This window comes from Telmatherina bonti (genome assembly GCF_933228915.1).
Source record: "Telmatherina bonti genome assembly, chromosome: 4".
Lineage (NCBI taxonomy): Eukaryota > Metazoa > Chordata > Actinopteri > Atheriniformes > Telmatherinidae > Telmatherina > Telmatherina bonti.
In genome coordinates, this window is record NC_136622.1 from 314,023 (window position 1) to 458,201 (window position 144,179).

Sequence of the window (144,179 nt, forward strand, 5' to 3'; positions counted from 1 at the left end):
AAGTGACTGGACTCTCATATTTGTGTTCCTTTTATACCCCTCCTTTAGGTTTCATCATTGAGTTTCTTTCTGTATTTAGTTTCTCTTGTCCTTAATTTAGGTTTTTGATTTCGGGAGACTATTAGGGTTAGGGTTATGTCCCCTAGGGTTAGGGTTAGGGTTTTTTCCTGGTTGGGGCTTAAGTGGTCTCAAGATGGACTCAGCAGCCACCTCCCGGACTGGAGCCGGTCCCTGGCACGGGCGAGTTAGGTTCAGGTAAGTAACCCAGGGACCAGCCCAGGTAAGTAACCCAGGTAAGTATCCCAGGTGAATGCACTGTCCTAGGGACCAACTCCTGGTCCAGGAGTGGCCAGAAAAAATTGGGCTCTCACATCCCTCCCCGATGTTGTCCCCTTCCTTTAATGAGGGTCGATGCCGGCCGAATTGGCGTCGGTGCTTTGCCTCTGTAGCTACGTTTCTGAGACTATTTGTCCTTCCTCAGGCTATTTGCAAAGTGACTGGACTCTCATATTTGTGTTCCTTTTATACCCCTCCTTTAGGTTTCATCATTGAGTTTCTTTCTGTATTTAGTTTCTCTTGTCCTTAATTTAGGTTTTTGATTTCGGGAGACTATTAGGGTTAGGGTTATGTCCCCTAGGGTTAGGGTTAGGGTTTTTTCCTGGTTGGGGCTTAAGTGGTCTCAAGATGGACTCAGCAGCCACCTCCCGGACTGGAGCCGGTCCCTGGCACGGGCGAGTTAGGTTCAGGTAAGTAACCCAGGGACCAACCCAGGTAAGTAACCCAGGTAAGTATCCCAGGTGAATGCACTGTCCTAGGGACCAACTCCTGGTCCAGGAGTGGCCAGAAAAAATTGGGCTCGATGCCGGCCGAATTGGCGTCGGTGCTTTGCCTCTGTAGCTACGTTTCGGAGACTATTTGTCCTTCCTCAGGCTATGGCAAAGTGACTGGACTCTCATATTTGTGTTCCTTTTATACTCCTCTATTAGGTTTCATCATTGAGTTTCTTTCTGTATTTAGTTTCTCTTGTCCTTAATTTAGGATTTTGATTTCGGGAGACTATTAGGGTTAGGGTTATGTCCCCTAGGGTTAGGGTTAGGGTTTTTTCCTGGTTGGGGCTTAAGTGGTCTCAAGATGGACTCAGCAGCCACCTCCCGGACTGGAGCCGGTCCCTGGCACGGGCGAGTTAGGTTCAGGTAAGTAACCCAGGGACCAACCCAGGTAAGTAACCCAGGTAAGTATCCCAGGTGAATGCACTGTCCTAGGGACCAACTCCTGGTCCAGGAGTGGCCAGAAAAAATTGGGCTCTCAAGTCCCTCCCCGATGTTGTCCCCTTCCTCTAATGAGGCTCGATGCCGGCCGAATTGGCGTCGGTGCTTTGCCTCTGTAGCTACGTTTCGGAGACTATTTGTCCTTCCTCAGGCTATGGCAAAGTGAGTGGACTCTCATATTTGTGTTCCTTTTATACCCCTCCTTTAGGTTTCATCATTGAGTTTCTTTCTGTATTTAGTTTCTCTTGTCCTTAATTTAGGTTTTTGATTTCGGGAGACTATTAGGGTTAGGGTTATGTCCCCTAGGGTTAGGGTTAGGGTTTTTTCCTGGTTGGGGCTTAAGTGGTCTCAAGATGGACTCAGCAGCCACCTCCCGGACTGGAGCCGGTCCCTGGCATGAGCGAGTTAGGTTCAGGTAAGTAACCCAGGGACCAGCCCAGGTAAGTAACCCAGGTAAGTATCCCAGGTGAATGCACTGTCCTAGGGACCAACTCCTGGTCCAGGAGTGGCCAGAAAAAATTGGGCTCTCACGTCCCTCCCCGATGTTGTCCCCTTCCTTTAATGAGGCTCGATGCCGGCCGAATTGGCGTCGGTGCTTTGCCTCTGTAGCTACGTTTCGGAGACTATTTGTCCTTCCTCAGGCTATTTGCAAAGTGACTGGACTCTCATATTTGTGTTCCTTTTATACCCCTCCTTTAGGTTTCATCATTGAGTTTCTTTCTGTGTTTAGTTTCTCTATTCCTTAATTTAGGTTTTTGATTTCGGGAGACTATTAGGGTTAGGGTTATGTCCCCTAGGGTTAGGGTTAGGGTTTTTTCCTGGTTGGGGCTTAAGTGGTCTCAAGATGGACTCAGCAGCCACCTCCCGGACTGGAGCCGGTCCCTGGCACGGGCGAGTTAGGTTCAGGTAAGTAACCCAGGGACCAACCCAGGTAAGTAACCCAGGTAAGTATCCCAGGTGAATGCACTGTCCTAGGGACCAACTCGTGGTCCAGGAGTGGCCAGAAATAATTGGGCTCGATGCCGGCCGAATTGGCGTCGGTGCTTTGCCTCTGTAGCTACGTTTCGGAGACTATTTGTCCTTCCTCAGGCTATGGCAAAGTGACTGGACTCTCATATTTGTGTTCCTTTTATACCCCTCCTTTAGGTTTCATCATTGAGTTTCTTTCTGTATTTAGTTTCTCTTGTCCTTAATTTAGGTTTTTGATTTCGGGAGACTATTAGGGTTAGGGTTATGTCCCCTAGGGTTAGGGTTAGGGTTTTTTCCTGGTTGGGGCTTAAGTGGTCTCAAGATGGACTCAGCAGCCACCTCCCGGACTGGAGCCGGTCCCTGGCACGGGCGAGTTAGGTTCAGGTAAGTAACCCAGGGACCAACCCAGGTAAGTATCCCAGGTGAATGCACTGTCCTAGGGACCAACTCCTGGTCCAGGAGTGGCCAGAAAAGATTGGGCTCTCACGTCCCTCCCCGATGTTGTCCCCTTCCTCTAATGAGGCTCGGTGCCGGCCGAATTGGCGTCGGTGCTTTGCCTCTGTACCTACGTTTCGGAGACTATTTGTCCTTCCTCAGGCTATGGCAAAGTGACTGGACTCTCATATTTGTGTTCCTTTTATACCCCTCCTTTAGGTTTCATCATTGAGTTTCTTTCTGTATTTAGTTTCTCTTGTCCTTAATTTAGGTTTTTGATTTCGGGAGACTATTAGGGTTAGGGTTATGTCCCCTAGGGTTAGGGTTAGGGTTTTTTCCTGGTTGGGGCTTAAGTGGTCTCAAGATGGACTCAGCAGCCACCTCCCGGACTGGAGCCGGTCCCTGGCACGGGCGAGTTAGGTTCAGGTAAGTAACCCAGGGACCAACCCAGGTAAGTAACCCAGGTAAGTATCCCAGGTGAATGCACTGTCCTAGGGACCAACTCCTGGTCCAGGAGTGGCCAGAAAAGATTGGGCTCTCACGTCCCTCCCCGATGTTGTCCCCTTCCTCTAATGAGGCTCGATGCCGGCCGAATTGGCGTCGGTGCTTTGCCTCTGTGGCTACGTTTCGGAGACTATTTGTCCTTCCTCAGGCTATGGCAAAGTGACTGGACTCTCATATTTGTGTTCCTTTTATACCCCTCCTTTAGGTTTCATCATTGAGTTTCTTTCTGTATTTAGTTTCTCTTGTCCTTAATTTAGGTTTTTGATTTCGGGAGACTATTAGGGTTAGGGTTATGTCCCCTAGGGTTAGGGTTAGGGTTTTTTCCTCGTTGGGGCTTAAGTGGTCTCAAGATGGACTCAGCAGCCACCTCCCGGACTGGAGCCGGTCCCTGGCATGGGCGAGTTAGGTTCAGGTAAGTAACCCAGGGACCAGCCCAGGTAAGTAACCCAGGTAAGTATCCCAGGTGAATGCACTGTCCTAGGGACCAACTCCTGGTCCAGGAGTGGCCAGAAAAAATTGGGCTCTCACGTCCCTCCCCGATGTTGTCCCCTTCCTTTAATGAGGCTCGATGCCGGCCGAATTGGCGTCGGTGCTTTGCCTCTGTAGCTACGTTTCGGAGACTATTTGTCCTTCCTCAGGCTATGGCAAAGTGACTGGACTCTCATATTTGTGTTCCTTTTATACCCCTCCTTTAGGTTTCAACATTGAGTTTCGTTCTGTATTTAGTTTCTCTTGTCCTTAATTTAGGTTTTTGATTTCGGGAGACTATTAGGGTTAGGGTTATGTCCCCTAGGGTTAGGGTTAGGGTTTTTTCCTGGTTGGGGCTTAAGTGGTCTCAAGATGGACTCAGCAGCCACCTCCCGGACTGGAGCCGGTCCCTGGCACGGGCGAGTTAGGTTCAGGTAAGTAACCCAGGGACCAACCCAGGTAAGTAACCCAGGTAAGTATCCCAGGTGAATGCATTGTCCTAGGGACCAACTCCTGGTCCAGGAGTGGCCAGAAAAAATTGGGCTCGATGCCGGCCGAATTGGCGTCGGTGCTTTGCCTCTGTAGCTACGTTTCAGAGACTATTTGTCCTTCCTCAGGCTATGGCAAAGTGACTGGACTCTCATATTTGTGTTCCTTCTATACCCCTCCTTTAGGTTTCATCATTGAGTTTCTTTCTGTATTTAGTTTCTCTTGTCCTTAATTTAGGTTTTTGATTTCGGGAGACTATTAGGGTTAGGGGTATGTCCCCTAGGGTTAGGGTTAGGGTTTTTTCCTGGTTGGGGCTTAAGTGGTCTCAAGATGGACTCAGCAGCCACCTCCCGGACTGGAGCCGGTCCCTGGCATGGGCGAGTTAGGTTCAGGTAAGTAACCCAGGGACCAACCCAGGTAAGTATCCCAGGTGAATGCACTGTCCTAGGGACCAACTCCTGGTCCAGGAGTGGCCAGAAAAAATTGGGCTCTCATGTCCCTCCCCGATGTTGTGCCCTTCCTCTAATGAGGCTCGATGCCGGCCGAATTGGCGTCGGTGCTTTGCCTCTGTGGCTACGTTTCGGAGACTATTTGTCCTTCCTCAGGCTATGGCAAAGTGACTGGACTCTCATATTTGTGTTCCTTTTATATCCCTCCTTTAGGTTTCATCATCGAGTTTCTTTCTGTATTTAGTTTCTCTTGTCCTTAATTTAGGTTTTTGATTTCGGGAGACTATTAGGGTTAGGGTTATGTCCCCTAGGGTTAGGGTTTTTTCCTGGTTGGGGCTTAAGTGGTCTCAAGATGGACTCAGCAGCCACCTCCCTGACTGGAACCGGTCCCTGGCACGGGCACGTTAGGTTCAGGTAAGTAACCCAGGGACCAACCCAGGTAAGTAACCCAGGTAAGTATCCCAGGTGAATGCACTGTCCTAGGGACCAACTCCTGGTCCAGGAGTGGCCAGAAAAAATTGGGCTCTCACGTCCTTCCCCGATGTTGTCCCCTTCCTCTAATGAGGCTCGATGCCGGCCGAATTGGCGTCGGTGCTTTGCCTCTGTAGCTACGTTTCGGAGACTATTTGTCCTTCCTCAGGCTATGGCAAAGTGACTGGACTCTCATATTTGTGTTCCTTTTATATCCCTCCTTTAGGTTTCATCATCGAGTTTCTTTCTGTATTTAGTTTCTCTTGTCCTTAATTTAGGTTTTTAATTTCGGGAGACTATTAGGGTTAGGGTTATGTCCCCTAGGGTTAGGGTTAGGGTTTTTTCCTGGTTAGGGTTAGGGTTAGGGTTGTAGACCTTTCATGGACCTGGGCTGCAACCGTCCGGGCCCTAGTTGGCTCTGTGATAAAGGAATGGTTGGAGTCTGGTTGTGGTTCCTGGTTATTGGGCTGTGGAACAGAAGATGGTGGAAAAGAGCAGTTTACAGATGAAGAAGGTGTAAGCACTGTGATGTGATTAGTTGCGGGGGAGACGGGAGAAAGTTCTGGATCCAAATAGGTAGGCTCAGATGGTTTCTGTGTGTGTAAAGAGAATGTGAGGCGCCTGGGTCTCTGGGGTAGGGGTGTAGAAGCCTGTGGCATGGAAAAAGCTGGGGGAGGTATTGCTGTAATTCTGGGTCTGATAGGGTTGATGGTCTGGTGAGGGAGGCTTTGAGAGGTCTCCCTATATATGGGTAATTGATGTGATGGGGTCTGCCGTGGGGCCTTAACTGTATCACTATGGTCCTGAGGTGGCTTTAACTTTGCTATGGGTGAGAGGTGATGGGAGGAGCATCTGGGGAGATCTGACAGAGCTGTGGGTCGAGATGATTGGTTCTGATCCAGTTCTGGTTGTCTAAAATGGCGGGTGAAATCCTCCGTGAGGGTTGGTTTGGGACCAAGGTATAGGGACAATTTATGGGGAGTTTTTGGTCGTGGGAGTGCCGGGAATTCCTCCTCCTCTTCTAAAATGGGGGTGAGGGGCCTATCTGAGCGGGTGCCTGTGAGGGGTAGAGGTGGCGGGTTGGATCCAATCTTAGAAGCTGCTGAATTATGAGGTGGGTCTGGTGGCGTCTGTGTAGTGTTAACTAAAGGTTGTGTGTCTGCAGGGTGAATGTTGAGAATGTCTTCTATTGTTCTTATGGTTCCTGAAGTGAGGCAAGTGTGGTATCGTTTCCTAGCCCAGCTGATGGCTATCTGGAGGGCTAGTGGGTTTCGAGGTGTGTCTTCCAGGGATGAGATGACTGATGTGTAATGTTCATGTAGTATAGTCATATTGTTACGCATCCATACTGTTGTGTTTTGTTTGACCTTAGCTTGAGTGGCTTCACAGGGTGTAGATGGTTTAATGAAATGCGTGAGTTTGTGGACCTGACGCATCATTCCTACAGGGAATGTTTGGGATGTTATGGAAGTGTCTATGATTTCTTTGTGGTGAACTGCCTGGATGAGTTTGAAGTATTGTTTGGTGATGTTTCGTGTGGCTGGGTCAAGTGTTTGATAGGGTGTGTGTGTGGTTTGTCTAAGATGGTGTGATGAAAAATGTTGGTGATGAGAAGTATTTTTCTGATGGTACCTGTTCACCGTACTAGGATGTGAATGGGGGTTTGGGTGTAGTGACATGAGCGGTGGTGGTGGTAACAGCGGTTCGCGTCGTGTTGGTAGTGAGTGTATCTGAGGCCGAGCATTGGTCCCCCCACTGCTCACCTGGCCTGCCCTGGTCCTGGAAAGAAACATATTAATTGCTAGAGGGTGGCCTACCTTAGCACGGAGTTGGTGCGTTGTCCTCTTTTGGTCGGGTCAACATTCCAGGTTGTAGATGGAGTTTATGGCTGATGGTTGTAGGCTATTGCAGTAGACTGATACTCAAAAGAGGATTAGTGAGGCAGATGTAGATCCCACAGGGAGGAGCCCGGGGGCCCGAGGAGGCCGAAACCCCCACTAGCAATTAAAAACTATCTTTATTGATTAAAAAAAGGTAAAAGACTGGTAAAAACAACAAAAATATTAAAACAATTTAAAATAGTGTGTGGTGAAACACACTAAAAGGCTATAAAAGACCAAGGGTGAGGGTCAGTTGAGCAGTGTGAAACCTGACGTTTCGCAGAGGTGCTGCTTCATCAGACGTATTAAAGGGAATGCTGGCCTCAGTAACTGATATATATAGCGCAGGGATGGGAAATTGAGTTGATGCCCATCCCCAAGCCATGATCATTGGAGGAGGAAGAGTTCCCGGGTGGAGCCGTGTTTCAACTGAGAAGGCTATAGGGTAATTGGACCGGTTTGAATTTTGGAGGGAAAATGGTGGGGAGGGATTGGTTTGGAGGAAAAAAAAAAAAAAAAAAAATCCCACGAAGAAAAGGGGGGGGGGAATTTGAGAAGTCCAGGGTGCTAGAGGTTGTGTGAGAAGGGAAAAAGAGAAAAAAAGAAAAAAGGGGGAGGGGGGAAGGGTAGGAAGCTGGTGGCTCAGTGGGAAAAACATTCATCAATGGTCCGAATTCTCCCAAGTCAAAGTTGCTAAACCGGGGGGCATGGATCCAGAACTTTCAGGTCAAGAAAACGGGAGTAGGAGACTTTTTTTTATGGAAAAGATGATAAACAATGATATGAACCAGGTCCAAGTCAGTGGCACGGGTTAGGTTAGGGTTGGGGTTGGGGTTCAGGGTTACCATGTTTATGGTTTATGGCACTGGCCTACTGACTTGGAAATTATTGCAAGGGTTGTAGTAGTTGTGTAGTGGTTGATATTCAATAGGTGAAGTTGTTGACCATGTTGGTGGCAGAATGGGGCGGGCGCCCGCCAAGTGGGCCAGAGGGACCTGGCTCGATCCCCCGGCACAGCGGCGGACGCCCGCCCCAGAGAGCCGCACTGAAAGAAAAGGGGGGGGGGGGCACTGTATTGAAAGAAATAAATGTTTTATCTGCAAAGAAGGGGGGAGGAATTATAATGTGGGTGATTGTGGTAAATGAGCAATGTTGTTGGCAAAATGGGGCGGACATCCGCCAAGTGAGCCAGAGGGACCGGTTCAATCCCCCAGCCAAGTGGCAGATGCCCGCCCCAGAGAACTGTGATTGAAGGAGAGTGCTGTCATTTGACGGAAGAACCATTTTATTTGAGAACATAAGGTGAGAGTAAAGTATTGCTGAAAATACTAACGCAAGTAATATTGCTGGCGGAATGGGGCGGACATCTGCCAGGTGAGCCTGAGGGACTGGTTCAATCCCCCGGTCCAGTGGAAGATGCCCGCCCCAGAAGAGTTGTGATGAGGAGGGGAATGCTGTTAGTTGGAGAAAGTAGCATTTTATTGAAAAGCCTGAGGGGGAGAAGTAGGGTATAACTAAATATGCTAAGGGAGTAATGCTGTTGGCGTAATGGGGCAGACATCTGTCTAGTGAGCTGGAAGGACCTGGTTTGATCCCCCAGCACAGCAGGAGATGTCCGCCCCAGAAGGAATGGGCAAAGTGCGAGAGAGAAATATTTTAAGGAGGAAGAGAGAAGAAAAAAAAAAAAAAAAAGGGGGGGGGTTGCTGAAATGGAGTTAACAGAAATATTATGATGCTGAGTTTAGTCCTTGTGGAGTGAGAGTTGCCAGTGTGCGGATCCAGTGTTTTTCTGCTCTTTTCCGTTGGTATGTAGACCATCTGTCATTAGATTCCAAGCTGGAGATTGTGAGATTATGAACGGGGTGTAGTTGGAAATGATTGACTAAAGGGGTGGATAGTCTACCTTCCCCAATGTTGTACAGGTGCTGTTTAAGACGGGTGAGAATGGAATGTCGGGTTTCCCCTATGTAAAGCATATTGCAGGCTGTGCAGGTGATGGCATAGATGGTATTTCTTGTTTGCAATGAATGAGTGAGAGATACAGGAAGACTTTTGCCACTATGAGGGTTTGAAATGAATTTGCGGGAAATATATAAGTGCTCATATTGTGTGGGGGAAAATTTTCTATTTTCAGTGAAGGCTGAGTGGACCAGGATGTTTTTGAGGTTTGAAGGGAAGGAGGGAAGGGATGGGGAATGGTTAGGGTTAGAAAACGGGGATGGGAGGTCAGGGAAGTGTTGGGAAATGGAAGAGAAGGGGAAGGAAGGGGGGGGGTTAGGGTTAGGGATGGAAGGAAGGGGTGGGGAATGGTTAGGGTTAGAGGAGAGGGACGGTGGGTCAGGGGAGCGTGTGGGGGTGGAAAAGGGGAGGCAAGGAAGGCAGGGGGTTAGGGTTAGGAGTGGAAAGAGGGGATGGGGAATGGTTAGGGTTAGAGGATAAGGACGGGGGGTTAGGGAAAGGGCCTACTTTTGGACAATTTTTGAATGGGCATGTCCTGCCATTGTACAAAAACTCATGACGCTGTCAATGTCACGAAGGTTTTCGTCCGTTGGCAATCCCTTTGCGCGTCCACGAAGTAGCCCCGTGGACGGGGCCGTGCCGGCGCTACTGCGCCTACGGATGGCGCTCTCGCTACACCTCGTCCACGGGGAGGCCTTTCCGTCCACTTCAGGTCCCTCCAATGGTGGCGGGGCCCCGTTTTCCTTACCCCGTCCACTCGGAGGCCTTTTCGTCCATTTGGAGGCCCGACCCCGGAAACGCCCCAAACGGCGCCCGGAGCCCCGCGGGGGCCCGCGGGGGCCCCCGAAGGGCCGGGGGGGGCCCGGGCGCCTCGGAAACCGCTTTTTGGTCCGCGTGCCCGAAAAGGCCCCCCGACGCGACCGGCGGACCCCCGGCCCGGGGGACGCCGCCGACGGCGCCCGCGGACCCGTTGGAAGAACTTTTGCCAAAACGTGCCCCGGGGGCCCCGGGGACCCCGCAGGCGCGCAGAGGGGGCCGGAGAGGGGCGCCCGTTTGCTCGGGGACCCTCCGGTGCCCCCGGGGGCCCCGCGGGAGACGGGTAAGGGAAATCCCATTCGGGGGATTGCCGGTGGACGAAACGTCCACCGTCAGACCCTCCCCATTCTGAGGCGCACGTACGCCTGTCCGTTTGCAATCCCTTTGCATGGGCGACGTCGCTTCCCTTCCGCGGGTCCCGCGGGGTCCCCTCGCCGGCGGCGCGAGAGACGCCGCGCGGGGCCCGTAGCTCGCCGTGGGGGCCTCGCGGGGGCCCCCGAGGGCCGGGGCGCGGGGGCCTCGAAAACGACTTTTTTTCCCCGCGTGCTCGAAAAGGCGCCCCCGACGCCTCCCGCGCACCTCCCGCCCCGGACGCACCCGCCACGGCGACGCCGGACCCGTTGGAAGAACTTTTGCCAAAAGGCGGTCCTGGGGCCCCGGGGACCCCGCAGGCGCGCAGAGGGGGCCGGAGAGGCGCGCCCTTTCGCTCGCCGGCCCTCAGGCCGTGGCGGGGCCCCCGCGGGAGACCGGTAAGGGAAGCACCATTCAAAGGGATTGCAAGCGGACGGTCGTCCACCGTCAGGGCCTTCCCATTGGGAGCCCAAACGGACGAGTGTCCGTTTGCAATCCCTTTGCATGGGAACCCTTACCTCCCTCCCGCGGGGTCCCGAGGGGTCCCCGAGCGCCCACGTCCGGAGGAGGGCGCCCGAGCGGCCCGCGGAACGGTCCCCTCCGACGCCGGGCCGTTTCGACAAACTTTAACTTTCGGCCCGTGGGGCAAAAAGGCCGTTTCAGGCCTTAGGGTTGGCAGGGCGCCAAAAATTCGACTTTGTCCGATCCGGGCCAAACTCGGCACGGCGGCGGAGGGCGCCCGGGCGAGGCGGGGGTTCGATCCCGGGCCCTCCTCGGCCACGGGGGACCGATCCGCGGCCCGTCCAAACCGCCGCCCCGGGCCCATGTAAAGGGATTGCCAACGGACGCTCGGTCCCACTTCCAATCCCTTTTAACTAGGGTTGACCCCTTTGACCCCGACAGCCAATTAAGCCCCGCCAGGCCCGCGTCCTTTGCCCGAACGGGCCCGAAATCGCACGGGGCGCTCGGGGGCACCCGGGGAACGACCTCCCGTGGCCCGATGTCGGCCGCGAGGCCCCCGGAAGGAAGCGGCTCCCCCGGGGCTCCCGCGCGCCCAGCTTTCGGGAGGCGGGCCCCGGGGCGCGGCGACGGCGGGAACCGGGCTTTTGCCCGGGATTCGGGCGTTTTTGGGGAAACCGCGGGCGTGTCCACTTCCAATCCCTTAACATGGGATTTTGCCTTACCCGAACGCCCCATGTATTGGGCATGGCAAGTGGACGGCTTCCCGCGGGGCCCCCGTCGGAGCTGCTGGTCCCAGCTTCCGGCAGCGGTCGCCGGGCGGCCCCCGGGGCGACATATCGCCCCGGCGGCGCGCGGTTCCGCTCAGAAAAAAATTCCTCTGAAAATGCCCAACTTTTGCACGAGGCTCTTTCGCGAGTACCTCCGAACCCCCTCCCGATCGCTAGATTAGGGTTTGAGGACAAAAATTTTCCGGGGCCCTCCGGGCCCCAGGGTGCCCGCAGGGGGGCTCTGTGGTCCAAAAGGCGCGCGCGCAAAAAGCCTGCCCCCTCAGCGACGCTTCCGGGGCCCGCGGGAGCCCGGTTAGCGTACGGAGCCCTATAATGGAAAAGGATTGGAAGTGGACATTCGTCCCGCTTCCCATTCACTTCCATTCGTCCGGTCTTGTTCCTCCCGCGGGGTCCCGAGACGCGCCAGAAGAGCCACGATCGGCCTCGTGGACGTCCCGGCGGGGCCCTGCGGGCCGGTCTTTGCGCCGCGCGCTTACGCCGTTTTTGGGCCGATCCGCAGCCAAAAAGACACTCCTCCAATGCAAAGGGATTGCCAGTGGACACAGTCCCGTTTTTGCTGTGTCTTTCTGGACACTGGGGGACAGGGGAAGGTCCCAGAGGGCCCGAAACGCTTCCGCCCGGTGCCGAAAAGGCGCCCTACGAGGCCGAGGCGAAGCCGCCTTTCTGGGGGCTTTTTTGGGCCAAATGCCAGCCAAAAAGACACTCCACCAGTGCAAAGGGATTGCCAGTGGACACAGTCCCGTTTTTGCTGTGTCTTTTTGGACACTGGGGGACAGAGGAAGGTCCCAGAGGGCCCAAAATGCTTCCGCATCATGCCCAAAAGGCGCCCTACGAGGCCGAGGCGGAGCTGCGACCGTGACGCGTTCCGGGCGGATGCCAGAGGGAAAAACACACTCCACCAGTGCAAAGGGATTGGGAATGTCCAAAGTGTCCACTTCCAATCCCTTTCACCGGGAACGGGCCCCCGGCCTCCAGGGGCTCACCTTCGGGCCTGGGATGCTGAAATTTGGACACGGGGGTCCTGGTAGCGTGCCCTGTCGGCCTGCAAAGTCTCGTCCCAATCGAAAAAGTTGACCATTTCGGACCGTCTCGGGGCAACGGTCAGGGGCCCTGGAAAGGGTCAAAATTTCGACGTTGTCCAAACTGGACCAAAGTCGGGCAGGAGGAAGAGGGCCTGTTGGAAGGCAGGAATGCCAGTTTGGAGGCAGGTCGGACCACCGGGGGCCCGATGGGAGCGTGGTAAGGGAAAACGTTCGATTCCCGTCCACTTCCAATCCCTTATCATTGGGGGCCAGGGTGGCCATGTGGACAGCGGCTGTTTCTAAGTCACACATGGTGCTAGGAGGCTGGGACTCACAGGACAAGCTCCTTTAAGGCGTCTGAGCCTGTCCTGAAAGTCCCAGCTTCCTAGGACACACTGTGACTGAGAAATGACCTCTGTCCACATGGCACCCCTGGGTTCCAATACTAAGGGATTGGAAGTGGACGGATTTGGACAGTTACCCTTACCAAAGTCCCATTCTGTCCCTCTTTGTCCAAGGAGGCTGAAAATTGGACAAGACACTCAAAATAGGGTGCAGATATTGTGGTTAAAGTTACAGGGAAATCTGAAAACCTTTAAAAATTAGTAAAAATTTTACTAAGTGCTCAGGTCATCCGAAGGGTCAAATTTTCAGTGTTGCCCAGACTCCATGAAAGTCATACAGGAGGACACTGGCCCATAGCAGAGTCCCAGTGTCAATTTTGGGCCCTCTAGGACAACCAGGGACCAGATGGGAGCAAGGTAAGAGAAGTGGTCCGTTTCTGTCCACTTCCAATCCCTTATCATTGGGGGCCAGGGTGGCCATGTGGACAGCGGCTGTTTCTAAGTCATACATGGTGCTAGGAGGCTGGGACTCACAGGACAAGCTCCTTTAAGGCGTCTGAGCTTGTCCTAAAAGTCCCAGCTTCCTAGGACACACTGTGACTGAGAAATGACCTCTGTCCACATGGCCACCCTGGGTTCCAATACTAAGGGATTGGAAGTGGACGGATTTGGACAGTTCCCCTTACCAAAGTCCCATTCTGTCCCTCTTTGTCCAAGGAGGCTGAAAATTGGACAAGACACTCAAAATAGGGTGCAGATATTGTGGTTAAAGTTACAAGGAAATCTGAAAACCTTTAAAAATTAGTAAAAATTTCACTAAGTGCTCAGGTCATCAGAAGGGTCAAATTTTCAGTGTTGCCCAAACTCCATGAAAGTTATACCAGGAGGACACTGGCCCATAGCAGAGTCCCAGTGTCAATTTTGGGCCCTCCAGGACAACCAGGGACCAAATGGGAGCAAGGTAAGAGAAGTGGTCCGTTTCTGTCCACTTCCAATCCCTTAGTATTGGGGGCCAGGGTGGCCATTTGGACAGCGGCTATATCTTGGGTATGTGATGTTGTAGGAAGCTGGAACTCACAGGATAGACTCCTTTAAGGCGTCTGAGCTTGTCCTGAAAGTCCCAGCTTCCTAGGACACTGTGTGGCTGAGAAATGACCTCTGTCCATTTGGCAACCCTGGGTTCCAATACTAAGGGATTGGAAGTGGACAGATTACACATTTGCCTTACCACTTTTTCCTAAAGTATGTACATAGAATAATCATACAATGACAATCCATTCCTCATTTAACATTTATTCACACAACTAAATATAACTATACTATTTAACAACAAACTATTATTTAAACACTCGCTATATCCACTATTTAAAACACTATCCACTATTTAAAACACTCTATATACACTATTTAAACACTCGCTATATAATAATAACAACAACTAACTATATACACTATTTAACACTCTATATACACTATTTAAACACTCTATATAATAATAACTATAACTATATACACACTATTTACGGTATCGCAACCGTCTTTTTGCCATATTGGCCTTTTTCTTTGCAGCCTGCTGGCCCTCCTCGCCGGGCTGCTGCGGACCCTCCTCCTCGCTGGGCTGCTGCGGACCCTCCTCCTCGCCGCTGCTGCTGCTGCTGCTGCTGCTGCTGCTGCTGTCACTGCTGTCACTGCTGTCGCCGGTGGTGGTGCTGTCGCTGCTGTCACTGCTGCCGCCGGTGGTGGTGCTGCCGCCGGTGGTGGTGCTGCCGCCGGTGGTGGTGCTGCCGCCTGACTTTTTAGCAGGGACCTCCGCCTCCTCGCCGTCGTCGTCGTCACTGACCCTCTGACGCTTCATGGATTTGCTGCCAGACGGACCGGCCTGCTGCTCCTCATCCAGGTCGAGGGTGCACGTCACCGACGGGGTGGGGTTGCTGGCCCTCAGGGCTGCCAGCTGCCGGACACCTTGGGAGTAGCGGGCCTTGTTCAGCATTTCTGCCCGCTTGGAGATGTCAAGCTCCGGGTGATTTGCAGACAGGTGCCGGCCCAGGCGAGCCTGCTTGTAGCCGCACCCAGGAATAGGGCATCCTGATGTGCGGATATTTATTCGCCCTGTTGCCAGGCTGCACAGGATCTTCCGTTCGTTGACGTTTGTCACACAATGGGCTTCTTTGAGGTGCTTCGGCATATTGCTGTACGCCTGGTGGCACAACGGACACGTGCTCGACTGAAAGGGGAGAGGAAAAAAAAAAGAAAAAGAAAAAACAAAAAAAAACACACATTAAGCAACCTTTACATTCGCCATTTTGTTGGAAAACGTAATCCTTGCTCTTTCAGAAACTGCTGGAATTATTCTTTCAGGCCGAGGAATCGCGGAGCTGCGCGCCAGGAGCTGTCCGGTGCTGAGCGCCTCGTGCGCTCGAGCGGCGGGAAAAAAAACGCAGCCCAATTTCCTGAATTTCCACGGTCTGTCCTGGTCAAGCCTCAACGCTCCCTATTCTTTTGGAAAAAGAGAAGCCTTGCACTTTCAAAAACTGCTGGAATTATTCTTTCAGGCCGAGGAATCGCGGAGCTGCGCGCCAGGAGCTGTCCGGTGCTGAGCGCCTCGTGCGCTCGAGCGGCGGGAAAAAAAAACCAGCCCAATTGACTGAATATCGACGGTCTGTCCTGGTCAAACCTTAACTTTTCCACATTCTGTTGGAAAAAAGAAGCCTTGCACTTTCAGAAACTGTTGGAATTATTCTTTTAGGCCAAGGAATCGCGGAGTTAAGGTGAAATGAAGTTGCGTGTACAAAGCGCATTTAGAGACATTTAATCTTTAAAGCCCCTGTGCGTTCTCTCCCATTACAAAGGAAAAAGAAAAAAAAAACTTTTAAAAGTACACATGATAAACTTTTAAGAAAGGTCTGAAAATCAAAGAGACAACACTTACCATGACTGCTCGCTCCGACGTCTCCTGCAGAATGCTCGTCTCCTTTTCGCGCGCTTCCAGAGTCTGCCCCTCCCTTAATTGATACAGCAACAGATAAGACAGTCAGCCAATCATATTCGAGGGGGTTCGTGTGAACACCGCATGAGCACAACATGAACACAGCAGAAATATGACATCATTTCAGCATGTCATCTGGAAGCAGTTAAAGTTCTGGAAGGGAAAACACTGACCAGTGGCGTCCGTCATTTCTATAGATCCTCCTCCACTTTCTCCTCTTAACCCAGCCATGACGCTGGAAAGTGGTCTCAGTACACCATCCAAACATGAGGTACCAGGACTCCTGTTGTTTCTATTGTTAAATTGTATTTAGCTATTTACTCACTTGTTCATTTTATTTATTTATATGCTTATTTTTCTTTTAGTATAAGCCCAAGACGGCTCCTGCACAAGACCATGAAGAGGTAATGCTGAATTAAAAGTGAGGAGTATAAATACACAGCATCCAACGACACACAGGTGACACAGATTGACTCAATGAACCCAGCTGAAGTAATCAGCACAGGTCAAAGAGTGAAGGAAATTGCCAATGGACACTCTGTACGATGGCAATCCCTCTCCATTAAGTTGAAGCATGATTTCCACTATCAGAAGGGATTACAGGTGGACAAAGTGTCCATATCCAATCCCTCATTATTACAAAGAAAAGGGATTGGAAGTGGACACTCTGTACAATGCCAATCCCTCTCCATTAAGTTTACATATGATTTCCACTCTCAGAAGGGATTACAGGTGGACAGAGTGTCCATATCCAATCCCTTTCCATTACAATGAAAAGGGATTGGAAGTGGACACTCTGTACAATGCCAATCCCTCTCCATTAAGTTTGAGCTTATTTCACACACAGAAGGGATTGGAGGTGGACAAAGTGTCCACCTTCAATCCCTTATCATGGTGGGAAGCCGTCCGACTATGAAAAGAGAGGGATTGGAAGTGGACAAAGTGTCCACTTCCAATCCCTTTCTATGACCATTAAAAGGGATTGCCATTGGACACTTTGTACAATGGCAATCCTTCTCCATTCATAGTCGGATGGATTTCTACCATTGAAAGGGATTGCAAGTGGACATTCTGTCCACTTCCAATCCCTTTCTATTAAGTTTGAGGTTATGTCCACCATTGAAAGGGATTACAAGTGGACACTCTGTCCACTTTCAATCCCTTTCTAATATGTTTGAAGTTATTTCCATACACAGAAGGGATTGGAAGTGGACACTTTGTCCAATTTCAATCCCTTTCTATTATGTTTGAAGTTATTTCCATACACAGAAGGGATTGGAAGTGGACAAAGTGTCCACTTTCAATCCCTTATCATGGTGGAAAGCCGTCCGTCTATGAATAGAGAGGGATTGGAAGTGGACAAAGTGTCCACTTCCAATCCCTTTCTATTGCCATTATAAGGGATTGCCATTGGACACTCTGTACAATGGCAATCCCTCTCCATTCATAGTCGGATGGATTTCCACCATTGAAAGGGATTGGAAGTGGACACTCTGTCCACTTCCAATCCCTTTCTATTATGTTTGAAGTTATTTCCATACACAGAAGGGATTGGAAGTGGACAAAGTGTCCACTTTCAATCCCTTTCTATTAAGTTTGAGGTTATGTCCACCAACAGAAGGGATTGGAAGTGGACACGTTGTCCAATTTCAATCCCTTTCTATTATGTTTGAAGTTATTTCCATACACAGAAGGGATTGGAAGTGGACAAAGTGTCCACTTCCAATCCCTTATCATGGTGGAAAGCCGTCCGTCTATGAATAGAGAGGGATTGCCATTGGACAATCTGTACAATGGCAATCCCTTTCTATTGCCATTATAAGGGATTGCCATTGGACAATCTGTACAATGGCAATCCCTCTCCATTCATAGTCGGAGGGATTTCCACCATTGAAAGGGATTGGAAGTGGACACTCTGTCCACTTCCAATCCCTTTCTATTATGTTTGAAGTTATTTCCATACACAGAAGGGATTGGAAGTGGACAAAGTGTCCATTTTCAATCCCTTATCATGGTGGAAAGCCGTCCGTCTATGAATAGAGAGGGATTGCCATTGGACAATCTGTACAATGGCAATCCCTTTCTATTGCCATTATAAGGGATTGCCATTGGACAATCTGTACAATGGCAATCCCTCTCCATTCATAGTCGGAGGGATTTCCACCATTGAAAGGGATTGGAAGTGGACACTCTGTCCACTTCCAATCCCTTTCTATTAAGTTTGAGGTTATGTCCACCAACAGAAGGGATTGGAAGTGGACACGTTGTCCAATTTCAATCCCTTTCTATTATGTTTGAAGTTATTTCCATACACAGAAGGGATTGGAAGTGGACAAAGTGTCCACTTTCAATCCCTTATCATGGTTGAAAGCCGTCCGTCTATGAATAGAGAGGGATTGGAAGTGGACAAAGTGTCCACTTCCAATCCCTTTCTATGGCCATTAAAAGGGATTGCCATTGGACACTCTGTACAATGGCAATCCCTTTCTATTGCCATTATAAGGGATTGCCATTGGACAATCTGTACAATGGCAATCCCTCTCCATTCATAGTCGGAGGGATTTCCACCATTGAAAGGGATTGGAAGTGGACACTCTGTCCACCTTCAATCCCTTTCTATTAAGTTTGAGGTTATGTCCACCAACAGAAAGGATTGGAAGTGGACACGTTGTCCAATTTCGATCCCTTTCTATTATGTTTGAAGTTATTTCCATACACAGAAGGGATTGGAAGTGGACAAAGTGTCCACTTTCAATCCCTTATCATGGTGGAAAGCCGTCCGTCTATGAATAGAGAGGGATTGGAAGTGGACAAAGTGTCCACTTCCAATCCCTTTCTATGGCCATTAAAAGGGATTGCCATTGGACACTCTGTACAATGGCAATCCCTTTCTATTGCCATTATAAGGGATTGCCATTGGACAATCTGTACAATGGCAATCCCTCTCCATTCATAGTCGGAGGGATTTCCACCATTGAAAGGGATTGGAAGTGGACACTCTGTCCACTTCCAATCCCTTTCTATTAAGTTTGAGGTTATGTCCACCAACAGAAGGGATTGGAAGTGGACACGTTGTCCAATTTCAATCCTTTTCTATTATGTTTGAAGTTATTTCCATACACAGAAGGGATTGGAAGTGGACAAAGTGTCCACTTTCAATCCCTTATCATGGTGGAAAGCCGTCCGTCTATGAATAGAGAGGGATTGGAAGTGGACAAAGTGTCCACTTCCAATCCCTTTCTATTGTCATTATAAGGGATTGCCATTGGACACTCTGTACAATGGCAATCCCTTTCTATTGCCATTATAAGGGATTGCCATTGGACAATCTGTACAATGGCAATCCCTCTCCATTCATAGTCGGAGGGATTTCCACCATTGAAAGGGATTGGAAGTGGACACTCTGTCCACTTCCAATCCCTTTCTATTATGTTTGAAGTTATTTCCATACACAGAAGGGATTGGAAGTGGACAAAGTGTCCACTTTCAATCCCTTATCATGGTGGAAAGCCGTCCGTCTATGAATAGAGAGGGATTGCCATTGGACAATCTGTACAATGGCAATCCTTCTCTATTCATACTCGGAGGGATTTCCACCATTAAAAGGGATTAGAAGTGGACACTCTGTCCACTTCCAATCCCTTTCTATTAAGTTTGAGGTTATTTCACACACAGAAGGGATTGGAAGTGGACAAAGTGTCCACTTTCAATCCCTTATCATGGTGGAAAGCCGTCCGTCTATGAATAGAGAGGGATTGCCATTGGACAATCTGTACAATGGCAATCCCTTTCTATTGCCATTATAAGGGATTGCCATTGGACAATCTGTACAATGGCAATCCCTCTCCATTCATAGTCGGATGGATTTCCACCATTGAAAGGGATTGGAAGTGGACACTCTGTCCACTTTCAATCCCTTTCTATTAAGTTTGAGCTTATTTCACACACAGAAGGGATTGGAAGTGGACAAAGTGTCCACCTTCAATCCCTTTCTATTAAGTTTGAGGTTATTTCCACTAACAGAAGGGATTGGAAGTGGACAAAGTGTCCACTTCCAATCCCTTTCTATGACCATTAAAAGGGATTGCCATTGGACAATCTGTACAATGGCAATCCCTTTCTATTGCCATTATAAGGGATTGCCATTGGACAATCTGTACAATGGCAATCCCTCTCCATTCATAGTCGGAGGGATTTCCACCATTGAAAGGGATTGGAAGTGGACACTCTGTCCACTTCCAATCCCTTTCTATTAAGTTTGAGCTTATTTCACACAAAGAAGGGATTGGAAGTGGACACGTTGTCCAATTTCAATCCCTTTCTATTATGATTGAAGTTATTTCCATACACAGAAGGGATTGGAAGTGGACAAAGTGTCCACTTTCAATCCCTTATCATGGTGGAAAGCCGTCCGTCTATGAATAGAGAGGGATTGGAAGTGGACAAAGGGTCCACTTCCAATCCCTTTCTATGGCCATTAAACGGGATTGCCATTGGACACTCTGTACAATGGCAATCCCTTTCTATTGACATTATAAGGGATTGCCATTGGACAATCTGTACAATGGCAATCCCTCTCCATTCATAGTCGGATGGATTTCCACCATTGAAAGGGATTGGAAGTGGACACTGTCCACTTCCAATCCCTTTCTATTATGTTTGAAGTTATTTCCATACACAGAAGGGATTGGAAGTGGACAAAGTGTCCACTTTCAATCCCTTATCATGGTGGAAAGCCGTCCGTCTATGAATAGAGAGGGATTGGAAGTGGACAAAGTGTCCACTTCCAATCCCTTTCCATTGCCATTATAAGGGATTGCCATTGGACAATCTGTACAATGGCAATCCCTCTCCATTCATAGTCGGAGGGATTTCCACCATTGAAAGGGATTGGAAGTGGACACTCTGTCCACTTCCAATCCCTTTCTATTAAGTTTGAGCTTATTTCACACAACTTAAGGGATTGGAGGTGGACAAAGTGTCCACCTTCAATCCCTTTCTATTAAGTTTGAGGTTATTTCCACCAACAGAAGGGATTGGAAGTGGACAAAGTGTCCACTTCCAATCCCTTTCTATGACCATTAAAAGGGATTGCCATTGGACAATCTGTACAATGGCAATCCCTTTCTATTGCCATTATAAGGGATTGCCATTGGACAATCTGTACAATGGCAATCCCTCTCCATTCATAGTCGGAGGGATTTCCACCATGGAAAGGGATTGGAAGTGGACACTCTGTCCACTTTCAATCCCTATCCATTATAAGGGATTGCCAATGGACACTTTGTACAATGGCAATCCTTCTCTATTCATACTCGGAGGGATTTCCACCATTAAAAGGGATTAGAAGTGGACACTCTGTCCACTTCCAATCCCTTTCTATTAAGTTTGAGGTTATTTCCATACACAGAAGGGATTGGAAGTGGACAAAGTGTCCACTTTCAATCCCTTATCATGGTGGAAAGCCGTCCGTCTATGAATAGAGAGGGATTGGAAGTGGACAAAGTGTCCAATGGCAATCCCTTTCTATTGCCATTATAAGGGATTGCCATTGGACAATCTGTACAATGGCAATCCCTCTCCATTCATAGTCGGAGGGATTTCCACCATTGAAAGGGATTGGAAGTGGACACTCTGTCCACTTCCAATCTCTTTCTATTAAGTTTGAGGTTATGTCCACCAACAGAAGGGATTGGAAGTGGACACGTTGTCCAATTTCAATCCCTTTCTATTATGTTTGAAGTTATTTCCATACACAGAAGGGATTGGAAGTGGACAAAGTGTCCACTTTCAATCCCTTATCATGGTTGAAAGCCGTCCGTCTATGAATAGAGAGGGATTGGAAGTGGACAAAGTGTCCACTTCCAATCCCTTTCTATGGCCATTAAAAGGGATTGCCATTGGACACTCTGTACAATGGCAATCCCTTTCTATTGCCATTATAAGGGATTGCCATTGGACAATCTGTACAATGGCAATCCCTCTCCATTCATAGTCGGAGGGATTTCCACCATTGAAAGGGATTGGAAGTGGACACTCTGTCCACCTTCAATCCCTTTCTATTAAGTTTGAGGTTATGTCCACCAACAGAAGGGATTGGAAGTGGACACGTTGTCCAATTTCGATCCCTTTCTATTATGTTTGAAGTTATTTCCATACACAGAAGGGATTGGAAGTGGACAAAGTGTCCACTTTCAATCCCTTATCATGGTGGAAAGCCGTCCGTCTATGAATAGAGAGGGATTGGAAGTGGACAAAGTGTCCACTTCCAATCCCTTTCTATTGCCATTATAAGGGATTGCCATTGGACACTCTGTACAATGGCAATCCCTTTCTATTGCCATTATAAGGGATTGCCATTGGACAATCTGTACAATGGCAATCCCTCTCCATTCATAGTCGGAGGGATTTCCACCATTGAAAGGGATTGGAAGTGGACACTCTGTCCACTTCCAATCCCTTTCTATTATGTTTGAAGTTATTTCCATACACAGAAGGGATTGGAAGTGGACAAAGTGTCCACTTTCAATCCCTTATCATGGTGGAAAGCCGTCCGTCTATGAATAGAGAGGGATTGCCATTGGACAATCTGTACAATGGCAATCCTTCTCTATTCATACTCGGAGGGATTTCCACCATTAAAAGGGATTAGAAGTGGACACTCTGTCCACTTCCAATCCCTTTCTATTAAGTTTGAGGTTATTTCACACACAGAAGGGATTGGAAGTGGACAAAGTGTCCACTTTCAATCCCTTATCATGGTGGAAAGCCGTCCGTCTATGAATAGAGAGGGATTGCCATTGGACAATCTGTACAATGGCAATCCCTTTCTATTGCCATTATAAGGGATTGCCATTGGACAATCTGTACAATGGCAATCCCTCTCCATTCATAGTCGGATGGATTTCCACCATTGAAAGGGATTGGAAGTGGACACTCTGTCCACTTTCAATCCCTTTCTATTAAGTTTGAGCTTATTTCACACACAGAAGGGATTGGAGGTGGACAAAGTGTCCACCTTCAATCCCTTTCTATTAAGTTTGAGGTTATTTCCACTAACAGAAGGGATTGGAAGTGGACAAAGTGTCCACTTCCAATCCCTTTCTATGACCATTAAAAGGGATTGCCATTGGACAATCTGTACAATGGCAATCCCTTTCTATTGCCATTATAAGGGATTGCCATTGGACAATCTGTACAATGGCAATCCCTCTCCATTCATAGTCGGAGGGATTTCCACCATTGAAAGGGATTGGAAGTGGACACTCTGTCCACTTCCAATCCCTTTCTATTAAGTTTGAGCTTATTTCACACAAAGAAGGGATTGGAAGTGGACACGTTGTCCAATTTCAATCCCTTTCTATTATGTTTGAAGTTATTTCCATACACAGAAGGGATTGGAAGTGGACAAAGTGTCCACTTTCAATCCCTTATCATGGTTGAAAGCCGTCCGTCTATGAATAGAGAGGGATTGGAAGTGGACAAAGTGTCCACTTCCAATCCCTTTCTATGGCCATTAAAAGGGATTGCCATTGGACACTCTGTACAATGGCAATCCCTTTCTATTGCCATTATAAGGGATTGCCATTGGACAATCTGTACAATGGCAATCCCTCTCCATTCATAGTCGGAGGGATTTCCACCATTGAAAGGGATTGGAAGTGGACACTCTGTCCACTTTCAATCCCTTTCTATTAAGTTTGAGGTTATGTCCACCAACAGAAGGGATTGGAAGTGGACACGTTGTCCAATTTCAATCCCTTTCTATTATGTTTGAAGTTATTTCCATACACAGAAGGGATTGGAAGTGGACAAAGTGTCCACTTTCAATCCCTTATCATGGTGGAAAGCCGTCCGTCTATGAATAGAGAGGGATTGGAAGTGGACAAAGTGTCCACTTCCAATCCCTTTCTATGGCCATTAAAAGGGATTGCCATTGGACACTCTGTACAATGGCAATCCCTTTCTATTGCCATTATAAGGGATTGCCATTGGACAATCTGTACAATGGCAATCCCTCTCCATTCATAGTCGGAGGGATTTCCACCATTGAAAAGGATTGGAAGTGGACACTCTGTCCACTTCCAATCCCTTTCTATTAAGTTTGAGGTTATGTCCACCAACAGAAGGGATTGGAAGTGGACACGTTGTCCAATTTCAATCCTTTTCTATTATGTTTGAAGTTATTTCCATACACAGAAGGGATTGGAAGTGGACAAAGTGTCCACTTTCAATCCCTTATCATGGTGGAAAGCCGTCCGTCTATGAATAGAGAGGGATTGGAAGTGGACAAAGTGTCCACTTCCAATCCCTTTCTATTGCCATTATAAGGGATTGCCATTGGACACTCTGTACAATGGCAATCCCTTTCTATTGCCATTATAAGGGATTGCCATTGGACAATCTGTACAATGGCAATCCCTCTCCATTCATAGTCGGAGGGATTTCCACCATTGAAAGGGATTGGAAGTGGACACTCTGTCCACTTCCGATCCCTTTCTATTATGTTTGAAGTTATTTCCATACACAGAAGGGATTGGAAGTGGACAAAGTGTCCACTTTCAATCCCTTATCATGGTGGAAAGCCGTCCGTCTATGAATAGAGAGGGATTGCCATTGGACAATCTGTACAATGGCAATCCCTTTCTATTGCCATTATAAGGGATTGCAATTGGACAATCTGTACAATGGCAATCCCTCTCCATTCATAGTCGGATGGATTTCCACCATTGAAAGGGATTGGAAGTGGACACTCTGTCCACTTCCAATCCCTTTCTATTAAGTTTGAGGTTATGTCCACCAAAAGAAGGAATTGGTAGTGGACACGTTGTCCAATTTCAATCCCTTTCTATTATGTTTGAAGTTATTTCCATACACAGAAGGGATTGGAAGTGGACAAAGTGTCCACTTCCAATCCCTTTCTATTGCCATTATAAGGGATTGCCATTGGACACTCTGTACAATGGCAATCCCTTTCTATTGCCATTATAAGGGATTGCCATTGGACAATCTGTACAATGGCAATCCCTCTCCATTCATAGTTGGAGGGATTTCCACCATTGAAAGGGATTGGAAGTGGACACTCTGTCCACTTCCAATCCCTTTCTATTAAGTTTGAGCTTATTTCACACACAGAAGGGATTGGAGGTGGACAAAGTGTCCACTTTAAATCCCTTTCTATTATGTTTGAGGTTATTTCCACCAACAGAGGGGATTGGAAGTGGACAAAGTGTCCACTTTCAATCCCTTATCATGATGGAAAGCCGTCCGTCTATGAATAGAGAGGGATTGCCAGTGGACAATCTGTACAATGGCAATCCCTTTCTATTGCCATTATAAGGGATTGCCATTGGACAATCTGTACAATGGCAATCCCTCTCCATTCATAGTCGGAGGGATTTCCACCATTGAAAGGGATTGGAAGTGGACAAAGTGTCCACTTCCAATCCCTTTCTATTGCCATTATAAGGGATTGCCATTGGACAATCTGTACAATGGCAATCCCTCTCCATTCATAGTCGGAGGGATTTCCACCATTGAAAGGGATTGGAAGTGGACACTCTGTCCACTTCCAATCCCTTTCTCTTATGTTTGAAGTTATTTCCATACACAGAAGGGATTTGAAGTGGACAAAGTGTCCACTTTCAATCCCTTATCATGGTGGAAAGCCGTCCGTCTATGAATAGAGAGGGATTGGAAGTGGACAAAGTGTCCACTTCCAATCCCTTTCTATGGCCATTAAAAGGGATTGCCATTGGACACTCTGTACAATGGCAATCCCTTTCTATTGACATTATAAGGGATTGCCATTGGACAATCTGTACAATGGCAATCCCTCTCCATTCATAGTCGGAGGGATTTCCACCATTGAAAGGGATTGGAAGTGGACACTCTGTCCACTTCCAATCCCTTTCTCTTATGTTTGAAGTTATTTCCATACACAGAAGGGATTTGAAGTGGACAAAGTGTCCACTTTCAATCCCTTATCATGGTGGAAAGCCGTCCGTCTATGAATAGAGAGGGATTGCCATTGGACAATCTGTACAATGGCAATCCCTTTCTATTGCCATTATAAGGGATTGCCATTGGACAATCTGTACAATGGCAATCCCTCTCCATTCATAGTCGGATGGATTTCCACCATTGAAAGGGATTGGAAGTGGACACTCTGTCCACTTCCAATCCCTTTCTATTAAGTTTGAGGTTATGTCCACCAACAGAAGGAATTGGAAGTGGACACTCTGTCCACTTCCAATCCCTTTCTATTAAGTTTGAGCTTATTTCACACACAGAAGGGATTGGAGGTGGACAAAGTGTCCACTTTAAATCCCTTTCTATTATGTTTGAGGTTATTTCCACCAACAGAGGGGATTGGAAGTGGACAAAGTGTCCACTTTCAATCCCTTATCATGATGGAAAGCCGTCCGTCTATGAATAGAGCGGGATTGCCAGTGGACAATCTGTACAATGGCAATCCCTTTCTATTGCCATTATAAGGGATTGCCATTGGACAATCTGTACAATGGCAATCCCTCTCCATTCATAGTCGGAGGGATTTCCACCATTGAAAGGGATTGGAAGTGGACAAAGTGTCCACTTCCAATCCCTTTCTATTGCCATTATAAGGGATTGCCATTGGACAATCTGTACAATGGCAATCCCTCTCCATTCATAGTCGGAGGGATTTCCACCATTGAAAGGGATTGGAAGTGGACACTCTGTCCACTTCCAATCCCTTTCTCTTATGTTTGAAGTTATTTCCATACACAGAAGGGATTTGAAGTGGACAAAGTGTCCACTTTCAATCCCTTATCATGGTGGAAAGCCGTCCGTCTATGAATAGAGAGGGATTGCCATTGGACAATCTGTACAATGGCAATCCCTTTCTATTGCCATTATAAGGGATTGCCATTGGACAATCTGTACAATGGCAATCCCTCTCCATTCATAGTCGGATGGATTTCCACCATTGAAAGGGATTGGAAGTGGACACTCTGTCCACTTCCAATCCCTTTCTATTAAGTTTGAGGTTATGTCCACCAACAGAAGGAATTGGAAGTGGACACTCTGTCCTCTTCCAATCCCTTTCTATTAAGTTTGAGGTTATGTCCACCAACAGAAGGGATTGGAAGTGGACACGTTGTCCAATTTCAATCCCTTTCTATTATGTTTGAAGTTATTTCCATACACAGAAGGGATTGGAAGTGGACAAAGTGTCCACTTTCAATCCCTTATCATGGTGGAAAGCCGTCCGTCTATGAATAGAGAGGGATTGCCATTGGACAATCTGTACAATGGCAATCCCTTTCTATTGCCATTATAAGGGATTGCCATTGGACAATCTGTACAATGGCAATCCCTCTCCATTCATAGTCGGAGGGATTTCCACCATTGAAAGGGATTGGAAGTGGACACTCTGTCCACTTCCAATCCCTTTCTATTAAGTTTGAGGTTATGTCCACCAACAGAAGGGATTGGAAGTGGACACGTTGTCCAGTTTCAAATCCCTTTCTATTATGTTTGAAGTTATTTCCATACACAGAAGGGATTGGAAGTGGACAAAGTGTCCACTTTCAATCCCTTATCATGGTGGAAAGCCGTCCGTCTATGAATAGAGAGGGATTGGAAGTGGACAAAGTGTCCACCTCCAATCCCTTTCTATGGCCATTAAAAGGGATTGCCATTGGACACTCTGTACAATGGCAATCCCTTTCTATTGACATTATAAGGGATTGCCATTGGACAATCTGTACAATGGCAATCCCTCTCCATTCATAGTCGGATGGATTTCCACCATTGAAAGGGATTGGAAGTGGACACTCTGTCCACTCCCAATCCCTTTCTATTAAGTTTGAGCTTATTTCACACACAGAAGGGATTGGAAGTGGACAAAGTGTCCACTTTCAATCCCTTATCATGGTGGAAAGCCGTCCGTCTATGAATAGAGAGGGATTGCCATTGGACAATCTGTACAATGGCAATCCCTTTCTATTGCCATTATAAGGGATTGCCATTGGACAATCTGTACAATGGCAATCCCTCTCCATTCATAGTCGGAGGGATTTCCACCATTGAAAGGGATTGGAAGTGGACACTCTGTCCACTTTCAATCCCTATCCATTATAAGGGATTGCCAATGGACACTTTGTACAATGGCAATCCCTCTCCATTCATAGTCGGAGGGATTTCCGCCATTGAAAGGGATTGGAAGTGGACACTCTGTCCACTTCCAATCCCTTTCTATTAAGTTTGCGGTTATTTCACACACAGAAGGGATTGGAAGTGGACAAAGTGTCCACTTTCAATCCCTTATCGTGGCGGAAAGCCGTCCGACTATGAATAGAGAGGGATTGGAAGTGGACAAAGTGTCCACTTTCAATCCCTTTCCATGATATGGGGTTGCCAATGGCCACTTTGTACAATGGCAATCCCTCTCTATTCATAGTCGGATGGATTTCCACCATTAAAAGGGATTGCAAGTGGACACTTTGTACAATGGCAATCCCTCTGCATTCATAGTCGGACTGGTTTCCACCATTAAAAAAGGATTGCAGGTGGACACACTGTACACCAGGGGCCCCGTTCTCTTGATTTGAGGTAGATTTCCACCATTAAAAGGGATTGCCGGTGTACGAAATGTCCACCGGCAATCCCTTTGTAATGCCCTTAAAAGGGATTGCCAGTGTACGAAATGTCCACCGGCAATCCCTTTGTATTGCCCTTAAAAGGGATTGCCAGTGTACGAAATGTCCACCGGCAATCCCTTTGTAATGCCCTTAAAAGGGATTGCCAGTGTACGAAATGTCCACCGGCAATCCCTTTGTATTGCCCTTAAAAGGGATTGCCAGTGTACGAAATGTCCACCGGCAATCCCTTTGTATTGCCATTAAAAGGGATTGGAAGTGGACAAACTGTCCACTTCCAATCCCTTTGACCTGGCAATACTGGGGGATTGCAAGTGGGCTCCGGCGTCCACCCCGAAAATTGAATGGGAAGTAATGGGGGGTGTCAAAGCGTCCACCTCTGAGCCCTTTGGAAGTATGCCCCCTGGGGTATTTCGCGTGCTACTGGAGACGGTCGGTGATCAGTTTTTTATTTTTAACTCCCTGACCGTTCGACCCTCGGGCGAGGTCGAGTGACCAACGCGTGCGCGGGAGCGAGACGCACGCGTAGACCCCCTCGTTCGATTTTTAGGACCTACGGGGGCCGCTGCAAGCAAAGTTTTGTGGTGTCCAAAAACCCTCCCTTTTCCCCATTCAAAGGGATTGCATTTGTACGGCCGACCGTGCGCAAGTGCTAAGGGGGGTCAGGGAAATGTGTGGGGGTGGAAAAGTAAGGCAAGGAAGGCAAGGGAATTGTCCATGTGGAGGGGTCTTTATGAATTTTTGGTAAAAGGTAAAATTGTCGGGGGCGTGGTTGATCTGGTCCAAATAGATAGTCTCTTTGTTTAGCTGTGATGAGTTTGCAATGATAGAGGGATTGAATGATTCTTCTGATTTGTGACTGGGTCTGTAATTGCAAGGTTTCTGTTATGGGTTTGTAGTATTTTAAATCTGTGAGTGTTCTATTGGCTTCTAGGAGATATTGTTGTCTGTCTAAAATAACCATTTTGGAGCCTTTGTCTGCCGGTTTTATGATTATATTGGGGTTATGAGAAAGTTCTTTCAGGGCTCTGCGCTCCTGAGGTGTCAAATTGTCCGGGATGTCTCTTTGGGGACGGTATGAATGAAGTGATTGCCTGTCGGATAGAATTAGAGTTTGGATGGCTTTATTGGCCTGAGATAAAGCTGGTTCCCAGGTGGATGGGGATGTGAAAAGAGTTTTATTTTTATTAGTTGATTTATGGAAGTGATCGATGATTTTCAAGCGCCTGTGATATTTGTGGAGGTCCCTCTGAAGTTCCTCCCAGTCTGAGTGCTTGGGATTGGGGATAAAAGAAAGTCCCCTTTCCAGGACGGAGACCTGAGTGGATGAAGGGATGAATAATTTTGACAAATTTAAGACTGTTGAAGTGGAATCCCATCCTAGATTGGGGTGTGCAAGGGGTGGGGTCCTGTTTGAGACTGTGTTGGTTGGGGCTAAAAGTGTTGGACGGGGAGTAATGACAGCGCCTTGGTGGGTAGGTTTTTGAGGTGGGAAGAAATGCCGGATATCAGACTGCAATGTATGAGCATGGATAGTGACCGGATTGGTTTGAGGAGTATCTATAAATTTAGCTGTTTGCACCAGTGTTGGAAAATAGCTTGGGCTGTTGCGGTGGTCCAGTGGATGTTGTCGTCAGCAGTCTGGAATGTATCGTGGGGAATTTCAGTCAGGAATGGGAAGTGGGTTGCAATGGTGTTGTTGATTAACTTGAGGTTTTCCTGTTGTCTGTCTGTAAGGTGAGGTGAGAAGTTAAGTATTGGGAAGTAGATGTCTGCATTGGGAAAGGTAGACTGTGCCTGTTTGTAAAGAGCTTTTAGCTGTTTTATCGATGTTTGTTTACTGACTTTTCGCATATCTTTAGGAAATGATAGAGGTTTGCTCCGGGATAACTGTCCAGTTGAATGTTGGGATTGGTGTAGGGTGGGAACCGTTTGATATTGGAGTCCCCCAGGAAGACTACAGGCCTCCTCACCCTGAAGGACCAGTCCTGTAGCTTCCTGTGGGGTCTAGCCAAGTGGGTTATTGCTTTGGATTTGGGAGGGGAGGAAAGTAGAGTGGATTGTAAAATGGGGGGGCCCGGGCGGTTGCCGGCCAGGTGTGGTGTGTGAGAGGGGACAGAGGAGGCAGGGGCGGTCAGGGTTAGGGTTAGGGTTAGGGGGTTAGGGTTAGGGGGTTAGGGTTAGGGTTTAGGGTTAGGGTTAGGGTTTAGGGTTAGGGTCAGGGGTTAGGGTTAGGGCGAAAGGTTAGGGGCCCCCCTCTCTCTCTGTAGAGGTTGGGCGGAGCACGGTCCATCCCCCGGCGGAAAGCACCATCCCAACCCCAGTTCCGGTGTGAGGCTTCCCGACGCCTCCTACCATAGTGGACAGTTTGCCACTGGTCCCCCATATTGGGTGGTTTTAACGTTTTGCTCAAGTTGCCTTTGATATCTCTAGTTTAATATTTATGTATAGTGTGAATGTATTTATTGTGAGAATGTATTTATTGTATGAATGTAAATTAAAAGAAAATATTTTTTTTTTTTTTTTTTAAAAATTAAATATAATTTTTTATTTTTTATTTGTATAAAGATTTTCAAAATTTAGAATATTTTAAATAAAAGAAAAAAATAGAAAAAAAATCAAAAATCAAAAATCAAAAACCGTGCCTCTGGCAACGTTTCGACCTTAATAGGTCTTCTTCAGGCCTATGAGGCACACCAAAAGAAAAAAAACTGGCTGGCTGGCTGCTGATGCTAATGGAAAGCTGTTGCTTCTCCAAGGGCTCGAGCTGAAATGAGCTCTCTCTCTTTTTTCCTTCTTATATAGAGCCAACCCCTCCCCTACTTGTGCTCCCTGCAAACCTTCGCGGATTCTTTATTGCACGTGCTCAGAGTTTAAAAGAAATGTCCGCGTAGGGTTGAACCGAATAAAAAAATATTGAAAATGTCCAAATTAGGGTTGAATAAAATTTATTTAAAAATGGATTAGGGTTAGATAAAATGTCCAGGTTGGGATTAAATAAAATAGTATTGGTTAGGGTTAGGTAAAGTCATCCAAAACGGCTTAGGGTTAGGGAAAGTGTCCAGGTTGGGATTAAATTAAAGGGTTAGGGTTAGGGAAGACTCTCCCAATTGGGTTAGGGTTAGGGAAAATGTCCGGGTCGGGATTAAATAAAAGGGTTAGGGTTAGGTAAGAGTCTCCAAATTGGGTTAGGGTTAGGGAATTGTCCAGGTTGGTATTAAACAAAAGGGTTAGGGTTAGGCAATAGTCTCCAAAATGGGTTAGGGTTAGGGAAAATGTCCGGGTTGGTATTAAATAAAAGGGTTAGGGTTAGGTAAGAGTCTCCAAATTGGGTTAGGGTTAGGGAAAATGTCAAGGTTAAGGTTAGAAAAAGTGTCCAGAATTAGGGCTAAAAAAATCAGGTTTTGATAAAGGAAAGAAATTACCAAAATTTAAGATTTCAAATTTAATCCGAATGGCTCCCTAGTACCCAACAAATATATCCATTGTCTTTCTCGCTTCTTCCTTTCACAATCTGACCAAGATGAGTTGCTCTGTATGCCTGAAACTCTGAGACTATGCCAGCCATGTGCCAAAAAATGTTTAACTAAAGGAAGATGAATTTCTTTTCTGTTTTTAATATTATATTTGTGCTGAATCAATCTGGTAGAAATTGAATTCTTTGTTTCTCCTATGTATTGTGCATCACATCTATTGCAAATTATCAGGTAAATACAATTTGATGTTTGTAAATCAAAAACTTGTGGAATTTTGAAAATCCCTCTGTAAATACATTTTGGATGGAAACTGGTTTTAAACAACAATGCATGGGTGTCTGTACTTTTGAAATGAACTTTGAAGTCCAATTTTTGGTTTTGCTGAAATGTCCTGCCTTTGTAAACAGTTGTATCCAAAAAATCCACAGTGTGGTCATGAAATGTATATTTTATCCTAATGGAAGGATCATGTGTATCCAAAATCTGTATAAACTGCATAAATTCCTCCTTTGAATAAGTCCATACTCCAAATATATCATCTAAAAACCTCAAATACTGTGCTGGTTTTTTTGGGCACTTGCTCAGAGCCTTTTCCTCCCAATCGGCCATGAAGATATTTGCGTAGGCCGGCGCAAATCTTTTTCCCATTGCTGTTCCCTTTGTTTGTAAAAAATACTCCCCGTCAAATTCGAAATCATTCCTGGTTAAATTAATCGTTAACAGTTCTAATATGTCATCATCTGGCCTCTTTTTATCTGGATATTTTAGTAATATGTTTTTAACTGCCATCAATCCTGCTTCGGAGTCAATATTAGTATAAAGGCTATCAATGTCAATAGTAAAGAGATATGAATTTTGGGGAAGACGCTGTTCTTTTACTATCTGGATGAAATGATAAGTATCCCTTATATATGCAGGATGTTTGACCGACAGGGGATTAAGAAAATAATCAATATATTCTGCTGTTTGATAAGTTTCACTTCCACAGTCTGCCACAATGGGCCTTCCTGGAGGCACCTTGAATGGAACGGGCCACTTGTCCGGATCCTTGTGGATCTTTGGTAAAATATAGAATCTCCTTAAGCTAGGCTCTATATCACCCTTTAAATATGACAGTTGTTTTTTATTGATAAATTTCTTCCTGCACATTCTGTCCAGGAATCGATGAACTGAAGATACCGTTTCCAAATAGATTGGTTTATCCAATTTTTTGTAATAGTTTTTATCCGTCAGTTGTCTTCGGGCCTCTGTGACATATTGCTGCCTGCTTAGGATGACCACAGCAGAGCCTTTATCAGCTGGTTTGATTACAATATGTTTATTCTGCATTAATTCCTTTAATGCAGTCCACTCTCCCAAAGATAAATTTCGCTTTTCTTTGCATGGTCTAAAATGTCTATGAAAGTCACCTTGGTCTTTCTTAATCAAATAATTCATTTCTGGGGGCAACTGGTGTTGTGGGGGTGTCCAAATTGAAGTAGGCATAAATTTTGGGGCTCTTTTTTGTTTGTTTTTGTTGTTTTTTTCAAAATATAATGCTAATTTTAACCTCCTATGATAATTTTGAATATCCAATTTAAGTTGCATTGTCTGATGCCTTGTGATATCTATTGTTGGAACAAACGTCAGCCCTCGATTCAACAGATCCCACTGTGTAGCTGAAAGATGGAAGCTTTCATTCAAAACAATAACGTTCTGGGACAATAGAGGCCTAGAACCCTTGTTCCCCTCCCCGGCAAGGCTCAAGGGGCAATCAAGTTTAATTGAGCTGCCCAATGTTTGAGCATTGCCCGACCTGTTTGTCTGGTCCAATGCACATTATCCCTTTCCGTCTGGAACTCTGCATGTGCCAGGGGAGGAATGTATGGCAGATTCTTCTTGATGTGTGCATTCAAGAGCTGCAATGTTGTTTGTTCTGCCAAGGGTTAGGGTTAGGGTTATATATATATATATATATATATATATATATATATATATATGTGTGTGTGTGTGTATGGATATATATATGTGTATGTACACACATATATATATATATATATATATATATATATATATATATATATATATATATATATATAGATAGATAGATAGATAGATAGATAGATGATAGATAGATAGATATAAAATCCATTGTTTTTACTCCAGTTGGGTGTTTTTTGTTCCCCCCAGTCAGACTTCTGCACTTGTTGACAGGTATTTTGTCCCACTGTTCATCAGAAGAATTTGTCCAGGACCGATTTTTTTTTTTTTTTTTTTTTTTATTGAACTCAATTAAATGACAAAACAGTGTCTTATATGACTGGATTATCATTTTGCACAGTTTTAATTCTTGTTATTTCTTTCAGTCTCCAGTTATCTGAATGACTGTAATAAATTCTGCATTTCCTTGGAATGAAAGCTGACGAAGACATCTGAGCATGACTGGAATGAAATTCATTTGTGGTTTGTTGGTCACAAATATGTATGTGTTTATACATACAAATAAAGTCATAAACGGTGTTGCTGGTGCGGTACCTACACCAGCGCTCTGCGGCTCATTCTTTTCTATCAGGAGTGCAAAGGATTCTGGGATAGCATAGAGTGCAATGGGTACAAATATGTACATCGAACCGGCTCGGCCTCCTGGGTACAACGCTGTGTCTCTTTTTGCTCCACGACCTTCCGTTCTTCAGTTATTCCCATTTTTACTGTTATTTTTTCAGTGATTTTGCCATATCTTGGAAACTGTAAGAGTTATTTACCCCATTCCACTTCCAGCTTGTCGGGCACCCTCCAACCCCCCCCGCTCTGTTGGACCAGTGATTCTTGATTCGCATTTTCACTCATCCAAAAACTGGCAATTACCCCCTTACCTAACCCTAACCCTCCAGCCACCACCTCAGACGCGACCATGACTGAACAGAGAGGAGGGGACTGGTCCCCCTTTCCATCGGATGATAAAGATGACTTGTAGCTGGATGAGGCTGACCCCCACCCCAGACACCTTCCTGTCACCCGTTCCTCCTTGCCTGCACGGATCCAGGGGACAATACCAGCCCCCCTGCCCCAGCGACAGACCAGGGACAGCACCGCAACGGGACGGAATGCAGAAAAGACCGCTCCACAGCCACCTGCCACACCCCCATAGGGCCCACCTACCTCTCCGGTCTTCGCTCTCCCTCCTCCACCTATCAGCCACTCGCCTCCTAAATTGGGTCCCTGCGTCTCCCACGAGGACCTCATCATTCTGGATCTGCCTTCGGATGATGTGACACCGTTCCCATCCAGCAGCTCCAAGGGGAGAATCCCTCGACAGGACCTCCTCTCGGTGAGGATGACACCCAGAAGGTGCGAGGAACCGACAGAGGCCACGTCGCCCCACTCCCACCGACCGCTGCAGCAGGAGGAGGCCAGCTCTTCTGCCTCCAACTCTCGAGGGATGTCCACCGCTACCGTCCCCCCTCCGCCTGCAGCGGCAACTCAACCTCTGCGACCAACAACTCGGAGCCAGACGACCCTGCACCAACACCTTCCTGACCCTGCATCATCACCACACCCACCCACACGCAGACCCACCAGACATGTGAACACCAACAGAAAAATGAAGGACTGGAGTCTCTGTGTGAGAAAGAACAATCTCATCCTAGGAGATTACAACGTGGCCCGGTTTCCACCTTTTCAGACCCAGGACCTGCAGATTGACAGCTATCCTGGCGCCACCTTCCGGCATGCAGAAGCCATCATCAGGAAAGCTGTCTGCACCACCGCAGTGGAGATGGTGGTTCTCTCTTTTGGTATTAACAGCAAGAGCCAAAACACCCGCAGCACCACCATAAAGCAGCTGCAGGGTGCCTGCAGAGCAGCCACAAACAGGTTCCCGGACGCCACCAACCTCCCCCAGAAGGAGCAACTTAATCTACAGGTCCTAAACAACTACATCACACACAACCAGGACTACATCCCTTGTCTACCTGCCAAGGACTTTGCCACCGAGGCCGAGCTGATCCACTGGACTCATAGGACAGCCTCACGCATTTTCACCCACTGGACCAACCAGGTAAACGAGACATTCCTGAGAACCTGCTAGTTCAGGAGGGGTTTAAAAATGTGCTGGTTCTAGCTAAAAACACCAAACTAACAGACACGCAACTGTCTCTGCTTAACAGAGGCCTGGATTTCATTCCAACTAAGGGCAGCCAAAAAAAATCTAAAAACACAAGCTAGATTCGATTTGCAAAATGATCACAGGAGACTTAAATTAATTCATTATTACGCAGACGATGACAACTCTACAGAACTACCCTTTACCCAGGCATCCAATTGGACCCCCCTGGATGCTAATTTGCCCCCACATGTTCTGAAATTAATCAAATTGGATCAGGATTATTTTGAAAATCATTTCCAAATCCCCAGAATTAGGCCTAATCTAAGTCCAGATGAAAACACTGCCCTGAAGGAACTACTGAAAAGTAAAAACATCATCATCAAACCTGCTGACAAGGGCAGCGTTGTGGTGGTGATGGACACGGAGCAGTATCTGTGGGAAGGATACAGACAATTAAGAAACACTGAGTACTATACCAAATTAAAGGAACCAATAAAAACATTCTTAGAAATTATCCCAATATTCCAAAAATTCTATGAAAAGAAATTCATTAATGCTAAACAAAGATATTATCTAATTGGAGACACGGAGCCCAGACCTTGATGTTTTTATCTGCTCCCCAAAATTCATAAGAACCCATCTGACTGGAGCAAACCCTTCCAGATTCCCCCTGGGCGTCCAATAGTGTCTGACTGCAGCAGTGAGACCTACAGATAAACTGAATTAATTGATTATTATCTAAACCCATTGGCTACAAAACACCAAAGTTACATTAAGGACACATATGATTTCATAGACAAAGTTCAAAAACTAAATATCCCCCCCAATTCGATCCTATTTACAATTGATGTGGACAGCTTATACACTAATATTGTTATGCTGACGTAAGTGCGTGGCATTCACATGCGGACTCGGCTCGGAGTTCCAAACAATGCTTTATTTGTTCCTTTCAGACTTCGGGTTCTTTCCAAGGTGGATGCGGGAAACAGGTTAGCCAGCAGGCAGACAAGCGGGGAGCGGAGAGGCGAGCAGGCGGGCGGGCGGGCGGGCAGGCAGGCAGGCAAGCGGTAGGGCAGCAATCGGGCATGCAGACAGGATCTCTGACGGGGGAAAAAAACACACAGGTTATCGATCTATGATTCACACTGGGAAGAATCTTTGAGGCCGAGAATTGTACCGCAGGGCATTCAACAATCTGGCGATGAACAGCAGGCTAGGCAGGTCTTAAATAGTGCAGTTGCTGATTGCCAGACGAAGCTCAGGTGCTGATCCAGGTGCCAGGATACCAGACACGCCCACCAGGGAACAAGATCACAACAAATATTGACAGAAAAGGGGGAATACAAGCAATCAGGAATATATTTCACAAATTTCACGATTAAAAAAAGACCAGATAAAGAATTATTACAATTATTAGAGATTCATTTAACTAAAAATGATTTTGAATTCAATGGAGAATCCTTCCTTCAAATAAAAAGCACAGCCATGGGCAAGAAATTTGCCCCTGCTTATGCAGACATTTTTATGGCTCAATGGGAAACTGCTGCCCTGGAGAAATGCCTGAAGAAACCCCTACACTACTATCGGTACCTGGACGACATCTGGGGGGTCTGGACCCACTCGGAGGAGGACTTCAACACATTCATCCAGACACTAAACAGCCACAATCCCTCCATCAGACTTAAATCCAAAACAGACCACAACTCCATAAACTTTCTGGACACCACCACATTTAAGGGACCAAACTTCACACAACAAAACAGATTAGACGTTAAAGTCTATTTTAAGGACACAGACACACACGCATTATTACATAAAACAAGTTTTCATCCCAGGCACACCTTTGCAGGGTTAATTAAATCTCAGTTACTGCGCTTTCACCTGATCTGTACACAGCCTGCTGATTTTACAGATGCCACCAAGACGCTGTTTTCCGCTTTGTCCAGCAAGGAGTACTCCAGGACCTTCCTTAGGTCCTGCTTCAAAACAATTTTCCAGGTTAATCCCATCCAGGTCTCCACTGCTCTTCCCTTCGTCACCACCTACTTGCCAGCCACAGTGAGGCTGACCGGGAAAATAAAGCACAATTTTAAGGTCATCTCAGAGGAGAATGGCTCTCAAAAGGACATTAGAATAATTAGAGCTTTCACAAAAAACAAAAATTTGAGAGATTACCTGGTCAGGTCAAAGGTCAAACCTCGGGAGGAACCCGTGCTGGAGCCCAGGAAACAGTTCTTCAAACAGAGGAGCTGGATCCACAACTCTCAGACAAAAAGAGTCTTCAGGACCCCCCTCTGGGCCAGCATTCACTCCAGAAAGTGTGTCTATTTCATAATCTGCAAACAGTGTGGAATGAAATATGTGGGTGAAACAGGGAGGACCATTTACCTCCGCTTCCAGGGTCACAGACAGAACATCCAGGAAAGGCTGAACACTCACCGTGTTGAATTGGCCATAATGAAGGCCAATTCATAACAGCCTATATAAGGAAACCAACAGATTGAGTTGAGTCCAACTCAATCTCCTATCCTGAGCAAGCACACTGGCAACAGTGGGAAGGAAAAAACTCCCTTTTAACAGGAAGGAAACCTCCGGCAGAACCCAGCTCAGGACAGGCAGCCATCTGCCTCTGCTGTGTGGGGGGAAGAGGACAGAAAGACAACAGACAACAGGAACTGCTACTCCCGGCCAGGGAGACCTGCTGAGACAGGAGACATACATGTTAATGATGCAACACTGTTATGGGGGGGGGGGTAAAAGAAAGAGATAAAGAGAAAAAGAAAGAAGCTCAGTGTATCAGGAAATGTCCCTCAGCAGTCTAAACCTATAGAAGCATAACTAAGGGATGCTAACCATCCCTAGCTATAGGAACCCAAACAACAATTAACCCATAACAATTACACCCACAATTCATCTTAAAACCACAGCCCAGCTGGATTTTATGTCTGTACACCCTGTCCTCTTGACAACCTCATCCTGATGGTATTCCCAAAGCATAATCTGTTTACTTTTTGTCTGTATTACCTTGTTTCCATGACAACCCCACCCTGGTTTTATTTCCTAACCCTAACCTCTGTGATTTTATTTATTCCCATTCCCATGACAACCCCACCCTGGTCTTATTTCCTAACCCTAACCTCTGTGATTTTATTTTATTTATTCCCACTGTCTGGTCCCCATGACAACCCCACCCTGGTGTCATCCCCTAATCCTAATCCCTTTAATTTTCTGTCTGGGGGAGGGGCCCCCACCTGGATTGGGGATGCTGGAAGGAGTGTGCAGCTGATGCCGCCTCCTAACGGATGGCGGCATCCAATGTTTTAGGATCATCTAACCCTAACCCTAACCCCCTAACCCTAACCCCCTAACCCTAACCCTAACCCACTGGTTTCAACATTCTCTCATTCCATAACAAACTTCCACAGCACCATTAAACTTAACTTTAACAAAATCCAGACTCTCCACCCATCATTACAGAATCACAATCACATCTGCTTACCGTAAACATAAGAACCTTCATTCCATGCTTGTTAGATCCAAATTTTCAGACAATAGATCGCATCAGGATTTAACACATGTCCATGTCCATTACAAAGCCAGAAAGATTATCCAGAATTCACACACAAGAAAGAGTTACCCCATTCTTGGTACTTTATCCATTTCCACCACCAATGTTGTTTATGTAATAACATGCACTCTCTGCAATAAACTATACATAGGAGAAACTCAACATTCCATTCACACACGCCTATCACAACACCTGTACAATATTGGGAAAGGTCGACTCACTACCCATCTAGTTCAACATTTTCAATCTCAGCTCTCAATTTCAGGTCTGGATCACAATGATCAATGGACCATGGGGCAGAGGAGGAGGGCGGAGAGAATTTGGATCCATAGATTGGGGACCACTGTGCCGGGCGGCCTCAACAACCCTTAAAAACTTATGGACACTGCATATTGCTGCCGTCCCTCTGTGGACCCCCTGTGGATCCTGCGTTTTCTCCTTGCCCCCCCCCCCCCCCCATTTTTTTTTCCTCAAAAATGGGGGCCCCACATGGAGACTGTCTTGTCCTCTGCCTTCCAGCAGGGTGCCTGTCCCTTCAGGTTCTGGAGCATTGTTGGGGATCGGCTGGGAGTCAAACCCACTTCTCCTGGCCAATTGGTCTGTGCACTGCCACTGGACTACGTGTCTTGCCTCTGGCAGGTTCTAACCAGCAGCGCTCCACCCCTACTCCTTCCTCCCCTACCAAAATATTTATGTATTTTTTTTACTCAAGGGTACTATACTCATGGTTCATTGCGTGTTTTATTCTGTTTGTCTTAATCTATTTCTTACAGCACTTATGGCTTGATTTTTATATTAATGCATGTTCTTATTTCGCATCTATCAGGTGCCCTTTACTATTGATTTTAGCACTTCAATTTGCAAAATAACACTTATTTTTGCCGTTTTAATATTTTTATTACTAATCTTTATTTGTTTCATGAGTTTTCCCTCCCTCCTCCCCTTTTGAAGTGTATATACTCAAAATTTTTTCTTTTCTTTTTTCTCCCCCAGACCCTAAATAGGGAAAACTCTATGCAGGATCCCCACTCTACCAGTTTGTGGGGCAGCAGGCTCAGTCTGGGATTCAAACCAACTCTTCCAAGCCCGAGTACCTGCATAGTTGCCACTGGACTATAGTCCTGTTGGTGTATGTCTCTGGTTCAGGCTCATATCAACTCCTTTATGAATACTTTTTTTTTTTTTGAAAAACATCTCTCATCCTCCGGCTGCTCCTCCTCTGCCTTAATGCTGCTCTGCTTGAGAGTTGAACCCTGGTCTCCCGTTTAACAGGTTTCCACCCATCCATTATACCAACCCACAGATCAGTAGGCCTGTGCGAATAAGTTTTAATTGAATAACCCAACCCTCACCCTAACCCTATCAACTCGCAATCCCACCCCCGACATGCTGGAATAGTTTACCAACTCAAGCGAAATTCACCCAGACTTAGACCATTTTCACAAAATTTTTGTGAAAATGGTCTATTCCCATTTTCACTGATCTTTTTTCACTGTTTTGGTCATATCTCAGGAACCGTAAGAGCTATCGACCCCATTTCACTTCCAGCTTGTCCGACAACCCCCCCTAGGACCAGGTTTGAAGTCTCTATGTCCTTTAGTTTTTGAGTTATTTCCATTTTTACTGATCCAAAAACTGGTAATTACCCCCTTACCCTAACCTAACCCTAACCCTAACGCTTTCCAGGTCACAAAGAATGGAAGAACTTAGCCTCACACACAGAGAAAAGACTAGTACTGATCCAAGAGGCTCAGCCTCCCATGCAGCTCCAACACACACTGCTGAAACCCCCCCCACCCCCCCACCTACACACACACACACACACACACACACACACACACACACAGAGAGAAAAGAGTAGAACAGAACTGATCCAAGAGACCCAGCCTCCCATGCACCGCTCACTCACACACCTCTGAACCATCCCAACACCCCACCCCCGCCCCCCCCAACCCCATTTGAACATATAAACCCAGAGACATAACACCCGGACTGCACCTCCGGATACGTTCAACACCCTACCAACACAAGGGTACTATACTCATGGCTCATTGCGTGTTTTATGGTTCATAATCTTTGATTAGTAGGTTTGTGCAAATTTGTTTTAACTAACAACTCTAACCCCAACCCTTACCCCTAACCCCAGTTCCCACACCAAACATATTCATGACAAATGATGCTCCAATGCAATGAAACAGGACGTACCTGTAACTAACTCATTAAACCTTTAATTTCCACCAAAACTGGCAAAGGTGATGACAGTCACACTTGTAAGTTAATCATGTCAAAATAGTCCCAATATGAATGGATGGCCCAAATAAGCCCACATACTGGCATCAGGAAGCGAGTCATTTTAAGTCATTTAAGGCCTAAATGACCTGATGTGGAGTTTGGCTGCAGGTGAGGGTGATAAGCATGGAAAGAGGTTGCCAGGGAAGGCAGTACCAAAAGGCTGAACTGCGCCGCAGTGTCCCTGGAGTGCGAGGTCCTTCTCAACTGCTTGCAGATTTCTAGTTTATAATGCAAATCCCTCTCTTCCTGGTGCATCCCATCCGGGGAACTTACCTTCAAGTGGTGTGGGGTCTTCAGAAACAGGAGTGTGATGGCCAGTGCACACACACTCTGCTGCCTCAGAGCTTTGGTCTTCGGCTGTGGACTTCCTCATTTCCTACCCTTTGAAAGTAATGACTAACCGGTTAATCAGTAAGGTTTGGTCCAGATTATTCTGATTGGTTTTCAAGTCAAGGAAGAAGCATAGGTGCTTTTAGCTTTAATCATCTTCATTCAGCTTTTAGTTTCTATAAACATTTTCTGGACAAACACTCAAAAGATTTACATTAGTTTCTTAAACTCTTACTGTAAGATAAGTGGACCTGTCACCATGGAAACACCATTTCTGGTAACCCGTAAAGTCAACTAATTTCTTTATGTTATTCTGTTCACTTTTTGTTTCACACCAGTAGTTTTCCTACCCAAGTAAATGCACACCAACACAAGATTATATGAAGTCCAGAAGGAGATTTTATTGATCATTACATGTCAGGAGCACATATATAAATACATTTATGTTCTTTCACTCAAATGAAAAAAAAGCAATTAACAAGGAAATTATTCTGCATATGAAGAGTTCAACCACAGCTGTTCACAGCTTTACTGTTGTTAAGATTTACATAATTACTTACCATCCTCCTGTTCAGATAAAGGTAATGACAGAAAAACCCACTGAGGTGCCTGTGCTGATCCATCAAAACTTTTATGTCCCGTAAATGAAGTTTAATTTTCAAATTTGAAAGCCGTTTTCATTTGAATTAGCACAAGTGTTTCCATCATCTTCATCCCTCAACACTTGTTTTCAGATGTTCGGAGTGATCAATGCACAGCTACAGCTGGTTGAAGGGGACCAAATCCATTGAAGAGTTGATTTGGTTCCATTTTACCAGCTTTAGCAAAGCATTCTTGAGATTAATCAAAGGAAAGGGAAGCAAAGGTAGAAATCTGGATGGGAACCTGAAACACACAAAGCAAGAGGGAGGGACTCGTGAGACGAAAGCTTTTCTTTCAAGCAGCATTACAGAAATCCTCATATGCAGCCTGTACATGCACACACAACTCTCTGTATGTATTGCCATGCTCACATTGACTAGTGGAAGAAAGTTGTTAATGAAAGAATTAATTTTGAATAGAGAAAAATATATTTAAAAAAAAAAGTTCAGCTTTTAAAAGAAGATGAAGATAAAAGGAGAGTCTTGAAGGAGTGGTGGGGTTGAGAAAGAAGAATGACAAGAAATGTAACTGATGGAAAAGAGATTAAAAAAAATTGGGAACAAGGTCTAAAGAGTGCATATAAATGATGATTGCAGATAAACCTGAGAAAACAAATAATTCATAACCTAATTGCAAATACTGCTAACGAAAGCAGAGGGCAGCAAGAAAAGTAACTCCCTCTGACCTACTGCTGTACATAGAATGCTCCCATGCAAATGTTCAGCCCATCCTAATTTTTACTGTCTGCATATTTTCACTGCTGATGTTTCCTAACCAGCAGATAAGAGGCCTCTCAACTCCAACTGCATCGCTGACCTCCACCTTTGTCGCTGAGCTTCACCTGCAACACAGCATCACTGAGCATGGAACCACAGATTTGATGCACTCTGCAGTCTCTCTGCTGGCTGTAAGGACTTGGAGAATTCCATTCATTTCCTGGTTCAATTAGCTCAGCTAATCCTCTAATCATTAATAAATAAACTGTTTATAAACTGCTATGAATATTTTCCATCTAGATTTGTTCCATTATGTGTTGTTATCTCTTATGTGTGATTTTGCATATACAGCCAAATGGATGCTTGACTAACAAACTACCAAAGCTACTATACTAGATTCTTTAATATTGATGATGGATTAATTATTTGGATAAAATAAAAGTCATTTGTGTAGATAAAGTCAGGAAATGGTTTTGCATCATGGTGGGTTTTTTTCATTTTCCGTGTGCAGGAACACAGTCCCCTGAATTAAAGCATTATTGTAGATTACTGCATGCAGGGATGGAACTAAAGTCAGCATTTCTGGTGGAGGCATCTGTTCGGTGATGAAAATCAATTTAAATCTAGTTTCAAATTTGGTATAAAACCAGTTTAAACTGTATAATCCAGTATAAATCAGTGTAAACCAGTATAATCTAATATAAAACCCATGTAAAACCAGTAAAAAAAAACATTGTCAACAGGTATAAACCAGTGGAAACAGTAAAACCAGAGTAAGCCCGTATAAATCAATGTAAAAACAGTATAAAATTTGTATAAACTAGTGTAAACCACTATAAATGCCATAAGTGGTGGTGGAGGCGTAGAGAAGGGAGCCAGAGATCAAATCAAAGATACTTTATTCATCCCCGAGGGGAAATTCAAGGTTCAAGCTGGCTCATCCAAGGTTTGACACACGGACATGTAACATTAAAGAAAAAAGAATTACAGAACCAAACTGAAGCTTAGGCCCCACAACCAGTTTCACCAGCGCCGCCTTATACCAGATAAGAACAGCGACACATTAGGATTATAGAGGGGGGAGTCATGTAACTCTGGACTGCGTCATCTAGTGGCACGGTCCAGAGAGACAGGGACCAAAGCCTCATACACTTAAGCACAAACTCAAGCGACACATACAGTCCAGGGATGCGGTGAGTCATGTGGGAGGGGACTGGGGGTGGAGGGGGACAGAGCGTCTATGAACATCTCTTCTTCCGTTCTCAGGGGAGGTTGCACCGGCCCAAGGCTGTTGGGAGGCCAAATACAGATATGATTGTTAATAATGATAATACATTTTATTTGTTTGGAGCCTTTCTAGACACTCAAGGTCGCCCCTTACATTATACATGATAAAAAAATGCATTAAAACAAATTAAAACAACAGACATTTAAACAGACATTAAAAGACAGTGCAATTATGGGTAAAGTGAATAGGCTTGTCTAAACAGATACGTTTTGAGTCTTGATTTGAAGTCTGTTAGTGAGTCAGTGTTGTGGAGGTCAGGGGGAAGAGAGTTCCCGAGCTGGGGAGCAGAGCAGCTGAATGCCCTGCTCCCCATAGTGATGAGTCAGGCAGGAGTGATAGAGAACTGGAGAGAGGAGGAAGAGCAGAGGGAGTGGACAGGTGAGCTGATTTGAATAAGTTCAGTCAAGTATGGAGGGGCGAGGTTGTGAATGGCTTTAAATGTGAGGAACAGGATTTTGTAGAGGATGCGGTGTGAGATGGGGAGCCAGTGGAGCTGTTGAAAGACCGCTGTGATATGGTTTATGGAGGGTGTGTGTGTGATGATGCAGGCGACAGAGTTTTGGACCAGTTTCAGTTTATGGAGCTTTTTGTGAGGGAGACCAAACGGGAGGGAGTTGCAGTAGTCAAGACGTGAGGTGACGAGGCTGTGGACAAGAACAGAGGTGGAGTGAGGAGTGAGAGAGGGACGGAGGCGGTGGATGTTGCGGAGATGAAAACAGGCGAAGTGGGTGATATTGTTAATGTGTGAGGTGAAGGAGAGAGAACTGTTAATGACACCCAGACTCTTTGCCTGAGGGGAGATGGTGGCACTGTTGATGGAAATGGAAAATGGTATGATTTTGTTGAGGGTGGATTTGGTGCCAATGAGTAAAAGTTCAGTTTTATTCCTGTTTAATTTTAGGAAGTTTGAGGTAAACCAGGTTTTTATTTTAAGGGAAGATGGTGGAAGTGTAGAGTTAGGTTTACTAGAAATGTAGAGCTGGGTGTCATCCGGATAGCAGTGGAAGTGGAAATGATGTTTTCTGAGAATGTGACCGAGAGGGAGTAGGTAGATAATGAACAAAAGGGGGCCAAGAACAGAACCTTGGGGAATACCAGAGGTGAGGTGAAAGGTGTGTGAGGTGAAGGATTGAGCTGGATAAACTGAGTACAGTCTGAGAGATACGATTGGAACCAGGTCAGGTGTACGCCAGTGATACCAATTGAAGCAAGGCGGTCAAGGAGGATGGAGTGTGAGATGGTGTCGAAGGCTGAGCTCAGATCAAGCAGAAGGAGGATGGATAATGAACCGGAGTCAGCAGAAAGAAGGAGGTCATTGGTGATTTTGGGAAGGGCAGTTTCTGTACTATGGACAGAGCGGAAGCCAGATTAAAATTTGTCGTATAGGTTGTTGGAAGAAAGGTGAGTATGGAGTTGAATAGCAACGGATTTTTCAAGAAGTTTTGAAATAAAAGTAAGATTAAAGATAGGTCGGAAATTATTGAGGTCAGCAGGATCAGAACCAGGTTTTTTCAGAAGAGGTGGTACAGTTCCAGATGTGAGGGATGCATGGATTATGGTTGTGATGACAATACAGGAAAAGAAGCTTTAACCAGGACACTGGGGAGAGGATCAAGTTGGAATGTAGAAGATTTGGAATTTCGAAACTGTGGAGACTTGGTTGACAGAAGGGAGGGTAAATGCAGAGAATAGATGGGTTGGGGCTGAGGGGGATGGAAGAAGTGGGTTTAGAGCAGAAAGGGGATTGAGTTGCTGGTGGACATGCTGTATTTTCGTGGTGAAAAATGAAGCCAGTGTATTGCAGAAGTCAATACAATACAGATGGGGTGGAAGAAAGTCCGGAGGTTTTGCAATGCGTGAGAAAAGTGCCCTGGAGTTTCCTTCATTGGTGCTGATTATACTGGAGTAATATGTGGATTTGGCGATTGATATGGAGTCCTTGTCGTGGAGAATATGGTTTGTATACATGTCCTTGTGAATGGTGAGTCCTGTTTTATGATAGTCTTTCAAGTTGGCGGCCTTTTGCTTTTAACTGTCTGAGAGTGGGAGTAAACCAAGGTGCAGTGTGTGCGAAAGAGACAGAATGGGTTTTGAGTGGTGCCAGGGTGTTGAGAATGTTATTGAGATGGGTGTTGTAGTGAGTAAGAAACTCATCTGATGTGGAAAGATTTTCAGCACTGGGAAGGTTATTGATGTGAGATGTTAAGTTATCCAGGTCAATGTTCTTTATGTTACGGAAATGAATAGTACGTGGAGGGTAGGATTTTGTTAAAGACAGTTTGACATTAAATGACAGGAGCAGATGGTGAGGAAAGGGAGGTAGGTAGCTTTACAGTCCTTAGGTGCAAGTCCAGAGCAGCAGATTAAATCCATAATGTGTAGTGTATTATGAGTGGGAAAGTTGACAATCTGTTGAAGCCCAAAGCTATCCAAGCAGGATGTAAAATATTTTGTGAGAGGGTTATTGGCAATGTCCATATGAATATTGAAATCTCCCAGCAGTATAACGCTGGGTGAAAGTTTGGACAGGTGACAGCCGCGTCAGCACCACTGGATTCACGCGGCGACCGATGTTCCTTAGTGGGCGTCAAGCAGCAGACCAAAAAGACTTTATGGAGCTGGAATTGTCATATTGGAAGTTTCAACGTGAGCCCCGGTGAGTGGTTCTCCACCAGTGTACGTGCAGGATGTCTGGATGTTGGAGTAGAGCAGGTGCTGGTGGATCATGTGGATTAAAATGGAGTCTAAACTCGGTGGTTGCATACCGGAAAAGTGCTGTTGATGACAGCTGGACAACTGACAGGATGAACCAGTAGAGCACAAGCCACACACAGCTGATCCACATGACTGGGTTGCTGTAGGCAGCTTCAGATCACTCAGTTGAACGTCTATATTGAACATGTATATTTCACAGTGATAGCTTTGATGAGTTGACAGTCGACGCACAGACCACAAATTGTAATGTACACAACAAAATAAGAGATTTACATTTACATAAACTCACAGAGCAGGAGCAGCCAAGACGCGCCAGCATGACCGGAACCCCATGTTGTTTGGGTTTCAGGCGAGGAAAACAATTTGCCCTCGGCTTTGAGTCCAAATCAGGTCTCAGGCTGGCAGCTCCAAAGAGCCGAATGAGGGGGTCAGTTTCCACGGATCCTAGCAGACATCTTCTCCATGTTATTATCGATTATGCATAACAGCTCTGTGACCAATCAGCAGAATCCCGATCACCAATAATCCAAAGATGTAAACATCCTCCACATCCTCAAAGGACAGTACCACCAGACACATCAGTCTCCACCTGGCCCATGAGTCCTGAACGTATCCAGTCAGAAGCGTCCACTCAGGACATGTGGGCTCCCCTCTGCCAGATCTCTGGGTTGAGAAAATTTGATTGAGTGCATTGAGACACCAGCCAATCAGATCCATGATGCAAAAAATTTAAGGAAAAGAGATGTAAAAAGAGGCTCCGAGTCAGATAGAACATAGTAGAGACCAAAGATGCTGAACTTTTTTTTTGTCAGAATTAGCCCTGCTTCTTCCCACTTTTCTGCTGAACCACACCCCTCATCAGTTAACTGTCCTCACCTGCCACTGCCACTTGTTCAGCCGCTATATAAGCAGCCTCCACCACTCACTCTTTGCCAGATTGTCATCATCTTCTTCTACAACACTCTGTCTGGAACTGCCTGCCTGCTGCTGACCTGATCTGCCCCTGACTACTGCCTTCTGCTTTGCCCTTGAATACTGCAACTCTCGGCCTTCTGAATACCTGTCCTGGAGGACCAACACTTGTGAGTCTGTGGGTTGGTTTTCTTACTCCTGTTTGGATTCCTGTATGCTCAGTTGGCCTGGAGGATAACGCTGGAGACCTGAGTTCAACCCTAACAGGAGATGTGCCATTGAGAGCAACTCAAAGTCTGTAAAACTGTCTGGATATCTTGTGCTGTTTTCAGGACTTCTGTACACAACATAGTCTCGGGTGCTGCTTTTGGGTCCATTCCCTGCCCTTACAGGTTTTAATCACAGAATTAACTGAAGGCAGAACTCTCCAGGGAAACATGGTCTAAAACACACAATGATCCAACAACTAAAAACAGGAACCATGCCGTGAAAACACAAACAGAACAAGACACGGGTGGAATGACTTAACTAATGATTCCGGGTGAGCTAATAAGCAGGAAAACAAAACAGGAAACTAGACATCAGGGAACTAAACCAGGAAAACTACAAACAAACAGGAAACCAGGAACTAAAGATATCATGAAACATCACATCCTGACAATAAACCCATGTAAAAACCAATATTCATGCTTGAGTTTGGGCTCTAAAACATCATTCTGAGATCCATCTTCTGCCATTTATCCAGGGTCAGGTTGCAGGGGCTACAGCCTAAGCAATAAATCTGACTTACTGCCGGCAATGCGGACCAAACTTTGACACCTGTCATAAAGGGACCAGACAGCTCGTACAGGGGGTCCGGTATCCCATACTCCTGAAGTACCCCCCCCACAGGAGTCCCTGGGGGACACGGTCGAATGCCTTCTCCAGCTCTACAAAGAACATGTAGACTGCCTGGGCAAACTCCCATGGCCCCTCCAGCACCCCTCCAGCATGGCCCCAAAAGAGGGTCCCTACCTCTTTCTGCCGCCTAGCTCAAATTGCACCCGACCCTGACGGCTCCTTCCATAGATGGTGGGGCCCAGGTAACCCTTTTGAGGTGATCCCAACCAGGCCCTACGGGGGGAAGGTCCGGCCAACAAATACTCCTCCTTGAGCCCGACCCCCATGCCTGGCTCCAGAGGGGGGCCCCAGTGACCCGCGCCCGAGCAAGGGAATATTTATGCCCATGGTTGTAGTCATCATAGTGGTCTTTGAGCTGCACTTAGTCTGGTCCCCCACCAGACACCTGTTGGTGACCCAACCAGGGGCATAAAGCCCCCGACAACATAGTTGCTAGGATCTTCAGGACTCACAAACCCCTCCACCACCATAAGGTGGTGGCTCAAGAGAATGAAGTCTAGTTTGATATCAATAAATAATTAATTATCCTAACCGCTTATGCCGATGAAGGGTTCCAGGGAAACTGGTGCCTATCCCAGCAGTCTTTAGGATGAAAGACAGGATATACCCTGGACAGCTTGCCAGTACATCACAGAGCCTCAATGAATATCAATAAGATTATATCAATAAAACGTCTGCATAGGCATCCTTTGTCCTTCCAAGTTTATCTTAAAATATTCTTATTTGTATTTAAAGGTTTTTCTCTTAAAGGTCCCAGCCAAAAGTATTCATCAGACTTGTGAAAACTTATGAACCTCAAAGGGCTCTCAGGTTGTTGGGGGCCGGTCTCTTGTTTACCCCTGAAGCAAGGACCGGTACATATGGAGAAGCATCTTGTAGTGTCTGTGGTCCTCGCCAGTGTAAGCTGCAGCTGGGAGTGTTCATATCTTTAAGAGGCAGTTTAAAATGTAGCTTTTTATGAAAATATTTTGATTAATCATTTTAGAAGGATTAATGTTTGACCATTTTTTAAAGTTTTATTTATCATTTTATTATATGTTAATTTTTAGATGACGTTTTTATTTTCTTAAATTTTGTAGTCTCATTTTAACGTTTTATTAGTCTTTTGTTGCTTCTCACTACATTCTTTCTTTTTATGTTTTACACTTTTTATTCTCTTAAATTTTTATTTAGTCTTAGAATATTTTTTATTTTCAAGTGTTTTAGCTTCTAGGGAAAGTTAATGGGATTAACACATTGCCTCTTGATACATAATTTAATGTGTTTGCTATGCTGTGCATCTGATAGTTTCACAGACACTTAATTTAAGGGGATGTGATAAGTAGCTTTGTTTTTTGACTTTAAAGAACATTGCACTACTTTTTTGCTGTAAGAAAAGTGCTTTATAAAGATTGATTGAGACTAGATGAACTTCCTTCACCACTTTCTTCATAGCAACCTCTTTAAATGTTTTCTTTTCCCTTTACTTAAGAAGTATATTAGGAAAATAGTAAGAGTTATCAACATCCTGTTTTTTTCCTGTGGTGCAGCAGATAGCAATGTAAATACCCATGATGAAACTAACAAGCAGTGTGCAGGCAGAATCGGACACAAGATGAAGGAAAAACAACACATCAAGACCAAGGCCAGATTAAACGTGCACAGGCCCCTGGGCCCCAGGGGCCCCCTTCCCCATCGCAAAATTGTAAAAATTGTGAATTATACGCTGTGAAACGACATTTCTAACATCTCTCAGCCAGTGGTACCAATAGCAATACACTAGATACTGTTGTATAACTATGTGGCTTTTATTTACATTTTGTTTCATGTCCTGCTAGTGTATACCCTACGTGGGCCCCACATGAGCTCTACATAGGCTCCAGGTGGGTGTGGGCCCCTGGGCCCCTGCCTATAATACCCATTGAATAATCTGGCCTTGATCAAGACCAGGGGTCACCAACTCCAGTCCTCGAGGGCTACCATCCTGCAGGTTTCAGGTACAACACACCTGACCCAAATCAATGGCTCATTAACAGGCAGGTGCAGAAGAAGGTTCTTGGAGAACCTTTTCACTTGGATCAAATGTGTTGTACCAGGGAAACACAAAAACCTGCAGGATGGTAGCCCTCGAGGACTGGAGTTGGTGACCCCTGATCAAGACCATTGTCCTGCCAGTGTGGTCCATGAAAGAATCAAGACCAACATCTTACTATCAGGCCCATGAACGTATCAGTACCAACATCCTGCAATATGGTCCATGAACGTATCAGTACCAACATCCTGCAGTGTGGTCCATGAACGCATCAGTACCAACATCCTGCAGTGTGGTCCATGAACGCATCAGTACCAACATCCTGCAGTGTGGTCCATGAACGCATCAGTACCAACATCCTGCAGTGTGGTCCATGAACGCATCAGTACCAACATCCTGCAATGTGGTCCATGAACGCATCAGTACCAACATCCTGCAATGTGGACCAACATCCTACACCCTGTTTTAGTGTCATCACGACACCAAATTTCTGTTTTGATACTTCAATACAATTTTTAGTGAAATGGTAAAATACTTTAACCTCAATATTCCTTTATTTCACAGTAGACTTTGAGATACAAATAATCACAATAAATAATTAGCATGACAAACATGATCACCTATCAGTAGTTACTCAAGTCATGGAACAAGTATATGTTCGTAAAATGTTTGGATGAATTTGAAATGTTTGAGTTAAAAGCTTCCTTTTAAAAAGCACACTTTGTAAAATCACTTGCACTGTGGTTCCTCATGGTTCAGCAGCTCATCTTTATTGTTCAGTTTGAACCTGACATATTTCCAAACCCTACTTGGATGCATATTTTATCAGCATGAACAGGCTTTTCACTCACTCATCATGGCGACTGCTGCTGTTTGGGTGGCACGGGGTCTAGCACTGCAGCTTCACGGCTGCGGGGTGGCCCCTTTGCTGCCTGGGAGTTGTGCGGTTGCTGTAGCAGCGGCCCCTATGAGCATGCGGGGGACTTGTTCCTGGTGTGGATGGATCCCTAGGTATCGTTTCCTCACATCAGCACCAAGTCAGAATTTTTATCACTTAATTAATGTTTTTAGTTGTTTTATTAACCTGCATTTGGTTAAAGATACATTATTCAGGGAATTATGTTTTTCGGGGAATGTGTGTGTGTGTGTGTGGGTGTGTGTGTGTGTGGGGGGGGGGGTTGTTTGGTCTATGTCCTTGTGTGTGTGTGTGTGTGTGTGGAAAGAGCTTGTCTTTTATTATTTTAAAATGCCTTGTTTTTATCCTTATGACTTGTTTTTATAATATAAAGCACTTTGTGTAACCCATGGCATGAAAAGTGCTCAAGAAATAAAGTATGATTTGATTTAACTGCCATCTCTGTCTTCCATAATTTATGGACTATTCATGAGCTGCAACAGCTCTATTTCCTTCCTCAACACCCACACCGATGGCCCTTAACTTGAAGGCTGCATCCAGTTGTGGATTAAAGAAATTTGATGCCCAAGGCAAAAGCAGGCTTGGGATCCTCTGAAAAGTACTGCAATTTTTACTCCACTACTCCACTACTGTTCCTTACATTTACATTGCTGGTCACATATTTCAAACCCTTCCTGGAAACTAAGTGTCCCTAAAATCATGATTTAATGGCAATAGTTGTAATAAACTAGAACTCTCTTCCTTCGTGGGGTAACTTCTTAAAGCAAAACTCTAAGTATCATCTTGGCCCTGCTGGAAAAGTCACCATAAGAAGGCTGAAAACAGGAAAGACTTGTGATGTGAATATATTAAAATGTTTAAACTTCCTAAAAGTAAATTAATTAATTTCTAATTAACTCAACATTAAACATCTACAACAGTAAACGATAATAAACGTTCAAGCAATAATAATACAAAATTATAAGACTGATAGGAATCACTTTTATATAGAATGAGGTGCTGCTAACAATAAGGCCCAACCAATATGGATTTATTTAGGCTGATGCAAATATTTGGCAGAAAAAATCTGAACTTATTTAATTGGACAATTAATTTTAAAAATAATTATTGAATAAATGGCCCTATGATGGACTGGCAACCTGTCCATGGTGTACACTGCCTCTGTCCCAATGATTGCTGATAATGATGAGATCGGCTCCAGCTTTCTGCTGGTCTAAGCAGATAAGAAAATGGATGGATAACTAATAAATCACTTCATTTTGGGGTCTCTTGACACAAGAAATATCAATTAGAGCCTGAACATTTTACAGCAGAGAGAAATTTTTAAGTACATAACATGCAACAAAGTATTAACCTCTGGCTAGTAGCTGTACTGATGGATTTATCTTTACATTCAGACAAGAGATATGTGCTTTGTTTAAGCAACATTAAAATAAGTTAACCCTTTCATACATTAATTAAGAAAAACCCATGTTGTTTTTTTTGTTTTTTTTTAAATACAGTATTTTACCCCTACAGACATATGCAATGATACTTTCTTGTTTATTTGTGATATTTAGAATTTATTGTGATTTATGATTTATTTTAATATATTCTATCAAATGTGTATAAAGTAATATATATTCATAATTTATAATATGTACATCTATAAAGTATAGCTGTATCATTTTCTTTTCCTATTTATCACAAAGGCAAACTTGTGTAATTACAGTATGTTCAATCATATCGTATTTGTTTATTCTCCAGTGAGTGGAAACATATTAAATGACTCACTAACATCCACTAAGGGTATTTTTTTCCCAAAAAAATACTATCCTCATTCATAAATATGTAAGAAAAAAGTTTGTAAATGGGTGTCCACTGTATGGGCACTATACATGAAAGGGTTAATGGAAAAACATTTTTTATGCAGCCCTACAATGCCCTTTAACGTTTCAAATGACTTTTTCTTTACTCCATAAATTTTCTTTCCCATAAAGTGATGACTTGTATGAACCAAATTCAAATTCAGATGCTTTTAACAGATGTCACAACAGATCTATCTTTAATAGATTTGCATTTTAGATATAAAATGGTTACAAGTAGTCCGTCAGTAACATTACTAAACCCCCCCTTCTGGATGTGTTCACATCTCAACACGCTTCTGATGAAGTAATGAACAGTTGTGTACTCTCAAATATTTGGAGTTACTTCTGCAGTTACTCACTGGCTTTTAAGCTGTCAGCTAATGCCATGCTAGGTTGGCATAGGTGAAGCTGCCAGCTAACGCTATGCTAGGTTAGCATACCTATGGCAATGTTATCGATAACAGTCTAAAAGTCTCCGTTAATTGAGAGGACCATATATAATGACAGGGAAGGTTTGCTCTGCTCAATGGGATGAACTGATAATTTATTGTGACAAGTCATTTAAGTTACTAATCAACTGATCTGTAACACATACAGATCTCATTAGGTATCATCCCAATATACTACAGACAGGGAGTAACTTAAGCTAAGTGAGCAATGCAGTGTAAATGAAGAGCACTCACTTGTCATTCAACAGCAAAGAAAGTTTGTAATATGTAATATATAGCTCCACTCAGCCATGTCATGTTGCCTCATTGTAGCTCCTGTACGTAACTGAGAAGACATCAGTGAGCACTGAGGATTGAATGGAGACAGAGCTCCATCTACTGGACAAAAGCTGCAAGGAATTCATCCTGCACAACCCGACACTGAACAGCATTTACTGTGTAATGAGAAGTTCCAGGTGAAGGTCCACACCTCCACATGAACGGACCCTCACCAACAGATGTCAATGTCCTTGGTGCACTTGCAGAAAAGAAGGTAACACTTCATGTAACTTTGAGGGCAGCTTTCTGCTTTTCTCGTTCTTGTCCTCTTTTCAACATTGCTGTGGTATGGCTTATTTTCATATTCATTTCTTTTCTAGCTTCTTTGCACTATTTGTTTTCGGATGTTTCCTGGATCCTTTTCGTGCATGTGCAGTATGATAGACTAATTCAATATAGTGGAGACTGAGGGGAGGATCTAAGACATAATACAATGTGCATTCTGCTGGAATTTAGTAACAGCATTTTATCAAAAACATAATTTTTGTGCATAATAAGCAACTAAGTAATAAATACCCATAAGTGTATGACCAGTTTTATGGGGCCCCAGGGAACCACCTAGTTTAGTGTTATGATAAGTCCACCCCTGGCTTCATTATATCCAGTTGTTGTGCTTACCATAATGAGGGCATGAAGTGCAAAATGATGTGTTAGCCAGTAAAAACCCATAAACTGGCTGTTTATGTTTTTTTTTTTTGTTTGTTTTTTTTTCTGTCTTGTCCAGCATTTAGGCAAGCAGAATGATGGTCTGGATGTTCTGCTGAGCAAATTTTCTCTGCCAAGGGAAGCTTTATAGAGATATAATGATCCCCTTGACTTTCTGAATTTTTATTTTATTTCTATATTTATTTTGTATTGTTGTTTGAATTGTAGAGTTTGTACTGCTGGACCAGAGAGGACAGACGAAAGACAGAAAGAGAAAGGAGAAAAAACACCTCATAAGAAAAGTGAAAGAGATAAAGGGAGAGAAAAGGGTGAGAAAAAAAAACTAAAAAATAACCCAAAACAAAAAGAAAGAAAACAACCTACAGATGTATACATACACACACATACAGGCACACACATACATATACACACACGTATACACACATTTATATATATACACATATATATATATATACATCTGTACACATATACATACATACATATGCACACACACCTCTATGCACACACATACACACACATACATACGTACAAACATATACGCACTCGCCAGTATTAACACATATACATACACATACAAGCCAACTTTAGATCATAGTAACTTAACTATGAATCTAAAAAGTTAAATATAAATGAGAAACAAACAGAAATGAGAAAACTAGCTGCTGTTAGTGAATAAACCTGCAGACGACTCGGTGACTGTGTCACATGCAGAACATGCAGAGTGGAACGTGTTCCGGAAAAGGTGATCATGCCAGTGTGACCCTTCCCACACAAAGGCAAGAGGCACGCCAGGAGGACCCCCGAGACCCGGGCCATCGGCAGCCACCCCCAGGCGCAGACCCCAACCGCCCCCCGCCCCCGGAGCCAGCCATGCACCGACCCAGGAGGCGGCAGAGGGGGGTCCCAGCCAGAGTCCCCTGCAGTCAGGGGGAACAGGCCCCAGCAGGCCCGGACCAGCGAGGACCGGCCCCGCCGGGCACCGGCCCCCCAGGGCAAACAGAGCGCGGGCCCCACGGCCCCAAGAGCCCGGAAGAAACCCCCCACCCCCGCAGGCAGAGGGCCCAGCCCACACCGACGGAGGGCCGGGATCCCCAGACCGCCACCGAGCGGCAGCCAGGCCGCACCCCAGTGCACCAGCAGCGCTCCCCGAGCACTAAGACCCTCCACGCACCCACGCACGCACGCACACACACACACACACACACACACACACACACACACACACACACACACACATGCACCCACCCACCCACCCCCACGCATCCACACTTCCTCCTTAAACACACCCTATCCACCCATTCTCTTACACACGCTCAAACTCACACTCTCTTACCCCCGTTCTTTATACTCACACCCCCTCACACACACATCCCTGCTCCCTCTATAATCACCCATTCTTCCATACACGCATACCCCACTCTACACACACACATACCTCCCTACACCCCTCTATCCACATTCACAGTCCTCATTGTACACCCACCCCATCACTTCCCTGTACCACCAACATAACCCCACATACGCACCCCCACCCATCTGCATACACCCCCCCTTCCTCCTATCCCAGCGGCCATCCACTTTCCTAAATTCTTTCACCCTGATCCCCCCCCCCCTTCCCTAACATTCATTCACCACTTCATCCATTGGCTCATGCACCTTTCTTTCCCAACGTGTCCCCTGTGAGATACCCCCGGGGGAGCAGGGGATAGGAGGGCCCCGATCAGGGCCCCACAACTACCCCCCACCCCTGTCAACGCCCCCCCCCCCCCCCACCACTTCACACATGCAGCCGATCCAGCACCACCCAGGGCCAGTAGCAGTCCCACCCCTGCCAGGCCAGCCCAGACCCAGGCCCCCTGAACAGCACCACTCCCCCGCCCAAACCCCCCCGGCACAGCCCCAGAAATAGGGGCGTGGCAGGACCCCATTGTCACCCCCTCCCTCCCAGCTTATGAATGATTGTGAAGTGTGTGTTGTTTGCAATTAAAATTGGGAAGAAGTAACCACATCATGTTGGGAGCGGGACCACCAAAGCAGCCCCGCCCACTGCACACTGCATGCCCCCCCCCCCAAAATATGTCCATGTGTTGTCAGTGTGTGTTTTTTGTGTTATGTTGACTAAGTGCAATTAAAACTGGGAGGTGAACCGATGCTGGGTGCAGCGATGGAGACCACCTTGATGGCCTCTCTCACCATCCAGATCAACGTGTCCACCTCCCAACGCCCTGCCTGTGTGTGCTGGAAGAAGGGAAGGAGGGGGGTCCGGGGATTTAGGTCCCGAGGGAAGCGCCCCTCCCTCAAGAAGATGAGCCACCTGCGGCACGAGGCACGTCCCCCATTCCCGGGGCCCCCGAAGGCCAGGACAGGCCAAGGGCAGCTGCCCCAACAACCAGGGCCCTCAGCAACACCAACAAAGGAGCCGCCACCGGCCCCAGAAGGCACCAACGAACCACATGCAAAAGTGTGGGGGGGGGCAAGGAAGAGGAGGGCGGGAGAAGGAGAGACAGACCAAGGGCCCACCGCCCCCACACCCCTAGGAGATGCCCCCACCCAGAGACACGTTGCATTCCCTCCTCCTTTAAAAACCAATACATTCACACCCTCTCACCATCAGCCTGGTATACACACACATCTACACACACACACACACCTACAGACCCACACATCTACACACACACACACACCTACAGACCCACACACACATCTATACACATACACACCCATTCTAACAGATACACGGCCAAAAGTTTAGTCCACCTCCAAAACCCTACATCCCACTCACCCCCCTGCCCACCACAAAACACCCCTTCCCATTCTACCTACCCTAGAACAAACCACCACAACTCCCTAATGGGAAGGAGTTGTGGAGCTGTGTCATTGTTTAAGCCGCCTAAAAAGTTCATCTGCAGTCTTATTAGCCAGGTCAGTGGTCTTCTACTTGAATTCTTGTTATTATCAACAAGGGCAGTGGACTGAATAACCTGGTCAGTGGTCTTAATAACCCGATCAGTGGTGTTAGTAATCAGGTTGGGGCACAAACTAATCAGTTAAACAAATAGAATAATAATTACTAAAAAAAAAAAAAAAAAAAAAAAAAAAAAGGTTCAGCAGGGAGATATTTACGCAGTAACATTTGGAGCAGTGAAGGTAACAGATCTGATGACTGTGCTTGTATATTGTATGTGCATGTACAATATCTGTATGTATGTTCAGTTTATTCCTTCAGAGATGTTTGAAAGACCAGAAAACTAAACTGCTAAACTGATGAACGGATGGATAGATGGATGGAAAGATAAATGGACAGATAGATGGGTAGATGGATGGAAAGATAGATGGACAGATGGATGGATAGATGGATAAACAGATAAATGGACAGAATGATGGATAAATGGATGGGAAGATAGATTGATGGATGATGGATAGATGAATGGCTGAATAGATGGAAAGAAAGATAGATAAATGGATAGATGGAGGGATAGGTGGATGGAAATATAGATGGACAGATGGATGGATAGATGGATGGAAATATAGATTGATCGATGGATAGATGGATCGCTGAAAAAATGGAAAGATGGATAAATGAATGGAAAGATGAATGAAAGATAGATTACAGATGGATGGATAGATGGATGGAAAGATACATAGATAGATGGATGAGTAGATGGATATATGGATGGGTAGATGGATGGATAGATGAATGGATAGAAGGATGGAAAGATAGATGGACAGATTGATGGATAGATAGATGGAAAGATGGATGGACAGATAGTTGGATAGATGGATAGATTGATGGATGGAAAGAAAAATGGACAGATGGATGGAAAGATAGATGGATGAATGTATGGGTAGATAGATGATAGATGGATGGCTGAATAGATGGAAAGATAGATAAATGGATAAATGGATGGAAAGATAGATGGACAGATGGATGGATAGATCAGAGAATAAATGTTATTCCTTTACTTAAGTCATACCGTTTGTCTGTCATTTTGTGAACTGAAATGACTGAAATGCAGTGGACTTAGCTACCAAGTTGTTGGTCCTTTCACATCGTGTGCTGTGCTCTGAAGTCTTACTGACAAAGTTACTGAGTCTGGAAAAATGGCCAATGCTCTGCCTTGCCTAGTAAGAAAAGCATTGTAAGGACCTTTTTTAGGGGGAGAAACTAAATCCAGTTAGGCGTCTGGTTGTTCTACAGGATTTTTGCATCACAATAGTGACCGTTAACAAGGTGAGAGTGAATACACAAACTTGTAGAGGGGAGGGGGACTTGCAGGAAAACCTGAAATTCTTGGGCCTTGCAGTGCTAAAGCTTGTTCCATCCTCCACGAGAAGCGAGAACTTTTTTCTCGAGGCTCCGAGAAGAAAATGACGTCATTTAGTTGTCCCAGACGCATTTGAAGACGGTTCTTGACATATTGGGCTGGCAGAACTTTTTTCTTGTGGGGCTCCGAGAAGTATTGTGTAATTGGTCGGACATTTCAGGTGGGCGTGGTTAACACGGCGAAAGCATGAAGCGTAGTTACTGCTTCCGCGTTGTTGCTGTTGCAGTAAAACGGATTGTTTTAATAAAACAGCTGATTGAGGTGGTGAGAAAGTATGAACATTTTTACATGTGGCATTAAAACACTCAGACCCTGCCGCGTGCACGACCCGCCCTGCCACGGACAAAGTTGCTTGTTAAATATGAAACTAGAAAAGCCTCCGCCAAGCACAATGTTAAAAAAATCCTTTTAAAACATTTCTAGATCCAAACGATTTTCCAGATCACCACCAAAATTTAACCAGTTCTTCATTTTTACATTTCCAACAACTCTTGAAATTTTTAGAAAAATCCCTCCGTAAATTTTAAGTTATGTTGAGCAAAAGGATGCCGAGAAAACATACCCTCCTTGGTGGAGGTAATAACCGGATTCATTGCACATAAAGCAGACATTGCCCCCCCGGCAGTGATCCCTCCCCGCTGCAGACATGATTCTCGTGGAGTATGTATGGACCTGACGAAAAATAAGTTTTTTCTTGTTCTTGCAGACTTGAGACCAAGATCTCGCTTCTCATGGAGTACATAAGATTAAATGATTGAAATGATATTAAATGAAAAATACTTTATTAATCCCCAAAGGGAAATCAGATATTGTAGTATATAATAATTAATTTGAGGAGGTCTTTTGAGGTAATTTGAGGACCTGAAGAAGCCTCTCACTGAACACACTTTGTTGTTTCATCACTGTGTTGTGGAGAGGGTGTGAAGAATCCTCCATCATCTTCATCAGCTTGTGCAGCATTCTTCTTTGGACAATCAGCTCCAGCGGCTCCAGAGTTACTCCAAGCACAGAAGCAGCTTTCTTGATCAGTTTGTTGATTCTATTCAAGTCTCTGGTTCTGATGCTACTACCCCAGCAGATGCTGCAAAGCTGACTGCACTCTCCACAACAGACTTATAGAAGATATGCAACATCTTGGTGCAGACGTTAAACCATCTCAGCTTCCTTAAGAAGTACAGTCTGCTCTGACCTTTCTTGTAGATGTAGTCAGTGTTGCATTTCCAGTCCAGTTTGTTGTCCAGCTGAACTCCAAGATACTTGTATTCCTCCACCACCTCCACCTCCTCTCCCAGGATGGAAACAGTGCTTTGTTTATTCTTCTTCCTCCTGAAGTCAACAATCATCTCTTTTGTTTTGCTGCTATTTAATATGAGATGATTGTCACCGCACCATTTAACAAACTGACTGACCAGTTCTCTGTACTCTGCTTCTTGTCCATCCCTGATACACCCCACAACTGCAGAGTCATCAGAGTATTTCTGCAGATGACAGGACTCAGAGTTGTACTGGAAGTCTGAGGTGTACAGAGTGAAGAGGAATGGCCAGAGTACAGTTCCTTGTGGTGCACCAGTGCTGCTGACCTCCATCTCAGACACACAACCTTTCAGTCTCACAAACTGGGGTCTGTTTGTGAGGTAGTCATAGATCCAGGTGGTTGTGGAGGTATCCACCTGGAATTTATGGAGCTTCTCACATAACAAAGCAGGCTGAATGGTATTAAAAGCACTGAGAAATGAAAGAACATGACCCTCAGAGTGCTGCCTGAATGGTCCAGATGAGAGTGTGCTCTCTGGAGCAGGTATATGATGGCATCTTCAACCCCAAGTCCATTACGATATGCAAACTGGAATGGGTCCTGAAAGGTGTTTACTTGCTTGTTGAGGTGAGCCAGTAAGAGTCTCTCCAGGACTTTCATGATGTGAGATGTCAGGGCAACTGGTCTGTAGTCACTTGGTTCAGCTGGTTGTGTTTTATTAGGCACTGGAACAAGGCAGGAGGTTTTCCACAGCACCGGGACTCTATTTTGTCTCAGACTGGTGTTGAAAAGGTGCTGGAGAATCAGACATAGTTGTTCTGAGCAGGTCTTGAGAACTCTGGGACTGACACCATCTGGACCTGCAGCCTTGTTCTGGTTCAGTTTCTCAAGTTGATTCATAACCCGATTGCAGGAGACAAACAAGGTGGAGGTCTCAGGATGTCCTGATGTGGAGGGAGATGAAGCTGTGTTCTGGTACATGACTGAGCTGCAGGGTGACAGATTGGAGGCGTGACAGGAAAGCAGTGGGCTTATGGAGGGTGTGTGGTCTGTTGGGCTGGAGGTAGGGGGTGAACTGAACCTGGTGAAGAATATGTTCAGCTCATTAGCTCTGTCCAGACCTCCATCAGGCTGGTCCCCATTTAACTTGAAGCCGGTGATCTTCTTCATTCCAGACCACACATCCCTCAGGTTATTCTGCTGGAGCTGACTTTCTAACTTCTTCCTGTAGTCCTCCTTGCACTTCTTAGTTTGTGTTTTAAGTTGTTTTTGTGTTGCCCTCAATAACTCCCTGTCTCCATCCCTGAAGGCTTTCTTTTTGATGTTCAGCAGCTTTTTCAGGTCACTGGTGATCCAGGGTTTGTTATTGGGGAAGCACCTCACTGTTCTTGTTGGGACGATGCTGTCCACACAGAAGTTTATGTAATCTGACACACACTCAGTCATGGCGTTGATGTCGTCTCCATGAGGTTCACAGAGGACGTTCCAGTCTGTAGCCTCAAAGCCTCCTCTAAGAGCATCTTCAGCTTCAGCAGACCAGATTTTGATAGTCTTTGTGATGACTGGTTGCTGCTGAACGATGGGCTTGTAGGTGGAGGTGAGGAGAACCAGATTATGATCAGATCTTCCTAAAGGTGGCAGGGCAGAACAACTGTATCCATTATTCATATTTGTATAAAATAAGTCCAACATCTTATTTTTTCTGGTGGAGCAGCTGACAAACTGTTGGAATGTTGGTAGAGTTGCAGAGAGAGAGATATTGTTGAAGTCTCCGGAGATCGCCATGATTGAGTTTGGATGCTGTGTTTGTAGCCGAGCAACGACGGAGCTGATGACGTCACTGTTATGCTGACGTCACGTACATAGAATTCACATGCGGACTCTGCTCAGAGTTCAAAACAAGATTTTATTTTCCCTCTCTGGGTCCAGATGATTTCCTAAATAAATGTGGAAGACCGCTTAGCAGGCAGGCGGGCAGACAAGCGAGGAGGCGAACCAACAGGCTGGGAAGCGAGCAGGGAACGGGATCACAACAGTCACAGGCTGTTTCTGGTGCAGTTCCAGGTATTATATAAACCGCTACCAGAATAACACAGGTAAACTCTCTGGGTAAATAATATGGACGGAAGCTCACAGCTAACAGTTCCATGTCCCTTGTGCATATCTTCTCCTTGACAGTAACATGTCCAGGATGACACCAACACTGGTTAACCAGCACTGCCATTCCACCACCCTTTAGCTTTCCGCTGTGTTGTCTACTGCGGTCTGCACGGACTGTTTTAAAGCCTGGTACAGACACATTACAGTCAGGGATGTGTTCATGCAGCCATGTCTCGGTGAAGCACATAATACTGTACTCTCCATATTCTTTTTGAGATCTTGTTAGCGTCTCAAGCTCGTCCGTTTTGTTTGTTAGCGATCTCACATTACCCAATAGGATGGTTGGTAGATATGGTTTAAATCTCCATCGCTTTCTCCTCTGTCTCACTCCCGCTCTGCATCCTCTTCTCTTTCTTTAAAACCCCATCGGGATTTTATGTGTTGTTTTGCTGATAATCCTGATTTGGGAGAGGTTAATTAGTTCATCCTGATTGTAAACAAGTCTTTCATTGCCATGAAGACTCATCATAAGTCTTGAGAGAGCCAAAAATGTGCAGAAAATCTTCCTTGCAACACACCCTCTGAACCGGCATGAAATCCTCAGAAAAAAAAGACCTAATTTGAGCTAACATCTATGTGAGAAGTTTGTACTTTAAAGATATCAAGAAAGCAAGTCAGAACTACTACAATTTGCTGCCATCAGACGGCGCAATATAGAATGGAAAGGAATGAAGAAATCAATTAGAATTAGATGAATTTAAATGTGCAAAGACACTGCTTTGATGGTTTAAAATGGATTATTAGGCTTTTGTGAAAATGTTTAAATACAAAGTTAGCTGACTAAAAGAACACCCAAACAATGATTTGTAGGAAAATAAAGATGGAAAATTTGCAGTTTTCTTCTGCTGTACACTACATATAGTTTTTACAAATCAGTTAATTACATTCTACATGTTTCAAACTATAAGGAGGAAGGTGTTTAATGTTCATGTTAAACCTGCTGGATGATAGTGCTTCATTTCCCTGAACATCAGTCACAGACCATTCTACTGTCTAAAACATTCCCTGTTCTAAAAAAAAAAAGAAGAGATTAATCTGTTGCTCTTCCAAAACATGCAGTATTCAATCAAGCTTTAGCAAAATTAGTTCACAATCAGTGTCCAGCAGTAATAGAATGGTGGAACCGTAACTTCCAAATGCATGTTTGAGAGAATATTTACAGTCCTGCATCAAAGCTGACCATTCTTAACACACTCATAATTTCTTTCTCCATCAATCTCTGCTGTGTTTAATACATTTGTCACACTAGAGACCAGGAAACATTTGGAGAGATTGCATCGTTGACTCAGATAATAAAAAAAAAAAAAAAAAAAGAAAAATCGGAAGGAAAGAGATATGGGGTGAACAAGAAGAGGAAGAAGTAGCACACAGAGGAGGGGGCAAGCTTACTTGGCCTAAATTCTCTTTCTGTCCCAGAGCTACATGCAACATGCTACATGCAATCATTTCCGTGTGCATGTGAGCTTATAATCATATAACCTATGTGGATTGTCTATTTTTGATCTCCAAGGCCCCAGTTTGAACCATACCTATGTGCCACTTTTGCAGATAGTAAGCTATGAAAGTCTATTTTACACAAACCATAACCTAATACTGCATTGCAACCTTCTGTGTGTTTATAATCGTCTTATTCACAACAGGATTTTCAGTAGATTAGGGAAACTAAGTATAGCTTAGTATACTGGCACTATCAACCATCGCTGGCCCACACACTCATCATGTGCCACGCCCCTTCACCCTGTGCACATTCACTGTCCAGCATCAAACGGAATCGTTACACCCATCACGTTCTATCTTTCACCTTGCTCAGATGCCTCCTGAAAGGCTTCACCACTTAACACTCTTTCAATATTAAATTGCAAGGTAGCCGTGCCAAGATCAAACTGGCAATAACTAAAGGTCTTGCACATTCATAGGTTTAGCAGCTGAAGAGCTCAAGCATGTGGACTCAATATGGGTCAGGTGTTTTGTGTGTTTGCATCTGACTGTGACTGAATGTGCCCTCTTTCAAGCTGGTAGCATGGCTGGAGATAGGACAGCTATTTGTCTATTCTGGGACTATGCTGTCCACTGCATTCCTGGCCTTATATTGGAGACAGTGGGGAGGAGGAATTGAGGGTCAGAGATAGCTGGACACCAGCTAAGAGGGAGAGAGGGATGTAGTCCTAATGGGAAGGTCAGGGGTGTGCAGTGTCCCTGGAGAGGCTTAAACCATGCAGGTGGTGTCACAGGGCTTCTGCCAGGTTATGACCATGTCCAGTCCATGCAAATGCAAGCGAGAGTGGACTGTGATATTTTGGGATGTATGACTGACAGCAGGGGTGTCAGTCACACATAATGTACCTACTCCCATCAGCCACTCAGTCTTTCTTTGTCTTTTGCTGCCCCCCCCTTTTATCAGGACAAGTGGGTTCTCAGTGATAGAGTGACTGTCAGGAAGCTGCTCTCCACCATGGGAGGCCTGGGAATCTCTCAGACCCATTGCTTCCTGTCACATCAATTGACTGTGACTGAAACCTGTGACAGTCTTGAGAGCTGCTACTGATAAAACAGCCATTTCAGCCCCCCATAACACTGCAATAATCTTTTACAATCCATCAGGAGTGAAACAACCATCCCCATGAAGACCCATTTGCACATGTGATGAAGATGTTTTTTTTGTTGGTAATTGGCTTGATGCAAAGCAGACTACAGTTATGTAACAAGTTAACCTGTGAGGCTGTAAACTTTATCTCCTGTGGCTGACTGTATTTATTCCCACTAATTACCAAGCGAGTGGATGCAGAGGAAAAGTGGGGTGTATATTATTCAGCAAGTCCAGGCATTTAAGGTCTTTTGTGTCACTGTTAAAAGTCTGTAGTGAGCAGAGGAAATTGTGTAAGATGGAAGTCTGTAAGGAGAGACCGGTTGATAGAAATGACCAGCTGATAGTGGTCATTTCTATCAGCTGAGTGGACTTGAAGCTACTGCAATCCTGCTGCAGACCTGCTGGCTCTTCTACCACCAAGCCCTCCTCCCCCAGCTGCATTCGGACATGAGCAGCACACAGCGGCTGACTCAGCATTATTCCCGCACCTGATTGGTTGATCAGGGAAGTAGACAGAAGCGTAACAGGACCTTTAATCCTGTGCTCAGCCACTTTCTCAGTCTCTTACTCTCCCTGAAGATAAAATGTCTGTGGGATAAAAACGCTTCCTGACCTTCTGCTAGTGCCCAGCTCAGGTGCAGAACAGTGAAGCCTTCGGTTATCAAATCTTTGGGTTGGTGTGGCCTGTAGTGACTGCACCTCTACAGCTTCAGCTGCACCAGAGTTCATAATGTGGAGCATTTCTGAGCAGATAGAAACACCTGCTTGACCTCCTTTCTGCCTCTTTTCATGCTGAATAAAACATTATGGTTGTGATTGTCACTGGATCTAAATGTCTCTGTGGCACATTATTTAGCCTCATGGTTACTACAGTGTTTAACTGTCTCCGTTTTCAAATTTTTCCTCAGGATGATCTAATCCTTAAAGCAGCTTTATAATTTAACCTTTCAATGTAAGTACAACACTCTAAAGACAGTCTACCTATTTTAACCCTAACCTTAACTAAATGTGGTTAAATAAAAGTAGAAAACAGCATCAACTTGGGATTACAATATCAAAAGCTCCATTTTCCGAGCAGATAAGGGTTAGGAACATGTAAATAAACCTTATATGCAGGCTGGATTTCAGTTAAAGGAAGAAACTTCCTAAACCACATTAAGAAGACATCTCGTTTGTGGTGGGGGTGTAGGGTAGGGGTATGCAGAGTACTCAATATAGTGCTTCCTGTTTCTAATTTCAGTTGCATTATCTAAATTATTAACCCCCCCACCCCTCTCTTTTTTTTTGTATTGATATAGCCACAGCACAACCATTTGGTGAAACCTCAATCTTCTTGGCCTTCTTTTTGGTTTTTCTTTACTTTTATAATAAAACAATTGTTGATAAAACTCATCCCTGGTGTGGTGTCAATTCTTAAGTTTGTTGCTTGAGCCAGTCATAACAAGAGGCTGTCAAACCGCAGCAGGACTGCCTTCTGTCTTCACCTTTCACTACCTACACAGACTGATTTTCACTCAGAGCACAATCCAGCTGACCCCCGTATCTCCCTCCTCTTAACAAACCACTTGTGTATTTTAGCAATGCAATCATTATGAGCTGCAGCAGAGCCACACAAGTGATATGTAGTCTGTCTGAAACAAAAAAAAATCCAATATAGTTTAAGTCAGATAGGGTGCTTGTGCATTAAGATATCCCTGCCTCATGTTTGTCTTACGTCAAAGTGTGGGACACTGCGTCTTTTGTACTGTGGCTTCCATACATCTCTGTTCCAGCTTGGGACAATAGGGACTGAGAGAAGGCTGAGCCAGGTGAGTTAGGAAAATAAGAATTTGTCCCAGATCAGCATCTTGGCTGCTTCTGTAAGGATGTATATGGTAGGATGGCTTTATCTGATTAAAGTGAGTCAGCAAAGCTTTAGGGAAACTTCTATTTACAATAAATAAGATCTGGACATTCATTCATATTATGGTTACACTGTAAAAAATGCTTATAGTTCCTTCAAATCAGCTTTCTTTTGCTAAAAAGTAGGGACAACTACTAGATTTATATCCATACAACTGAATTCATTCATTCATTTTCTAAACCGCTTAATCCATTCAGGGTTGCGGGGAAGCTGGAGCCTACCCCAACCGTCTATGGGCGAAGGCAGTGTACACCCTGGACAGCTCACCAGTCCATCGCAGGACGAACAAGACAAACAACCACTCACTCCTACGGGTAGTTTAGAGTAACCAGTTAGCCTAACATGCATGTCTTTGGACAGTAGGAGGAAGCTGGAGTACCTGGAGAGAACCCACGCATACATGGGGAGAACATGCAAACTCCACACAGAAAGGCCATTGACCAAACTTTTCCTCAGCCAAGGATTGAACCAGCGACCTTCTTGCTGTCACAGTGCCACAGTGCGAACCACTGTACCACCGTGCAGCCCTGAATTAAAGTGGAACTGTGCATTTCAGGCTAATTTATTTTTATTTCTGAGCCCGGAAGGGCTGGGATTGATGGAGTTATCATCACAAATCTCTTTATTTACTTCAGACCGACCCTCTCCGTAGGCTGTCAGATCAGCCTGCGGGCAAAACGAGTGGATTGAGACTCTTCCGCATTAAGCCCCGCCTCCCGCCACTGCACTACATCGGGAGCGCGCACCGCAACTGCTTTCACCGTCATTGTAACATCTCATAAACAGAAGGATTAGGCTAATATGAACTCAATAAAAAAAACAAAATACAATGTCAACACATAGCATCCAGCCCTACATGTTGGAACCTGAATCAGAGCCTGAAAACGAAGTGGAAAACAGCAACCCACAGCAACGAATGCAGCAGGATGTCTCTCTTTGGTAAACTCATCAGCCATCGTTGGAAATAACTTTATCCCACGTTTTCCACCCGCCTGATGTATTTGTACATGCCCAAATGTCTTCAACAATGTTAGTGATATGTTTTTATAAACTTGGCTATTTATAGTAGCCAATATATACTGTTTTATTGCTTTAATTTACTGCATTTTTGACCAACGTTAAATGATATGATTTAGCATAGAATTGTAACAGGTAACATCCAAACAAGGCACTGGCCTTCCCCTTTTCCCTTTGTAGGATTTTATACATTTTTTCAATTAAAAAAATAATCTGTTATTGTTATTGGAGGTCTCTTTAATAGCTTTAAAACACTAGATAATTAAAACTAAACTGAACCCAAAACAATCTAAAATTACTGACCACATACATTAGCTGGTGATGCTAAATTCATTTTCAGAAGCATGGTATGGAGTTAATTAGTCCACATACGCCATGGTTGCCACATCTTTTGTAAAGATGCTGTTTATAATGTGTTCTCTTAAATATAAGCACCTATGGAATTTCTCTTTTCCAATCAATTCTAGTGTTTGTAAAATCAGTTTTCTTATTTATTTGGTTTTCACATCTCTTTTTTTCCATCTTTATAGAAGTCGACATGTTGCTCCATGTAATCCTTGCAGATAACATTCAGTGAGTTCAAATTGAAAGACTTTCAGAGAAAGTTGATGATCTAAAGAGGATGCTGAAGATATGCCACAACGTAAAGAATGACATTATCCATCCATCCATTTTCTGCCACTTCTCTGGGGTCAGGTCACGGGGGCAGCAGCCTAAGCAGGGAAGCCCAGACTTCCCTCTCCCCAGTCATATTTGCCAACTCTGCGGGGGGATCCCAAGGCGTTCCAAGGCCAGCCAAGAGATATAATCCCTGGAGTGTGTCCTGGGTCTCCCCCAGTATCTCCCCTCCTGAAAGGACGTACCAGAACACCTCACCAGGGAGGCGTCAAGGAGGCATCCTGACCAGATGCCCGAGCCACCTCAACTGGTTCCTCTCGATGCGGAGGAGCAGTGGCTCTACTCTGATCTCCTCTCGGATGACCGAGCTCCTCACCCTATCTCTAAGGGAGAGCCGGGCCACCCTGTGGAAGAAACTCATTTCAGCCGCCTGTATACAAGATCTCATTCTTTGGGTCACAACCCACAGCTCATGACCATAGGTGAGGGTGGGAACATAGGTTGACTGGTAAATTGAGAGCTTCGCCTTCTGGCTCAGCTCCTTCTTCACCACGACAGACCGGCGCAGAGTCCGCATTACTGTAGACGCCGCACCGATCTGCCTGTCCATCTCACGTTCCATCCTTCCCTCACTTGTGAACAAGACCCCGAGATATTTAAAATCCACCACTTGGGGCAGGAAATGAATTCCGACCCGGAGAAGACAATCCACCCTATTCCGGCTGAGGATATGGTCTCAGATTTGGAGGTGCTGATTCCCTTCCCAGCCGCTTCACAGCGGCTGGGAAGGGACCAGACAGCTCACAGACCAGACAGCTCGTACAAGGTGGTCCAGTACCCCATACTCCCGGAGTACCCCCCAAAAGTAGTCCCCAGGGACACGGTCAAAGTTCTTCTCCAAGTCCACAAAGCGCATGTAGACTGGTTGGGCAAACTCCCATGCCCCCTCCAGGACCCCAAAGATGGTATAGGGCTGTCACTCTTCCACGACCAGGACGAAAACCACACTGCTCCTCCTCAATTCGAGATTCGATTGTCCGATGGACCCTCCTCTCCAGGACCCCTGAATAGACCTTACCTGGGAGGCTTAGGATTGTGATTCCCCTGTAATTTTAGCACACTCTCTGCTTCTCCTTCTTAAAAAGGGGGAACACAACCCCAATCTGATAGATCTCATCCACCCCTGGGGCCTTGCCACCAAGGAGCTTTTTAACTTACTCAATTAGCCCCAGAGATAGGAATCCTCCCATGAGCCCCCCAGCTCTGCTTCCTCATTAAGTGTGTTGGTAGAATTGAGGAGGTCTTCAAAGTTTTCCTTTCACCGACCCACAACGTCCTGAGTTGAGGTCAGCAGCTCCCCATCTCCACTGTACACAGTATTGACAGAGCACTACTTCCCCCTCCTGATACCCAAATGGTATTTTGTTGTTGGACATCTGTGCTTACTATGGATCGTCCATAATGAACACCCTGTTTGGACTTAAGAGCTTTGATATGTTAGAGAATGGCATGGTTATTCAATTCCAGGATAAATAATGTAATAGTCAGTTTTGTAATCTGAGCAACATGGAGCATTTACTTGCTGAAAGGATTAAACTAAAGTTCATCACTAAGGCATCACTCAGCAGTCCAGTCAGACTATACACTGGACACAAACAGCTTGGACATATCAAGCACATTCTCAGGTAAGATGTCCGGACATTCAAAACCCTGACCAAATTTGTTCATTATACACACATTCTCTTATGACATTGACTTGCAGCTCAAGGAAAGGAAATTATGCTTATCAAAAGGACCGTTCACTTTTTCAACTCACAAGAGACATACAGACAGACATTCTTGACAAGGTGGGGCGAGCCATGTATTTTGACTTGAATGCATATCCTACTCAAAAACAGATGTTGCCAAAGCCGTGGTTGAAAAGCATCCATGCTTGAAGGAGCCAAGTGAAAAGGAGGAATTTTATTGGAAATCTAGTTTAGGCTTTAAGATGGGAAACCTCTGTCAAAAACACTGCATTGCTGGATGTCCTGAGTTATCACTGAACCATAAGAGGTCAGAAGGCCAAGAAGAAGGAACAATGAAGAAATCAATGTGGGCAAACATCAACTTCATTCTAGACTTCCCCCAAAGGAGAAGCCTGAATAACCTTGACACAGAAAAATGCTGCTAGATAAAGTAAAACCACAGAAGACAGACTGCAGCCTGAATGATACACTGATTAGCTGAACATTTGCGCTGAATAGGGAGGAATGTCATGAGGATTGCGTCATCATACCATAGTTGGTGTAGGCCTTTTTTAAAATGCTTTATAAAAAGGCTTTAAAATAAACATTAAACTGGGCACTAAAGGTACACTAGCAGGTACAGTTTGACTGTGCCTCACGTGCTGCTATTTTAGGGAAGCAAAAAGTGATGTCACTTGTGGGTCACATCAGAAATGCACCACAGGGCACCTGGTACAACCAGTCATGTTAACTAATTCATATATTTTCTCCCAAAAAAAACACAAGCTCCCTTTTGGACCAATTTATTATATATCTTGATAATTTACCAAATAAATTCACACATTTTACAGGGTGTACGTATTCCTGTTTCTGGATCAGTGATTGTGAGAATCATGTCATCTGCATAAAGTAAAATAAGACTTTCAAATGGCCTAACTGAAAGCGATATTGGGATGCATCCTGAACACAATAGCAAGAGGTTCTAAAGCTATATTGAAGAGTAAAAGGAGAAAGACAATCACCTTGTCTCACTCTACAGTGCAATTCAAAATTGCTTGATATCAGGTTGTAGGTTATAACGTATGATTTTGGTGTTCAATAGATCATTTTTATCCATTTTATAAAGTTTACCCCCAAACCAAATAACTTACGAACATAAAACAGGTAAGGCAATTTTATTGAATCAAAAGTTTTATGAGCATCTAATGTCACTAAAGTTGTTACACATTGTACATTGGATGACTCACTGTAGAAAATGCACTCAGTGCATTTGAACTGTGGTTTGGTTATCATCTTTTTAAAAGCAGAAATGGGTTATTGTGTGATACGTCAATCAATCGATCAATCAGTCAATTTTTATTTATAAAGCACTTTTCATATAATAAAAACATAGTACAAAGGGCTTTACATATTTAAAAACACCCCACACCCCCTCCCCCCACTATACATAATCATACATACAATTATGCATACACATACAAGTACACACATACATGTATGCATATAAGTATAGACCCCAAGTCAGTAAACACCATCTCAAGAGGTCACCTGCACCAGGCCCCACCAACAGGTCAAGGCCAGAGCACCTCCACCCATGCGACCACCTCATGACAAGTCAGCAAGGGCCCACAGCAATGATAAACTGCCTTGGATCCCCCAGATCAAGCAGATGCCCCGCATAAGACAGAAATAATTTCGACATAGGTCAATAACAGCACCCAGTGCAGGCAGCTCCCACTGAGCAACAATGGAGATCTACTATGGAAAAGAAACAAATTACATAAGCTAAGAACCTTTTTAACAAAAGATTAGATAGGCAAATAAATTATGAACAAAATGAAATAATTATTTAAAAAAAAACAAAAAAACAAAAAGTTAAAAGCCAATTTTAAATAGGTAGGTCTTGAGCCCGACTTTAAAAATATGAATGTTCTCTGTCCCTCAGGTCCTCTGCCAGGGTATTCCACAAATAGGGGCCAAAATATTGGAATACTTCCTCGTAGGTCTGAGTTCTAATTCTGGGAATTATCAAAAGGCCGGTGCCAGACGATCTCAGAGTCCAGGAGGTCCTAGATGGTATTAGGTCCAAGACCCCAAAGACATTTAAAAACTATTAAAAGAAAAAGCCAGTACAGTGAAAATGTGTAAAATGTGTAATCTGGTCTCCATTAGCACATGTGCCACTGAGTTCTGTAGAAGTTGTAAACCTGACTTTTTCCTGGGAGACCAGAAAGCAGGGCGTTACAGTACTCAATATGATTGGTGATAAAAGCATGTATTAGAGTGTCTTTGTTGTCTAGGAGAGAACGGGGTGGACTATTGACTTTGTTAGACAATAAAATCCTGGTTTGGTTTTGTGTTTTACATGTGGAACAAAGCTGAGCTCAGAGTCAAAGATAACAACAGATTTTTTTATCTGATGTGATGGATTAAAGGCAAGTCTTTGCACTTTTAAAAGGAGTGTCTCTCTCTGAGCCTGATGATTAATTATTAAAACATCTGTCTTGTCATGGTTGAGCTATAGGAAATTTTGTGCTATCCAGGATTTAATATAAAAAAAATACATTTGATTAGTTTTTCAGCTGGTTTTGGTCATCAGGAGACATGGATATGTAAAGCTGTGTGTCATCTGCATAACTGTGGAAACCATGCCTCCTGATTATGTTTCCCAGTGGTAGCATGTATAGAACGAAAGTATGGGACCCAAAACTGAGTCATGAGGAACACAACATTTAATGTCATGGATCCATAAGGAGCAAGGTGTCCAAACTTGCATGAAATTGTCCCTCTGTAAGAGAAGACCTAAACCAGTAAAGGGCAGTACCAGGCTGACAAGGCGTTGTACTCTATTTAAAAGAATCAGGTGATTCACCATCTCAAAGGCAGCACTCAAATGTCATAGCACAAGGACTGTGAGTTTGCGTAAGTCCAAGTTGCACCTGCTATCATTCAACTGTTCAGTAGCGCAGTCTGAACTGTGGTTCATCCTAAATCCAGAATTTGTTTCTTAAAGGTGGAAAAGTTATTTTGTAAAATCCTTCTTTCCAAGATTTCTCTTAAAGATGTTAAGTTTGACCCTGGTCTGTATTTGCTAAGAACATTAGAATCCAGATTGTTCTTCAGGTGGGGTTTCACTAATGCAGGGTAAATTCCTGTCTGAAGGCAACAATTGACTATATCCAGTAGCTCACTTTCAAAAGATCAAAAAAACATTGTAAAAAGTGATATGGGAAATGGATCTAAAAGACAGGTTGTTGGTTTTACTTGAGAGCAAACTCTACCATCCGCATCTCAACATCAACCAGGGCAAAACTCTCTAGCATTTCCTAACTTTAAACAGGCTTCCTAATAGGTTGAAAACAAAATCTTCCGAAAGGGAATCTGAAGAAGTGATTTGACATTTCTTTGAAAAGGGGTTAATTATAACGTCTAAAAGATAGCCTGAAAAAGGATTTTTGGGTAATTTCTATTGTGTGTAAAGTAACTTTGCCTGAGAGCATCATCAGAATTCAGGCAGAGTAGCAGGAGGACGTTCAGCCCAGATTTCAATAAAATCTGCAGTCACTTCGGGAAAAGATAGAACTTTGTGACAGCTCATACTGATGTTTTCCACTGAATAAAACTGGTGATGTTAAAAAACAAACAGTAGCGGTCCAACACAGCCAAGGCAACAACAGAGGTCACACTAGCTGAAAAGCGTGTCCTCCATTTTGAGTCAGCTGTGTAACATGTTAAATTAAAGCAGCTAAGTGGATTCAGGAACTCTGCTGCCATGAAATTAGATGCACTGTCTATGAGTATGTTAAAACACCAGATACAATAATAAAACCGTAAGTGACATGGATTATTGAAAAAAAATCAGATAATTCACTGCTCAAAGCAAAATCATTTTTGGTGGTATGTGGACAGTGATGCAAAGAACTGAAGGATTGTCAAAAACAAATGCATGATGTTCAAAGATTGTTTACTGATGAAATAGTATTTGTCTAATCTTTAGTGAATTATTAGCAATTGATGCAGTACCACCACCTGTCCTGCCCCTTCCCAGAGAGATTGTAAAATTAAAATTTACCAGCAAGGCATTAGCAAGAATTAGAGCGTCTGTATCCACGTTTCATTTCAAAATAAACTGTTTTCTAAAATTAAGTCATTGATAGTAAGAGATTTTCTTTAACAGGGAACTAACATAAAAAAGTACCATATTGATGATGACAGGCGACTTGCAGGCTTTAACAGTTGACTGTTGATGTTTGGGAATAGGTCTGAGATTACAAAAGTGGGAGGGGGAAGAGGATCACACCAACTTCCAAAAACTCCAAAACACTTTATTATCCACTCATCAATGAGACCTCTAATGAAAAGTGGTATATCCATATTTACTTTCAGCCATATTAAAATTTACCAGGTGATGTATAAACACACTAAAAAGCTTATTTTTCTATTGTGCATTATGATAAAAGAGTCAGAATAAGTTCCATGAATATCATTTTTATGTTTGTAAACAATATAATGCCATGTTTTGTAAAGTAACAAAATGGAATAATAAAAAAACTATGAACACAAAACAATTTACAAATGTGCAACTTTACAGTAGTGGGTCTTTGTGTTTTGTGGTATTAAGTACAAAATAGTGTTTTTCACTTTTTTTTTTTTTTTTTACAAAGCTGGAGAGCAGGATATGTAGCTGTTCAGTTTAGCTGAGGTCCTGGTATTGAAAATGGCAGGAATGTAGGCTGAGGTGGTGTTATATCTGTCTCATCAACACCATGGCAGCTTTCCAAACCTGGAGTTGAGGACTCCTCCCTGCCACTGCTGCTTCTTCCCCTCACTGTTGTCCCTCCAGCTCTTCCTCTTCCTCTGGAAGGAGTTGGTCCTTCATCTGAAGAATTGATGACATCAGCTCTGCTTGCTCCCCTGGTGGCTTCCCATCAGAATCACATGACAGACTAATAAAGACAAACAAAAAGAAGTTTGGTTTTTAGGGTTAGGGTTAGGTGATGATACATGTGATACATGTGATTGCAATAAGAGTATGAAAGCGGCCCACACCCATACAGATAAATCAGCAGCAGCTTCTGTTCGTTCTTTCAATTGGCCCTTTCCATTGGTATCACAACTTAACTCGCCTCGGCTTGGTTTGTAGGGTTTTCCACTAGGCTTTTGTACCTGTTTACTGGTACTTTTTTTTGTAACTCCTCAGCCCATGTTCTAAGCGAGCTGAGTTGGGTTGTGTGTGATGTCGCCAGACTGCATGCCTCTATTGCTCAGGGGCGTGGCCAATCAGAGGTCATGGAGTGATATCACTGGAAGAGCGACTCCAACTCGCAAGTCCTTTACATCACATGACAAGTAAAGGTGCAACAAAAGTCTGTTCCGTGGTCCAACACCGAGGTGGAGACATTTCTTTGCTTGGTTGCTGAGGAAAGGATACAGAGGGAACTAGATGGATCGACACAAAATTTTAAAAATCTATCAAGAGCTTTCCCACTCAATGGCTACAGCTAGCAACGGAGTTTTCAGCAGTGTCGAAAAAATCTGAAAAAGCTCAAAAGTGACTACCGGCAGGTCAAGGACTACAATGGTCAGAGTGAATCAGACAGACGAGACTAGAAGTGGTTCCAACAAATGGATAAAATTTATGGTCAGCGACCAGCGAGCCACAGACCAAGTAGCAGATTGCCTCTAGGTCCTGTGTTGTTATAGAGCTTGTCGTGCACAACACTGACATCACAGAGATTTTACACAAACCCCGCCCATTTAAACCTGGTACTATATTGTAATGGAAAAGAAACAGGACCAAGCTGAGATGAGTTGAGGTGAGTTAAGTTAAGACAAGCTGATATTAATTGAAAAGAGGCATATCATTTTTTATTTATGTACAAATGTTTACAACTGCAGGGAAATTATAGGTAGTGAACCACTGTGTCTCTTTGATCACTAGTCTTTTTCCTTTCATGTACACTTGGTGAAAGAAACCACATGAACCATGAGTCTTTTGTTTTAGAACCAAGACCCTAAATTTTCAAACAAACCAGGTCCTGCTTTTTAGCACACCAAACAAAGTAAAGTGTGGTCTTATTTGAGGTGTAGGACACATATTGATTTCCATAGCCCTAATGGCCAGACGTTTCAAGTGTTTGTTTTGATGGTGTTGCAGAACTCCAACCAAAGCAAAAGAGCCACAGCACTTCTAGGACTTCCATTCTTCATAAAAGAGGATCACTCAAACTTTATTGAGTTCTTCAATGTATGTTAAACAAACCTAGTATTAATTTAATGTTTGATATACTAGCTCGTAGAATTTATGGAACTTATTTTAGAAATATTCCTTTGATTTATTTTTCTTTTACATAAATAATTACCTTCAGTGCCTTCTTATATCAGTTTTTACAGTGTTGTTGGTCATTTTTGCCATTGATACAATGATGCTCAAGGATCTTTGTTCATCACTGACACGCCCCATCACCAAAATCCTCAACCTGTCCTTCTCACAGAACATTTTCCCAATCATGTGGAAATCAGCAGTTGTTGCTCCTAATTTCAAGAGTAGAGATCCTCATTCCATATCCATCTACAGACCCATCAGTGTTCTTCCCACAGACTGCAGAAAAACTGGTGTCAAAACAAATTATAAACCATCTCAATACAATACCCTATACTCTCCACCTTATGCAGTTTAACTTTAGAGCCAATTACTCCACTGAGACCGTTACCTGTTTCTTTTCTGAAAATATATGGGCCTTCTTGGAATGGGGGTGGGGGGGGGGGCTGAGGGGGGCTGTTTACAAAATCTTACTGTCAAAATGACAAAACTTCAATTTTTCCTCAGATGCTCTTCAATGGATTGATTCTTATCTTACTGATAAGAATGTCAGACATTTCAGAGTCTAGTCATTTATATCTGCAGCCCTCAGTCTGTCTACTGGTCTTTCATCAGGATCAATTTTGGGACCCTTGTTATTTTCACTGTACATTAATGTGCTCCTGTCCATTTATCCTGATGTCTCTGTGCAGATGTATGCTGATGACACTGTAGTCTGTGTTCATGGCAGCAATGTCTCTCAAGTGGCAGAGAAGCTCACCAATGCCATGGTCAAAATCACAGCTTGGTTGAGTACTCCTGCTTACAGCTAAACATATCTAAAACAGTTGCAATATTCTTCACCAAGTTATATAATAACTTATAAAGACAGTCTTATAAAGACTGTCTTTCAATATTATATTTCAGCCTCAAACTGGGTAACTTCATCAGTAATCCTTACCCTTGTGAACTGATATTGTTCATAATGTGGATTTTAGGACATAATGAAACTTTCTGTGCAAAAGAGACCAGAAAAAACATTTCCTATAAGGACAGTGCAGTGTTTAGTGAAAGCATCTGTATGTTTTAATATGTTGTGGCTGAAGTGTCTGAAAAGTAATGTTGATAAGTTGTTTCAGTATAGAAAGCTTCACAGGGTTGTTTGATCTGTTGCTGCTGTTATTCATTCATTCATTACTGTATTCAGTATTGTTAATTACGGTTTATTAGTATTTTAATAAAACTAAAGAAAAAACCTCAGTGTAAACCTGGATATTGTTTTCTGTAATGAGACTTGGTATATTTGGAGAGTGGGATAGGGCCTACAGAACTTCTCAGCTCAGGGACCCAACAGTAGGTAAAGGCAGCTGTGGATGAGATGTCCTCGGCTTGATTGTTTTTAGATTACAGTCATTTTTATTTGTCCTAATGTATGTTATTTATTCTGTATTTTTTTTAACCCCCCACAATGTGGCACTTTGGTCAACATTGTTTTTAAAGTGCGTTATAAATTAAGTTGTATTGTATTGTAATAATTACAGACCAGTATTGCTGCTTAAAGTTTTCTAAAGTCCTTGAGGAATGGTTCACTGTAAAGTAAATATCTTTTTAGAGAAGTATAAATCACTTATACAGTATGGATTTAGATCACAAAGGTCCAAGAGTTTAGCACTTATTCAACTGGTAGAAAATATTGTAGCTGCAACTGAAAGGTAAGAATTTAGAGTACCATGTTGATTGATATACACAAAGCATTTGACACCGTTAACCATGAATTGTTGTATTCAACATAATACAAATATGGCATCAGTGGCACAGCACACCGGTGGCTTCAAAGTTACATTACAAAGTTATGTCAACAGTATGTACATTTTAACAGGCTAAATTCATATATAAGAAAAATCTCGTGGAGTTCCTCAAGGGTTAGTTTTAAGGCCTTCACTCTTTATTTTTGTTCAATAAGACATGTGAGTTATCTAAAGTGGTCATTTTTTTGCTGTTTGCCGATGACACCAGTATATTTCATTCTGGAAGTGATCTGTATGCAATAATAGAGAGAAAAGGAGAATAATTGATAAATGTGCAAAGTTGGTTTAATGAAAACAAACTATTGTTAAATTCGGACAAGACAAATTATACAGTGTTTGGCAATAGAGAAAGAATGCTAATGTGAAAGTGACAATTGACGGAGTTTGTATGGAAAGAGTTAATGTTTGGTGTTGTTTTGGATGAAAATGAAATCAAAGTTCATACAGAGTAGGTTAAACAGAAAGTTAGTAAAGGTACTGGTATTTTATTTAAAGTAAAAAATCTGTTTGATCGCAAATTGTTGCGTGTGTTGTACTGTTCTATGATTCCCCCATCCTTCATTTATTGTGCAAAGGTGTGGGGCAACACATTGTGCACGACCACTAGACCCTTGGTTTTATTGCAAAAAAAGAGCCATGAGGGTTATTAAAAAGGGGTCCAAAGAGTACACAAATTATTTGTTTTTGACAACCAGAAAACTTAAATTTAAGGATATGGTTGATTTAAAGTGTGTAAATGTTATGTGGAAAGCTAAACAGAGAAATCTGCCTGGTGCTGTTCAAAATCTTTTCAGTTTCATTTCACAGGACTTTTTTTCACAGAATAAAATATAATTTTCAGACTTTATTTGATCGAATGACACAGAAACAGAAACAGAAAAGTGTGTACTTATAGAGTTAAATTATGGAACTCTTTAAACGTAAAGCTACAATGTTGTACAAGTGTTTTCATATTCAAAATAATGCATGAGGATAAGATTATAAGAAAGTATACACAATTGCGAGATAATTGAATCTATCTACAGATATACAAAACAGATGTTTTTATATAATTGAAGTACTGGGTGCTGATCTGGTTAGGATGGGGTTAATATATAGAAGTATATAAATGTGCTTTAAGGGGGAGATTACACAAGACTACTATCTGTGCCTTTTTGTTCATGTAAAACAATGTAAAGTCGAACTGAACATGAAATGAAAGGAACAAATCTGCTAAAATGGGGGAAAAAAGCTAATTGCTCATTTTGACACAGAACCTTCATATATTGGCACAACCTGAGCAGCTGTGCATTCAGACAGGGAATGTCACACATACAAAAAACACACACACAGAAGTTACTGTTTACACAATTCAAATTATATACACACACAAATATGCACAGTCACACAACACACTTAAAAAAAAACAGTATTCCTTCCTCAACACCCTGACACACTTGTAGAAACAAGCATCTGTTATTGTTCTTGTTTTAACATGATGTTGGTCTTTTAAAATGCCTCTTAGTGTTAAAATTAATGTTTTTAAAAACTAACTATTTTGAAAATAGATCTAAAGCTGTATTTGGTGGCCTTTTATTTTCATCCAAAAATTTAATTTTCACAGCATTTTCAACACAGAATTTGTCTAATTGGATTCCTCAACCACAGCAGTTTGTCTTTTTGATGAATATCATTAAAATTGTAAGTTGACACAACATAAAATAATCTGTAAGCTTGCTGCCTTAATATTTTTAATTAAGGCCATAAAAACATAATAGGTAATGTCAACTGGCTTATAAATTAGGAAAACAAATTATTTTAAGTAATTTCAATTTAGTTGTGTGGAAGTAAATTTAAAAATTTGTCAGCCTGAATCAAAGATAGGAGAGATTACTGAAGTTCTGTTGTGTCAAGGGGGTGGTGGGGATGTGGACTCAAATGCAGGGGTCGGAAGCCAAGATGCAGGAATCATACGAGAGTTTATTCCAGTAACATAAGTGAGGGCAAACATGCAAAAATGAGCCAGCAAAGAAAACCAACAAGTGAGTACTATAAATACACTGAACCAAATGAGACGCAGGTGAAACAAATCTACTAAACTAAACTAAAGGTGAACTACATCAATAGGAAATCAATAAAGGTAAACAAGAACCAAGAGAATTAAAAAGGAAAAACTACAAAATAAAACAGGAAACAAGAACTAAGGAGAAACACGAAATACCACATCATGACATGTTGTTAATAGAACAAAAATACTAGAAAGGATCAAGAAATTTCATCACAGCAAGTTTGACATAATTTGTTGTTGCTGCGCAATTTTGGCATGAAATGTTAACTTGGTGTGTTTTACCAAGGTTGTCACATTTAAGTGACTGTGATGGTCACCAGACATGATTGTTTGAAGCAAAGTACAAAACGATTTGTCACACAATAGTAAAGGCAACGTAAAAACCAAAAATAGTGGTTAATTCAGAGCATTGGTGATTCAAACAATGTCAGAATCAACTGAAAATGCATCTGACACTTCAGTGCCTGCAGTGCAGTGGGAACATTCCTGTGGAATGCATGGCTTGCCATTCTTCTAGTAAAGCTGGATGCAAGCTCAGATGCACACCGAGTTGATTCTGCAATTCAGCCTAAACATGCTGAAACATGCTGGTTGAGGTCAGGGAACTGCACTGGCCACTCCATTCTTGCAATGCCTTCTTCTTCAAAGAAATTTCTCAACAACCTTGCCCGATGGGGCATTGTGATCCAGCAGCAGGAAATCTGGCCACATTGCTCCTGCACAAGGTTGAACAACATGCAGTAAGATTTCATCCCCGTACCTCTGTGGAGCAAGGCTATGTTTTCAAGGACCACAAGATCTGTCCTGCCTTTCATGGAGATTCTCTGTCCACACCATGACTGAAGCTCCCCCAAAGCTGTGATACTGCACAATGTTCTGTTGTAAATTTCGCTCTCCAGGGCATCACAGACTCTCCTGCACCTGTCCAAAAAGTCTACAGAAAAAAACGAGAGTCATCAGTGAAGAGCACATCGTCCCAGTCATGCAAGGTCCACCTGCGGTGCTCTGTGGCAAACTGCAGCCATGTTTGCATGTGTGCTCTAGTCAGAGGTACCCTCACTGCTGGTCATCGAGCCCTCATTCAGCTTCATGCACTTGTCTTCATACTGGTAAGTGCAAACATGCACTCGTGTTCCAGTCTGCTGTTGTTCTGTAGGCTGACTGCAGGCAAGAACTGCTTCCTTTGGGCTTGCAAGGTAAGGAATCTGTCTTGAGCAAGTGTTGTAGCCCTCTGTTGTCCACCACCATGACTTCATGACTTCTGCTGACACTACCAGACCTCCCGTGTCAAACCCATGCCCTGGAAATGGCATTTTGTGATGTCTCAATGGCAGCTGAAACTTTCCCTCTATGTCTTTCCTCGTTGCAGCATCACCATAGCCTTATTCAGGTAAGCATCACTTATTCATCCTCGATTACTGCACGTGGCATTGTTGATGCTTTTCAACTCAAAATAAGCTGTTGAAGTCTCAAATGATCAACCATGCTCAATTAAGGTCACCAGTGCTTGATCGTGTTACAGACCACGCTGCACTTTGTGTCAGACAATAATTTTTGGAGGTGACACAAAGTTTTGTTAGCCAAAACTTTGCCAATACATAACACCAACAAGCTGCACTCAGATAATGTACCAATGATTTCTGGTGTTCATTTACTTTCAACATACAATCTTGATCCACTTCAAAAGTTGACTACTGTAGTTTATTTGACTAAAAAAGAAGATTCCCAGAACAAAACAATAGACTTGAAGAACTTGATCTTATAAGATGAAGGACCTCAGTAATTGGTGACAACAGCTAAAATTATTTGCTGGCCTTAATCAAAATTTTAAGGTTATAAATTATTTTAAGTTCACTTAATGTAGGATTTTTACAGTGTAGTAAAACATTAAGTTGTTGATCATTCAAGTAAAATTTTACAAGCAATTAAACACAAGTTGGATGTGAAAACTAATTTTGTATATTTAGTCCAGTTGTCAAAATTCCAAAAGAACACAGATCTAAGATGGGACAGCTAGCAGTAATTACCTTAAAAACGACCATTATGCACCTTTTCACCACTTCGTGGCTGTAAAGAGCTGAGGAGTATTTTATTTACTGCTATTTACTATTTATTTACTTTTCCAGGTCACATCCTGACAGCAACTCTCACCTGCTTCACCCACTAAATTTCCAGCCAGTTTAGTCTCTAAAACCAAACTGATCCCACATCACGCTGCAGCTGGACCATTAAATGGAGAGACAGACAATTAGCCATTAGCTTGTAAGCATTTATCAGCAAAAGGAAGGTACACTTTGGACTGTTGGATATTCATCATGTGGAGGGAAACAGTGCTCTAAAGAAATGCTAATGTTGTTCTGAGCCAGGTGGATTTATGATTACAGAAATGCTTGCTAACACATTCACTTAATCACTTAATACTTCCAAGCAAATAATGATTGTGTACTTGTTACTACAAAAGTTGTTTCAGAGCAATTTGACACAATGTAAGTACAAGATAAATGCACTGGCTACAAAAATAACATGCTAACTTTCACTTTCAGTGGAGCAGTTGTACATTTTGCTGCTTTCTCGCCAAGCATATATATATATATATATATATATATATATATATATATATATATATATATATATATATATATATACTGAATATCAGATCCCTCTCAAATAAGTCTTTATTAGTCAATGACTTGATAGGTGATGACCACATTGATTTATTCTGTCTTACGGAAACCTGGTTACAGCAAGAGGATTATGTTAGTATTAATGAAGCTACGCCAGCTAACTATTTAAACTTTCACATTCCTAGAACTACAGGCAGAGGAGGAGGTGTTGCAGCTATTTTTTTCAGTCAGAATTATTAATTAGTCCTAAGATCAAAACTAACTATAAATCCTTTAAATTCCTGACATTAAATTTATCTCATCCAAAATGAAATTCAGAGAAACCGCTCCTTTTAGCATTAGTGTATCGCCCACCTGGACCTTACTCCGAGTTTCTGACCGAATTCTCTGATCTCTTGTCTGAGTTAGTGCTGACTACTGATATATATAGCTGCACCTCCAGGAGGAAGGATAGGCTGTACGTACTGCTGTTTGACTGACAGTCTCTGACTGACATGCTGACTTTACCAGTTGACAAGCTGTCACTGACTGGCTGCCTTGCAGGCTGCTGCACTCATATTACTCCTCAATCATCATGTATCTTTTGCTGAATGACCAGCTTTAATAGACAAACTATAGAAGGCTGGTTTTGCGACGACGACACTTTGCATGCTGCTACTAATTACACTCCTCTGTTGACATGCGTAAGATAAATAGATCAATGAGGGAGGCACATTATATCATCAATGAAGTTGCTGAGGTGCATGCATGTGCATACAAATTAAGGACCATGGGATCAAGTGTATTCTTTAACTAAAACTGAATGTTTATTCTTTAAGCTGAGAAACTAGAGTTATGAAGGAAAAATGAGAAGGTTTCACTATCCATCATAAGAGATATCAAACTACAAGTACAGCAATGGAAAGGGTTGTTCAGACGGTCAGTTTAAAAGATTTGTATTTTGATCGGAAATGTTAGGCTATATGACCGTAACAGTCATTCATCTGTCCATGAGAAGGTCTTTGCCCTCACTGAGAATGAAAAAAGTTGTTTTTAAAAGCACTTTTTCCTTAGAGAAAAAAGCTCAGTTATTATGAACCTGCAACAATCAAATAGTTACTGCATGAAGATTTGTTCCCAGATGTCTATACAATTACATACATACAAGTGCCAAGATGATTCAGTCAGGTGAGGTCTGGTTAGCGACCAAATGGATGTAGATCTAAAAGCAGGAATTCATTCATGAGAATATGAAAAGTTCATTATGATTCGCACAGAACACATAATGATAAACTATTACTTTTTGTCGACTTTGCAACAGTTGTGGAAATCTTTCACTTTTGTTCTTTTCCAGCTTCTGTTCAAACAGAATGCAAGAATCTTCAGGTACACTACAGTCAGTCTGCAACAAGGCAGGACCTTTACAGTCACACTCGGGTTGAAGGGTCAGCTTCATTCTAACAGACGCAGAGAAGGAAAGGCGCGGTACCAATGGGGATGGACTTCCAGTTTATCAAAGAGTGAAATTAAAACAACAAGAAACATATTTTATCTTAATGAACCACAAACAAAACAAGCTGCAGGTAAATAAGTAGAAATGTTCTGACTGACCATGATCTTGTCCCTGTTGCACTTCATTTATATTCCTGTACATGACATGTTTGCAAATAGAACTGTGGTATTTGTGCTGAGCTCAGCTGGTTTTAACTTTCTGCTCTGTGATAAAAGATGTTTAAACCTCCTGAGTTGTTATTTCCTGCCTAAATAAAGTTCTTCAGAGTATTAGATTTTCTTGTGGAACTGTCCAAAGTCATTTGAAAGACTTGAATCCCAAATCCTGGCAGCATCTCCCCTCTTCTCTCCCTGACAGCTAACCTCCAACTCCTCAGCTTTTCTCCCAAGAAGAAAGACTTCTCATGTTTTTCTGTCTTTAATGTCATAAGGCCTGGACGTCATTATTACATTTTTGTGTGGAAAAAACTCGCAAAATAACTTGATAATGACTAAAACTGTGTTTATTTCTGCAACATCCAGAAATCTGCAGCATGATTTTTTTTTCTTTCTAAAGACAATTTGAATATCTGGATTTTGCAGAATTCTCTTTTTATTTAGCTTTTCCCAGGTTAGAAAAGCACCAGGCTGTTGTTGGGGAAACAAAGGCATCCCACATCTCTGTGTACCAAATGGTTTTCACCTGCTGACGGCTTCTATTATGTCATCCAAACCTGCCAAACACACAGAAGCTGAACTTGTCGGCTTTCATCTGAATTATGACTTGATAAGTCACAAGCTTTAGGATGATGAATGATTTTACATGCTTCTCATGTATCTTCACTCCAGAGCAGAATCACAAAATCATCAGAGCAGAAGTCATAAGCAGAAATGCATTATATTCCAGGATATACCTTATGAGAAAGTAAAACTCTGTTTTATATTTCCCGGAGAAAATTCCACAGGCAGCACATTTGTGAGACACTGAAGGAAATAGATGCATGACCTCTGAGGTGTGGTTGGGGTGCATTATGAGTGACACTGGGACAGTCGGTGTATATTCCACACAACAGATTTCTTTCCAAAGTTAAACATCTTGGGCAAGATCTCACAAGAATCGAAAGTGTGAGCAGTAATCTGCAAACATGGTTTATAGGTGATATACCAGAGTGATACGTAAATGGGCGACAGTGCAAACGCGTTGCAGACTATTTAAATGCATGATGTGGGTTGCAGCGGGGGGGGGGGGGGGGGGGGGGTTGGATAGAAAACCGATCGAAAAGAAATCTGACTGATACACAAATTAACACTGTGTGGGAGCAAATTTATGAAAAAGTTACTGCTGGCAGTAAAATGATGCAAACAGGCCATGAAGTAGAAAGACAGTAAAGACATTAGAAGGTGAAGAAAACAAATATCAGCATGTAAAAAACCAGGGGAAGTAGGGTGGACGTACTGTCACCTTACAGACAGAAAACACAATGAATATGACAGTCTCTTGTTTCTAATAAAGGCCTCATTTATTTTTTACAGAGGATTTCATAAAGTGACCACCTACAACTCAGCCACATGAAAACTCACTTGAAAAGAAGACCGTTTTTCAAAATAAAAGCATCTGCAGACAAGATGGAGCCACGGTGTTTTATTAAGACAGCACTGTAAACGGCACAAAATCTGTGTGTCCTGAACGTCCCGATTGGCCGCTCAATATGCCTCCATCCCACATCCCAGCGAGTCCTGTGTAGTCGCATTGCTTTGATTGTGTGAGTGAGCATCCGAGCTTACAGCTGATGAGAAAAAATCTGAGCTGAGCGACTGGAGGTGCAGGTGTCAGTTTAGTTTTAAGAGCATCTGTGTACAGTGACTTACACTGTTTTTGGCTAGACTCAAATCAGCCAGGGCAGACAAAACTGCTAGCGTTGCTATTGCGCATGACTCATCTCCACATCCATCCTGAGTTCTTCCAACAGCTCCAACATCCTGCCTCAGGCAGATGTTGTGATAATTGTTTCCTCCAACATCCCAGAAATATTCCCATCACGATGACAAGGGCGTTCTCTGCGTCTCCTCGCTTTGTTTCCACGTCTCCTTCTGGAGATAATATCTGCAGCCATATGCACAATTACACAGACTGTCTGTATGTCTTTTAAAATGTGTTGAATATAGACACAGTTTCTACCAGCAACATTGATCCCAAGTTTAATAGATCACATTGTGGGTGATAAATTAATACGTTTACATACATATACATTTTCTCCTCCCAACACATGCAGAATAGCATGTGAACTCCATATATTGAACATTCATTTATGTAGAAGTACTGAATGCTGTATGCTGTTACTAAACCAGGTTTTATTTTTTTGTTTGCAGTGAGTTATCACACATATTGGTACATACAAAAACTTTAGGGTGGCTGTAGCTCAGGTGGAAGAGCAGTTGGCTTGTAGCTCGGAAGGTGGGAGTTCAATTCCACCCTTCCCCTGACTATGTGCCAAAGTGTCCTTGGGCAAGACACTAAACCCTAAGTTGCCCCCTGATGTGCCTATTGTGGTTTTAGCGTATGTGTAAGTCGCTTTGGATAAAAACATCTGCTAAATGACTGTTGAGTAGATATGGTCTGTTTTGTCATTGCAGGGTGGGAAAATATCTAATGCGTGTTGTTGGAGGGAAAAATTACATTGATCAACTGATAATCTCTGCCAGGTAGAGTAGCTGTGACCTTATGAAGACAAATGACTGTAATTAGATTATTAGTTTAACTGTACATGTATAAACTAATGATTCCAGGGCTGTCAGTGTGTGTGTGAGGGGGAAGCACATGGAAATAAGAATTTGTGTAAATGTAATCTCCTGCTTGCAGGGCAAGAAGCAGTAACAGAGTCACTGGCCTGGTCCTCCTGGCCTGCTCCTTGTGCGGGTGGGGTCATATTGTGTGGGCGGGGTCACATTGGCATGATCAGTCTTCTCTGAACACGTTCCACTCTGTATGTTCTGCATGTCACACAGTCACTGAGTCGTTTGCAGGTTTATTTACTAACAGCAGCTGGTTTTCTTTTTCTCTCATTTATATTTAACCTGATAGTTTAGTCTTCCGCAGGGGAAATCGGAATCTAATATTGGCCTGTTTGTGTAGATCTGTGTGAATGTATAGGTACATGCATTTATATAGGTGAATGCGTATGGGTGTATATGTGTATGTTTATACAAATGTCTGTTTTTTTCTTTCTTTCTCTATCTCTCTCTCTTTTCTTCTTCTCTATATGAGATGTTGTCTTTCTCTTTCCATTTATCTGTCTGTCTCTCTCCTATCATCTCCAGTCTGGTTCAGCACTAGAAACTCTGTATTACAATCATACAAAATAAATAAAGAAATAAAATAAAAAATCCAGAAAATCAAGGGGACCATCATACCAGTAATGCTCCTCTTGGCAAAGTAAATTTGCTCAGCAGAACACAGCATCCAGACCATCATTCTGCTGCTTAAATACTGGACAAGACACGAAGAAAAAAGGAAAAAAAAAAATAACAGAGTCTGAGGAGGGGATAAAGCCCAACAACAGCACCACCAGTGTGGCCTTACTGTTGTGATCTCATTCCCTGGTCTGGCATCCTGGCACCTGGATCAGCACCTGATCTTCATTTCAGTGACAGCACTACTTAAGACCAGCTCAGCCTGCTGTTCATTGCCAGATTGTTGAATGCCCTGCGGTACAACTCTTGGCCTTGAGAAATTCTTCTCAGTGTTGCTTACCTGTAGATAACCTGTTTGTTTTTCCCTGTTAGAGATTATGTTTGTTTGCCCAACTGCCTGCCAGCCTGCCTGCCCGCCAGCCAGCCTACTTGCTTCTCAGCCTGTCGGTTTGCCTCCTCACTTGTCTGCCCGCCTGCCTGCCTGCTAACCTGTCTTCCGCATTTGTCTCGGAAATCATCTGGACCCACAGAGGGAGAATAAAATCTTGTTTCAAACTCTGAGCAGAGTCCGCATATGAATTCTACTTACTTGATGTCAGCATAACATTTGCAGCTTCACTGCATAACAGTTATCCTGTGCTCAGACCCTCCCTGCTCATATGGCTTCATAATGTTAACATTACAACATGTTTAGAGAACACAAGTAGGAGCCATTACATTACACTACACCCCCCCACCCCCTCCCGCAAATACGCCATAAACAATAAACAAAAGTTGCCTGCAGTGTTGCTTCTTCCAGGCATGAAGTTTTTATTTCCTGCAGCGCATTTAAAAACAAAAAAAAATTACATGCAAAATGAGGAAATAAAGAGCCGTTTTCCTCCAACTCATACAGCTGGAATGATGGATACTTCATCTCCCACTGGTGTTTGCAGCATCAGGCTACAGCTCTCACACACACAAACACACATGAACACACATCAGTGGATGTAGGAAATGTTGGGCCTTTTGACGTCTATTGGGGAATAATTCAAGCAGATGTCTGTTTAATTGATTGAAACAAATTATCTCAACTTTGATCCCTGTCCCAATGATGAGGGAGTGATCGGCTTTTTGAAGGCGCACCACAAACCTATTTCGCAGCATGTGTGTTGTCAAGATAAGGTGAATCTTCTCACCTCTGACCCATTCACAGAGAAGTGTGACTGAAACATGAAGCAATCCTTTAAAACCTTGGGATAATTAAAGAACCAAGTTTAAAAGCTCATAATCCATCAGATATGAAAAGAAATGAAATGAAAACTATTTAATTAATCCCCAAAGGGAAATATTGTAGTAATAATAATAACTAGAGGAGGCCTTGCTCCGGACGCTGATGGCTGCTGGCAGGAATGATCTTCTGTATCTTTCAGTCTTACATCGGACCTGAAGAAGCCTCTCACTGAACACACTTTGTTGTTTCATCACTGTGTTGTGGAATCCTCCATCATCTTCATCAGCTTGTGCAGCATTCTTCTTTGGACAATCAGCTCCAGCGGCTCCAGAGTTACTCCAAGCACAGAAGCAGCTTTCTGGATCAGTTTGTTGATTCTCTTCAAGTCTCTGGTTCTGATGCTACTACCCCAGCAGATGCTGCAAAGCTGACTGCACTCTCCACAACAGACTTATAGAAGATATGCAACATCTTGGTGCAGACGTTAAACCATCTCAGCTTCCTTAAGAAGTACAGTCTGCTCTGACCTTTCTTGTAGATGTAGTCAGTGTTGCATTTCCAGTCCAGTTTGTTGTCCAGCTGAACTCCAAGATACTTGTATTCCTCCACCACCTCCACCTCCTCTCCCAGGATGGAAACAGTGCTTTGTTTATTCTTCTTCCTCCTGAAGTCAACAATCATCTCTTTTGTTTTGCTGCTATTTAATATGAGATGATTGTCACCGCACCATTTAACAAACTGACTGACCAGTTCTCTGTACTCTGCTTCTTGTCCATCCCGATACACCCCATAACTGCAGAGTCATCAGAGTATTTCTGCAGATGACAGGACTCAGAGTTGTACTGGAAGTCTGAGGTGTACAGAGTGAAGAGGAATGGCCAGAGTACAGTTCCTTGTGGTGCACCAGTGCTGCTGACCTCCATCTCAGACACACAACCTTTCAGTCTCACAAACTGGGGTCTGTTTGTGAGGTAGTCATAGATCCAGGTGGTTGTGGAGGTATCCACCTGGAATTTATGGAGCTTCTCACATAAAAAAGCAGGCTGAATGGTATTAAAAGCACTGAGAAATGAAAGAACATGACCCTCAGAGTGCTGCCTGAATGGTCCAGATGAGAGTGTGCTCTCTGGAGCAGGTATATGATGGCATCTTCAACCCCAAGTCCATTACGATATGCAAACTGGAATGGGTCCTGAAAGGTGTTTACTTGCTTGTTGAGGTGAGCCAGTAAGAGTCTCTCCAGGACTTTCATGATGTGAGATGTCAGGGCAACTGGTCTGTAGTCACTTGGTTCAGCTGGTTGGGTTTTTTTAGGCACTGGAACAAGGCAGGAGGTTTTCCACAGCACCGGGACTCTATTTTGTCTCAGACTGGTGTTGAAAAGGTGCTGGAGAATCGGACATAGTTGTTCTGAGCAGGTCTTGAGAACTCTGGGACTGACACCATCTGGACCTGCAGCCTTGTTCTGGTTCAGTTTCTCAAGTTGCTTCATAACCTGATTGCAGGAGACAAACAAGGTGGAGGTCTCAGGATGTCCTGATGTGGAGGGAGATGAAGCTGTGTTCTGGTCCATGACTGAGCTGCAGGGTGACAGATTGGAGGCGTGACAGGAAAGCAGTGGGCTTATGGAGGGTGTGTGGTCTGTTGGGCTGGAGGTAGGGGGTGAACTGAACCTGGTGAAGAATATGTTCAGCTCATTAGCTCTGTCCAGACCTCCATCAGGCTGGTCCCCCTTTCTATACATCCATGACTAGATGGATAAAGTATGGATAGATGGATGGATGGATGGATGGATGGATGGATGAGGGATGAATGGATGGATGGATGATGGATAGATGGATGGATGGATGATGGATGAATGGATGGATGATGGATAGATAGATGGATGGCAGATGGATGGATGGATGGCAGATGGATGATGGATGGATGGATGATGGATGAATGGATGGACAATGGATGGATGATGGATGGCAGATAGATGATGGATGATGGATGGATGATAAATGGATGGATGATGGATTGATGGATGATGGATGATGGATGGATGGATGATGGATGAATGATGGATGGATGACAGATGGATGGATGATGGATAGATGGATGGATGGATGATGGATGAATGGATGGATGATGGATAGATAGATGGATGGCAGATGGATGGATGGATGGCAGATGGATGATGGATGGATGGATGATGGATGAATGGATGGACAATGGATGGATGATGGATGGCAGATAGATGATGGATGATGGATGGATGATAAATGGATGGATGATGGATTGATGGATGATGGATGATGGATGGATGGATGATGGATGAATGATGGATGGATGACAGATGAATGAATGATGAATGGATGATGGATGATGGATGGATGATGGATGGATGGAGGTGCTGCTGCTGGGTTACTCTCAGTGTGATCCCCCAGTCATCCAGCTTCAGCTGCCTCAGCCTCAGCATGGTGCCGCAGTCAGCATTGTTGCATATTTAATGATGAGAGCTTCCACCTGCTGACAAGGCAAAGTGACAGAACAATAACCCCCCCAGTGCCCCCCCACCACACACAGCATTCCAACACCATCATCAATCCTGACTCCCTGTCTGCCGCGTCTCACTTGCCACAACTCCCTCTGCTCCAATCCCACTTTAGTCCATGCTGCTGTCTCCCTTCCCTGCCCCCGACACACACACACACACACACACACACACACACACACACACACACACACACACACACACACACACACACCACTGTGCCCTTCTATCTGAGTTCCAGCGCAGCACCACAACCTTTCCCTCTGACTCTTATAAATCACTGCAACAAATACCCACAACTAAGTGAGTAACACGAGGAACACACAGCTATAAAACACATACAAAGCCTCAGCAAACATATTGGTTTGTGTTTTCTGCATCTGACAACCATTTTCACCTGATAAGATCAGAACTCTGTTTCAATATTATATTCATTGCTTAATTAGCTTCATGTATTTTCTGTGTGTTGTCAGCTTTAATACTCTCCACGCAGACGTTCTTGATCCCATTAATCATAAATGTCTTCTTCTAGTTTTTCTGCTTCTGTCCTTGTAGAATGAGTTTGTCAGATGGTGTAATTCAGCTGCAGATGTCAGCTGCCACAGAGACATGAGGCCCCTGGGTTATTTGGGCCAAATTTCCAAATTAAAACTGGCCCAATAACACCTTAACAGGGACAAGTAATCCCTAACTAGGCCACATATAGTATTTATACACAAAGTAGGCCAAAATACATATGGTAAAACCTAGCATGATTGTTGTAACTTCTCCCAAACCACACCCAGATTAGTCAATGTTCAGGCGCACACATGCATACTTCATCAGAGTTAAAGAACTATGCCACCCCAAAAATGGAAAGTTGCATCCTAATGATCTGCAGGCTGAGCAAGCAGGGTCCGATATCATGTTGCCTGACATTATGGCTTTTACTTGTCATAAGTCACTTTCTCACACTGCTCCCATTTTTACATCTTTTTCTGCTCTTTTAGTTGTCCAGATCACTTTAAATGTCTCACAAACATATATCAGCTCTCTATGAGACACACAGAACAAAGAATTTTAAAGATTCATGAATCTTTAAAATAATTAATTTCAGCTGACAGTGAGACTGCATCTGAGTGTAGCATCAGACCGTCAGAGGCTGTAGTATCTACTTCCTGTTTCTGGCCATCTTTTCAGACTCATGCTGTCCATTAGGAAGCATTTAATCACTGCACCATTTACTGGAAGCTGCTGTCTGTGGTGCTTGTGTGTGTCCAAATCAGTTGCATTAGTACATTTACACAATCCAAAAATGCCTGAATTTGGAAGGTGGTGAGGACAAACCAAAAGGTGTCCCTCTGACATTAGACAGGAGGAACAAATGTCTTCACAAGTAAATCTGAAGTGTGGAAAAGATCATCCAAACTCTCCTGTGGGTAGGTGAAAGCATAGCAGTAATGTCATGTACCTCTCTGCAGCAGTGAGCTGGCTGGACTAAAGACCACAGCCAGCATCATCGGAGCATTTTCCTGGGACCTTCGCAGTGGGACGTCCATTTTGCAGACTTGTTAAGTTTGTGTTAAGATGCAGTGCTGTAACTTCTCCCGACTGGGATACATACTTCTTTACATTCCATAGTTGCCTTTGTTCATATGGGCATATAAAGAAGTATGTTCCCCAAGCAGGCTGCTGTCCTCAGCGGCACATCAGGCCCCCCACCACCAACCAGGCTCTTCACCAACCAGTGCCCCTGCCACCCACTGTCTCCTCCCTCCAGTGTCAGCACACTCAGTAGTGGAAGAAGGTGATGAATCACCCACCCACCCAGACACCCCCATCCCCCAAACACAAGTTACTACAAGTTAATTGAAAATGTGAGAAAAATGTAGAACTTTTGTCCTCAAGGCCAGATATTCCCTGTGTGCCAATTCAGGGTCTGCACACTTCAAAGTGTGTTTACCGTTAGTATGACAATTACCCATAATGCTCCAGTCCTCCGTTGCTTAGGAACTACATATGCCAAGTCATCTCATTAATGAACCCATTCTTTCACAAAAAACAGGAAAATATCGTTTAAAATGATAGAAGATAGCGCCAGTAATTTCATTTATATTCATGTACCTTTGTGATTAAATGACAAACATGAAGAGGAGGAGGACCAGACCTGCTCTCCTCTGACTGACAGCTCATTCTGTCGAGCTGACGTTTACTTCAGTGAAAAACTATCCTGGTCAGATGACTGTAATTTAATTAATTTGTGGTTAATGGACACAATGTGGGGCTGCACGGTGGTACAGTGGTTAGCACTGTGGCCTCACAGCTGGTTCGATTCTTGGCTGAGGACAGTGGCTTTTCTGTGTAGAGTTGTGCATGTGTAATGTCCCTGTGTATGCGTGGACTCTCTCTGGGTACTCCTGCTTCCTCCCATGCATGTTAGGTTAATTGGTTGCTCTAAACTTCCCATAGGAGTGAGTGTGAGTTGTTTGTCTCCGAGCTGTCCAGGGTGTCCAAATACTGCTGGGATAGGCTCCAGCTTCTCCACGACCCTTCATTGGACTAAGCAGTTCGGATAATGAATGAATGAATGGACACAATGCTGCTGTCGTCCCAGCTCGTTTGTTTTTGTTTCCTTTTCCTTTTTTTTTTTTTTTTTTTTTTTTTTTAGTGTTTTATGTTTTAAGTTTTGGTGTTTTATTGTAAAGCACTTTGTGATTTTATCGAGAAAGGTAAATGAACAGTTATAAACATTTTTATTAAAAAAATCATCCTTGCTGGCGCTCAATGGCTGCTCATTCTTCTCCACCAGGTGCACATAGGATTCATCGCTTGTAGCCTTTGTTCCAAGCTAATCTGGAGCCAAACGTAGTGCGGACTTGAAGGCGCTTTCGAAATGGGATAGAACTTGCTGAAGCACTATGACATATGTAGGCGACAAATCCGCACTTCAAAGTGTGCAGAACCTGAAGTGGGACACAGCTATTGTCTTTGAACATGTTCCTCCAATTTGTCCCTCTATGTTGCTTGTCCGTCCAGCTTGACCCTCTAGTTTGACCCTTTAGGTCATCCCTTTAGCTTGTCCCCCAACTTGTTCCTCAAATTTCACCCTCAAACTTTTCCCTCTAGTTCACTGTTTCTCAATTCCGGTTCTCAGGGCCCCCCGCCCTGCATGTTTTATTGGCAACCCTACCTTAACTCACCTGAATGAAATAAAGGTTTGTTAACAGGCTGTAACAACTTAATAAGGAAGTTAAAAAAACCGACTCAGGTGCTTTGGAGGAGTATCGTGTGTGAAACATGCAGGGTGGGGAGGGGGGGGGACTGGAATGGAGAAACACTTCTCTCCAGCTTGTACCTGTTGTTTGACTCTGTAGTTCTGCCATCTGTCCTGATATGCAGATCTAGTCCTGACATGCAGATATAGTCCTGATATGTGGATCTAGTCCTGATATGCAGATCTAGTCCTGATATGTGGATCTAGTCCTGATATGCAGATCTAGTCCTGATATGTGGATCTAGTCCTGATATGCAGATCTAGTCCTGACATGCAGATATAGTCCTGATATGTGGATCTAGTCCTGATATGTAGATCTAGTCCTGACATGCAGATCTAGTCCTGACATGCAGATCTAGTCCTGATATGTGGATCTAGTCCTGATATGCAGATCTAGTCCTGACATGCAGATATAGTCCTGATATGTGGATCTAGTCCTGATATGCAGATCTAGTCCTGACATGCAGATATAGTCCTGATATGTGGATCTAGTCCTGACATGCAGATCTAGTCCTGATATGCAGATCTAGTCCTGACATGCAGATATAGTCCTGATATGCAGATCTAGTCCTGATATGTGGATCTAGTCCTGACATGCAGATCTAGTCCTGACATGCAGATCTAGTCCTGACATGCAGATATAGTCCTGACATGCAGATCTAGTCCTGACATGCAGATCTAGTCCTGATATGCAGATCTAGTCCTGACATGCAGATCTAGTCCTGACATGCAGATCTAGTCCTGACATGCAGATCTAGTCCTGGTATGCAGATCTAGTCCTGACATGCAGATCTAGTCCTGACATGCAGATCTAGTCCTCATATGCAGATCTAGTCCTGACATGCAGATCTAGTCCTGATATGCAGATCTAGTCCTGACATGCAGATCTAGTCCTCATATGCAGATCTAGTCCTGACATGCAGATCTAGTCCTGACATGCAGATCTAGTCCTGACATGCAGATCTAGTCCTGACATGCAGATCTAGTCCTGGTATGCAGATATAGTCCTGACATGCAGATCTAGTCCTGACATGCAGATATAGTCCTGACATGCAGATCTAGTCCTCATATGCAGATCTAGTCCTGACATGCAGATCTAGTCCTGATATGCAGATCTAGTCCTGACATGCAGATCTAGTCCTGACATGCAGATCTAGTCCTGACATGCAGATCTAGTCCTGATATGCAGATCTAGTCCTGACATGCAGATCTAGTCCTGACATGCAGATATAGTCCTGACATGCAGATCTAGTCCTGACATGCAGATATAGTCCTGACATGCAGATCTAGTCCTGACATGCAGATCTAGTCCTGACATGCAGATCTAGTCCTGATATGCAGATCTAGTCCTGGTATGCAGATCTAGTCCTGGTATGCAGATATAGTCCTGACATGCAGATCTAGTCCTGACATGCAGATCTAGTCCTGATATGCAGATCTAGTCCTGACATGCAGATCTAGTCCTGACATGCAGATCTAGTCCTGACATGCAGATATAGTCCTGACATGCAGATCTAGTCCTGATATGCAGATCTAGTCCTGATATGTGGATCTTGTCTGATGAATGTCCACCTTCCCAGCTGGTTTATCAGAAACCTCTAAAACACCGACCATGACACCAGTTTTCACAGTGGTATAAAACAGTTGTTGACTTTCTCATACACACACACACACACACACACACACACACACGTGTGCGGTACGCGCTTCACCTTGAGTTTCACATTTAAAGGTCGAGATGAAGTGAGGTGATAAAGAGGAGGTGGGAAATGAAGGGGGATAGAACCCCCCCCCCCCCCCCACCCCCCCCCCCCCCCACACACACACACACACACACACACACACACAGCCTGCGCCAAAGGACAGAGAAACAGCAAAAAAGAAGAGAAAATGAGGAACAGGAAAAAGAAAGAGAGGTGTCTCTGACCTGTTTCAGTTCGTGTCCCAAGTGCTGTCTCTGCAGTTTCAACACACACACACACACATACACACACATACACACACACACAGTCCCATGCAGTGTTTAGGCTGCATGGGACCACTTCCCTCCACACAGCATGTTCTCTCATTGTTCATCTCTCTCTCTCCTCCACAAAATACAACCCAACACTTCGTCCAGTGGGTAGTGGTGATGATGATGATGACGAGCTCCACGTGCAGCATCTTTTCTTTAAAACAAATGTATGTCAGTGTGCAAGCTGTGTTTGTGTGTGCATGTGTGTGTGTGTGTGTGTGTGTGTGTGTGTGTGTGTGTGTGTGTGTGTGTGTGTGTGTGTGTGTGGGTGTGTGTGCCTCTACACATCTTCAGTCGTCCTTGTCGCTTCAGTGAATCCTGTTCACCTGAGACTCCCCTCCTATTAGCCTCAGCCCCTTATCTGCAAGCAACCAACCCCCCATCGCACGCGCACACACACACACACACACATTCTGTCCTCTCAGAGATCAATACCAATTTATACGCAAATGCAAAAGGCTGAGTTGTGCTTTTAATGAATTGAACCGTTGCTAACGTCAGGCATCTAATGAAGCCTCAGAGAGGTGTAGAGAAAACCTCTGGCAAGAGCAGCAGAATGCATGCAGCATCAGCTGTGTGTGTGTGTGTGTGTGTGTGTGTGTGTGTGTGTGTTACTGTTACTGTTTCTGCAACAAGGGGGGGTTCTGTCACATTCAGAAACATAAAACCATGTGGTAGAAAAAAGGGAGAGATCCCCAGAAATGGACGTTTTGCTGCTTTGACTCTCTGTGTCTTTGCTTTGTCAAAGTCTCACCTTGAATGAGAATTAGAGCTAATCAAATCACCATCAAAGCCTTCAGGTGGACTGCTGACACAGCACAACCTCAACTATCTCTTCTACTTGCTTTAATGCAAAGGACAAAAATGCTTTTTCTACACAAGTGAGCCCCCCCCCCCTCTTACACACACAACTTGGCAAACAGCTATGCATGTATTTTCCTCTTGTGTTTATCCACACAAGTCCTCTTTGCAGGTACAGCATATTGCTTTTCCATGCTCCATAAGTTTTTTTTACTTTTGCATTTTGTGCTGCACTTTGAACACACAAAACTATTAGAATATCATCTTGTGAATCCCCCCTCAACAATTCCTTTGTGTGTTCCTACCACTATGTAACCAGCAGCATGGGGCTGCATGCGCCAGCCCTGCCCACCCAGTAATTAAACTAAAAGTCTCTTCCATAAATCACACTCGTCCTCTCCCCTTGTTCTTTCCCTCCTTTTGCTCCAGAGAAGGAAGGAGGGTTTTGTAAATCACCAGCTGGGGCTGGTAAACGAGGGTGGCTTTGCACACTTGCACAATCTCAGCACAGCTACAGACTCAGATACATTACAGAGAAGCTGCCAGTATCTGCTCCTGCCTCTGCTCTCCATCCATGTCATGCTACAGGCTGGGATTAGGATACTCCAGGGGAAGAGCCAGCTGCTGGAGATGGTGAGATGATGGCAGGAAGAAGCACCGGGTGGCTGCAGGAGAAGAGAATTTCCCAGCATCTATGGCTTCTGTTATCATTACAGCTGACTAATCCTGCATGTTTCAGATTTGGGGCAATGCTAATACCACAAAAAACAAAGTTTTACACCTAGAAGATTCCCTTCGGACAGTTGCAACAAGCCTGCAGGGCTGGGCCGGGATACCCGACACTTTGCTACCTCCAGCCTCCGGATGCTTGACAAACAGCTGACCGCTGCTGATCTCCCTCGCATGTGCTAACTGGGTAAAATTAGCCTGGACAGTAGGAGAGAGAGAGAGAGAGAGAGGACAGGATGCAGAATGGATGGCAGCATATGCAAGACACTTTTAGAGCCTTGCTTCTACTTTAACCCCCCCTCCCAGCAGTGTGCGTTTTGTCTATAGATAGCGCTGAAGCCTGGCTTGGAATGCCAAACCCAGCGAGGCATAGACTCTAAAACATGTTGGGATTACCACGAATAAAACTCATCTGTCCTGCAGGTGGGACAAACTGGACCCCCCTAATTCCACATCATGAAAACAGGACAAATCCCTTTTTCACACACTGTTACTGGAACTGGAACTGATGCAGTCAAGACTTTAAATGTCTCATATTGATTCAAATTCAAATTTAATTTCACAAAAACAAAAAGCAACAAATGGATTTTTCTGTTTTAATTGGTCTTTATAATCAGATGTTTTACTTGTTACTTTTAAATGCTGTCCACCACTTAACCCCCCCGACCCCCGCGCAGTTCCCAGACCTTTTAACCCCCTTCTCATTGTCTTCATCTTAGATAAACCTGATTTCATTTAGATCAACACATATAAATAAAAAACAGCCCAGACTGTATCCAACTTCCAGATCAGCAGTTCCATAAACAAAAAAAATCAAATGAAAAGTTTGAAGGCGGTCAGGACGCACACACCAACATGCCCTGATGAATGACCACATTTATTTTACACATAAAGGTGGACTCTTACCATCGAAAAAGTGATCCAGAGAGGGTTGGTGGCCCATGCAGATGAAGGCAGTTGCTGCAGGCGGAGTCTCTCGTCCCTGAGAGCTGAGTAAGCGATGGAGAGTTAAAGGATGCATAGCGGAGAAGAGGAGGAGGAGAGAAGAAGAAGAGGGTCATGGGACTAGCTTTTCTCTCACTTTCTCTTTGTTGCTGGATCAAAAAGGGAGGTGGGGGGGGGCAGAGCAGTAAAGAAAAAAATAGGACCTCCATGTAGAACAGAGAGCAGAAATACCGCCATTGAAGAAAAAGAAAAAAGGGGTTTTAAAGTAAGGACCGAGCAGTGAAATCCGCCAGCTGGACATCTCCTCACCGGGACGATAAAGTTAGAGGAAAGACAGCTGATCACACCAGAGGAAGAGATGGAGAGAGAGAGCTGACAGAGCTGAAGGACAAATCAGTAAGAGGGATGGAGGGAGGGGATGAGAAAGCGAAAGAGCAAGGGAAGAAAGATGAAGGGAAAATTATGTAAAGAATTACATCAACTAGCAGAAAGGAGAGAGGACATAAGGAAAAAGATGAGGAGATGAAAATGTAAAAAGATTTGTGGATGACAGAAATGAAGAAAAAACAGGAAAGAAAGTAAGAGAGAGAAAAGGAATGAAGCATGATAGCAAAAAGAGATGTTCAGCTAAGTAATGAGGAGAAACAGAGGTAAAAACAAGTAGTGAGACTAACTCTTACTTTGTCCAGTCATCCTGCTCCATTATTCCACTCAATGATTGTCCACATATCCACATGTCCCCCAAGAGTGTCACAACAAGCAAAAAATAAAGACTAGAATAAACTGACAGAAAAACAAGAGATAATCTGATGCATATCAGGATGTAAAAGTAGATTAACAAAGTTGGAATCAGAACATTTTCACGGGGGATTCAAGCGAGAGGTTCAGCACAATCAGAGGAGACCCCCAGTGTCCGGCGTTTTTATACCAAGGAAAGAACCAGAGACACACACCCTGCACCAGCGCAGCCCCATCGCCATGCTCCACAGCCTTATTTAGTGAAGTGTGGTAAAAAATAGACTCTAAAGTGCTGCTGAGGTTAGGGGGGCAGGGTGGGGAAAACTGGGAGGTAATGCAGGGGTGGGATCAGGCAGTGTAAGATGGCTTTAATCAGTGTATGGGTTTTTTGACTTGTCTGGTCTGACTGTTTTTTCTACACTTGACTCTTAGTGTGTCCATCTGCTGGACGTGTGGTCTGTGTCTCCTTGCCTCCCCCTACCATGTATTTCCTGGCCTCTGCTCTTTTAACCATTAGCTGTGTTGTGCGTCTGCCAGTGACAGATTTAGACCACATCAACTGTTCCCGGAGCCAAACTATTTATGAATATTAATTCAAAGCTCAAAGTGAAACTTGTCTGCTTCCTCAGCACCGAGAATCTTTTAAGGCTACTGAAAGTAGATACTTGAAATGAAACAGACTTGGCTTGCTGCATTTGGCAGGTTTTTGACCACTTGTTTCACAGGACATCGGTGAGCTGGTGATGATGGAAGGGGGTTGATTAGTGATCAGCCTGAGAATCACATTTATTTCTTTAGTAAAATATTTCCAGAACTTTGCAGTGGATCATTGTGATGTTTTGGACAAAAACTCATATCCATCTTACAATAAATCTGGCCACCCTGGTGATTCCTAATCTTTCTATCCAGCAGCGTCATTGCTCTACCCTATATCTGTCCCTGTCAGGGATCTGAGTTGTTTCTATGGGAGTGAAGTTTTTTAGGTTACACTAGAGGGTGCCAATGGATCTTTTACTGGAGGGTGATTTCCAAAGGTGGGATGTCCTGCACACCTGTGAAGGATTAGTGATCTTCCTCCTGCACTACATCTGGAGCTGGCTGCCAGTCCTTTGTTGCCTCCAGTGTTCTACTGAAATACCCCTGAGATTCTTGTGCAATTGTTTTTAGAGTCTCCGTGTTTTTTCAGAAACTCCCCTACTGGACTCTCCTATGCTTCCTGTGTTTCTCCTGCGGTCATAATCTCCATATGGATTACATTATCAATCCATATGGAGATGGATTACATTAAAATCTGCACAGATATCTCAACTGTGGATAAACACATTCGGGTTTATCCAAACAAGAAGCCCTGGATGACAAGACAGGTACAGAGCCAGCTGAGGGAGAGGAACATTGCTTCCATGCCAGGGGCCAAAGGGCTCTACTGACTTCTTAAGGAACAACAACTCCAAGCAAGTGTGGCGGGGGATCCAGCACATAATCAATTACAGACAGGGGACAGGAAGGCCCCAAACAGGACCAACTATTCACTCCCTCCCCAGACCCATGTCCACTGAACAGCACTTATCCCCCGATCCGAATCCCCCTACCCCCTCCCTGTTAATGAATGACTGTGAAGTGTGTGTTATTTGTAATTATGCGTGGGTTTTCTGTTGTCATTAAAGAACTGTTGGAGCTAATTTCCTGTCCAGCGTGTCCACCTCCAGACCTGACAAATACCATCATTTAGTTATGTTAGACTGGTACACGGGAAGGTTCCAACGAAAAGTTGCTTTTATTTTTACAACAAAAATAATAACCAATGATCTAACAGAAGACGTCTGATCTGTAAAACAAGTCAGAGTTAATAATGGTGAAAAACTATCTCAAAGTGAGCAAACGCCAAAATAACAAACAAAACAGATCCTATGCTCTGGTTTTGAACTTACCTATGCAAAATAAATGTGAAAACAAAAAAAAACCGATTCTTACTTCCTTATCTAACAAAAACAAGAGAAAACTCAAATTAAACGGGCTGCTCACAGCTTTTAACAAATATCCCGAATCAGTTCACAAACTTCAGACTCTCTCTCGCTCTGCCAGCCTGACACAACGCGACGTGAAGGATGGAAAGCCCACTTTGTCCCTCTGAACCCGCCAACCAGACACGCTGTTCTCCTTCCTTTTAAAAAGTAGTGAGCCAAACCCGTCCCGACCCATCTCCTTAGGCGGTCCAATGCTGGTGTCGGGCGGCCCATCGGTCCTTGCTGGCACACACCTGAAAAAAACAAATAACATTAAAACCGCAAGCGGTGATATAGGCCCTCGCACCTACGGCGCCGCTCGGCCTATTGCCACCGCCTCCCCTGGCGAACTCCCCCCTGTGCTTTTCTCACCCTCACCTGCAGCCAGGCTGCACATCAGCTAATTTAAGGGTTTAAAACAATGGATTCCCTGATAGGGGGCGTGGCTATGGTGGATATGTCATATGGACATGTCTTTGTGGTCAGCATTGCACTAGATTGACCCAGGGTATGTTTGGGTCAGATCTGGTGTTGTACATAAGAGATAAAATGCAACCTTTCCTTTAAAAGGTTGCACTGCCTTTTGCTGATGGGCGGGGCTTATTTGTAAACCAATTGTTGACATGCAGTTGTGTTTAGGATGGGACAGGCATCATATATATCAATTTAGGTGAAAATAAGTTTATTTTTGTGAGAGTTATAACAGTTTTTTGTTGATGGCGAGACATCAAACTTTGAGGTCCCGCCCCTCCCACGTGCTTTAAGTTATATAAATGATTAGTACAACTTTTAATCACACATGCTTCCTGAATATCCTGAGCAATTTTGGTGTCAGTTGGATGAAAGCCCTAGGACGAGTTCATTAAAATGTCTGGCAAAGAAAAAGGCCAAAATGACCCCAAAAATGCCACCTTTTTAAAAATGGCCAACTTCCTGATTAATTTTGCTAATTGGTCCAGGAGGGTTTTTTGTAGGTCTTCATGTAGAGTACTTGTGTATTAAATTTCATGAATGTCAGTCACTTGAGTGGGCGGGGCTAATCGATTGAAATATTCTAGGGGGCGCTATTAAACCATATTGGGACTTTTTCAGCATTTTGCTACATGACTCAGTCATGACTGTCATGGAACTTGATAAGTTTGGTAGCGATGAAAGGTTTTATGGCTTGGTTACACCTACTTCCTGTTTGGAGCATCATTCGCCATGGTTACCTTTGGCGTAGCAACTTGAGCTTTTTATTGTTGCATCGTGAATGGGTTTGACATACTGTGAAGAAGTTTCAAAAGTTTCAACTTGATTGCTGAGGAGTTGTACCACTCAATGTGAAAAAAAGCACTTCTTGTTGGAAGTGGGCGGGGCTTGGACCTAGACCGGAAATGGTCTGGGCCCTGATTAATCCCTATGAGTTTTAAGGTGATCAGATAAGAATTGAGGGATTTACAGTGATTTATGATGTCATGGCGGCATATCGAAGTTCGCCATGGCGGCACGCTCACACCGTGCAGCGTAGAGCAACGCTTTTGGCCGGATATCTTCCCCAACATGTTCCCCATCCATGCCAATTTGAGCTTGGTGGTGTACACAAATCCAGAGGAATAGTTGTCTGAGTAACAAACAACACTTCCGGCCACCAGGGGGCGTGGCTAATCGATGATCCAAATATTGACATATAGACCTCTTCAGAATGGGACTGGCATCATATCTAGCAACTTTGGTGCAGAAAAGTTGTTTACTGTGGGAGCTATATCAATTTCGTTTTTCATGGCGAGACATCAAAGTTTGAGCCCCCGCCCCTCCTATGCCCTAAGACTTATTCAAACAATCAGCACAACTTTTAATTCCACATGACTCCTGAGTATGCTGAGCAATTTTGGTGTCAATTGAATGAAAGCTCTAGGACGAGTTTGTTCAAATACGAGGTGAGTAAAACGCCAAAATGGCAACTTTGACCTAAAATGGCCACCTTCCTGTCGACTTTTCATGATGATGTTAAGAGGATTTTTTGTTCGCCCTGTCATGTTGAACATGTGTGTCAATTTTCTTAAAGATTGATGACATGCAGTGGCGGGGCTCTAAAAATAGGTGGTGCTCTCGTTCAATTTCGCCCGAATTGTCCCGAGCACACTAGAATAAGTAAATTTTCACATTCCATTGGGGGGGTAGGCACAATTTGCTGAGTTTTGGGGAATGTTCAGTCCCCCAAAAAGGCAATTCATTTGAAAGAAGAATAAAAAGACTAAGAATTAAAACCGCAGGCGGTGATATAGGAGCGCGCACCATGGCACCGCTCGGCATAATGCCACCGCCTCCCCTGGCAACATCCTTCCCATGCCTCTCTCAACCTAAAGTGCAGCCAGACTGCACTTCAGGCCATTTAGGCCTTATGAACGGTCACTTCCTGTCACCAAGGGGCGGGGCTAACTAATAATCTAATTATTGACATGCAGAAATGTGAAAGATATGACTGGCATCATCTGTAGCAAATTTGGTGCAGGTTGGTCGTTTTTTGTGGGAGTTATGTCAGTTTTCCTTTTCATTGCATCACATCTGCTTTGCTGCCCCGCCTCTCCTAAATGATATCCCCTATTAAAAGAAATAGCACAACTTCTAATAACACATGCCTCTTGAGCATCTTGACTCATTTGGGTTAAAGTTAGATAAAATTCTTAGCAGAACTTCCTCAAAATGCATGGCAAAGAAAATGGCATAAATGACCCCAAAAATGGCACCTTTTTCAACATGGCCGACTTCCTGTTGGATTTAGCCCATATGTCCAAGAGACTTTTTTGAAGGTACGGGAAGGGTCTACAAGTGTGCTGAATTTGATCCATGTCAGACAATGTAGTGGGCGGGGCTGATTGATTGAAATATTGTAGGGGGCGCTATGGAGCCATTTACTATCTTTTCCACTATATTGTAATTTTACTCTATTAAGGACATAACTGTCATGACTCATGGCAAGTATGGTGAAGATCAAAGGTTTCATGGCTTTGTTACAGGTACTTCCTGGTTCACAATATCAGACACTTGTTGTTGCCAAGGGGTGGGGCTAGTTCAGAGTCATATTATTGCATTGTAGATTTTGTTCATCATGGGACTGGCATCAAATGGGTCGATTCCTGTGCTGATATGTTGTTTTATGTGGGAGTTTTAGCAATAAGTCTTTGTTAATGAGACATAAAAGTTTGAAGGCCCGCCCCTCCTAAACTAAATCTTCTATTAGAAGAAATAACACACCTTTAAATCACACATGCCTCCTGAGCATCCTGTGCAAGTTGGGTGTGTGTTGGATAATATCCCTAGGAGGAGTTGTTTAAAATGCATGTCAAAGAAATGACCCCAAATATGGCACCTTTTTCAAAATGGCCGACTTCCTGTTGGATTTAGCCCATATGTCCAAGAGACTTTTTTGAAGGGACTGGCAGGTTCTCCAACTGTACTGAATTTTATCCATGTCGGTCCATGTAGTGGGCGGGGCTGATTGAATGAAATTTTGTAGGGGGCGCTATCGAGGCATGCTGCATTTATTCCATTATGTTTCAATAGGGCTTAGTTCAGGGCCTTACTGTCATCAGTCATGGCAAGTTTGGTGGTGGTCCAAGGTTCCATGGCTTGGTCACAGGTACTTCCTGTTTCATGGTATTGGACCGCCATTCGCCATGTCCCGTTTAGCGTAGCAACTTGAGGTTTTTATTGTGGCATCATGAAAGAGTTTGACATGTTTTGGAGGAGTCTCAAGTGTTTGGGACCATTTGCTTAGAAGCATGACCCTCAAACGTGGAAAAAACCACTTCCTGTTATAGGTGGGCGGGGCTTAGGTCTACACCAGCAATGGTCACATTAGGACTGATTAGTTCAGGACTGATCCCTTATTAATCCCTATAAGTTTTAGGCTGATCAGATCAAAATTGACAATTTTATAGTGATTTATGATGTCACGCCGCAGCATGGAACTTCGCCATGGCGTCACAGGTACGCCGTGCAGCGTAGAGCAACGTCCTTTATGAGATCTCTTCACCAACATGTTTTGTGATGCCTGAGTGAATTTGGGCCATGTGGTGTCCACCAAGCCCAAGTTATGGGTGTGTGAGCAAAAAACAACACTTTTGACCTCCAGGGGGCGTGGCTATTTCATAATCAAAATATTGGCATATAGAACTCTGTAGGAGGGGACCGCCATCATATCTAGCAAATTTGGTGCAGAAATGTTGCTTTATGTGGGAGTTATGTCCGTTTAATTTTTCATGGCGAGACATCAAACTTTGAGGCCCCGCCCCTCGTAAACTAAGTCTCCTATTAGAAGAAATAACACAACATTTAATCACACATGCCTCCTGAACATCCTGAGCAATTTGTGGCTCAGTGGGATAAAAGCTCTAGGACGAGTTCGTTAAAATGCGAGGTGCTAAAACGCCAAAATATTGACTTTGACCTAAAATGGCCGCCTTCCTGTCGACATTTCACCATGACATTAAGAGGATTTTTTGTTTGCCCTAGCATGTAGATCATGTGTATGAATTTTCATAAAGATTGATGACATGCAGTGGCGGGGCACCTAAAATAGGTGGCGCTCTCATTCAGTTTCGCCCAAACATTCTGGAGCACCTCAAAATATCAAATTTTTCGTATTCCCTTGGGGGGGTACGCAAAATTTGGTGAGTTTTCGAGCACGTTCAGGCCTCCAAAAAAGCACGCGAAGTGTCCGAATGAAAATAATAATAATAATAATAATTAAAACCGCAAGCGGTGATATAGGCCCTCGCACCATGGCGCCGCTCGGCATAATGCCACCGCCTCCCCTGGCAACATCCTTCCCATGCCTCTCTCAACCGAAAGTGCAGCCAGACTGCACTTCAGGCCATTTGGGCCTTATGAAGGGTCACTTCCTGTCACCAAGGGGCGGGGCTAACTTATCATCTAATTATTGACATACAGAAATGTAAAGGATATGACTGGCATCATCTGTAGCAAATTTGGTGCAGGTTGGTTGTTTTTTGTGGGAGTTATGTCAGTTTTCCTTTTAATTGCATCACAGCTGCTTTGCTGCCCCGCCTCTCCTAAACGATATCCCCTATTAAAAGAAATAGCACAACTTTTAATCACACATGCCTCTTGAGCATCCTGACTCATTTGGGTTAAAGTTGGACAAAATTCTGAGAAGGAACTTCTCAAAATGCATGACAAAGAAAATGACAGAAATTGCCCCAAAAATGACACCTTTTTTCAAAATGGCCGACTTCCTGTTTTATTTAGCCCATATGTCCAAGAGACTTTTTTCAAGGTACTGGAAGGTTCTACAACTGTGCCGAATCATATCAATGTCAGTCAATGCAGTGGGCGGGGCTGATTGATTGAAATATTGTAGGGGGCGCTATGGAGCCGTTTACGATTTTCTCCACTATATTGTAATTTTACTCTAATAAGGACATAACTGTCATGACTCATGACAAGTATGGTGAAGATCAACAATTTCATGGCTTTGTTACAGGTACTTCCTGGTTCATGATATCAGACACTTGTTGTTGCCAAGGGGTGGGGCTAGTTCAGAGTCATATTATTGCATTGTAGATTTTGTTCATCATGGGACTGGCATCAAATGTGTCGATTCCTGTGCTGATATGTTGTTTTATGTGGGAGTTTTAGCAATAAGTCTTTGTTAATAAGACATAAAACTTTGAAGGCCCGCCCCTCCTAAACTAAATCTTCTATTAGAAGGAATAACACAACTTTAAATCACACATGCCTCCTGAGCATCCTGTGCAAGTTGGGTGTCAGTTGGACAATATCCCTAGGAGGAGTTGTTTAAAATGCATAGCAAAGAAATGACCCCAAAAATGGCACCTTTTTCAAAATGGCCGACTTCCTGTTGAATTTAGCCCATATGTCCAAGAGACTTTTTTGAAGGTACTGGCAGGTTCTCCAACTGTGCTGAATTTTATCCATGTCGGTCCATGTAGTGGGCGGGGCTGATTGATTGAAATTTTGTAGGGGGCGCTATGGAGACATGCTCCATTTATTCCATAATGTTTCAATGGGGCTTAGTTCAGGGCCTTACTGTCATCAGTCATGGCAAGTTTGGTGGCGGTCCAAGGTTCCATGGCTTGGTCACAGGTACTTCCTGTTTCATGGCGTTGGACCGCCATTCGCCATGTCCCGTTTAGCGTAGCAACTTGAGGTTTTTATTGTGGCATCATGAAAGGGTTTGACATGTTTTGGAGGAGTCTCAAGTGTTTGGGATCATTTGCTTAGAAGCATGATCCTCAAACGTGGAAAAAACCACTTCCTGTTGTAAGTGGGCGGGGCTTAGGTCTACACCAGTAATGGTCACATTAATCTGTTCAGGACTGATCCCTTATTAATCCCTATAAGTTTTAGGGTGATCAGATCAAAATTGAGAATTTTATAGTGATTTATGATGTCACGCCGCCGCATGGAACTTCGCCATGGCGTCACGGGCACGCCGTGCAGCGTAGAGCAACGTCCTTTACCAGATCTCTTCACCAACATGTTTTGTGATGCCTGAGTGAATTTGGGCCATGTCGTGTCCACCAAGCCAGAGTTCTGGGTGTGTGAGCAAAAAACAACACTTTTGACCTCCAGGGGGCGTGGCTATTTCATAATCAAAATATTGACATATAGAACTCTGTAGGAGGGGACTGCCATCATATCTAGCAAATTTGGTGCAGAAATGTTGCTTTATGTGGGAGTTATATCCGTTTAATTTTTCATGGCGAGACATCAAACTTTGAGGCCCCGCCCCTCGTAAACTAAGTCTCCTATTAGAAGAAATAACACAACATTTAATCACACATGCCTCCTGAACATCCTGAGCAATTTGTGGCTCAGTGGGATAAAAGCTCTAGGACGAGTTCGTTAAGATGCGAGGTGCTAAAACGCCAAAATATTGACTTTGACCTAAAATGGCCGCCTTCCTGTCGACATTTCACCATGACATTAAGAGGATTTTTTGTTTGCCCTAGCATGTAGATCATGTGTATGAATTTTCATAAAGCCTAACGACATGCAGTGGCGGGGCACCTAAAATAGGTGGCGCTCTCATTCAGTTTCGCCCAAATATTCTGGAGCACCTCAAAATATCAAATTTTTCGTATTCCCTTGGGGGGGTACGCAAAATTTGGTGAGTTTTCGAGCACGTTCAGGCCTCCAAAAAAGCACGCGAAGTGTCCGAATAAAAATAATAATAATAATTAAAACCGCAAGCGGTGATATAGGCCCTCGCACCATGGCGCCGCTCGGCATAATGCCACCGCCTCCCCTGCCAACATCCTTCCCATGCCTTTTTCAACCTAAAGTGCAGCCAGACTGCACTTCAGGCCATTTAGACCTTATGAAGAGTCACTTCCTGTCACCAAGGGGCGGGGCTAACTTATCATCTAATTATTGACATGCACAAATGTGAAGGATATGACTGGCATCATCTGTAGTGAATTTGGTGCAGGTTGGTTGTTTTTTGTGGGAGTTATGTCTGTTTTCCTTTTCGTTGCATCACATCTGCTTTGCTACCCCGCCTCTCCTAAATGATATCCCCTATTAAAAGAAATAGCACAACTTTTAATCACACATGTCTCTTGAGCATCCTGACTCATTTGGGTTAAAGTTGGATAAAATTCTTCGGAGGAGTTGCTCAAAATGCATGGCAAAGAAAATGACAGAAATTACCCCAAATATGTCACCTTTTTCAAAATGGCTGACTTCCTGTTTGATTTAGTCCATATGTCCAAGAGACTTTTTTGAAGGTACTGGAAGGTTCTAAAACTGTGCCGAATCATATCCATGTCAGTTAATGTAGTGGGCGGGGCTGATTGATTGAAATATTGTAGGGGGCGCTATGGAGCCATTTACTATCTTCTCCACTATATTGTAATTTTACTCTATTAAGGACATAACTGTCATGACTCATGGCAAGTATGGTGAAGATCAACAATTTCATGGCTTTGTTACAGGTACTTCCTGGTTCATGATGTCAGACACTTGTTGTTGCCAAGGGGTGGGGCTAGTTCAGAGTCATATTATTGCATTGTAGATTTTGTTCATCATGGGACTGGCATCAAATGTGTCGATTCCTGTGCTGATATGTTGTTTTATGTGGGAGTTTTAGCAATAAGTCTTTGTTAATGAGACATCAAACTTTGAGGGCCCGCCCCTCCTAAACTAAATCTTCTATTAGAAGAAATAACACAACTTTAAATCACACATGCCTCCTGAGCATCCTGTGCAAGTTGGGTGTCAGTTGGACAATATCCCTAGGAGGAGTTGTTTAAAATGCATGGCAAAGAAATGACCCCAAAAATGACACCTTTTTCAAAATGGCCGACTTCCTGTTGAATTTAGCCCACATGTCCAAGAGACTTTTTTGAAGGTACTGGCAGGTTCTCCAACTGTGCTGAATTTTATCCATGTCGGTCCATGTAGTGGGCGGGGCTGATTGATTGAAATTTTGTAGGGGGCGCTATGGAGACATGCTCCATTTATTCCATAATGTTTCAATGGGGCTTAGTTCAGGGCCTTACTGTCATCAGTCATGGCAAGTTTGATGGCGGTCCAAGGTTCCATGGCTTGGTCACAGGTACTTCCTGTTTCATGGCGTTGGACCGCCATTCGCCATGTCCCGTTTAGCGTAGCGACTTGAGGTTTTTATTGTGGCATCATGAAAGGGTTTGACATGTTTTGGAGGAGTCTCAAGTGTTTGGGATCATTTGCTTAGAAGCATGATCCTCAAACGTGGAAAAAACCACTTCCTGTTGTAAGTGGGCGGGGCTGAGGTCTACACCAGCAATGGTCACATTAATCTGTTCAGGACTGATCCCTTATTAATCCCTATAAGTTTTAGGGTGATCAGATCAAAATTGACAATTTTATAGTGATTTATGATGTCACGCCGCCGCATGGAACTTCGCCATGGAGTCACGGGCACGCCGTGCAGCGTAGAGCAACGTCCTTTACCAGATCTCTTCACCAACATGTTTTGTGATGCCTGAGTGAATTTGGGCCATGTGGTGTCCACCAAGCCAGAGTTATGGGTGTGTGAGCAAAAAACAACACTTTTGACCTCCAGGGGGCGTGGCTATTTCATAATCAAAATATTGACATATAGAACTCTGTAGGAGGGGACTGCCATCATATCTAGCAAATTTGGTGCAGAAATGTTGCTTTATGTGGGAGTTATATCAGTTTAATTTTTCCTGGCGAGACATCAAACTTTGAGGCCCCACCCCTCGTAAACTAAGTCTCCTATTAGAAGAAATAACACAACATTTAATCACACATGCCTCCTGAACATCCTGAGCAATTTGTGGCTCAGTGGGATAAAAGCTCTAGGACGAGTTCGTTAAAATGCGAGGTGCTAAAACGCCAAAATATTGACTTTGACCTAAAATGGCCGCCTTCCTGTCAACATTTCACCATGACATTAAGAGGATTTTTTGTTTGTCCTGTCATGTAGATCATGTGTATGAATTTTTATAAAGATTAACGACGTGCAGTGGCGGGGCACCTAAAATAGGTGGCGCTCTCGTTCAGTTTCGCCCAAACATTCTGGAGCACCTCAAAATATCAAATTTTTCGTATTCCCTTGGGGGGGTACGCAAAATTTGGTGAGTTTTCGAGCACGTTCAGGCCTCCAAAAAAGCACGCGAAGTGTCCGAATAAAAATAATAATAATAATTAAAACCGCAAGCGGTGATATAGGCCCTCGCACCATGGCGCCGCTCGGCATAATGCCACCGCCTCCTCTGGCAACATCCTTCCCATGCCTCTCTCAACCTAAAGTGCAGCCAGACTGCTCTTCAGGCCATTTAGGCCTTATGAACGGTCACTTCCTGTCACCAAGGGGCGGGGCTAATTTATAATCTAATTATTGACATACAGAAATGTGAAGGATATGACTGGCATCATCTGTAGCAAATTTGGTGCAGGTTGGTTGTTTTTTGTGGGAGTTATGTCAGTTTTCTTTTTCATTGCATCACGATCTGCTTTGCTGCCCCGCCTCTCCTAAACGATATCCCCTATTAAAAGAAATAGCACAACTTTTAATCACACATGTCTCTTGAGCATCCTGACTCATTTGGGTTAAAGTTGGACAAAATTCTTAGAAGGAACTTCTAGAAATGCATGACAAAGAAAATGACAGAAATTGCCCCAAAAATGACACCTTTTTCAAAATGGCCGACTTCCTGTTTGATTTAGCCCATATGTCCAAGAGACTTTTTTGAAGGTACTGGGAGGGTCTACAAGTTTCCCGAATCATATCCATGTCAGTCAATGTAGTGGGCGGGGCTGATTGATTGAAATTTTGTAGGGGGCGCTATGGAGACATGCTCCATTTATTCCATAATGTTTCAATGGGGCTTAGTTCAGGGCCTTACTGTCATCAGTCATGACAAGTTTGGTGGTGGTCCAAGGTTCCATGGCTTGGTCACAGGTACTTCCTGTTTCATGGCGTTGGACCGCTATTCACCATGTCCCGTTTAGCGTAGCGACTTGAGGTTTTTATTGTGGCATCATGAAAGGGTTTGACATGTTTTGGAGGAGGCTCAAGTGTTTTGGACCATTTGCTTAGAAGCATGACCCTCAAACGTGGAAAAAACCACTTCCTGTTGTAAGTGGGCGGGGCTTAGGTCTAGACCAGCAATGGTCACATTAATCTGTTCAGGACTGATCCCTTATTAATCCCTATAAGTTTTAGGGTGATCAGATCAAAATTGACAATTTTATAGTGATTTATGATGTCACGCCGCCGCATGGAACTTTGCCATGGCGTCACGGGCACGCCGTGCAGCGTAGAGCAACGTCCTTTACCAGATCTCTTCACCAACATGTTTTGTGATGCCTGAGTGAATTTGGGCCACTGCATCTTATAATTATTTCCATAAGTGTAATGAACAAAAAAGTTTACAAATGTGTATGAAGTCAGCAGCGAGGGTGCAACACATAAAACATGAACAGGAATTATTGACCTTCTATTGTGGAATCTAAACTTCACATCTTTTGTATATAGTTGTGTCTTCTGTTTGTGGATCATAGACTTTTCTCTGTGGGATTTGTGCTGTGTTTATACACTGTTAGATCTGTATTTATTACAGTCATAAATTGTAATAAACTTTTATCTTGTTCCTGTATGATCACATCCTACTGCAGTTATTTAGATGACTTGAATGTATTGAATAAATGGGGAAAAGCATTTAAATTTCTTTATTTTAAAAACGCTTCAAAGTGTACAAAGTAGCTCAAATTACTTAATTAGTAACACAAAGTTATAAGTAAGAAACAATACAATCAACGAACATGTAAACAATAGATTCCACAGAAATGCTATTAAATTGTGGTTTACTAGAAAAAAAAAAAGAATCAAACACCAAAAACAAAACCAATGTTGTGTCTGTGCAGATCAGGAAACTGCTCTTCAGTAGCCACACAGCAACTGGGAATCAAGCCTTGTTTCCTTCTGAGGAGCTGGGATGTGAGTCTTCTTAGGTCCTTCACATTTATGTCATCAAGACGTCTCTGCAAAATTATACAAAAGATTGGTTAGATAAATAGAGCCACATTTTACTAACTGATGGAAAACAAAGTGAAAAGTGAAAGATCAGATTTTTTAGTGAAGGTCTGTGTCTACCAACTTTGTTCAGAGACTAAGTTAATATATTACTGTAATATCTAAAACTAATGTCTGGATGCCAAAGCAACAAGTAACATATGGAAGACAGAGCAGTAGGTAACAAGCTCAAATATAAAATTACATTTATGTTACAACAACAAATAATACATAAAACAGTTACCATTGACGAGGCTGAAGTTAGCTTCCGATCCGCAGCTTATGGCTGCAATATGTGTAAAGGGCAATTACACTGAATTTTTTGGAAACACCACCACATTAGACCAGGTACTGACAAAAAACTGGTATAGTATGTGGAATATTTTAGCCCACATTTGAAGAGTCTAAGTGTTTTAGTTTTTTGTCAGGACCTGATGTAATGTGGTCCAGATGCCAAAAAAGTCATGAAATGACCCTTATTTGCATTTTCACAAATAGAATAAAGATTTCACAAATCAGACACTATGTTTTATTGAATCTGCATAGTATGTGGAATATTTTAACCCAGGTTTTAAGAGTCCAAGTGTTGTAGTTTTTTGTCAGGACCTGGTCTAATGTGGTGTTTCCGAAAAATTCAGTGGAATTGCCCTTTACACATATTGCGAATCGGAAGCTAACTTCAGCCTCGTTTACCATTGTTGGTTATTGGAATACTGTGGAATTCCTGTAATAAATGTTTTTTATCAGTAATATCTTGAGACAAAACAGTGAACATGAAACTGCATTTTACCTGTACTACAGCTAGCCAGTCACATCTCTGGAAGCTGCAGGTCGTCTTCCTCAGACTGACCCGCTTGTCCTCGGACCGTCCACCAGCCCTGCCTCGGCCTTCCTGGCAACCTTAACATGTCATATTCATCACTGAAAACAAGTGTGTACACGGATCATCGCTGTAACAACATTCAAACATGTAAATTCTGCATTATGTCAGTGTCTGACTGCCTGTGTTAGGCTGATTCAGTCTAACATCAGCTGAATATATGCAGAAATATTAATAAAGTTAGAATTAGCCTAACAACTATAGCTAGCTTAGCACGTAGCTTAGCCTCTTCTTAGTACCACCGTTTATTCCATACGCGATATTGTCATTTTTACGTACTACTTTGCAAAAAAAACACCATAAGAGAGTATCATTTTCAGCATGACGAAGAGCCTGTTGTGTTAACAGTTACTTACCGGTTCATGTGTAGCTGAAATACTGGATGGAAATAAACTTTGAGTCTTGTGGACGGTGACGGTTCCGCTGTATTTAGAGGATGGGAGGGGTGAGGAGCATGTTTAGCTCACTACTTCTGCCCTGTGGTGGTTTGTAGAGGTAGCAGTTGTGTGGTTTTGCTCACTACATGGCGTTTGCCACCTAGTGTTGGAAAGAATCGCTTTGAAATCTTACATACTCTGGCTTCAATACATTGAAAAAAATAATCTAAAAGTGGATCAAATATGCCACAGTGTTTAATGAAATTGAAAAAAAAAAATCCCACCAGTTTTCCATAAATGGATGTTACATTATTTTTACTTTATTCAAAACAAGAATTAGCTGCTCATTCTCAGAACCAAAGCCTCAGATTTTTTCTTTTTCATGTAATCCCCCACAGTACAGACAAAGAGCAACAGGGAGGAATAATACATAAATGCTTCAAGTTTAGTTTTAATTCATTATGCTTATTAACATGCCTGTGACATTTGTTAAAAACTGTTAACATCATTTACATAAATATAGTTTTCAGTAACTTATTGTTGTAAGTATTAGCCGCACTGGATGTTTTAATCAATCCATCAACAGAGCTGATCCAATACCACTCTATCCAAGAATCTGAACAAATGTCTATAAATCAAAGAGCAATCAGTCTGCTTCTAAACAATAAAACACATATGAAACTGATTCACATAATTAATAATTCCTTCAGATGGACCTGCATGTTCATCTGTACATACATGTCTATAAATATGGTTGGTTGTTTTTTGTGGGAGTTATGTCAGTTTTCCTTTTCATTGCATCACATCTGCTTCGCTGCCCCGCCTCTCCTAAACGATATCCCCTATTAAAAGAAATAACACAACTTTTAATCAGACATGCAGCTTGAGCATCCTGACTCATTTGGGTTACAGTTGGAGAAAATTCTTTGGAGGACCTTCTCAAAATGCATGGCAAAGAAAATGACAGAAATGACCCCAAAAATGGCACCTTTTTCAACATGGCCGACTTCCTGTTTGATTTAGCCCATATGTCCAAGAGACTTTTTTGAAGGTACGGGAAGGGGCTACAAGTGTGCTGAATTTGATCCATGTCGATCAATGTAGTGGGCGGGGCTGATTGATTGAAATATTGGAGGGGGCGCTATGGAGCCATTTACTATCTTTTCCACTATATTGTAATTTTACTCTATTAAGGACATAACTGTCATGACTCATGGCAAGTATGGTGAAGATCAAAGGTTTCATGGCTTTGTTACAGGTACTTCCTGGTTCACGGTATCAGACACTTGTTGTTGCCAAGGGGTGGAGCTAGTTCAGAGTCATATCATTGCATTGTAGATTTTGTTTATCATGGGACTGGCATCAAATGTGTCGATTCCTGTGCTGATATGTTGTTTTATATGGGAGTTTTGGCAATAAGTCTTTGTTAATGAGACATAAAACTTTGAGGGCCCGCCCCTCCTAAACTAAATCTTCTATTAGAAGAAATAACACAACTTTAAATCACACATGCCTCCTGAGGATCCTGTGCAAGTTGGGTGTCAGTTGGACAATATCCCTAGGAGGAGTTGTTTAAAATGCATGGCAAAGAAATGACCCCAAAAATGGCACCTTTTTCAAAATGGCCGACTTCCTGTTGGATTTAGCCCATATGTCCAAGAGACTTTTTTGAAGGTACTGGCAGGTTCTCCAACTGTGCTGAATTTTATCCATGTCGGTCCATGTAGTGGGCGGGGCTGATTGATTGAAATTTTGTAGGGGGCGCTATGGAGACATGCTCCATTTATTCCATAATGTTTCAATGGGGCTTAGTTCAGGGCCTTACTGTCATCAGTCATGGCAAGTTTGGTGGCGGTCCAAGGTTCCATGGCTTGGTCACAGGTACTTCCTGTTTCATGGCGTTGGACCGCCATTCGCCATGTCCCGTTTAGCGTAGCGACTTGAGGTTTTTATTGTGGCATCATGAAAGGGTTTGACATGTTTTGGAGGAGGCTCAAGTGTTTTGGACCATTTGCTTAGAAGCATGACCCTCAAACGTGGAAAAAACCACTTCCTGTTGTAAGTGGGCGGGGCTTAGGTCTACACCAGCAATGGTCACATTAATCTGTTCAGGACTGATCCCTTATTAATCCCTATAAGTTTTAGGGTGATCAGATCAAAATTGACAATTTTATAGTGATTTATGATGTCACGCCGCCGCATGGAACTTTGCCATGGCGTCACGGGCACGCCGTGCAGCGTAGAGCAACGTCCTTTATAAGATCTCTTCACCAACATGTTTTGTGATGCCTGAGTGAATTTGGGCCATGTGGTGTCCACCAAGCCAGAGTTATGGGTGTGTGAGCAAAAAACAACACTTTTGACCTCCAGGGGGCGTGGCTATTTCATAATCAAAATATTGACATATAGAACTCTGTAGGAGGGGACTGCCATCATATCTAGCAAATTTGGTGCAGAAATGTTGCTTTATGTGGGAGTTATATCCATTTAATTTTTCCTGGCGAGACATCAAACTTTGAGGCCCCGCCCCTCGTAAACTAAGTCTCCTATTAGAAGAAATAACACAACATTTAATCACACATGCCTCCTGAACATCCTGAGCAATTTGTGGCTCAGTGGGATAAAAGCCCTAGGACGAGTTCGTTAAAATGCGAGGTGCTAAAACGCCAAAATATTGACTTTGACCTAAAATGGCCGCCTTCCTGTCGACATTTCACCATGACATTAAGAGGATTTTTTGTTCGCCCTAGCATGTAGATCATGTGTATGAATTTTCATAAAGATTAACGACATGCAGTGGCGGGGCACCTAAAATAGGTGGCGCTCTCATTCAGTTTTGCCCAAACATTCTGGAGCACCTCAAAATATCAAATTTTTCGCATTCCCTTGGGGGGGTACGCAAAATTTGGTGAGTTTTTGAGCATGTTCAGGCCTCCAAAAAAGCAATTCATTTATTAGGAGAATAATAATAATAATAATAATAATAATAATAAACGCTGCAATTACAATAGGCCTTCGCACCGCCAAGGTGCTCGGGCCTAATAATAATAATAATAAACGCTGCAATTACAATAGGCCTTCGCACTGCCAAGGTGCTCGGGCCTAATTAAAACCGCAAGCGGTGATATAGGCCCTCGCACCATGGCGCCGCTCGGCATAATGCCACCGCCTCCCCTGCCAACATCCTTCCCATGCCTCTCTCAACCTAAAGTGCAGCCAGACTGCACTTCAGGCCATTTAGGCCTTATGAAGGGTCACTTCCTGTCACCAAGGGGCGGGGCTAATTTATAATCTAATTATTGACATGCACAAATGTGAAGAATATGACTGGCATCATCTGTAGTGAATTTGGTGCAGGTTGGTTGTTTTTTGTGGGAGTTATGTCAGTTTTCCTTTTCGTTGCATCACATCTGCTTTGCTGCCCCGCCTCTCCTAAATGATATCCCCTATTAAAAGAAATAGCACAACTTTTAATCACACATGCCTCTTGAGCATCCTAACTCATTTGGGTTAAAGTTGGACAAAATTCTTAGAAGGAACTTCTCAAAATGCATGACAAAGAAAATGACAGAAATGACCCCAAAAATGACACCTTTTTCAAAATGGCCGACTTCCTGTTTGATTTAGGCCATATGTCCAAGAGACTTTTTTGAAGGTGCTGGAATGGTCTATAAGTGTGCTGAATTTTATCCATGTCCGTCAATGTAGTGGGCGGGGCTGATTGATTGAAATATTGTAGGGGGCGCTATGGAGCCATTTACTATCTTTTCCACTATATTATAATTTTACTCTATTAAGGGCATAACTTTCATGACTCATGGCAAGTATGGTGAAGATCAACAATTTCATGGCTTTGTTACAGGTACTTCCTGGTTCATAATATCAGACACTTGTTGTTGCCAAGGGGTGGTGCTAGTTCATAGTCATATTATTGCATTGTATATTTTGTTCATCATGGGACTGGCATCAAATGTGGTGATTCCTGTGCTGATATGTTGTTTTATGTGGGAGTTTTATCAATAAGTCTTTGTTAATGAGACATAAAACTTTGAAGGGCCGCCCCTCCTAAACTAAATCTTCTATTAGAAGAAATAACACAACTTTAAATCACACATGCCTCCTGAGCATCCTGTGCAAGTTGGGTGTCAGTTGGACAATATCCCTAGGAGGAGTTGTTTAAAATGCATGTCAAAGAAATGACCCCAAAAATGGCACCTTTTTCAAAATGGCCGACTTCCTGTTGAATTTAGCCCATATGTCCAAGAGACTTTTTTGAAGGTACTGGAACGTTCTCCAACTGTGCTGAATTTTATTCATGTCGGTCCATGTAGTGGGCGGGGCTGATTGATTGAAATTTTGTAGGGGGCGCTATGGAGACATGCTCCATTTATTCCATAATGTTTCAATGGGGCTTAGTTCAGGGCCTTACTGTCATCAGTCATGGCAAGTTTGGTGGCGGTCCAAGGTTCCATGGCTTGGTCACAGGTACTTCCTGTTTCATGGCGTTGGACCGCCATTCGCCATGTCCTGTTTAGCGTAGCAACTTGAGGTTTTTATTGTGGCATCATGAAAGGGTTTGACATGTTTTGGAGGAGTCTCAAGTGTTTTGGACCATTTGCTTAGAAGCATGACCCTCGAACGTGGAAAAAAACACTTCCTGTTGTAAGTGGGCGGGGCTTAGGTCTACACCAGCAATGGTCACATTAATCTGTTCAGGACTGATCCCTTATTAATCCCTATAAGTTTTAGGGTGATCAGATCAAAATTGACAATTTTATAGTGATTTATGATGTCACGCCGCCGCATGGAACTTCGCCATGGCGTCACGGGCACGCCGTGCAGCGTAGAGCAACGTCCTTTATAAGATCTCTTCACCAACATGTTTTGTGATGCCTGAGTGAATTTGGGCCATGTGGTGTCCACCAAGCCAGAGTTATGGGTGTGTGAGCAAAAAACAACACTTTTGACCTCCAGGGGGCGTGGCTATTTCATAATCAAAATATTGACATATAGAACTCTGTAGGAGGGGACTGCCATCATATCTAGCAAATTTGGTGCAGAAATGTTGCTTTATGTGGGAGTTATATCTGTTTAATTTTTCCTGGCGAGACATCAAACTTTGAGGCCCCGCCCCTCGTAAACTAAGTCTCCTATTAGAAGAAATAACACAACATTTAATCACACATGCCTCCTGAACATCCTCAGCAATTTGTGGCTCAGTGGGATAAAAGCTCTAGGACGAGTTCGTTAAGATGCGAGGTGCTAAAACGCCAAAATATTGACTTTGACCTAAAATGGCCGCCTTCCTGTCGACATTTCACCATGACATTAAGAGGATTTTTTGTTCGCCCTGTCATGTAGATCATGTGTATGAATGTTCATAAAGATTAACGACATGCAGTGGCGGGGCACCTAAAATAGGTGGCGCTCTACTTCAGTTTCGCTCAAACATTCTGGAGCACCTCAAAATATCAAATTTTTCGTATTCCCTTGGGGGGGTACGCAAAATTTGGTGAGTTTTCGAGCACGTTCCTGTCGACATTTCACCATGACATTAAGAGGATTTTTTGTTCGCCCTGTCATGTAGATCATGTGTATGAATGTTCATAAAGATTAACGACATGCAGTGGCGGGGCACCTAAAATAGGTGGCGCTCTACTTCAGTTTCGCTCAAACATTCTGGAGCACCTCAAAATATCAAATTTTTCGTATTCCCTTGGGGGGGTACGCAAAATTTGGTGAGTTTTCGAGCACGTTCAGGCCTCCAAAAAAGCACGCGAAGTGTCCGAATAAAAATAATAATAATAATAATAATAATAATAATAATAATAATAAACACTGCAATTACAATAGGCCTTCGCACCGCCAAGGTGCTCGGGCCTAATTAAAACCGCAAGCGGTGATATAGGCCCTCGCACCATGGCGCCGCTCGGCATAATGCAACCGCCTCCCCTGGCAACATCCTTCCCATGCCTCTCTCAACCTAAAGTGCAGCCAGACTGCACTTCAGGCCATTTGGGCCTTATGAACGGTCACTTCCTGTCACCAAGGGGCGGGGCTAACTTATCATCTAATTATTGACATGCACAAATGTGAAGGATATGACTGGCATCATCTGTAGCAAATTTGGTGCAGGTTGGTTGTTTTTTGTGGGAGTTATGTCAGTTTTCCTTTTCGTTGCATCACATCTGCTTTGCTGCCCCGCCTCTCCTAAATGATATCCCCTATTAAAAGAAATAGCACAACTTTTAATCACACATGCCTCTTGAGCATCCTAACTCATTTGGGTTAAAGTTGGACAAAATTCTTAGAAGGAACTCCTGAACATCCTCAACAATTTGTGGCTCAGTGGGATAAAAGCTCTAGGACGAGTTCGTTAAAATGCGAGGTGCTAAAACGCCAAAATATTGACTTTGACCTAAAATGGCCGCCTTCCTGTCGACATTTCACCATGACATTAAGAGGATTTTTTGTTCGCCCTAGCATGTAGATCATGTGTATGAATTTTCATAAAGATTAATGACATGCAGTGGCGGGGCACCTAAAATAGGTGGCGCTCTCGTTCAGTTTCACCCAAACATTCTGGAGCACCTCAAAATATCAAATTTTTCGTATTCCCTTGGGGGGGTACGCAAAATTTGGTGAGTTTTCGAGCACGTTCAGGCCTCCAAAAAAGCACGCGAAGTGTCCGAATAAAAATAATAATAATAATAAACACTGCAATTACAATAGGCCTTCGCACCGCCAAGGTGCTCGGGCCTAATAAACACTGCAATTACAATAGGCCTTCGCACCGCCAAGGTGCTCGGGCCTAATAATAAACACTGCAATTACAATAGGCCTTCGCACCGCCAAGGTGCTCGGGCCTAATAATAATAATTAAAGCCGCAAGCGGCATCCATCGGGTCCTCGCCTCATGCCGAACCCTCCACCCGAGTCCTGGTTCTCCTAAAGCTACATGTAAAGGACCCGCAGAGCCAGTTCATTTTAATAGAGAAATACAATTCACATATTGGGAAAAGAATGTGTGTCAACGCCAATATGGCGGACAGCCCGTTACCATGGCAACATGTGTTTTCATTGACTTTTTAGCTTGTCTTGGGATGTTACACATGTGTACCGAATTTCGTAGCCATAGGTCAACGTAGACTATCGGGCCCCTAGGGCCCCCCCCCCCACATTTCATATTACAATGCGTGAAGGACCTACCAAACATGAATTATTTTAATTTTGGTTCCGATCGGATGTATTTCTGCGAATATATGAGTGAACCGTTTTTCATGGCGAGGAGTTTTTTTTCAAGATGGCGGACACCCCGTTGCCATGGTAACAGGTGGTTAATTGAGTTTTTTGCTCGTCTTGGTTACTTATACATGTGTACCGAATTTGGTAGCCCTAGGTCAAAGTAGACTATCGGGCCCCTAGGGCCCCCCCCCCAAAATGTGCCCCCCCCACAATACATATTACAATATGTTAAAAACCTACCAAATATGAATAATTTGAATTTTGGTTCCGATCGGATGCATTTCTCCGAAGATATAAGCAAACCGTGTTTCATGGCGAGAAGGTTTTTTTGCAAGATGGCGGACACCCTGTTTCCATGGTAATGGCTGCACAATGAAGTTTTTTGCTTGTCTCGGGTTGATACACATGTGTGCCGAATTTCCTAGCCCTAGCTCAAAGTAGACAATTGGGCCCCTAGGGGCCCCCCCCAAAATGTGCCCCCCCCACAATACATATTACAATGCGTTAAGGACCTGCCAAATATGAATTATTGGAAATTTGGTTCCGATCGGATGCATTTTGGCAGAGATATAAGCAAACCGTGTTTCATGGCGAGAATGCTTTTTTCCATGGGTTGCCACGGTAACACGCTTTCTCCTATCAGAAAGATTTGAATAACTTTTTGTCCCCATCTTGTCACGAAGCTCCATGGGGAATGTGGAGCCAATAGCATGAATCCCCTCAGACTAGTTCGTTCAAATACGATGCGCTTAAAGTGATAAAAAGGGCATAAACGCCAAGATGGCGGACACCCCGTTGCCATGGTAACAGGTTCTCAATTGAGTTTTATGCTCGTCTTGGTTACTTATACATGTGTACCGAATTGCGTAGCCATAGGTCAAAGTAGACTATGGGGCCCCTAAGGGCCCCCCCCGAAATGCCCCCCCCCCCCACAATACATATTACAAAGCGTGAAGGACCTACCAAACATGAATTATTTTAATTTTGGTTCCGATCGGACGTATTTCTGCGAAGATATGAGTGAACCGTGTTTCATGGCGAGAACGCTTTTTTCCATGGGTTGCTACGGTAACACGCTTTCTCCTATCAAAAAGATTTGAATAACTTTTGGTCCCCATCTTGTCATGAAGCTCCATGGCGAATGTGGAGCCAATAGCATGAATCCCCTCAGACTAGTTCGTTCAAATGCGATGTGCCCAAATTGACAAAAACGGGCAAAAAAATGGCCGCGAACGCCAAGATGGCGGACAGCCCGTTGCCATGACAACAGGTCTACGATTGACTTTTTTAGTCGTCCTGAGGTGATAGACATGCGTACCGAATTTCGTCGTCCTACGTCAAACTAAACTTTGCAGACCCCATTCTACGGGCCATATTATGGCGTTTCTAGGGGGCGCTGTCGAGCCGTTTTTGAATTGGCGTGGACACGGACCATGGAATATCGCTATTTTCGCCGGGACTGAGGTGTGTGCCAAGTTTCGCAACTTTTCACGGAGGCCAAGTGGGTCAAAAATGGCCGAGTTGTGCTGAGGAGAATAAAAATAATAATAATTAAGGCCGCAAGCGGCATCCATCGGGTCCTCGCCTCATGCCGAACCCTCCACCCGAACTCACCACAAAGCTTCCGGGTAGATGTGAAGTAAAAGGCATGAATCCAAAAGTAGTTTGTTAAAAAATAATGCACATTCAGTAATAAATAGGCATAAACGCCAAGATGGCGGACACCATGTTGCCATGGTAACAGGTTGTCAATGCACTTTTTTACTCGCCTTGGGTTGTTACACATGTGTGCCGAATTTCGTAGCCTAAGATGAAAGTAGACAATCGGGCCCCTGAGGGCCCGCCCCAAAAAGTGCCCCCCCCACAATACATTCTATAATGTGTTAAGGACCTACCAAATATGAATAGTTAAAGTTTTGGTGCACATCGCATGAATTTGTGCAAAGATATAAGCAAACCGTGTTTCATGGCGAGAAGGTTTTTTTCCAAGATGGCGGACACTCCAGTGCCATGGTAACAGGTGCTGAATTGAGTTTTATGCTTGTCTCGGGTTGATACACATGTGTGCCGAATTTCGTAGCCCTAGCTCAAAGTAGACTATCGGGCCCCCCAAAATGTGCCCCCCCCCCCCCCCCCCCCCCCCACAATACATATTACAATGCGTGAAGGACCTACCAAATATGAATAATTTGAATTTTGGTTCCGATCGGATGCATTTCTGCGAAGATATAAGCAAACCGTGTTTCATGGCGAGAACGCGTTTTTCCATGGGTTGCCACGGTAACACGCTTTCTCCTATCAGAAAGATTTGAATAACTTTTTGTCCCCATCTTGTCACGAAGCTCCATGGGGAATGTGGAGCCAATAGCATGAATCCCCTCAGACTAGTTCGTTCAAATACGATGCGCTTAAAGTGATAAAAAGGGCATAAACGCCAAGATGGCGGACACCCCGTTGCCATGGTAACAGGTTCTCAATAGAGTTCTTTGCTCGTCTTGGTTACTTATACATATGTACCGAATTTCGTAGCTATAGGTCAAAGTAGACTATCGGGCCCCTAGGGGCCCCCCAAAATGCGCCCCCCCCCCCACAATACATATTACAATGCGTGAAGGACCTACCAAATATGAATTATTTTAATTTTGGTTCCGATTGGATGTATTTCTGCGAAGATATTAGTGAACCGTGTTTCATGGCGAGAACGCTTTTTTCCATGGGTTGCCACGGTAACACGCTTTCTCCTATCAAAAAGATTTGAATAACTTTTGTTCCCCATCTTGTCACGAAGCTCCATGGCGAATGTGGAGCCAATAGCATGAATCGCCTCAGAATAGTTCGTTCAAATGCGATGCGCCCAAATTGACAAAAACGGGATAAAAAAATGGCCGCAAAAACAAACGCCAAGATGGCGGACAGCCCGTTGCCATGAGAACAGGCGTTTCAATGAGTTTTTTACTTGTCTTCATGTGATAGACATGTGTACCGAATTTCGTCGTCCTACGTCAAACTAAAATTTTTTTTCCCCATTCTAGATGCCATTTTTGGCGTTTCTAGGGGGCGCTGTCTAGGCATTTTTGCATTGGCGTGCATACAAACGCCAAATTATCGAAATTTTCACCGGACGTGAGGTGTGTGCCAAGTTTTGCAACTTTTCACGGGGTCTAAGGGGGTCAAAATTGAGTGAGTTGTGCTTAGAACGAGAACGAGAATAATAATAATTAAAGCCGCAAGCGGCATCCATCGGGTCCTCGCCTCATGCCGAAACGTCCACCCCGAACTCGCCACAAAGCTTCCGGGTGGATGTGAAGTAAAAGGCATGAATCCAAAAGTAGTTTGTTCAAAAACAATGCACATACAGTAATAAATGGGCATGAACGCCAAGATGGCAGACACCCCGTTGCCATGGTAACAGGTGGTCAATGCACTTTTTTACTCGCCTTGGGTTGTTACACATGTGTGTCGAATTTCATAGCCATAGGTGAAAGTAGACGATCGGGCCCCTGAGGGCCCCCCCCCAAAAAACTGCCCCCCCCACAATACATTCTGTAATGTGTCAAGGACCTACCAAATATGAATAGTTACAGTTTTGGTGCACATCGCATGAATTTCTGCAAAGATATAAGCAAACCGTGTTTCATGGCGAGAAGGTTTTTTTCCAAGATGGCGGACACTCCAGTGCCATGGTAACAGGTGCTTAATTGAGTTTTATGCTTGTCTCGGGCTGATACACATGTGTGCCGAATTTCGTAGCCCTAGCTCAAAGTAGACGATCGGGCCCCTAGGGGCCGCCCCCAAAATGTGCCCCCCCCACAATACATATTACAATGCATTAAGGACCTACCAAATATGAATTATTGGACTTTTGGTTCCGATCGGATGCATTTCTGCAGAGATATAAGCAAACCGTGTTTCATGGCGAGAAGGTTTTTTTCCAAGATGGCGGCCACCCCGTTGCCATGGTAACAGGTTCTCAATAGAGTTTTTTGCTCGTCTTGGTTACTTATACATGTGTACCGGATTTCGTAGCCATAGGTCAAAGTAGACTATCGGGCCCCTCGGGGCCCCCCCCAAAATGCGCCCCCCCCGCAATACATATTACAAAGCATGAAGGACCTACCAAACATGAATTATTTTAATTTTGGTTCCGATTGGACGTATTTCTGCGAAGGTATAAGCAAACCGTGTTTCATGGCGAGAACGCGTTTTTCCATGGGTTGCCACGGTAACACGCTTTCTCCTATCAGAAAGATTTGAATAACTTTTGGTCCCCATCTTGTCAGGAAGCTCCATGGTGAATGTGGAGCCAATAGCATGAATCCCCTCAGACTAGTTCGTTGAAATACGATGCGCTTAAAGTGATAAAAAGGGCATAAACGCCAAGATGGCGGACACCCCGTTGCCATGGTAACAGGTTCTCAATAGAGTTTTTTGCTCGTCTTGGTTACTTATACATGTGTACCGAATTTCGTAGCCATAGGTCAAAGTAGACGATCGGGCCCCTAGGGGCCCCCCCCCAAAATGCGCCCCACCCACAATACATATTACAATGCGTGAAGGACCTACCAAACATGAATTATCAGAATTTTGGTTCCGATCGGATGCATTTCTGCGAAGATATGAGTGAACCGTGTTTCATGGCGAGAACTCTTTTTTCCATGGGTTGCCACGGTAACACGCTTTCTCCTATCAAAAAGATTTGAATAACTTTTGGTCCCCATCCTGTCACGAAGCTCCATGGCGAATGTGGAGCCAATAGCATGAATCGCCTCAGACTAGTTCGTTCAAATGCGATGCACCCAAATTGACAAAAACGGGCCAAAAAATGGCCGCAAATGCCAAGATGGCGGACGGCCCGTTGCCATGACAACAGGCGTTTCACTGACTTTTTTACTTGTCTTGATGTGATAGACATATGTACCGAATTTCGTCGTCCTACGTCAAACTAAATTTTTTTGACCCCATTCTAGAGGCCATTTTTGGCGTTTCTAGGGGGCGCCGTCGAGGCATTTTTGCATTGGCGTGCACGCGGACCCCAGAATATCGCTATTTTCGCCGGGACTGAGGTGTGTGCCAAGTCTCGCAACTTTTCACGGGGCCTAAGGGGGTCAAAAATGGCCGAGTTGTGCTCAGAACGAGGAGAATAATAATAATTAAAGCCGCAAGCGGCATCCATCGGGTCCTCGCCTCATGCCGAACCCTCCACCCGAGTCCTGGTTCTCCTAATGCTAAATGTGACGGACCCGCACAGCCAGTTCCTTTTAATAGAGAAATACAATTCACATATTGAGAAAAGAATGTGTGTAAACGCCAAGATGGCGGACAGCCCGTTACCATGGCAACATGTGTTTCATTGACTTTTTAGCTTGTCTTGGGATAATACACATGTGTGCCGAATTTCGTAGCCCGAGATGAAAGTAGACGATCGGGCCCCTTGGGGCCCCCCCAAAAAGTGTCTCCCCCACAATACATTCTATAATGTGTTAAGGACCTACCAAATATGAATAGTTACCGTTTTGGTGCACATCGTATGAATTTGTGCAAAGATATAGGCAAACCGTGTTTGATGGCGAGAAGGTTTTTTTGCAAGATGGCGGACACCCTGTTGCCATGGTAACGGCTGCACAATGAAGTTTTTTGCTTGTCTTGGGTTGATACACATGTGTGCCGAATTTCGTAGCCCTAGGTCAAAGTAGACGATCGGGCCCCTAGGGGCCCCCCCTAAAATGTGCCCCCCCCACAATACATATTACAATGCGTTAAGGACCTGCCAAATATGAATTATTGGAATTTAGGTTCCGATCGGATGCATTTTGGCAGAGATATAAGCAAACCGTGTTTCATGGCGAGAACTCTGTTTTCCATGGGTTGCCACGGTAACACGCTTTCTCCTATCATAAAGATTTGAATAACTTTTTGTCCCCATCTTGTCACGAAGCTCCATGGGGAATGTGGAGCCAATAGTATGAATCCCCTCAGACTAGTTCGTTCAAATACGATGCGCTTAAAGTGATAAAAAGGGCATAAACGCCAAGATGGCGGACACCCCGTTGCCATGGTAACAGGTTCTCAATAGAGTTTTTTGCTCGTCTTGGTTACTTATACATGTGTACCTAATTTCGTAGCCCTAGGTCAAAGTAGACTATCGGGCCCCTAGGGGCCCCCCCAAAATGCGCCCCCCCCCACAATACATATTGCAATGCATGAAGGACCTACCAAATATAAATTATTTTAATTTTGGTTCCGATCGGATGTATTTCTGCGAAGATATGAGTGAACCGTGTTTCATGGCGAGATCGCTTTTTTCCATGGGTTGCCACGGTAACACGCTTTCGCCTATCAAAAAGATTTGAATAACTTTTGGTCCCCATCTTGTCACGAAGCTCCATGGCGAACGTGGAGCCAATAGCATGAATCCCCTCAGACTAGTTCGTTCAAATGCGATGCGCCCAAATTGACAAAAACGGGCCAAAAAATGGCCGCAAACGCCAAGATGGCGGAAAGCCCGTTGCCATGACAACAGGCGTTTCAATGACTTTTTTACTTGTCTTCATGTGATAGACATGTGTACCGAATTTCGTCGTCCTACGTCAAACTAAAAATTTTTTTCCCCATTCTAGAGGCCATTTTTGGCGTTTCTAGGGGGCGCCGTCGAGGCATTTTTACATTGGCGTGCACGCGGACCCCAGAATATCGCTATTTTCGCCGGGACTGAGGTGTGTGCCAAGTTTCGCAACTTTTCACGGGGTCTAAGGGGGTCAAAATTGAGTGAGTTGTGCTTAGGAGAATAGTAATAAACATTTGGAAAACAATAGGGCCTTGCCATACTTCGTATGGCTCGGACCCTAATTAAAGCCGCAAGCGGCATCCATCGGGTCCTCGCCTCATGCCGAACCCTCCACCCGAGTCCTGGTTCTCCAAATGCTACATGTAAAGGACCCTCAGAGACAGTTCATTTTGATAGAGATATACAATTCACATATTGAGAAAAGAATGTGTGTAAATGCCAAGATGGTGGACAGCCCGTTACCATGGCAACATGTGTTTCATTGACTTTTTAGCTTGTCTTGGGATGTTACACATGTGTGCCGAATTTCGTAGCCCTAGGTCAAAGTAGACTGCCGGGCCCCTAGGGACCCCCCCTCAAAAAGTGCCCCCCCCCCACAGCACATTCTATAATGTGTTAAGGACCTACCAAATATGAATAGTTACAGTTTTGGTGCACATCGCATGAATTTGTGCAAAGATATAAGCAAACCGTGTTTCATGGCGAGAAGGTTTTTTTTCCAAGATGGCGGACACTCCGTTGCCATGGTGACAGGTGCTTAATTGAGTTTTATGCTTGTCTAGGGTTGATACACATGTGTGCCGAATTTCGTAGCCCTAGCTCAAAGTAGACAATCGGGCCCCTAGGGGCCCCCCCCAGAATGCGCCCCCCCCACCATACATATTACAATGCGTTAAGGACCTACCAAACATGAATTATTTTAATTTTGGTTCCAATCGGATGTATTTCTGCGAAGATATGAGTGAACCATGTTTCATGGCGAGAACGCTTTTTTCCATGGGTTGCCACGGTAACACGCTTTCTCCTATCAGAAAGATTTGAATAACGTTTGGTCCCCATCTTGTCACGAAGCTCCATGGTGAATGTGGAGCCAATAGCATGAATCGCCTCAGACTAGTTCGTTCAAATACGATGCGCTTAAAGTGATAAAAAGGGCATAAACGCCATGATGGCGGACACCCCGTTGCCATGGTAACAGGTTCTCAATAGAGTTTTTTGCTCGTCTTGGTTACTTATACATGTGTACCGAATTTCGTAGCCATAGGTCAAAGTAGACTATCGGGCCCCTAGGGGCCCCCCCCAAAATGCGCCCCCCCCACAATACATATTACAATGCGTGAAGGACCTACCAAACATGAATTATCAGAATTTTGTTTCCGATCGGATGCATTTCTGCGAAGATATGAGTGAACCGTGTTTCATGGCGAGAACGCTTTTTTCCATGGGTTGCCACGGTAACATGCTTTGTCCTATCAAAAAGATTTGAATAACTTTTGGTCCCCATCTTGTCACGAAGCTCCATGGCGAATGTGGAGCCAATAGCATGAATCGCCTCAGACTAGTTCGTTCAAATGCGATGCGCCCAAATTGACAAAAACGGGCAAAAAAATGGCCGCAAACGCCAAGATGGCGGACAGCCCGTTGCCATGACAACAGGCGTTTCAATGACTTTTTTACTTGTCTTGATGTGATAGACATGTGAACCGAATTTCGTCGTCCTACGTCAAACTAAAAATTTTTTGCCCCATTCTAGAGGCCATTTTTGGCGTTTCTAGGGGGCGCCGTCGAGGCATTTTTGCATTGGCGTGCATACAAACGCCAAATTATCGAAATTTTCACCGGACGTGAGGTGTGTGCCAAGTTTCGCAACTTTTCACGGGGCCTAAGGGGGTCAAAATTGAGTGAGTTGTGCTTAGGAGAATAATAATAAACATTTGGAAAACAATAGGGCCTTGCCATACTTCGTATGGCTCGGACCCTAATAATAATTAAAGCCGCAAGCGGCATCCATCGGGTCCTCGCCTCATGCCGAACCCTCCACCCGAACTTGCCACAAAGCTTCCGGGTGGATGTGAAGTAAAAGGCACGAATCCAAAAGTAGTTTGTCCAAAAACAATGCACATACAGTGCTAAATGGGCGTAAACGCCAAGATGGCGGACACCCCGTTGCCATGGTAACAGGTGGTCAATGCACTTTTTTACTCGCCTTGCGTTGTTACACATGTGTGTCGAATTTCATAGCCATAGGTGAAAGTAGACGATCGGGCCCCTGAGGGCCCCCCCCAAAAAACTGCCCCCCCCACAATACATTCTGTAATGTGTCAAGGACCTACCAAATATGAATAGTTAAAGTTTTGGTGCACATCGCATGAATTTGTGCAAAGATATAAGCAAACCGTGTTTCATGGCGAGAAGGCTTTTTTCCAAGATGGCGGACACTCCAGTGCCATGGTAACAGGTGCTTAATTGAGTTTTATGCTTGTCTCGGGCTGATACACATGTGTGCCGAATTTCGTAGCCCTAGCTCAAAGTAGACGATCGGGCCCCTAGGGGCCGCCCCCAAAATGTGCCACCCCCACAATACCTATTACAACGCGTTAAGGAACTACCAAATATGAATTATTGGAATTTTGGTTCCGATCGGATGTATTTCTGCAGAAATATAAGCAAACCGTGTTTCATGGCGAGAACGCTTTTTTCCATGGGTTGCTACGGTAACACGCTTTCTCCTATCAGAAAGATTTGAATAACTTTTGGTCCCCATCTTGTCACGAAGCTCCATGGGGAATGTGGAGCCAATAGCCTGAATCCCCTCAGACTAGTTCGTTTAAATACGATGTGCTTAAAGTGATAAAAAGGGCATAAACGCCAAGATGGCGGACACCGCGTTGCCATGGTAACAGGTTGTCAATAGAGTTTTTTGCTCGTCTTGGTTACTTATACATGTGTACCGAATTTCGTAGCCCTAGGTCAAAGTAGACTATCGGGCCCCTAGGGCCCCCCCCCAAAATGCGCCCCCCCCACAATACATATTACAATGCGTGAAGGACCTACCAAACATGAATTATTTTAATTTTGGTTCCGATCGGATGTATTTCTGCGAATATATGAGTGAACCGTGTTTCATGGCGAGATCGCTTTTTTCCACGGGTTGCCACGGTAACACGCTTTCGCCTATCAAAAAGATTTGAATAACTTTTGGTCCCCATCTTGTCACGAAGCTCCATGGCGAATGTGGAGCCAATAGCATGAATCGCCTCAGACTAGTTCGTTCAAATACGATGCGCCCAAATTGAAAAAACGGGCAAAAAAATGGCCGCAAACGCCAAGATGGCGGACAGCCCGTTGCCAAGACAACAGACGTTTCAATGACTTTTTTACTTGTCTTGATGTGATAGACATGTGTACCGAATTTCGTCGTCCTACGTCAAACTAAAATTTTTTTACCCCATTCTAGAGGCCATTTTTGGCGTTTCTAGGGGGCGCCGTCGAGGCATTTTTGCATTGGCGTGCACACGGACCCCAGAATATTGCTATTTTCGCCGGGACTGAGGTGTGTGCCAAGTTTCGCAACTTTTCATGGGGTCTAAGGGGGTCAAAAATGGCCGAGTTGTGCTGACAAAAATAATAATAATTAAAGCCGCAAGCGGCATCCATCGGGTCCTCGCCTCATGCCGAACCCTCCACCCGAACTCACCACAAAGCTTCCGGGTAGATGTGAAGTAAAAGGCATGAATCCAAAACTAGTTTGTTAAAAAATAATGCACATTCAGTAATAAATAGGCATAAACGCCAAGATGGCGGACACCATGTTGCCATGGTAACAGGTGGTCAATGCACTTTTTTACTCGCCTTGGGTTGTTACACATGTGTGCCGAATTTCGTAGCCTAAGATTAAAGTAGACAATCGGGCCCCTGAGGGCCCCCCCCAAAAAGTGCCCCCCCCACAATACATTCTATAATGTGTTAAGGACCTACCAAATATGAATAGTTAAAGTTTTGGTGCACATCGCATGAATTTGTGCAAAGATATAAGCAAACCGTGTTTCATGGCGAGAAGGTTTTTTTCCAAGATGGCGGACACTCCAGTGCCATGGTAACAGGTGCTTAATTGAGTTTTATGCTTGTCTCGGGTTGATACACATGTGTGCCGAATTTCGTAGCCCTAGCTCAAAGTAGACTATCGGGCCCCTAGGGGCCCCCCCCAAAATGTGCCCCCCCCCACAATACATATATCAATGCGTTAAGGACCTGCCAAATATGAATTATCGGAATTTTGGTTCCGTTCGGATGTATTTCTGCGAAGATATGAGTGAACCGTGTTTCATGGCGAGAACGCTTTTTTCCATGGGTTGCCACGGTAACACGCTTTCTCCTATCAAAAAGATTTGAATAACTTTTTGTCCCCATCTTGTCACGAAGCTCCATGGCGAATGTGGAGCCAATAGCATGATTCGCCTCAGACTAGTTCGTTCAAATGCGATGCGCCCAAATTGACAAAAACGGGCAAAAAAATGGCCGCAAACGCCAAGATGGCGGAAAGCCCGTTGCCATGACAACAGGCGTTTCAATGAGTTTTTTACTTGTCTTGAGGTGGTAGACATGTGTACCGAATTTCGTCGTCCTACGTCAAACTAAATTTTTTTTTCCCCATTCTAGATGCCATTTTTGGCGTTTCTAGGGGGCGCTGTCTAGGCATTTTTGCATTGGCGTGCATACAAACGCCAAATTATCGAAATTTTCGCCGGACGTGAGGTGTGTGCCAAGTTTCGCAACTTTTCACGGGGTCTAAGGGGGTCAAAATTGAGTGAGTTGTGCTTAGAACGAGAATAATAATAATAATAATAATTAAAGCCGCAAGCGGCATCCATCGGGTCCTCGCCTCATGCCGAACCCTCCACCCGAGTCCTGGTTCTCCTAATGCTACATGTGAAGGACCCGCACAGCCAGTTCATTTTAATAGAGAAATACAATTCACATATTGAGAAAAGAATGTGTGTAAACGCCAAGATGGCGGACAGCCCGTTACCATGGCAACATGTGTTTCATTGACTTTTTAGCTTGTCTTGGGATGATACACATGTGTGCCGAATTTCGTAGCCCGAGATGTAAGTAGACGATCGGGCCCCTAGGGGCCCCCCCAAAAAGTGTCCCCCCCACAATACATTCTATAATGTGTTAAGGACCTACCAAATATGAATAGTTACAGTTTTGGTGCACATCGTATGAATTTGTGCAAAGATATAAGCAAACCGTGTTTCATGGCGAGAAGGTTTTTTTTCCAAGATGGCGGATACCCCGTTGCCATGGTAACGGCTGCACAATGAAGTTTTTTGCTTGTCTTGGGTTGATACACATGTGTGCCGAATTTCGTAGCCCTAGCTCAAAGTAGACGATCGGGCCCCTAGGGGCCGCCCCCAAAATGTGCCCCCCCCACAATACATATTACAACGCGTTAAGGACCTGCCAAATATGAATTATTGGAATTTTGGTTCCAATCGGATGCATTTTGGCAGAGATATAAGCAAACCGTGTTTCATGGCGAGAACGCGTTTTTCCATGGGTTGCCACGGTAACACGCTTTCTCCTATCAGAAAGATTTGAATAACTTTTTGTCCCCATCTTGTCACGAAGCTCCATGGGGAATGTGGAGCCAATAGCATGAATCCCCTCAGACTAGTTCGTTCAAATACGATGCGCTTAAAGTGATAAAAAGGGCATAAACGCCAAGATGGCGGCCACCCCGTTGCCATGGTAACAGGTTCTCAATAGAGTTTTTTGCTCGTCTTGGTTACTTATACATGTGTACCGAATTTCGTAGCCCTAGCTCAAAGTAGACGATCGGGCCCCTAGGGGCCCCCCCAAAATGCGCCCCCCCCACAATATATATTACAATGCGTGAAGGACCTACCAAATATGAATTATTTTAATTTTGGTTCCGATCGGATGTATTTCTGCGAAGATATGAGTGAACCGTGTTTCATGGCGAGATCGCTTTTTTCCATGGGTTGCCACGGTAACACGCTTTCGCCTATCAAAAAGATTTGAATAACTTTTGGTCCCCATCTCGTCACGAAGCTCCATGGCGAATGTGGAGCCAATAGCATGAATCGCCTCAGACTAGTTCGTTCAAATGCGATGCGCCCAAATTGACAAAAACGGGCAAAAAAATGGCCGCAAACGCCAAGATGGCGGAAAGCCCGTTGCCATGACAACAGGCGTTTCAATGACTTTTTTACTTGTCTTGATGTGATAGACATGTGTACCGAATTTCGTCGTCCTACGTCAAACTAAAATTTTTTTTCCCCATTCTAGAGGCCATTTTTGGCGTTTCTAGGGGGCGCTGTCGAGGCATTTTTGCATTGGCGTGCATACAAACGCCAAATTATCGAAATTTTCACCGGACGTGAGGTGTGTGCCAAGTTTCGCAACTTTTCACGGGGTCTAAGGGGGTCAAAATTGAGCGAGTTGTGCTTAAAATAATAAACATTACAATAACAATAGGGCCTTGCCATACTTCGTATGGCTCGGACCCTAATTAAAGCCGCAAGCGGCATCCATCGGGTCCTCGCCTCATGCCGAACCCTCCACTGGAACTCACCACAAAGCTTCCGGGTAGATGTGAAGTAAAAGGCATGAATCCAAAACTAGTTTGTTAAAAAATAATGCACATTCAGTAATAAATAGGCATAAACGCCAAGATGGCGGACACCATGTTGCCATGGTAACAGGTGGTCAATGCACTTTTTTACTCGCCTTGGGTTGTTACACATGTGTGCCGAATTTCGTAGCCTAAGATGAAAGTAGACAATCGGGCCCCTGAGGGCCCCCCCAAAAAGTGCCCCCCCCACAATACATTCTATAATGTGTTAAGGACCTACCAAATATGAATAGTTAAAATTTTGGTGCACATCGCATGAATTTGTGCAAAGATATAAGCAAACCGTGTTTCATGGCGAGAAGGCTTTTTTCCAAGATGGCGGACACTCCAGTGCCATGGTAACAGGCTCTTAATTGAGTTTTATGCTTGTCTCGGGTTGATACACATGTGTGCCGAATTTCGTAGCCCTAGCTCAAAGTAGACGATCGGGCCCCTAGGGGCCCCCCCAAAATGTGCCCCCCCCACAATACATATTACAACACGTTAAGGACCTACCAAATATGAATTATTGGAATTTTGGTTCCGATCGGATGTATTTCTGCAGAAATATAAGCAAACCGTGTTTCATGGCGAGAACGCTGGTTTCCATGGGTTGCCACGGTAACACGCTTTCTCCTATCAGAAAGATTTGAATAACTTTTGGTCCCCATCTTGTCACGAAGCTCCATGGCGAATGTGGAGCCAATAGCCTGAATCCCCTCAGACTAGTTCGTTCAAATACGATGCGCTTAAAGTGATAAAAAGGGCATAAACGCCAAGATGGCGGACACCCCGTTGCCATGGTAACAGGTTCTCAATAGAGTTTTTTGCTCGTCTTGGTTACTTATACATGTGTACCGAATTTCGTGGCCATAGGTCAAAGTAGACTATCGGGCCCCTCGGGGCCCCCCCCAAAATGCGCCCCCCCCACAATACATATTACAATGCGTGAAGGACCTACCAAACATGAATTATTGGCATTTTGGTTCCGATCGGATGTATTTCTGCGAAGATATGAGTGAACCGTGTTTCATGGCGAGAACGCTTTTTTCCATGGGTTGCCACGGTAACACGCTTTCTCTTATCAAAAAGATTTGAATAACTTTTGGTCTCCATCTTGTCACGAAGCTCCACGGCGAATGTGGAGCCAATAGCATGAATCCCCTCAGACTAGTTCGTTCAAATGCGATGCGCCCAAATTGACAAAAACGGGCAAAAAAATGGCCGCAAACGCCAAGATGGCGGACAGCCCGTTGCCATGACAACAGGCGTTTCAATGACTTTTTGACTTGTCTTCATGTGATAGACATGTGTACCGAATTTCGTCGTCCTACGTCAAACTAAATTTTTTTGACCCCATTCTGGAGGCCATTGTTGGCGTTTCTAGGGGGCGCCGTCGAGGCATTTTTGCATTGGCGTGCACGCGGACCCCAGAATATTGCTATTTTCGCCGGGACTGAGGTGTGTGCCAATTTTCGCAACTTTTCACGGGGCCTAAGGGGGTCAAAAATGGCCGAGTTGTGCTGACAAAAATAATAATAATAATAATAATTAAAGCCGCAAGCGGCATCCATCGGGTCCTCGCTTCATGCCGAACCCTCCACCGAGTCCTGGTTCTCCTAATGCTAAATGTGAAGGACCCGCACAGCCAGTTCATTTTAATAGAGAAATACAATTCACATATTGAGAAAAGAATGTGTGTAAATGCCAAGATGGCGGACAGCCCGTTACCATGGCAACATGTGTTTCATTGACTTTTTAGCTTGTCTTGGGATGATACACATGTGTGCCGAATTTCGTAGCCCGTGATGAAAGTAGACAATCGGGCCCCTAGGGGCCCCCCCAAAAAGTGTCCCCCCCACAATACATTCTATAATGTGTTAAGAACCTACCAAATATGAATAATTGGAATTTTGGTTCCGATCGGATGCATTTCTGCAGAGATATAAGCAAACCGTGTTTCATGGCGAGAAGGTTTTTTTCCAAGATGGCGGACACCCTGTTGCCATGGTAACGGCTGCACAATGAAGTTATTTGCTTTTCTTGGGTTGATACACATGTGTGCCGAATTTCGTAGCCCTAGCTCAAAGTAGACGATCGGGCCCCTAGGGGCCCCCCCCAAAATGTGGCCCCCCCACAATACATATTACAATGCGTGAAGGAGCTACCAAACATGAATTATTTTAATTTTGGTTCCGATCGGGTGTATTTCTGTGAAGATATGAGTGAACCGTGTTTCATGGCGAGAACGCTTTTTTCCATGCGTTGCCACGGTAACACGCTTTCTCCTATCAGAAAGATTTGAATAACTTTTGCTCCCCATCTTGTCACGAAGCTCCACGGCGAATGTGGAGCCAATAGCATGAATCCCCTCAGACTAGTTCGTTCAAATACGATGTGCTTAAAGTGATAAAAAGGGCATAAACGTCAAGATGGCGGACACCCCGTTGTCATGGTAACAGGTTGTCAATAGAGTTTTTTGCTCGTCTTGGTTACTTATACATGTGTGCCGAATTTCGTAGCCCTAGGTCAAAGTAGACTATCGGGCCCCTAGGGGCCCCCCCCAAAATGCGCCCCCCCCACAATACATATTACAAAGCGTGAAGGACCTACCAAACATGAATTATTTTAATTTTGGTTCCGATCGGATGTATTTCTGCGAAGATATGAGTGAACCGTGTTTCATGGCGAGAACGCTTTTTTCCATGGGTTGCCACGGTAACACGCTTTTGCCTATCAAAAAGATTTGAATAACTTTTGGTCCCCATCTTGTCACGAAGCTCCATGGCGAATGTGGAGCCAATAGCATGAATCGCCTCAGACTAGTTCGTTCAAATGCGATGCGCCCAAATTGACAAAAACGGGCAAAAAAATGGCCGCAAACGCCAAGATGGCGGAAAGCCCGTTGCCATGACAACAGGCGTTTCAATGACTTTTTTACTTGTCTTGATGTGATAGACATGTGTACCGAATTTCGTCGTCCTACGTCAAACTAAATTTTTTTTTCCCCATTCTAGAGGCCATTTTTGGCGTTTCTAAGGGGCGCTGTCGAGGCATTTTTGCATTGGCGTGCATACAAACGCCAAATTATCGAAATTTTCACCGGACGTGAGGTGTGTGCCAAGTTTGGCAACTTTTCACGGGGTCTAAGGGGGTCAAAATTGAGTGAGTTGTGCTTAGGAGAATAATAATAAACATTACAATAACAATAGGGCCTTGCCATACTTCGTATGGCTCGGACCCTAACAAGCGGCATCCATCGGGTCCTCGCCTCATGCCGAACCCTCCACCCGAACTCGCCACAAAGCTTCCGGGTGGATGTGAAGTAAAAGGCACGAATCCAAAAGTGGTTTGTTCAAAAACAATGCACATACAGTGCTAAATGGGCGTAAACGCCAAGATGGCGGACACCCCGTTGCCATGGTAACAGGTGGTCAATGCACTTTTTTACTCCCCTTGGGTTGTTACACATGTGTGCCGAATTTCGTAGCCATAGGTGAAAATAGACGATCGGGCCCCTGAGGGCCCCCCCCCAAAGAGTGCCCCCCCACAATACATTCTATAATGTGTTAAGGACCTACCAAAGTGGAATATTTACAGTTTTGGTGCACATCGTGTGAATTAGTGCAAAGATATAAGCAAACCGTGTTTCATGGCGAGAAGGGTTTTTTCCAAGATGGCGGACACCCCATTGCCATGGTAACGGCTGCACAATGAAGTTTTTTGCTTGTCTTGGGTTGATACACATGTGTGCCGAATTTCGTAGCCCTAGGTCAAAGTAGACGATCGGGCCCCTAAGGGCCCCCCCCAAAAAGCGCCCCCCCCACAATACATTCTATAATGTGTTAAGGACCTACCAAATATGAATAGTTAAAGTTTTGGTGCACATCGCATGAATTTGTGGAAAGATATAAGCAAACCGTGTTTCATGGCGAGAAGGATTTTTTCCAAGATGGCGGACACTCCAGTGCCATGGTAACAGGTGCTTAATATAGTTTTTTGCTTGTGTATGGTTGATACACATGTGTGCCGAATTTCGTAGCCCTAGCTCAAAGTAGACAATTGGGCCCTTAGGGGCCCCCCCAAAATGTGCCCCCCCCACAATACATATTACAATGCGTTAAAGACCTGCCAAATATCAATTATTGGAATTTTGGTTCCGATCGGATGCATTTCTGCAGAGATATAAGCAAACCGTGTTTCATGGCGAGAACGCTTTATTCCATGGGTTGCCACGGTAACACGCTTTCTCCTATCAGAAAGATTTGAATAACTTTTGATCCCAATCTTGTCATGAAGCTCCATGGCGAATGTGGAGCCAATAGCCTGAATCCCCTCAGACTAGTTCGTTCAAATGCGATGCGCTTAAAGTGATAAAAAGGGCATAAACGCCAAGATGGCAGACACCCCGTTGCCATGGTAACAGGTTCTCAATAGAGTTTTTTGCTCGTCTTGGTTACTTATACATGTGTACCTAATTTCGTAGCCCTAGGTCAAAGTAGACTATCGGGCCCCTAGGGGCCCCCCCAAAATGCGCCCCCCCCACAATACATATTACAATGCATGAAGGACCTACCAAATATAAATTATTTTAATTTTGGTTCCGATCGGATGTATTTCTGCGAAGATATGAGTGAACCGTGTTTCATGGCGAGATCGCTTTTTTCCATGGGTTGCCACGGTAACACGCTTTCGCCTATCAAAAAGATTTGAATAACTTTTGGTCCCCATCTTGTCACGAAGCTCCATGGCGAACGTGGAGCCAATAGCATGAATCGCCTCAGACAAGTTCGTTCAAATGCGATGCGCCCAAATTGACAAAAACGGGCCAAAAAATGGCCGCAAACGCCAAGATGGCGGAAAGCCCATTGCCATGACAACAGGCGTTTCAATGACTTTTTTACTTGTCTTCATGTGATAGACATGTGTACCGAATTTCGTCGTCCTACGTCAAACTAAAATTTTTTTTCCCCATTCTAGAGGCCATTTTTGGCGTTTCTAGGGGGCGCCGTCGAGGCATTTTTACATTGGCGTGCACGCAGACCCCAGAATATCGCTATTTTCGCCGGGACTGAGGTGTGTGCCAAGTTTCGCAACTTTTCACGGGGTCTAAGGGGGTCAAAATTGAGTGAGTTGTGCTCAGAACGAGGAGAATAATAATAATTAAAGCCGCAAGCGGCATCCATCGGGTCCTCGCCTCATGCCGAACCCTCCACCCGAGTCCTGGTTCTCCTAATGCTACATGTGAAGGACCCGCACAGCCAGTTCCTTTTAATAGAGAAATACAATTCACATATTGAGAAAAGAATGTGTGTAAACGCCAAGATGGCGGACAGCCCGTTACCATGGCAACATGTGTTTCATTGACTTTTTAGCTTGTCTTGGGATGATACACATGTGTGCCGAATTTCGTAGCCCGAGATGTAAGTAGACGATCGGGCCCCTAGGGGCCCCCCCAAAAAGTGTCCCCCCCACAATACATTCTATAATGTGTTAAGGACCTACCAAATATGAATAGTTACAGTTTTGGTGCACATCGTATGAATTTGTGCAAAGATATAAGCAAACCGTGTTTCATGGCGAGAAGGTTTTTTTTCCAAGATGGCGGATACCCCGTTGCCATGGTAACGGCTGCACAATGAAGTTTTTTGCTTGTCTTGGGTTGATACACATGTGTGCCGAATTTCGTAGCCCTAGCTCAAAGTAGACGATCGGGCCCCTAGGGGCCGCCCCCAAAATGTGCCCCCCCCACAATACATATTACAACGCGTTAAGGACCTGCCAAATATGAATTATTGGAATTTTGGTTCCAATCGGATGCATTTTGGCAGAGATATAAGCAAACCGTGTTTCATGGCGAGAACGCGTTTTTCCATGGGTTGCCACGGTAACACGCTTTCTCCTATCAGAAAGATTTGAATAACTTTTTGTCCCCATCTTGTCACGAAGCTCCATGGGGAATGTGGAGCCAATAGCATGAATCCCCTCAGACTAGTTCGTTCAAATACGATGCGCTTAAAGTGATAAAAAGGGCATAAACGCCAAGATGGCGGCCACCCCGTTGCCATGGTAACAGGTTCTCAATAGAGTTTTTTGCTCGTCTTGGTTACTTATACATGTGTACCGAATTTCGTAGCCCTAGCTCAAAGTAGACGATCGGGCCCCTAGGGGCCCCCCCAAAATGCGCCCCCCCCACAATATATATTACAAAGCGTGAAGGACCTACCAAATATGAATTATTTTAATTTTGGTTCCGATCGGATGTATTTCTGCGAAGATATGAGTGAACCGTGTTTCATGGCGAGATCGCTTTTTTCCATGGGTTGCCACGGTAACACGCTTTCGCCTATCAAAAAGATTTGAATAACTTTTGGTCCCCATCTCGTCACGAAGCTCCATGGCGAATGTGGAGCCAATAGCATGAATCGCCTCAGACTAGTTCGTTCAAATGCGATGCGCCCAAATTGACAAAAACGGGCAAAAAAATGGCCGCAAACGCCAAGATGGCGGAAAGCCCGTTGCCATGACAACAGGCGTTTCAATGACTTTTTTACTTGTCTTGATGTGATAGACATGTGTACCGAATTTCGTCGTCCTACGTCAAACTAAAAATTTTTTTCCCCATTCTAGAGGCCATTTTTGGCGTTTCTAGGGGGCGCTGTCGAGGCATTTTTGCATTGGCGTGCATACAAACGCCAAATTATCGAAATTTTCACCGGACGTGAGGTGTGTGCCAAGTTTCGCAACTTTTCACGGGGTCTAAGGGGGTCAAAATTGAGTGAGTTGTGCTTAGGAGAATAATAATAATAAACATTACAATAACAATAGGGCCCTGCCATACTTCGTATGGCTCGGACCCTAATAATAAACATTACAATAACAATAGGGCCCTGCCATACTTCGTATGGCTCGGACCCTAATTAAAGCCGCAAGCGGCATCCATCGGGTCCTCGCCTCATGCCGAACCCTCCACCCGAGTCCTGGTTCTCCTAATACTACATGTGAAGGACCCGCACAGCCAGTTCATTTTAATAGAGAAATACAAATCAGATATTGAGAAAAGAATGTGTGTAAACGCCAAGATGGCGGACAGACCGTTACCATGGCAACATGTGTTTCATTGCCTTTTTAGCTTGTCTTGGGATGATACACATGTGTGCCGAATTTCGTAGCCCGAGATGAAAGTAGACGATCGGGCCCCTTGGGGCCCCCCAAAAAAGTGTCCCCCCCACAATACATTCTATAATGTGTTAAGGACCTACCAAATATGAATAGTTACAGTTTTGGTGCACATCGTATGAATGTGTGCAAAGATATAAGCAAACCGTGTTTCATGGCGAGAAGGTTTTTTTCCAAGATGGCGGACACCCCGTTGCCATGGTAACGGCTGCACAATGAAGTTTTTTGCTTGTCTTGGGTTGATACACATGTGTGCCGAATTTCGTAGCCCTAGGTCAAAGTAGACGATCGGGCCCCTAGGGCCCCCCCCCCAAAATGTGCCCCCCCCACAATACATATTACAATGCGTTAAGGACCTACCAAATATGAATTATTGGAATTTTGGTTCCGATCGGATGTATTTTTGCAGAAATATAAGCAAACCGTGTTTCATGGCGAGAACGCTTTTTTCCATGGGTTGCCACGGTAACACGCTTTGTCCTATCAGAAAGATTTGAATAACTTTTGGTCCTCATCTTGTCACGAAGCTCCATGGCGAATGTGGAGCCAATAGCCTGAATCCCCTCAGACTAGTTCGTTGAAATACGATGTGCTTAAAGTGATAAAAAGGGCATAAACGCCAAGATGGCGGCCACCCCGTTGCCATGGTAACAGGTTCTCAATAGAGTTTTTTGCTCGTCTTGGTTACTTATACATGTGTACCGAATTTCGTAGCCCTAGGTCAAAGTAGACTATCGGGCCCCTAAGGGCCCCCCCAAAATGTGACCCCCCCACAATACATATTACAACACGTTAAGGACCTACCAAATATGAATTATT

The 144,179-nt window shown here is 44.1% G+C and overlaps 1 protein-coding gene across 7 annotated transcripts; it reads right to left on the reverse strand.

Annotated features, from left to right (window-relative positions):
- Positions 1–42,437: 42,437 nt before the first annotated feature.
- LOC306754708 (uncharacterized protein) lies at positions 42,438–101,062 on the reverse strand. Of its 7 annotated transcripts, none has more exons than XR_013771268.1 (5): positions 100,860–101,062; positions 100,141–100,223; positions 81,944–82,117; positions 75,811–75,973; positions 42,438–42,940 (listed from the first exon to the last, which is right to left on the reverse strand). XR_013771268.1 is itself a non-coding variant. In XM_079238765.1 (4 exons), exons 1-4 carry the CDS (start codon positions 100,913–100,915, stop codon positions 75,924–75,926), a joined length of 363 nt encoding a protein of 120 aa, XP_079094891.1. In that variant the 5' UTR covers positions 100,916–101,062; the 3' UTR covers positions 72,548–75,923. The 7 variants fall into 7 exon arrangements, 1 of the variants encoding a protein (XP_079094891.1); XR_013771270.1 differs by lacking the exon at positions 42,438–42,940 and adding an exon at positions 42,963–44,701; XR_013771271.1 differs by lacking the exons at positions 42,438–42,940; positions 81,944–82,117 and adding exons at positions 42,963–44,701; positions 100,489–100,560.
- Positions 101,063–144,179: the final 43,117 nt, after the last annotated feature.

Bases quoted from the DNA above. Each gene is read 5' to 3' on its own strand.
- LOC306754708 (XM_079238765.1), bottom strand. From the start codon at position 100,915: ATGTGGATATGTGGACAATCATTGAGTGGAATAATGGAGCAGGATGAC. The intron at 100,224-100,859 runs GTAAGAGTTAGT...TCGCTTACTCAG, and splicing joins GAGCAGGATGACTGGACAAA to CTCTCAGGGACGAGAGACTC. The intron at 75,974-81,943 runs GTACGGGGATGA...TGTCTTTATTAG, and splicing joins CATAGCCTTGCTCCACAGAG to TCTGTCATGTGATTCTGATG.